The sequence below is a fragment of the Vulpes lagopus genome, chromosome 21 (assembly GCF_018345385.1).
Source record: "Vulpes lagopus strain Blue_001 chromosome 21, ASM1834538v1, whole genome shotgun sequence".
Taxonomy (NCBI): domain Eukaryota; kingdom Metazoa; phylum Chordata; class Mammalia; order Carnivora; family Canidae; genus Vulpes; species Vulpes lagopus.
In genome coordinates this window covers 140,562-284,740 of record NC_054844.1, presented here as the reverse complement: position 1 = coordinate 284,740, position 144,179 = coordinate 140,562, and the positions used below count along the sequence as shown (strand labels likewise).

The 144,179-nt window shown below is 39.5% G+C and overlaps 2 protein-coding genes and 1 pseudogene across 7 annotated transcripts; 2 read left to right on the top strand and 1 right to left on the bottom strand.

The window, feature by feature from the left end:
* The first annotated feature begins 15,343 nt into the window (after positions 1 to 15,343).
* Positions 15,344 to 34,538, top strand: TUBA8 (tubulin alpha 8). Its single transcript, XM_041736778.1, has 5 exons — positions 15,344 to 15,765; positions 26,063 to 26,285; positions 28,048 to 28,196; positions 30,098 to 30,778; positions 34,226 to 34,538. The coding sequence occupies exons 1-5, from the start codon at positions 15,763 to 15,765 to the stop codon at positions 34,517 to 34,519; spliced, it is 1,350 nt and encodes a 449-aa protein (XP_041592712.1). The 5' UTR covers positions 15,344 to 15,762; the 3' UTR covers positions 34,520 to 34,538.
* Positions 34,539 to 48,570: 14,032 nt separating this feature from the next.
* USP18 (ubiquitin specific peptidase 18) lies at positions 48,571 to 120,280 on the top strand. 6 transcript variants are annotated; one of them, XM_041736672.1, is made up of 11 exons: positions 48,577 to 48,710; positions 74,275 to 74,361; positions 75,430 to 75,526; positions 86,439 to 86,584; positions 94,662 to 94,741; positions 95,037 to 95,183; positions 95,571 to 95,666; positions 96,149 to 96,316; positions 108,138 to 108,269; positions 109,278 to 109,327; positions 119,635 to 120,280. In XM_041736672.1, exons 2-11 carry the CDS (start codon positions 74,304 to 74,306, stop codon positions 119,678 to 119,680), a joined length of 1,020 nt encoding a protein of 339 aa, XP_041592606.1. In that variant the 5' UTR covers positions 48,577 to 48,710; positions 74,275 to 74,303; the 3' UTR covers positions 119,681 to 120,280. The 6 variants fall into 6 exon arrangements, with proteins under 6 accessions (XP_041592608.1, XP_041592606.1, XP_041592605.1 ...); XM_041736671.1 differs by lacking the exon at positions 48,577 to 48,710 and adding an exon at positions 72,806 to 72,985 and having other exon boundaries at positions 74,102 to 74,361; XM_041736674.1 differs by lacking the exon at positions 74,275 to 74,361 and having other exon boundaries at positions 48,571 to 48,710.
* On the bottom strand, positions 60,238 to 62,220 carry LOC121480256 (annotated as a pseudogene).
* Positions 120,281 to 144,179: the final 23,899 nt, after the last annotated feature.

Here is a 144,179-nt window from a genome sequence, read left to right as displayed (position 1 = left end):
CCATAGCTATTAAGTGATAAAGCTGGGATCTGAACCTAGGCAGACTGACACCAGAGTTCATGCTCTTATATCTCCTATAACGCATAGAATAAGGCCACACAAGAAAGATTTTTTGAATAAACTTGGATTTGGTCTTTTTTAAAAAAATATTTATTTATTCATGAGAGACACACACACACAGAGAGAGAGAGAGAGAGGCAGAGACACAGGCAGAGGGAGAAGCAGGCCCCATGCAGGGAGCCCAATGTGGGATTCGATCCTGGGTCTCCAGGATCATGCCCTGGGCTGAAGGCAGCGCCAAACCACTGAGCCACTGGGACTGCCCATTGGATTTGATCTTGAGAATTAGAGGAAGGAAGAAATTGAAGCAGCAAAGAAAGGGGGCACCTGAGTGGCTCAGGGGTTGAGCGTCTGCCTCTGGCTCAGATCATGATTCCAGGGTCCTGGGATCTAGTCCCATATTGGGCTCCCCACAGGGAGCCTGCTTCTCCCTCTGCCTATGTGTCTGCCTCTCTCTCTCTCTCTGTCTCTCATGAATAAATAAAATCTTAAAGGCAGCAAAGAGGGTGGACAGAAAGACAAACATCTGGGCTGAAGGATAGAGGTGGAGGTAGAAAGAGAAGAAAGGACACAGGGCTTTGGCACCTGTTTTAGCAGTGTAATTGCTCAGCTCACTACAGAGGGAAAGTGCAGGATGTATTCCTTCTCAAGTGTTCTAGTGATGACAAAGACAGCCTGGCAGGTGTCCTTCAGTAGATATAAATACAAGCTTGTGGTTTCATCAGATGACTTATCTGGATAAACCAAGCTCTTGGTTACCGGCAGACTCAGCTGGATCCCAAGGAGTGGGCTGCTTTCTCTGAAAGGAAGCTACTCTGTATCTTTGATCCCTTTCAAAGTGTTGTCTGAGAGTTATGCTCACTCTTCCGAATCCACTGCCAAGCTGAAAAGCTGCTAAAATTGGCTTGTTACCCTAAGAGCCACCCTACCCACTCCAAATCTCCCTGAGCATTGGTCTCTTGACTGTGGATGGCAGCCTCTGCCCAGCAGGAATGCTCTGGAACATTCTGAGGATTCTACACCCTCCCCTCTTAGTACTCATTACTGTTCTGTGCTATTTGTGGCTTTCATGGTCTCCTAGGTGGCAGTTAGCTGTTTCAGAGGTGCTAAAGACAATGACTAAAAGATATGCCTCATTAATCCTCCCAGGAAACACATGGATTTTTACAAGTCTTTTTTTTTTTTTTTTAAAGAAATCAGGTTTAAACCCAAAGGGATAATTTTGCTGTAGAGTGAGCTCCGCTGTGGATGGTGTTTGAGAGTGTGGACCGAGGGACTGTAATACCTGAGTTCACATTTTGGTTTCCCCAACTATGACCTTGGGCAAACTATCATTCCTATGCCTTACTTTCTCATCTATAAAATGAATATAATAATTGTATTTACTCTATAGGTTTGTTGTGAAGAGTAAATGGTGCTAAAATGAATAAATACTGAAAAAGTTCATAGCATATAGTGAACAAGGGCTAGTTACTCTTACCATTGCTATTAATAAAGTGTGAGATGTGGGAGGGGAGAGTCAGTAGTGTTAGAACTCAGGATCATTCATGTATCAAAGTGTGAGACTAGTAGCCTCCCCCAATTCCTGGTTCTCAGCTCAGGAACTAGGCTTTTTTTTTTTTTTTTTTTTTTGTATATTTTTTTTATTGGAGTTCAATTTTTCTTTTTTATCTTTCTTTTTTTAATAATACATTTATTTTTTATTGGTGTTCAATTTGCCAACATACAACCAGTGCTCATCCCATCAAGTGCCCCCTCAATGCCCGCCACCCAGTCACCCAACACCCGGCCCTCCTCCCCTTCCACCACCCCTAGTTCGTTTCGTTTCCTAGAGTTAGGAGTCTTCATGTTCTGTCTCCCTTTCTTTTTTTTTTTTTTTTTAATTTTTATTTATTTATGATAGTCACAGAGAGAGAGAGAGAGAGAGAGGCAGAGACACAGGGAGAGGGAGAAGCAGGCTCCATGCACCGGGAGCCCGACGTGGGATTCGATCCCGGGTCTCCAGGATCGCTCCCTGGGCCAAAGGCAGGCGCTAAACCACTGCGCCACCCAGGGATCCCTCTGTCTCCCTTTCTGATATTTCCTACCCATTTCTTCTCCCTTCCCCTCTATTCCCTTTCACTATTATTTATATTCCCCAAATGAATGAGACCATATAATGTTTGTCCTTCTCCGATTGACTTACTTCACTCAGCATAATACCCTCCAGTTCCATCCACGTTGAAGCAAATGGTGGGTATTTGTTGTTTCTAATGGCTGAGGAATATTCCATTGTATCCATAAACCACATCTTCTTTATCCATCATCTTTCGACGGACACCAAGGCTCCTTCCACAGTTTGGCTACTGTGGACATTGCTGCTAGAAACATCGGGGTGCAGGTGTCCCCGTGTTTCACTACATCTGTATCTTTGGGGTAAATCCCCAGCAGTGTAATTGCTGGTCGTAGGGCAGGTCTTTTTTTTTTTTTTTTAAGCAATTTTTAAAAAAGATTTATTTATTTATTTATTCATGAGAGAGAGATCAAGAGAGAGGCAGAGACACAGGAGGAGGGAGAAGCAGGCTCCATGCGGGGAGCTGGACGCGGGACGCGGGACTCGATCCGGGGACTCCAGGATTGCACCCTGGGCCAAAGGCAGGCGCTAAACTGCTGAGCCACCCAGGGATCCCCGGGAAGGTCTATTTTTAACTCTTTGAGGAACCTCCACACAGTTTTCCAGAGTGGCTGCACCAGTTCACATTCCCACCAACAGTGTAAGAGGGTTCCCCTTTCTCCACATCCTCTCCAACATTTGTGGTTTCCTGCCTTGTTAATTTTCCCCATTCTCACTGGTGTGAGGTGGGATCTCATTGTGGTTTTGATTTGTATTTCCCTGATGGCAAGTGATGCGGAGCATTTTCTCATGTGCATGTTGGCCATGTGTATGTCTTCCTCTGTGAAATTTCTGTTCATGTCTTTTGCCCATTTCATGATGGATTGTTTGTTTCTTCGGTGTTGAGTTTAATAAGTTCTTTATAGATCTTGGAAACTAGCCCTTTATCTGATAGGTCATTTGCAAATATCTTCTCCCATTCTGTAGGTTGACTTTTAGTTTTGTTGACTTTTTTTTTTTTTTTGCTGTGCAGAAGTTTTTTATCTTGAGTAAGTCCCAATAGATCATTTTTGCTTTTGTTTCCCTTGCCTTCATAGATGTATCTTGCAAGAAGTTGCTGTGGCCAAGCTCAAAAAGGTTGTTGCCTGTGTTCTCCTCTAGGATTTTGATGGATTCTTGTCTCACATTTATATCTTTTATCCATTTTGAGTTTATCTTTGCGTCTGGTATAAGAGAATGATCTAGTTTCATTCTTTTGCATGTGGATGTCCAATTTTCCCAGCACCATTTATTGAAGAGACTGTCCTTTTTCCAGTGGATAGTCTTTCCTGTTTTGTTGAATATTAGTTGACCATAGAGTTGAGGGCACAACTCTGGGTTCTTTATTCTGTTCCATTGATCTATGTGTCTGTTTTTGTGCCAGTACCACACTGTCTTGATGATCACAGCTTTGTAGTACAACTTGAAATCTGGCATTGTGATGTCCCCGGCTCTGGTTTTCTTTTCAATATTCTCCTGGTTATTCGGGGTCTTTTCTGATTCCACACAAATCTTAAGATTATTTGAGGAACTAGGGTTTGCAGGTGACTCTAACTACTTAAAGAAATGCCTAGCCTTTTTTTGTATGTTTATTTAAGAACTTATTTTGTTTTCTGAATATTCAGTACAGTCATATAGTTTTTAAAAAAGTATGAAAAGGCCTAGTGTGAAGAATCTTCCATTCCTGTCTACCATCCAACAAGTTCCTTCTTCTCTCAAGTGCTAGCCACTGCTATTTGTTTTTTTCTTCTTCTAGAGTTTCTTTGTACATATAGAAAAAAAATGAATATAGATCTTATTTTTTCCTTTTTTATAAAACACAATTGTAATATGTTATATATACTATTATACTCCTTGTGTGTGTGTGTGTGTGTGTGTGTTTAATTTTTCAAAGAAGTAGAATGATTTTGAGGGAGATAAAGGAAAATATATTACTATAATGTGGACCTTCGGAAATAGGACTAGGCTGGTTTTGGTTCTGGCTCTGCTAGTAACTTTTTCTAAAACTGCAAAAGTCACTTAATCTTGGGTCACAATTTTCTCACTTGAAAGTTGGTGATAAAAATTACCTGACTTATAATATTTTGTGTCAAGTGAGCAAAAGGCTATAAAAATGTTGAGAAGTACTAAGTGATATACATGGAACGGAGTCTTGAAAATACTGCATATTATCTAATGTCAAATACAGTGGTTAAGTCTTTTTGTTAAAATAGATTGAAAATATTTCAAATGGATGCATGGAATAGAAAGGCTAAGTAGATACTGACTTTTCATATAGGCACATTTAGTTGAATTAAGTAAGACTTAAATGATCCACTAGAGATCTGTGTATAGTTACATAGGCAACTACAAATTAACACTTTCTCTGAACTATTTAAAATAATCAGGTAATAGGTCAAAAACTAATATGCTCTCTGCCTTACCATTACTTAGGGCTTATAGGAAGAGGAGGGTGGAGACTGGAGAGTGAGGAGGTAATAGAGTTTGTGGGAGAATTTTTTTCAAACTAGTACTATATATGTTTTTTTCTATTTTAAAAAATGAAATATAGTTGATGTACAATGTTATATCAGTTTTAGGCATACATCATAGTGATTTGACAGCTTATGCTATGGTGATGCTGTGCTCACCACAAGTGTAGTTACCATCTTTAACCACAAATGCTATTCAAAACATTGGCTGTATTCCCTACATTGTATGTTCTATCCCTATGTCTTAGTTCATTTCATAACTGGAAACCTGTATCTCCCAGTCCCCTTCATCTAGTTTGCCTCCCTATCTCCCCTTCCCTCTGGCAACCATCAATTTGTCCTCTGTATTATGGGTCTGTTTCTGCATTTTGTTTATTAATTTGTTTTGTTTTGTTTTGTGTTTTGGTTCTACGTATAAATGAAACCACTCTAGGGCCATCCATGTTGTCACAAATGGCAAGATTCCATTCTATTTTATGGCTGAGTACTATTTCATTGCATATGTATGTATGTATGCCACATCTTTTATCATTCATGTATTATGTCCATAATATGGGCTGCTTCTATATCTTGACTATTATAAATAATGCTGTAATAAACATAAGGGTACATACATCTTTTTCAGATTACTATTTTCTCTTTGTTTGGGTAAATACTTAGTGGAATTACTGGATCATATGGTATTTCTATTTTTAATTTTTTGAGGAACCTCCATACTGTTTTCCATAGTGGCTGCACCAGTTTATATTCCCACCAACAGTACACAGGGTTCCTTTTGTAGAGAATATTTTGTTTGGCTGAAGACAAAGACTGGGACCAAGAAGAGTGAATCTATCTTTATAAACAAGAGTCTATGACAGAGCTGGGTAAGGTTTTGGTGGTGAGTTTTAAAAATGGACTCATGAGGCAATATTGCTGAGGTCAAAAACAAAAAAATAAAGTTGACCAGAGTGAGAAATAGCCTGGCTCGTAACCTGGCTCTGTTGCTACATGGAATGGACCTTATTTTTAGGTTGTTTTAACAGTCCATGCTACTTACTATGTTTTTAACATATCAAAAACTTTGTATTTATTCAAACAACTTTACTAAAAAACCCCATAAAAATTAAATAGTCTGTATCTTCTCTGTGATATGCATTCATATTTATTTATCATAAGCACAGATTGACTACTTTGAGTTCTGCAATTTTTTTCTTTTAATATTGTCATCTTCTCAGTTTCCAACATTATCTACTTCCTTTCCATATGTGTTTGTTTCCTAAGGTGGCTGTCACAGTTTACCACAAACTGGGTAGCTTAAAACAACAGAAATGGATTCTCTCTCAGCTCTGGAGACCAGGAGTCCAAAATCAAGGTGTCTCTCTCTGAAAGCTGTAGGGAAGAATCCTTCCTTGCCTTTTTAAGGTCTAAGTGGCTCCTCACATGGAGAGAGAAGATGATGGAGGAGTAAGGGACCTTAGTTTTGTCTGGTCCTTGGAATTCAGCTTGATAGCTATCAAATCATATGAACACCTGTGAACTCAACTGGAGCTCTAAGAAGTTCTGCAAATAGAAAAGCAACCACTTTCTGCAGGAATGACAAGATGAAAAAATTCACCTCATAAAAAAGAACAAGAGGCAATACTGACTGCCAGGGACCTAAGCAGTATGGACATAAGTAAGGTGTCAGAACTAGACTTCAGAAATGATTATAGGGACACCTGGGTGGCTCAGTGATTGAGCACCTGCCTTGGCTCAGATTGTGATCCCAGAGTCCTGGAATTGAGTCCCGCATCGGGCTTCCTGCATGGAGCCTGTTTCTCCCTCTGCCTGTGTCTCTGCCTCTCTGTGTGTCTCTGATGAATAAATAAATAAAATCTTTTTTTTTTCTTTTTTTTTTTTTTTTTTTTTAAGAATAATGATTATAAGGATACTATCTGGGCTTGAAAAAAGCATAGAAAACACTAGAGAATCCCTTTCTGGAGAAATGAGTGGCTTCTCACATCCACTGCCTTGGTTCAGCATAACTTCAATCTTTGCCTCCATCTTCATTTGGCTTTCTGTGTTTCTGTCTTCTTTTCTGATGCTTATAAGGAAACTTGTCATTGAATTTAGGACCCACCCTAATCCAGATGATCTCATATTGATGCATCTTAATTGTATCTAAAAAGGCTGGCATCCCAAATAATAGGTGAGCTTCCAAGTGTAGTCTTTGGGGACTACAATTCAACTCACTACTGTACATTAGTTGCCATATAGTATTCCTTTCTATTAATTTGTTGGCCATTTCAATTCTTTCTGACTTTTTGCTAATATGAATAGCAGCTCTAAATTGCACATGAAAATGCCACGAAACAGTACTATTTTCCTCGTGTGTTATTTTCTTGGGATAATTTTCCAAAGTCAGTTTATAACATCAGTGGTGAGAACAGGTTTCCAGCTCTTTTAACATACTGCGAGGGTGTGGTCCAGAGAGATTGGATCACTTTGCAATACTTACAGCAATATGTGAAATAATTAGACCAAAAAAGGGGAGAGAGATAATCCAATCAATTGATTCAGTCTGCAACAGGAGGCAAATATCTAACAAGTGAAGAATTAACTATATGCAGAATACCAAGACCTCAGAGAGAAGAGGTCAACGTATTCTTCCTGTGGTGCCACTTTATCCCACACAGATCTGTTGACGCCTTTTTAGGGGCTTGCAGCTAAAGAAGGTGGTTAGCTGATCTGTAATAGAACCGTAGATCCAATGAGCATAAGGGCTTCAGTATAGACCTCCAGTCAGTTTGAGCCAACTTGTGAAAGAAGTGAGGTTTTTTCTTAGTTCCCCAACCTTGGTGTTCTTTGTACTCTGCCCCCAGGCCTGAGTGCCCACTGCCTTACATTCGGACTGCCTCATCGTTCTGCTGAATTCTATGTGGCTGATTGCTGTTAGCCTAAAGGGCTGCCCATTCTCAAGGGAGGTGAGTTTAACAGGGATTAAAAGCTAAAGTTATGGAGATGATGCACCAAAGGTGCCATTTCTGGCATTAGCCAATTGGGAGGGGTGTGATCAGGGGAAGAATCAGGGCCAATAGGAAAATACTGCCTTCCCAGCTTATAACAATACAACCCAGACTCTCTAAGGTTAGTTTTGAAAGGAGAGTTGCCCAAGAGAAGGGCAAACTGGATTGTGTGACTCCAAGTTTATCTGAGACTCGCCTTCTCTTTGATGGTTTCCTGATGAATATGGTGGCTGCAACCATAGAGACCTCAAAGGGAACCACTTCATCTGTGATTACTGTGGCCAAAGATTCCCATTCTTCTCTTCTTTTAGTGCCCAACAGCTTATGAGAAACAGCTTAGAATATTAATGTGTATATGTGAGTGTACTCTGGCTAGGAGATAACCAAAGTTGAATAAATATGGCGATATCTAAATCTAAATCATCTGATTATAAAATCTAATCTGCTCTCTGGAATTTGTAGTCTCACAGCAGTGTAGGTGCCTGGAAATTAACAGATTTTTTTTGTATCTCTTTCTCTGGGTTCCCAGTCTCCCTCCACATGGGAACTCCATCTTTAATACACACCTCTGGGAGCACCAACCTAGATATGTGGAGTCTCAAAGTTTAAGCTAAGAGAATGAAAAGTCCTCTCTACCTACAGTTTGCCCTTTCAGTTCCAGTTTATAATGATTAAACATTTGAGCTTAGCTTTTGATACCAGAGTCCTTGAGTACATACCCTAGCTCTACCTCTTAACAGGTGTGATGATCAGGATTGAGTTAACATTTCTTTCTTTCTTTTTTTTTTTTTAAGAATCATTTATTTATTTTAGAGAGAAACAGAGAATGGGTGGAGAGGCAGAGAGAGAGAGGGAGAAAGAATCTCAAGCAGACTCCCTTCTGAGCACAGAGCCCAATGTGGGGATAGATCCCATGACCCTGAGATCATGACCTGAGCCCAAATCGAGAGTCAAATGCTTAACCGATTGAGTTACTCAGGTGCCCCAGAATTGACAATTGACATCTCTTGGGCAGATTTTTCATCTGACTTTAATTTCAGAGGTTTATGGTAAGGAGTAAAAGAAATAAGCCCTTAGCATAGTGTTTGGCACACAAAATATTCAATATCAGCAAATATTACATATATAAGTATAAATAAATACTGTATAAATAATGAGTATATAAATATGAAAGACTAAGTCTTCTCTTGGGTGACTGATAGAAATTATCTTACCTCCTACTCAGATAGATGTGACTCAACTTTTTAGGCTGTCACAATAATGATTGTATTTGAGATTGTGATTTCACAGTCCAAAAATTCATGCAAGAAATACACTCATATGTAGTAACTGGGATGTGGAGTAATTTCTTTACAAGGCCTAAATTACACTGAATGGGAACTTGTTTTCTCATAAATATAAATATAATCACTAGTATTACTGTTATTTTATTGAGAGAGAGAGAGAGAGAGAGAGAGAGAGAAGTATTTACTTAAGGAATTGGCTCACATGATTATGGGAGGTGACAGATCCCAAGATCTGCAGTCAGCAAGCTGGAGCCCCAGGAGAGCTGATGGTATAGTTCTAGTCCAAAGGCAGGAGGCAAATGTCCTGGCCCAGCAGTCAGGTAGGCAGCCATCCTCTCCTACTCAGCCTTTCTATTCTATTCGGGTCTTCAACTGATTGGGTGAAGCTCACTGCATCATCAAGGCAGTCTACTTTACTGCATCTATTGATTCATGTGTTAATCTCATTCAGAAATACTCTCACAACAGACACACCCATAATAACTGAGAATTCTGTGACCCAGTAAAGTTGATAACATAGTAATCATTACAGGGACTAAAAAAACATGTCCTTCCTCCTTTCCAAACTTCTACGCAGGGATAAAAGCATAGGATGGAAGTGGGATGGGGAAGTATCGGTGAGATCTGGATTGCCACAAGTCAAATAATTTTAAAATAGAGGACTTAAAAACTAAAGGGAAGCAATCTTTTATTATTATTATTATTATTATTCTAAAGTCTCTAAGGCAGAACAGTCTTAGTCTGTTCCAGCTGCCATAGAACAAAATATCACACATTGGGTAGCTTAAATGAATAGATGAATAGATAAAGAAAATTGAACTTTCTCACTGCTCTGGAGACTAACATCCAGCAGGGCCGATTTCTGGTGAGACCTTTCTTCCTGACTTATATGCAGCTTCCTTTTCACATCTTCACCATGGCCTTCTGTGCATATGCACTCCTGGTGTCACATTGTCTTTCTTTTTTTTTTTTTTAATCTTTATTTATTTATTCATGAGAGACACACAGAGAGGGGCAGAGACACAGCAGAGGGAGAAGCAGGCTCCATCCATGCAGGGAGCCCGATGTGGGACTCGATCCCGGGTCTCCAGGATCACACCCTGGGCTGCAGGCAGTGCTAAACCGCTGTGCCACTGGGGCTGCCTTCACCTTATCTTTCTATAAGGACACCAGACCTATTGGATTAGAGCCCCACTTTTAACGACTTCATTTAACCTCAATTACCTCCTTAGGGGCCCTATCCCCAAATAGTCACAGTGGGGATTAGGGCTTCAACATAGGAATGGGAGGGTGCACAATCCAGCATTTACGGGGTAGTCATGGCTCCCTTTTGCCCAAACCCCATAAAGAGAAGAATTCAAAGGACATCATCATAATCACTAGTATTGTCATTATCTTTTTTATCTTGAGACATTAAGAACCTATTCACAACATATTTGCTGGCTCACAAAGATAACTCAAAGACCAATTTACTCAACAATGTTTATTGAACATCTTTAATACACTCAACTAATTACTTTTTTATTGTCTGGTGCATTTATTGCTATATCCCCCATCCTAGACAGTATCTGACACATAGTTGGTACTCAATAAAGATTAGTGAAATTCGTTGAATGGGTAAGTTCTCATGAGCTTTCAGAGATCTGGGTCTCCCAGATGGCTTTCTCCCATCTCCAGCCTCTGCTTTGTCCTCATGGCTTATGAACACTGGCCCTTGCTTGGGCAGCTCACCATATGGGCTTGTTGATCTAACAACCACTCAACTTTGCTCCCTGGATTCTGTCCTGGCCTCTGGCACAGGCTTTCCAGGAAATCCAAACCCAGCTGTTCTCAGTCTTGACTTTGCTATTCCTAATTGATCTCTGTAACTTTGTGGGACTCTTCGCTCCTCTGTGTGGCAGATACATTGAATGGCCAGTTATACAGGTCTATTGTCAATCCTACAGCCACACAGCAGTTTTTTTTTTTTTAATGTAAACTTTAATTAGTGAACATACAGTGCCATATTGGTTTCTGGAATAGAATTCAGTGATTCATCACTTACATACAACACCAGTGCTCATCATAAGTGCCCTCTTTAATACCCATTAGTTATCTAGCCCGTCTCCCACCCACGTCCCTCCATCAACCCTGTTTGTTCTCTGTTAAGTTTGTTCTCTATGACTTGTTTCCCTCTCTTTTTTTCTTTTCCCCTTTCTGACAAGTTCATCTGTTTTCTTTCTTAAATTTCACGTATCAGTAAGATCATATGCTTTTTGACTTTCTCTGACTTATTTCACTTAGTATGATACCCTCTAGCTCCCTCCATGTTGCAAATGGCAAGATTTCATTCCATTGTATATATATACACACCACATTTTCTTTTCTACTTATGTATTTATTACATTTTTTAAAATTTAAATTTAATTTACCAAAATATAGTATAACCCCCAGTGATCATCCCATCAAGTGCCCTCCTCAGTGCCTGTCACCCAGTTACCCCAAACTCCTGCCCACCTCCTCTTCCGCAACCCTTTGTTTGTTTCCCAGAGTTAGGAGTCCCTCATGGTTTGTCTCTCTCTCTAATTTTTCCAACTCAGTGTCCCTCCTTTCCCCTATAATCCCTTTCCCTATTTCTTATATTCCCCATATGAGTGAAACCATATGACGATTGTCCTTCTCCCATTAACTTACTTCACTCAGTATAGTACTCTCCAGTTCCATCCATGTCGAAGCAAACGGTGGGTATTCATCTCTTCTGATGGCTGAGTAATATTCCATTGTATACATAGACCACATCTTTATCCATTCATCTTTTGATGGACACCGAGGCTCCTTCCACAGTTTGGCTATTGTGGACATTGCTGCTAGAAACATCGGGGTGCAGGTGTCCCGGCATTTCACTGCATCTGTATCTTTGGGGTAAATCCCCAACAGTGCAATTGCTGGGTCATAGGGTAAAATTTTTACCCTCTATTTTTAACTCTGAGAAACCTCCACACAGTTTTCCAGAGTGGCTGCACCAGTTCACATTCCCCCCAACAGTGCAAGAGGGTTCCCCTTTCTCCACGTCCTCTCCAACATTTGTGGTTTCCTGCCTTGTTAATTTTCCCCATTCTCACTAGTGTGAGTTGGTATCTCATTGTGGTTTTAATTTGTATTTTCCTGATGGCCAGTGATGCAGAGCATTTTCTCATGTGCTTGTTGGCCAAGTCTATGTCTTCCTCTGTGAAATTTCTGTTCATGTCTTCTGCCCATTTCATGGGTTGCTTGTTTCTTGGGTGTTGAGTTTAATAAGTTCTTTTTAGATCTTGGATACTAGCCCTTTATCTGATATGTCATTTGCAAATATCTTCTCCCATTCTGTAGGTTGTCTTTTAGTTTTGTTGACTGTTTCTTTCGCTGTGCAGAGGCTTTTTATCCTGATTAAGTCCCAATGATTCATTTTTGCTTTTGTTTCCCTTGCCTTCATAGATGTATCTTGCAAGAAGTTACTGTTGCCAAGTTCAAACAAGGTGTTTCCTGTGTTCTCCTCTAGGATTTTGATGGAATCTTGTCTCACATTTAGATCTTTCAACCATTTTGAGTTTATCTTTGTGTCTGGTGTAAGAGAATGATCTAGTTTCATTCTTTTGCATATGGATGTCCAATTTTCCCAGCACCATTTATTGAAGAGACTGTCCTTTTTCCAGTGGATAGTCTTTCCTGTTTTGTTGAATATTAATTGGCCATAGAGTTGAGGGCCCAACTCTGGGTTCTCTATTCTGTTCCATTGATCTATGTGTCTGTTTTTGTGCCAGGACCACACTGTCTTGATGACCACAGCTTGTAATACAACTTGAAATCCAGCATTGTGATGCCCCTGGCATTGGTTTTCTTTTCTAATATTCCTTTGGCTATTCAGGGTCTTTTCTGATTTCATACAAATCTTAAGATAATTTGTTCCAATCCTGTGAAGAAAGTCCATGGTATTTTGATAAGGATTGCATTAAATGTGTAAATTGCTCTGGGTAGTATAGACATTTTCACAAAATTTATTCTTCCAATCCATGAGCATGGATGTTTTTCCATCTCTCTGTGGTTTCCTCAATTTCTTTCAGAAGTGTTTTATAGTTTTTAGGGTATAGATCCTTTACCTCTTTGGTTAGGTTTATTCCTAGGTATCTTATGGTTTTGGGTGCAGTTGTAAATGGGATTGACTCCTTAATTTCTCTTTCTGCAGTCTCATTGTTAGTGTACAGAAATGCCACTGATTTCTGGGCATATTTTGTATCCTGCCATGGTTGCTGATTGCTGTATGAGTTCTAGCAATCTTGGGGTGGAGTCCTTTTGGATTTTCTTTTTTTTTTTTTTAAGATTTTATTTATTTATTCATGAGAAACATAGGGAGGAGAGAGAGAGAGAGGCAGAGACACAATCAGAGGGAGAAGCAGGCTCCATGCAGGGAGTTCGACGTGGGACTTGATCCCAGGTCTCCAGGATCATGCCCTGGGCTAAAGGTAGCACTAAACTGCTGAGTCACCCAGGCTGCTCGTTTTGGGTTTTCTATATACAGTATCATGTCATCTGTGAAAAGGGAGATACAGTTTGAATGCCTTTTATTTCTTTTTGTTGTCTGATTGCTGAGGCTAGGACTCCTATGTTGAATAGCAGTGGTGAGAGTGGACATTCCTGTCGAGTTCCTGATCTTAAGGGAAAGGCTCTCAGTTTTTCCCCCTTGAGAATGATACTCACTGTGGGCTTTTCATAATAGGCTTTTATGATATTGAGGACTGTTCCCGCATTTTCTTTTTTATTTTTATTTTTTTAAAGATTTTATTTTATTTATTCATAGAGACAGAGAGAGAGAGAGAGTGAGGCAGAGACACAGGCAGAGGGAGAAGCAGGCACCACACAGAGAGCCTGATGTAGGACTCGATCCTGGGTCTCCAGGATCACGCCCTGGGCTGCAGGCGGCGCTAAACCGCTGAGCCACCTGGGCTGCCCTGCATTTTCTTTATTCATCAATTGATGGACATTGGGCTCTCTCTGTAGTTTGGCTATTTTTGTTAATGTTGCTATGAACATTGAGGTGCATGTACCCTTTCAAATCTGTAATTTTGTATCCTTTGATTAAATATACCTAGGTTCAACTCGATACTTTTGATGGGGAAGACAGCACAATCCTTGCCTTTAAGGTTTTCAAATTTTGTGGTAATGTCTAAACACATCCACACTCACACATACCTAGAATCCAAAGTGGAAAGTGATAAATGTAATGGAAGAAGTAATGGAATATGCAATGGGATTTGGAAGAGAAAGAAATATAAAATTAGTAATAGTATCCTTTATTGAGCATTTACCATTATATGCTTGGGAACCTTACATTATAAGACAGACAAAAATCCAACTCATAATCTAATAAGTACTGTATGTATCAGTGGGTAAAGCATAGTACCCTGATCAAAACAGCTCTGTGTTACAGTATCTTGCAGAAAAGCCATGAATTTGCCTGGAATGACTTGATGGTTGGTAGTCAGGTGTCAGAGGAAAGTGAGATAGGAGGTTGGGTCTCATGTTTCAGCAGGGATTGTTCTCTGTTGGGGAAAGTGGGTGGAGGTTTAATAATGTTGCCAAAATCTGAAGTATAAAGAGAGGGGCTCTTACCAAGGTCAGACTCAGTTGCCCCCAGCCTCTTTCTTTGACTAGAGAGTTGGGATCCCTTGCCCTTTGGCATCATTGTGGCCACCACCAGGAGGCCCTATTATTGGGTAAGGAGAAAGCCAGAACCCTGATATCATTTAGTGCATTCTGGGCTTAAAAGTAGGAAGAGGGAGTGATGATAAATGGATCAAGACAGATTTGAAAATAATGGAAGAGTGATGTACAGGGATAGAGCAGTAGAAATAGAAACAGGTTGAGTATTGAGCACCTGCTGTGTGTCAGGAGCTTTATGGCTTTGTATATGTTCTCTCACTTAATTCTCTAATGTACATCGGCTTTGATGGAAGTAGAAACAGGTTACTAGAGAAGAAGCTCAGCAACTTGCTCAAGCACTGGCAGGTAAGAAGCAGAGCTGAGCTTGGTAGCCTACTCCTGGTAGCAGTGAGCCCTGCACTCTCCCAGGCTTAGGGTGACTGCCGTCAACTAAACCCCAATCAGGTGCCTTTCTTGCTGTCCTGGGCCTTCCTGGCAGCTAGTATTTGGCAGCAGGAAAAGAATAAAAGTTTGGGCAGTGATACACATTTTGCAGCACTTTTACATATCTTTCCTAAGCAGCTTTCTTTTTTTTTTTTTAATTTGTTTTTTATTATTATTTATTTATGATAGTGAGAGAGAGGCGCAGAGACACAGGCAGAGGGAGAAGCAGGCTCCATGCACCAGGAGCCCGACGTGGGATTGGGATTCGATCCCGGGTCTCCAGGATCGCGCCCTGGGCCAAAGGCAGGCGCCAAACCGCTGCGCCACCCAGGGATCCCTCTAAGCAGCTTTCCAGCTAATGGCAGATCACACAGAGTGAAAGAGTGCGCTTTGGTGATAGGACTGCCTCCCCAGCGGAGGGGAGCGGGAGCGGGAGCCCGAGCGATTCCCAGCCCGATCCCCAGCCCCAGCCCGAGCGGCGCCCAGGTCCACAGGGTGGACCCGGGGGCGGGGGCGGGGCCCCGCGGGTGGGCGGGGAGGAGCAATTGTGACCTGCCCGGTCCCTCCCCTCCCCGGCACTGTGATGCTGCGGGACAGCTGCTGGCCGGGCCTGTCTGTCCCCGGCCCCCTCCCGCCCAGGGTGTCACAACAGCGGAGGCGGCTGTATCTGGAGCAGTTGGGGTGGGCAGGCCCAGCTGGGAGGCGAGCCCGCGAGGAGAGCAGCCGCGATGGTGAGCGTTTCCAGGGCCCCGGCCTGGGGGTGGGCAGGAATCGGGGGCGCGGGGCTGGCACCCCGCCAAAAGCCACATATACGTGGGGGGCTAGTGGGTCCGTCGCTGTGGGTCTGCAGAGCTAGAAGTTCCTGGGATTTCAGTTCAGGGCCGAGGGGGTCCGTACCCTCGCGCGGAGGACACCCGGGGCCAGGACCCTTCATAATAGACAAAGTGGAGACCTGAGGCGAGTTGGCCCCCGGAGGGACCTCGGGGAGGTTCGTGCACGCAGGTGAGGAGGCGGAGGACGCGGTGAACCGCCGCGGAGGAGGTGGGATTCGGAGGGACCCCGCGGGCTGGCGGCTTGGGGACGGGAGCGGGGTCAGGAGGATGCAGCCCAGGGGTTCCTGACGGGCACCTGGGCCATCAAAGGTCCCCAAGTCCAATCAAATGTGACAGAGGACTTAGTCATAGTATCCCCAGTCTTGAAGTCTTTTTCCTTTCTCGTCTCTGAACATTTTCTTGGGTTTGGGGGCACTTACAATTTTAGCGCGCCCGGCTTCCCTGGCACCCACGCCAACTCCCCAGTTTTTCCAGCGGTCGAAATCTGAAGGATTTTGGCACACAGAAGTCCCCCTCCGGAAGGCAAGGGGACCTCAGACTTCCTTTTTTTTTGCTACGGTGGCGAAGGGCTCAGTGGCGGCTCCCTTCTCCCTCCTCCGAAATCCATGTCCTTTTGCGCCACAGACCTTGCTGGAGCGGGCCTCTCCAGACCCTCTAGAATCCTTCCCGTCCCTGGAGTGGGTGAATCGCCGCAGTTTACTTCCCGGACACCCCAGCACCTCCCGGTTCAGAGCCCTGGGGTTTTGGCAGCGGGTGGTGGGTTGGAAAGGTGGCGCGGCGGCGGGAAGAGAGTAAGCCTGTCTCTTAGGCCAAGGTCAGTTCTCCAGGCCGTCTTGCTGTAGGTGTGGGTGACCCAGCAGGGCGGGCGGGAAAACTCCCCTCCTCCCCCTGCTCTGCTCAGTTTGGACTGCGCCCAGGGCCTCTGGCTCCAGCTCCAGCTCCAGCTCTGCTGTTCCTAGCTGGAGGTCTGTCGCAGCCTCTCTCTCCGGAGCATGCTCCCAGACCCACCTGGCAGCTTGAAGAACTTGGGGGATGTTGGTGACAGTGGCCAAAGGAACCCACTCCTGCCCGAGGCCCCTGCTGTGAGGCCATAGCCCAGAGACCCAGAGAAGAATTTTGACTCCTGGCTCTGCAGCTAGCTATGTGACTTCAGGAAGATCGTTTAACCTCTCTAGAGAAAACTGGTTTTCTCATTTACAACATGAAAGAGGGTTACAATACAATTCCCAAGGCTCCACATAGCTTTACTGTTTTAAACTTTTTATTGTGGAGAATTTCAAACATATACAAAAGAGGAGAGAATGGTATAATGAACCCCAATATACCAATGTGTATGCCTCATCCAATTTCAACAATTACCTACTTTTGACAAGTCTTGCTTCATTTATTCCCCCTTTCCACACTTCCTATTATTTTGAAGCAAATCCTAGGCAACATACTCAAAATTTGATATTTAATATTTATAATGTCTAGTATTGTCATGCTGTATAATTTTCAAAGTGCTTTTTCTTGCATGTTTTAATTTTGACCTGAGTGCCATAGCAACTCTCATAGTAGAGCCTACAGGGAACTTACAGGGGATCCAATGATCATAATCTAGCCCTCTGAGCAAACTTTGTGTATTCAATAGGCAAGTTTCTGAAAATGTCAGGTAAATAAAATTTTTCAACAGTAAAACCTTATTTTAAATGTAGATGTTTAATTGAAAACCTATGGTTGAATATTTTGGAAAGAAAAAAATATCTTTTATTTATTTTGAAACTGAATTTTGTAAAGCAGGTTCTGTTTAAAATATTTAATTACATTGGCAGCATTGTCTTTTTTTTATAAATTTATTTTTTATTGGTGTTCAACTTGCCAACATATAGAATAACACCCAGTGCTCATCCCATTAAGTGCCCATCTCAGTGCCCATCACCTAGTCACCCCCACCCCCTGCCAACCTCCCCTTCTACCACCCCTAGTTCATTTCCCAGAGTTAGGAGTCTTTCATGATCTTCTCCCTTTCTGATATTTCCCACTCATTTTTCTCCTTTCCCCTTTATCCCTTTCACTATTTTTTATATTCCCCAAATGAATGAGACCATATAATGAGATATATAATGTTTGTCCTTCTCCGATTGGCTTATTTCACTCAGCATAATACCCTCCAGTTCCATCCATGTCGAAGCAAATGGTGGGTATTTGGCAGCATTGTCTTAATGGGAAAACATATTTAATTGACCATTTTTCACTCAAGGAACCTCTTTTTAAAAACCTCTTGACTTGTTCCTGAAAGGCTAAAATGACATATCTAATAAACATAGACCCAAAGAATCCCACCCATGCAGAAAGGACTTCATTTCCTTCAGGCAGCCATTCTCTAGGATTTCCTTCCCTCTTGGGGGTTGGAGAAAGAATTCTGCTGTGTTAAAAAGAATTAGGTTCAGCATTTCTGTATGTTATGAGTAAGAAATGCGTTAACTAATCCTATAAGTGAGCATTCCCATCTGCTCCCAGTGTCCCTCCAGTAAGCAGTTCTTTTGGGAACTGGGGCTAGGACACCTTTGGGGAAAGTGGTTGGAGACTTCTGGCCAGGTGCCCCAAGTCAAGCCCATGTCTATGATCTCAGGCACAGAGAAACTGCCTGGGTTTATGGAGAGGTGAAAACATCCGCAACTCAGCCTCCTTACTGCATTCCTCCTGAACTGTGGAGCACCAGTTCAGATGGGAATAGGCATGAAGTGGCAACAAAAAGCCTGTTTCTCAAAAACAAAACAAAACCAAAACCCCAAAAAACAGAGAGGAGGGGAGAGTGTTTTGGGGGTGAGATGGACTGCTTTTGTGTCTGCAGTCCTCTGCAAATTGCCTCCATGTAGTCAGCCATGGCTGAGCTCTGCAGGGTCCATACTTATTTTCTGACTTCAGACCACTGCTGGAGTCACCCCTGCATCTGCTCTTCTGGCAACTAAGGGCAGATTCCCCCAGACATTGGTGGAGGGGTATATGCCTCTGAGCAGCAGAGGAGCCTGATGAACAGAATTTCCCTTGGCAGTGGCTTGGGCAAAGGTGCTGATTAAATGAGGCGTTTTCATAGGAAGCTTCCAGGATCAGGTTAGGTCCATGTAGAGCTAAAGGGCCAATGCTGTTGCAGAGTGTCCTTTCTGAGGGGGCTCTTGAGTGACCTTGAGAGGAAGATGAAAAGTTAGAAATAACTTCTGGGCAGCCACAGTGGCCCAGGGGTTCAGCACCACCTTCGGCCCGGGGCGTGATCCTGGAGACCCAGTATCGAGTCCCATGTCGGGCTCCCTGCATGGAGCCTGTTTCTCCCTCTGCCTGTGTCTCTGCCTCTCTCTCTCTCTCTGTCTCTTGTGAATAAATAAATAAATAAATCTAAAAAAAAAGAAAGAAATAACTTCTGAGGAAGCAATAGCTGGTGAATTCAGGACTAGTGATAGGAGGTGGGTGTACTTCACTACTCTTTCCTTGAGGGCAGAAGTGGACCAACTGCTCCTTTTCCCTCTGGCCACCAATGGACCAGTAATGCTATCTGTGGCCTTTGTGGTCGACATTTCCCTGTCTGTGTCTTCCTATTAGAATTTCTACCAGATAAAGAACTAGGAAGAGAATGGGAAAATGGAGTGGGCAGTGTACACCAGTTTAAAACTCCTTAACTGTCTCTCACACTTGTCCCCAATGTCAGCTAAAGCTGATGGGCCTTCTGACACCAATGGGTCCCTCATGCTGGGAGTCCATTTACCAGATACCCCTGCCACTCCTAAAGTTGGTCTATGTCATCCCTATTGCTGCCCTAAATGCAATGTCTTTGAACTGAGCCCCCTCTCTTGAGCTACTTTCACTCACTGATGTTAATTTAGGTCAAGTTTTTGTTCTTGCTGTTTCTGGCTTGCTATCTATTTTTTGTTCTGATTCCAAATATGCTGTAATTGAAGGGTTTTGAACAGGGATAATTCAAAAAATCTTTTATGAATCACATTTTTTCTTACTTTAGTTATTCCTCCATGACACTGTGGATCTACTTTTTATTTGCCATCTTTGACCTAGATCCTAAAATATAGGTGAGTTATTAGCCCAGCCTGGCATCTAGACATAATTTGATATAATAATATGCTCCCTGAAAGCACCTATGTGGCATTTGATTACATTGGTGCTCAGGGGATGTGAACTGGTCTCAGGTTTTTACATGCCATATACCACTGCTCCATGTCAGTTCCTTTCCTAGGTAATATGCCAGTTTTACTATTTTATGATACTTCAAAATGATTTTTGAAGCTACAAAGCCTCCTTCTACAGAGGATCCTAACTAGCTGATCTTAGTCCTCTGAGAACAAAATTAATGGGAATGACTAATATTAAAATAGAAATAATATAAGATTTATATAAGAAAAGGTTTCTTAGGGTGGATTTATAAAAGGGCTATTCTAGAATTTCCTTTTGATGTTCTGCAAAATGTAGGCTTCTCTCCCCATGGAAGATGGAGGTAGGTGGCATAGATGCCTCATCTGCTCTGCCTTTCATGAGCCTACATGTCAGGCAAACTGCCATTTGTGGGACCTGCCCTAAATGTTCCTGCCTCTTGTTCATATTGTTCCCAAGCCCAACTAAAATGATCATTTTGGCATGTCTAAATTCGTCAAGGTCACTGCAGATATTCCTGTTCCAGGAAACCAAGCCAGAGTTGTTTTTTTTCTCCTTTGAACTCCCATTATCTCTTAGGCACTGGTTACTCTGGTTAAATAGATTATAAGACCTCTCTGGGCAGAGTTTTCATTCTAATTGTCCATGTATTTATTGAGCACCCACTACATTCAAGCACTGTGCTTGATGCTGGGGATGCAGTAAGTAAATAAGGGTTTCTTGCCCTCATAAATCTTATTCTCTCTGCTAGGAAAGTCAGAAAATTGAACAAGCAACTATAATATGGTGTGATAAATACCATGATAGGAAAGAAGAGGATTGTAGGAGCACATAGTAGGGGCCCTATGCTGGTTAGTGGTTTTCCAGACTTCCTGTAGGAAGTGACATTTAATGAATAGGATGGGTAGGAGTTCGCCTAGTATCTTTTGACACTTCCTCACACATAATAACACAATAAATATATGTTGTAGAAATGAAGACAGTGAGTAACTTTTGTAGTTATCCTGGCACTAGGTCTGTGTAAGGATATGTCATACTTTTCTTGAGGAAATGAAATTCCTTTATTAGGTCTCTCCCCTCTCCCTCATCTTCACTCCCTGGATTGCTGGGCAGAGAGGTCCAGCAGCATACACGGGACCCCCTTCACCCCACAACATCCCTGGAGCACAGAAGTGGTCTGAGCTGTATAAACTCAGATTCAAAATGGAACTGAAGGGATCCCTGGGTGGCGCAGTGGTTTAGCGCCTGCCTTTGGCCCAGGGCACGATCCTGGAGACCCGGGATCAAATCCCACGTTGGGCTCCCGGTGCATGGAGCCTGCTTTCCCTCTCTCTCTCTCTCTCTCTCCGTGACTACCCTAAATAAATAAAAACAAAAAAATTAAAAAAAAAAAAACAAAAAAACAAAATGGAACTGAAAGAGAGAAATAGTGCGAGAGAGAAAGCCTGAGCTCTGATTGGCTAGAGCGGAATCTGAAATCTGAGTTTGGAGTAAATTTAGGACATAAATATCCTCTGCTGGGTCAGTTTCCTCTGCACTTCAGCTCCTCCTTCTCCTTGTACACACACCAGCCCTGAGAAACAGATTTCTGGTTCTATCAGAGAAGGATGACCCAGGATGACCCATTTTCAAAGAGACTACTACCATAAGCCATTCTCAATTTCTCTCTGCATTGGAGCTTTTTTCTGTTTGGAGTTTTGCTATAAGAGTTTGGCCTTGTTATATACTCTCAGGCTTGCATTGATGTAGATATGGGCACACCCCAGGGCCCTGGAAGTTCAGAGTGCAATGGGCCAGGAGGTTGTGTGGTTTAAAGGAAAGAACTCAGGCTGAGGTCAGAGAAGACCTGGATTCCAGTCTGGGCTCTTGCTACAGAGTTGTAAAATCTTTTTTTTTCTTTTTAATTCCTAATGAATTTTTTATTTATTTATGATAGTCACACACACACAGAGAGAGAGAAAGAGAGAGGCAGAGACACAGGCAGAGGGAGAAGCAGGCTCCATGCACCGGGAGCCCGACGTGGGATTCGATCCCGGGTCTCCAGGATCGTGCCCTGGGCCAAAGGCAGGTGCTAAACCGCTGCGCCACCCAGGGATCCCCCGGAGTTGTAAAATCTTGAATCTGTTCCTTTACCTTTCTGAGCATCAGATTTTTCATTGTAAAATGGGGAGGGAATCATATTTGGTGATCCATAAAGCCAGTCCAGTTTTAGTATCCTAAATGTTTGCAGTTGACATAACATCCCTGCTTAGGCCAGATGGATGACCTTTCTTGGGCATGAGGGGTGGCCTCACAAGGCCAACAGCACTGTGTCTGCTCTGTGTTTATGTAGAACTTCCAGGCAGGAAGATGGGGGCAGTGATGAGGCAATGGCTGGAGAAGGCTAGCTCAGTGCCTTGGCATATTAGTTCTTAGTATTGCCAGCTTAATCAATGACTAAGTGAAATGGGACAGGAAGAGCCTGGACCCTGCAGAATAAGATACTTAAAATTTTTTTTCTTTAGTTTTTTTTTTTTTTTTTTTTTTTTTAGTTTGGAAAAATTTAAATCCCTGGAATAGTACTATAATGCCACTCATTCATCTATGATCTAGATTTAGTAATTATAATTTTTCTGCCATATTTACTTTATCTGCTGTATTTGTTGAAGTATTTTAAAGTAAAATACAGATGTTTTAGTATTTTTTCCCAAATGCTTTAGAAGTGACTCTAAAAAATAAGGTCATTGTCATACTTAACTATACTTTCATTATCATGTTTTAATAAAACTAATCAATGTCTCTATTTGTCCCCCAAATAATTTTGATTTGTTCAAACCAGAATTTAGGCCAAGTGCACATACTACATGTGGGCATTATGTTTCTTAAGTTTCTTTTGATATGGAACAATCTCTCCTATCATCTTTATTTTCCATAAACTAAAAATATATCAATTGTCCTGTAGAATGTTTCACTTTCTGGATTTATTTTACTGTTTTCTCATGTCATTTATTACTCTGATTCTTGTGTTTTCTATAATGTGAAAACTAAATTTAAAGTGTTTCATAGATTAAGGCTGAGTTTTTTGTTTTTTTTTTTTTTGTTTTGTTTTTGTTTTTTTTTTTTTTTAGAGAAAGCGTGCACATAAGAATGTGAGCAGGTGGGGGTAGAGGGGCAGAAGGAGAGGGAATCTTAGGCAGGCTCCATCTGGAGCTCCAGTCATCCTCCAGTGAGGAGCTCAACACAGGCTCAATCTCATGACCCTGAGATCATGACCAGAGCCAAAATGAAGAGTTGGACACTTAACGGACTGAGCCACCCCAGGACCCCAAGACTAAGTACAAGAATTCCTGCATGGGTGGTGTTGTGTATGTTATATTGCATCACATCAGGAGGTCCTTAATGTCTGGTTTTCTCACTATCAGTACTGTTAAAATTGATCCCAGTGTTAGGGTAGTAACTGCTGTAGTTATTTTTTCTCATTGTAACCTGTAAGTAACTGATTCTTTGGCACTATCTGAATATCTATTTCTTATGTAATTAGGAACTATCATATGGCAACATTTATTAATATATTATTCCTTGTACATTGATTAGCTGACATTCTTCAGTTAAAAAAAAGAGCTTTCCCTCATAAAGAGTACTGTTTGAATGGGGACAAATCAGTTTTATTTATTTTCCTTTCTTAACAACACAAAGGAGTATGGATTTTTATATACATCCTATTTCTTTTTTTTTTTTTTAAAGATTTTATTTATATATTCATGAGATACACGGAGAGAGAAAGGCAGAGACACAGGCAGAGGGAGAAGCAGGCTCCACGCAGGGAACCCGATGTGGGACTGGATCCCGGGTCTCCAGAATCAGGTCCTGGGCTGAAGGTGGTGCTAAACCGCTGAGCCACCCGGGCTGCCCTATTTCAATCAAGTACCATCCTTCTTCTTTTTCATGCTCATACTGACTCATCTTTGGCAGTGGGAGCTTTCTGAGCTCTTTTAACATCATTCCAGTCTGTGATAGCTTCTGTGCTTTCAGGCACCATAACATGTTCCAGGATCATCTTGTATATTCCTTATCTCAGACCCAGAACTCTTCATTTCTTCCAGGAGCCCTGGTTCCTGTTAGTGGCAATGGTATTGAGGGACCTTCCTTTTCTCTTGATTGGTGTAGCCACTTTTGGGTTTTGGAAGCACCTATCAACATGTCAGTTATTTCTGAGTCTCTTCAAGCGAGTTTAACAGAGGAAATAGCTCTTTCTAAGGTGTGTGTGTGTGTGTGTGTGTGTGAGTGTGAGAGAGAGAGAGAGAGAGAGAGAGAGAGAGAGAGAGAGAGAGAGAATGGGTCTGTGAAGACTCGCATCTCTATTAGTGTGTGTAAGATTAAAGGGGCATCAAAGTATAGGACACTTTTTTAAAATTCTGAATTAAGACGTAAGGTGAAGGCAGAAAATAGACCTCAGAGTAGGGGTGAGTGGAATGGGAACCTGGGGTCTCTAACTTTCCACTCCTGTTTCTTCTGGGTGCAGAATAAAGCTACAAGGTAGTATCATAATGAAAATGATAACGGTAAAGGCAAAAACAACAATAATCATGGCTACCTTTTATTTTCCAGATGAGAGGAAGTTAAGTAACTCAGCCATGGTCACACAGCATAAGTAAATTGAGAAGGTGCAATTTAAACCCTGGGGTGTGGACAACTTTGTGAGTGAAGCCTTTCCCTGGCCATCAGACTCACAGAAATATAGCTGGGTTGTATATCCAGAAAGAGATATGTTTCATACTGGTTGCTGTGAACACCTGTGCTCTGTGGTCCCCAAGGCAAGGGCATAAAGACAGGTGTAGGGTAGGTCTCAGTTCTAAAATCAAATTCGGAGGTAATGAGTCCTGGAATCTCTGACTCTGAGTTATTACTCAGGGCAGCTGCCCTGTTCCCATGGCCAAAGAACGTCCAAGTTCCCTCTGACTCCATGTGTTTCAGTGCCCAGCCAAATCCTCTAGAGGCTCTGCTCTGGCCTGGGTTACCTAGTGCTGGAAAATGCCAGGTCACATCATGCATAAGAATAGAAACCCACGGACCAAGCACATGCTTCCCAGCTGGGCTTTAGGAGGCATCATGTGCACAGGGCCACTTTGTGCTGGCCATGCTTCCTCACAGGTGGGATATGTGGAGGTGATGAGGCCATACTTCCTGGTAAAACCCTAGCTTCTGTTCAAACACACACATTCATACTCTCTCTCTTTCTCTCTCTCTCTCTCTCTCACACACACACAGACACCCATCCTCATCCTCAACTATTAGCACTGGGATCAATCAGGTAATCATGACTTCACACCAGAGTAATGAAGAAGTAAGGACCTTCTAAAGGTCCCCTTTAATACTTGGCCTGACATAGGCAAGGGAGCAGGTTATGGTGGCTATAAATAAGTTTTCCAACTTATCAGAGTTTAAGAAGAGCTCATTTATATACTCCCAATTCTCCTTTGCTGATGTAAATCCTTTCTTCTACATTTGTAGCCAGAACACTAAAGACACCCATGATACCTATTTACAAAGTATATTCATTAGTGTTTATCTGCTCTATGATATTCTGAGACTTTGTGTGTTAGTGTGTGTGTGTGTGTGTGTGTGTGTGTGTGTGTGTGTGTGCATGAGAGAGAGAAAGAGGGAGAGAGGGGGAGAGGAAGAGAGATGAATGGAAGGAAAGAGAGAGAAAGGGGACAGGAGAGGTGATGTTGTTTAGGAAGGCCTAGGCATGAATACAAATGCTGTCACTGTGTATGGTAGTGAATTTATGGACAGTTTCTGCTGTTATCATTTGTTCATCCTTTGACCTCCTTCATCAGTACAAGAATTCATGGTTTTGAATTAACCCCCTGTTGAGCCAAGTCTCAGTCCAGATGCATTGGTACCCAGACACCTGACATGTCAGACCCCATCTGGTTCTAAATGGCATGGTTGGAGGGATGGATATCCTGAGAGTTGGATGCCAGAGATAGACAAGTCTTCAGATGTGCCGGATATAGCATAAAGGCATGACCAAGGTGTAGGACTCTTTGACCTTGATTCTGCATTTTCCTCACAGCGGGAGTGCATATCAGTCCACGTGGGTCAAGCAGGAGTTCAGATTGGCAATGCCTGCTGGGAGCTCTTCTGTCTGGAACATGGCATCCAGGCAGATGGCACCTTTGGTGTCCAAGGCAGCAAGGTCAATGATGATGACTCATTCACCACCTTTTTCAGTGAGACTGGTAATGGGAAACATGTGCCTCGGGCTGTCATGGTAGATCTGGAGCCTACTGTAGTAGGTGAGTATGGGCTGTAGGTGAGTATGGGCTAGTATCCTTTCCACAGAAAACAACATAAAGCTGCAGAGGCTTTGGTCCATGATAGCTAAGGAAGCAGAATCTCTAATTGGAGGGTGGGAGTGGCTCAACTAGAACCTCCCCACCCCACATTTACTTCTGTTAGCTCCTTGAAATCTCCAGTCTTTTGGAGTCTCCAGATACAATAGAAATCACAGATCTCTGCTCCCCCATTTTAGCTGTAACCTATGCAGAACGAAAGAACCTATACTTAAACTCCTTAACCTGCTAAGAAAGACTTAAATTTTTAGTCAAGATTCTTTACTAGATACTAAGAGTAAAAAAATAAAAAAATAATTATAAGAATTGTAAGAGGTCTCCAAATAGTCAATTTTCCAAAGCATAGGGTTTCTGATTTCATAATAATTGCAGTCTTTTCCCATGGGTCTGATATAACCTTGTATTACCTTATACAAAATGGAGTAAGAGCAGACACATTGTCTTACAGCCAGAAGTTGCTGTAGTTCTAGAATGAACCTCTTCTGGATCCTAGAAAACAGGAATTCTGACTTGTGTTGGTACAGGTTCTTAGTGCTTCACCTTTCCCCTGAGGTCCCCCTCACTCCCTACATCACTTCCCTGGACTCCTGGGTCAGTTCTCAGCTCAACATCAGGATTTCCTCAGCCTCAAGGCTGGTTCACCAAACAAGGAATGGGTACGTTTCACAGAGATATCTAGGCTAACGTCTGTAATGCCTGAACACTAATTTCCAGGGACAACAGACTATAGGTACACTGCCCTTGGATACATTGTATAAATACAAAATGTACAGATTACTCCCCCAGACAACTGTGTAAATGACTGATTTCCTTGGGGTGGGGAGATTAGAATAACTCTGAAGAGAAGAGGACATGTAGCTGGGGCTTGATACATCTTGGTCTGCCATATATCTATTTTGTGTGGACTCTTGGAGGTGAGCTGAATAGCCACCCTCTCTAGGGCTCCTGCTCTTCTAGAACCTGGAGCATGGTTCTGCTTTAAGAACATCCTAAAATATCTCTAATGTCTGACATTTATTTGGTTAGGGATAGAACAATTCCTCAGAGAGCAGATTACTTGGAATTTTTATCTGTGTACCTAGAGCATTTTAGTGCAGGTGAAATTGGGTTAAAGTTTTGGATAACCTTGCAGCATGAAAAAAAAAAAAAAAGGAAGACTTGAGGGGTCAAAGTAGAAGGAAGCCAGGGCACTTAGCTTTGATGTTTGGTGAACTTTGTGAACCTGATGCTTTTAAAAGTTCCTGCCAGCAGAGCAGCTGGCTTCTCTTTGCCTATTTGAGTCACAGGCTTCTGATTCAATTAGTGCCTATGTTACCCTGGAATTCTCTTAACCTTTTGCAGATTTATTTTTTTTATTTTAATGATTTTATTTATTTATTCATGACACACACACACACACACACACACACACACACACAGAGGCCGAGACACAGGCAGAGGGAGAAGCAGACTCCATGCAAGGAGCCCAATGTGGGACTCGATTCAGGTCTCCAGGATCAGGCCCTGGGCTGAAGGTGGCACTAAACCGCTGAGCCACCTGGGCTGCCCATTTTTGCAGATTTATTATAGGGTTGTCTGGTTCTACCTCAGTGGAGTTTTATAGGCAGAGGAAATGGAGACCCAGAAAAGTATTATATGATATTTAATGAGGGACACTTCTCTAGAAACAAGGTAGAAAGACCTGATGGTTTCTGTCCCTTGGTAGATGAGGTTCGGGCAGGAACCTACCGCCAGCTCTTCCATCCAGAGCAGTTGATCACAGGGAAGGAGGATGCAGCTAACAACTATGCCCGGGGCCACTACACAGTGGGCAAGGAGAGCATCGACCTGGTGCTGGATCGTATACGGAAGCTGGTAAGTATTAACAAGGGTGGGGGGATCCCTGGGTGGTGCAGCGGTTTGGCGCCTGCCTTTGGCCCAGGGCGCGATCCTGGAGACCCGGGATCGAATCCCATATCAGGCTCCCGGTGCATGGAGCCTGCTTCTCCCTCCGCCTGTGTCTCTGCCTCTCTCTCTCTCTGTGACTATCATAAATAAATAAAAATTAAAAAAAAAAAAACAACAAGGGTGGGGAATTGATGAGTTAGGCTAAAATGGATAGGCTAAGTCTGAACAGAATTAGTGAAGGCACACGACACCTAGCTACAGAATAGAGCTCTTAAGATTTGAGAATTTTTGCTTATGTTCTATAAGAAGCATTCATAGGGATGATGCCCCTTTCTTCACCTGGACATTATGAACTACCCTACAGGTTGATGCCCTACCAATTCTTATTGATACTCTATGGTAGTATCTGGGGGAAATTCTAGATATAAGGAAAGCTAGCTCTTTGCTTGTTGAAAGCATAAGTTAACAAAGAATTTAACTTGGAAGAGAAGAGGAAGAGATTGTTGATACATTTGAGAACTTAAAAATACCATTACAAATGTCAATTAAATACATTCCTTCACTTAATTCCCATAACAATGATACAGAGAAAGTCATTTTCCTGTACTTTACAGGTGAAGAAATTGAGGGCCAGTGTGGCTCAATTATTTAGCTTCAGTCACACAATTAGAAAGTGGTAGAGTTGGGATTTGAATCCGGTTGTATGATTAAAAAGCTCTGAGTTATAGGGTGGGCCAGTTTATCTCTTCGAACTTTCATTTCCTTATCTTTACAATGGAAATGGTTGGACTTGGTCAGTGGTTCTTGGGAGCTAAGGATGCCAAATTTTTGTATATGTTCTTTCTTTCTTTCTTTCTTTCTTTCTTTCTTTCTTTCTTTCTTTCTTTCTTTCTTTCTTTCTTTCTTTCTTTCTTTCCTTTATTCATGAGAGACACACACAGAGAGAAAGAAAGGCAGAGGGAGAAGCAGGCTCCATACAGGGAGCCTGTGTGGGACTCGATCCCAGGACTCCAGGATCACGCCCTGGACTGAAGACAGGCACCAAACTGCTGAGCCACCCAGGCGTCCCTTTGTTCACTTTTTCTGCTTAGTGGAGAGCTCGTAGGAATTATCTGTCTCAAAGCTGTCTGTGGGCTCCAAAAGTTCAGAACCAGTATCATAAATCATACCGAATGGGAAAATTTGCGACTGTTATGGATTCTCTTAGTTCTGATAAGAGCTAACATTGAGTGCTTACTACATGTCAAGTACTTGCTCAGCATATCATGCTATCTCATTTGATAATCACAATAACCTTGTGAGATGAGTATTTTTTTATTGCCCTACTTCAGTCAGGAAAAAACAGAAATCTGGAGAGGTTCAATAATTTGCTCAAGTTTTTACAGCTGGGAAATGACAAAATTGATATTAAAACTCAGATTTTCTAACTCCATATATATGTCTGAAATTGATATCCTGAGCCACATTTCAAGGCTGGGCTGAGATGTATAGTCACAAGTTCCCACAAAACCAATGACAAAGGCAGGGAAAATGGGCAAGGATTTGGGGTTCTCAAAGGGCAAAGTTGTTAACCATTGTGGTTCTGACACTCTTATTCCTGATTCAACCAAGTCGCTGGGCTGGAACCGTATACGTACCTAGTGGCATGTACTTGTACAGTTTGCCACCCAATATATTTTAGCTAGTTCTCTCCAGATCAACTTAATTCCTTTTTATTTTACTACTTCAAGGCTGTTTTTATTTTACCTACATAAAAATGTTGAGGAATAGAGTGGGGCAGATAGAGAGGATTGCCTGCCTTTGTTCACATAAAGATATTTTAATAAACCTGTCTCCATGGTTTTTTTCTCATGCTCTACTCTCCCCAGACAGATGCCTGCTCTGGCCTGCAGGGCTTCCTCATCTTCCACAGTTTTGGTGGGGGCACTGGCTCTGGCTTCACTTCTCTGTTGATGGAACGCCTCTCCTTGGATTATGGCAAGAAATCCAAGCTAGAGTTTGCTATTTACCCAGCTCCTCAGGTCTCCACTGCAGTGGTGGAGCCTTACAACTCCATTCTGACAACCCACACCACACTGGAACATTCAGATTGTGCTTTTATGGTGGATAATGAAGCCATCTATGACATCTGTCGCAGGAACCTAGACATCGAGCGCCCCACCTATACCAACCTCAACCGCCTCATCAGTCAGATTGTGTCCTCCATCACTGCCTCTCTCCGCTTTGATGGGGCCCTTAATGTGGACCTCACTGAGTTCCAGACCAACCTGGTGCCCTACCCCCGCATCCACTTCCCACTGGTCACTTATGCACCCATCATATCTGCTGAGAAAGCCTATCATGAACAACTCTCCGTGGCTGAGATAACCAGCTCCTGCTTTGAGCCCAACAGCCAGATGGTGAAGTGTGACCCAAGACATGGGAAGTACATGGCCTGCTGCATGCTCTACCGGGGGGATGTGGTGCCTAAGGATGTGAATGTCGCTATTGCTGCCATCAAGACCAAGAGGACTATTCAATTTGTAGATTGGTGTCCTACAGGCTTCAAGGTGAGAGCTGATGACTTGACTTAGGGAGAAGATAGACAATTAGAGAAGCAGAAGGAGATGGGGGAGAAATACATGTAAATTCCAGGATGTTAGACAAAATTTCATGGGAGCTTCAGGCTTCATGGGATGACATGGGAAGAAGGCTTAATACAAATATAACCATGATATCATTAATTCATTCATTTTAGGTAAGGAAGAGACTATTTGAAAGGATAATTGAGAGAAGGGGAGGAGAACAATTGCAATACTCGGAGGGACAATACAACAGAGGGAGAAAGTTCCTACCCTAATATCTGCAAGCATCCCAAAGGTCAGGTAGAGAAGGGCTTTTCTCTAAGAAGGAGGAGTGAACAGGCTAGAAAGAACCCTTGCAGGCAAGTGGGATGTACAGGATGAATGAGCAGAGGTAGTTGTTATCTGACAATAGATTAGAGAATGGAGTTAACCAAATGATTCAAATTACCAAAGAGGTTTAATTCCCTCCTTTAACAAAAGATATGTTCCTCTCCAATTTATTTTGAAAAATTAAATATTTTTCCTGTAAGTCTTAATTAACTTAGAGTGAGGATAAGAAATTATATGTGTACTATAGGATTGTGAATCACTTATCTTGTGAAGCCCCAACATTTTCCGTTAACCAGGAATAAGAGAAGCTGAGGAAGCCTGTTGTAGAGCAGGTGTCTGCAATCTAGAAAATGTCTCAGACTCTGAGGGTCAGTGGGTAGATATAATAGCCAGAGAAAAACCATGGATCTTAGGACTAGTAAATGTTGAATGTTAGAAGCCACTCCTTTGAGTTGCCCTGGCAAGGTAATGCAGCTGAGAGCACAAGGTAATGCTCTGTGCATGTGAACTGCTTGACCACTTTGTCCTGTCTTCCCATGGTCTTTTTTTTTTTTTTTTTTTTTTAAGATTTTACTTATTTATTTGACACAGAGCACAAGCAGCAGGCAGAGGGAGAGGGAGAAGAAGGCTCCCGGCTGAGCAAGGAGCCCAATGCAGGGCTCCATCTCAGGACTCTGGGATCATGACCTGAGCTGAAGGCAGATGCTTAACCAACTGAGCCATCCAGGTGCCCCTCTATGGTCTTTTTTTTTTTTTTTTAAGATTTTATTTATTTATTTATGAGAGAGAGAGAGAGAGAGAGAGAGGCAGAGACACAGGCAGAGGGAGAAGCAGGCTCCATGCAGGGAGCCTGATGTGGGACTCGATCCCTGGTCTCCAGGCTCATGCCCTGGGCCGAAGGCGGCGCTAAACCACTGAGCTACTGGGGCTGCCCTCCCTCCATGGTCTTTAATGAGATTCTACTATCAAAATAACTACCATCATTTACATTAATTAGTAACCCCCAGTCATGCTAATAATTTAAGAGGCTCACTCAGCACTAGGGGTAGTTATACCAGCTGCTACAGATACAGAGATGAGCATTTCTATTTTTCCTTGATGGGACTTATAAAAACAAGGTACCATGTGCCACTCTCTTGACTGACATATTTGCATATGGAGCGTTGACCCTAGTAGCTAATCTCCTTTTGTAGGATTTTTCCTCACTGCTGTACTCCTACCTATATACACAATCTTTTCCCTCTAGACTCACCAATTTTTATGGGTAAGTTTTGGTCATTCTTGTGAAAACTGTCAAGATCTTCCAAAATATGGAGTTCTTTTTAAATTTTTAAAATGGAAACAAACAACAAAGTGAGCTAGTAGGAAAATGAATAGGATAAAAGAAATGAGATGTGAGGGTGGTGGGGAAGTAAATAAAAAGGAGATGCCTCTTACTCTGACTCTGTTATTTTAAGCTGAAGTTTGGGGATTATGTCCAGAAAGATAGGTAGTACTAGCATCTTTAGCTGCTTTTCAGAAAGGCACATGCTATTGAACTTCATCCTCTCATAACCTCCTCAAAGGAGTTTGTCCCTACTTGACTCAGTTGAAGGGATAATTACTGTTCGAGAGAGAAGAGTTGGCTCCAGGCACAAAGTTTTTTGCTGGTCAGGGTCAGATCTAGCAAAATATGTGATGCAGCAAAGTTTATATTCATTGCCCTTCCTCTTCTCATTTTTGGTCCTTTGCCCCTGGCTCAGCATCACTTCCACCACCAAGTTGCTACTTTTGTCTAAGAGGAATGATAGATAATTGCAAAGTCATTTCATGGGCTACCCACCTTGGCTATATAGCCTGTTGCAACTCCCAACTACATCTCTCAAGAGGACATACATTTTAATGCTATAAAATTGAGAGGCTGACAAGGCATGATGACCTGGGTAGAGGGGTATTTTTTGGGTAGAACTGTGGTTCTCAGTTTCCCATAAATATTATCACAATTTGTCACCTTAGAGTTCTTCCAAATTTCTACAGTTTCTGGGATTGGCTTTGGTTTGTGATATGTATATGAGCAGAAGGGAGATTTCTTAGATCCCTAATATCAGATGGGGTTAGGGTTAGCTTAGAGGACCCTGCCATGCTACCAGATCTTGGGAAGTTGGCTTGTTCAGGCAAGAGTTTTAATAAACTTTCTTTGACTGAGGTCCTTGTTTTTCTTCTAACAAGCCTTCCTCCCCTGAAATATGGGGCCTGGCTAACACTAACACCAACTCTAGGACCTTTTAGATTTTTTAAATTTATCACTCTGCATTATCTCCATGATCTTTTATTTTTTTATTTTTTATTTTTTTTTTAATTTTTATTTATTTATGATAGTCACAGAGAGAGAGAGAGAGAGAGGCAGAGACACAGGCGGAGGGAGAAGCAGGCTCCATGCACCGGGAGCCCGACGTGGGACTCGATCCCGGGTCTCCAGGATCACGCCCTGGGCCAAAGGCAGGCGCCAAACCACTGCGCCACCCAGGGATCCCTCTCCATGATCTTTTAAACAGCCCTTTACTGTTGGTAGAGAAACTTACCTAAATTTGCTGACCGTATAACTAAGAGAAACTTTAGATGATCATGCATAAAACAAAAAACCAAGTCTAGAAATTAATTTGCTTCTAAAGGGGACCTATTTCCCTTTTCAAGATAAACATGTATTGTACACCCTTCCTAACAATAATCTCATTCATTACTCTCATTTGTCTACTTGAATCCCTCCACTAACATTTCTACCTATACCAGCTCTTTCACCCTTTTCTTTTGCAGTTTTTTCTTCCAACTTTTAATTTAAATTCCACCTAGTATTTTGCAGTCTTTAGATTTTATAGCCCTTCTCTTGAATTTGCCTGCACCTCATTCCACTCACTTTTAATTTCTCTTCACCACTTACCTCTCTTTACCTGTCTGTTTCTCCAACCTCTTGATTCCCTCTTTTCACATCCAGGCCTGCTCCCATTCCCAACCCATGACTGTGTCTTGCTACCACACCATGTTACCAAGACAACCCCATCTTGAGTTATCCTTTGGCTGCTCTGCATTTTCTTTTGTTACTCCTCTTCTTTTTCTGTTCCTCAGGTGGGCATCAACTATCAGCCACCCACTGTGGTACCAGGAGGGGACCTGGCCAAAGTCCAGAGGGCTGTTTGCATGCTCAGCAACACCACAGCAATTGCAGAGGCCTGGGCCCGCCTGGACCACAAGTTTGATCTCATGTATGCCAAGCGGGCCTTTGTGCATTGGTATGTTGGAGAGGGAATGGAAGAAGGAGAATTTTCTGAGGCCAGGGAGGACCTGGCTGCACTGGAGAAGGATTATGAAGAAGTGGGGACTGATTCATTTGAAGAAGAAAATGAAGGGGAGGAGTTTTAAATACAACACTTTCTCCTTGGCTATGTCTCTTTATTTATACTGCTCCACTCAAAGCACATTCAAATATTCCAAGAATAACAGACTACACTCCCAAGCCCTGCCTAATTTCTGTCTTCCATTTGGAAGAGGTATCTGACACCAGTGCCTGTGGGTAACTGGGCCAAAAATGCTGAACTGTTCAGACCCTCCCTTGGGTAAAAGCAGCTTTGTGTCATTAAAAAAAATGAGAGTCACTGTCTCTAGGTTAGGATGAGGCAGGTTACATGTTGTGAAGAGGACTAATCAGGATTTTATTTTATTGTTATTTATTTTTTTAATAATAAATTTATTTTTATTGGTGTTCAATTTGTCAACATACAGAATAACACCCAGTGCTCATCCCGTCGAGTGCCCCCCTCAGTGCCTGCCACCCACTCACCCCCACCCCCCACCCTCCTCTAGTTCGTTTCCCAGAGTTAGGAGTCTTTCATGTTCTGTCTCCCTTTCTGATATTTCCTACCCATTTATTCTCCCTTCCCCTCTATTCCCTTTCACTATTAGTTATATTCCCCAAATGAATGAGACTAATCAGGATTTTAAATTCTAGGTTAGTCTGGGCCCACTCCAAAATGCAGCTTACTGGCTGTGGAATGGTAAAACACTCAGAAAGGAAAGATCTGGGCATTGGGAAGATTCCAGGAAGAGATTGGTACTGTTAGAGAATGAGAAACAAGACACACACATTTTCTGCCCTTGTAAAAACACAAATAAATGAGTGAGATAATTCAGGTAGTGTTAACTGATATGAAGTAAAAAGAAAAAAAAAGCTGTGATGAGAGAAAGTTTCCAGGGGAGTGCTCCTCTAGATTGGGTGATCAGAAAATGCCTCACAGAGATCTGAATGACAGGAGAAAGGCATCACGTTAAGTTCTGGAGTTAGAGGATGCTGGATATAGAGCAGAACACAGATATGGGGACAAGCTTAGATTGTATGAAGAACATAAAGGAAGTCAATGTGCCTGGAAGATGGTGTGAGATGGGGATGAGATCTAAGAGCCAACCTGGGCCCAGAGCATATTTGGCCTATGTAGACCATGGTAAGGAGTTTAGGTTTTTCTCTATGTGAAATATAGGTTTTAAGTACGATATACTATTTTTTTTTAAAGATTTTATTTATTTACTCAAGAGAGGCACAGAGAGAGACAGAGACAGAGACAGAGACACAAGCAGCAGGAGAAGCAGGCTCCACGCAGGGAGCCGGACAGGTGACTCGATTCCGGGTCTCCAGGATCACACCACCAGCGGAAGGTGGCGCTAAACCACTGAGCCACCAGGGCTGCCCCAATATATTATACTTTATATACATGTATACCTTAACTCTAATCTTCCCAACAATCTCAAAATGGATATTCTGCTCATTTTATAGAAGAAACTACAAGCAGAGTTAACATGTTGCACAAAGTAAGAGAACTCAGATAGCAGGGACTACCAGATCTATTGTCTACCCTACACCATTTCTATGCCTTGGTATCTGTGCCCCAGTTCCAACTGTTGCTTCACAAAATGATGGATGGGGGAGAAGCAAAAGCCCATAACATTTACAAAAGAGAAGATGAGTTAATGCATCTCTTTCCTGAAGTAGTCAGCTCTGGTAGGATTTTAGAAAACAAAAAAGCTGTTCTTAAATAACTATTATTGTTAAGATACCCAGGATTGGGACCATAGTAGGTCCTTGTGTATTAAATGTACATCTTGTTAATTGTTGATTTTCCCTAATTTTTATTGTATATTTTTTTGAAGCCCTGAGAAAAACAGAATAAAATGCTGAAAGGAAGATTAGGTAAGAAGTAATGCTAATCACTTCTAGAGGATTGTTTTTAGATAGACCATACTTTTTTGCTCTTCCATGAAAGTGATCATGGTGCTAAAAAGAAAAAAAGGAAGTCCAGATCTGCTGTCCATTATGACCTCCCTTGCCTGAGGATCATTCCTTTTTGTAAAGATTCAATCTCAATTAGCCAACATATTGTTAGTTTCAGATGTACTGTTCAATAATTTATTAGTTACATATAACACTCTGAGGATCATTCCTGTATCAAGTCCCATAAGCATATGCATAGACAAATTTATTAGAGAATTGTATTAGAGAATTAAGGTCAAGAGATCAGGAAGGGGCATATTCTCTCTTGATGGAAGTTGAGAGATCTGCCCATGATTTCAGATAAGCCTCAAAGGAATTCCTTGGTATATATGACCTAATTAGGGAGAAAATAACACACTCTCAAGGCCAGGGTTTAGGGCTGTGGTAAATCACTTATGATGTATTCCTTTCCTCTAGATTTATGTGAATTAGGTTAAATTAACAGTAATGGCAAAGTCACAGAAGTGATGTTTAAGAGATATGAATAAAGGAGGATAGGGCTGCAGGAAAGTTTGACGGATGATATACAAAGCCTTTGGATGTATTTTCTCATTTCTTTTCTATTTTTCTTCATTTGGTTAAGTCTGTCCAATCATGGGATTGGGTACCTCCAGCCCCACTCAACTTTTATGACTCTAGTCATGAAGTAGGATTATTTAATTTTAGAACTGTAATTAAGTATCCCTTCAAAGAGGGTAAATAGGAAAGTGGCTGATTCTGTACCATTCCCTGAGATAGGTATCTTCATAATTCTTTCTCTAGCAGGGGATTAGGAAGAGTCTTCTTAAGATTGTAAAACAAATTTGGCAGATGCAGATAAGACAATTGTACAACAGCCTTTCGCTGGTTGCTTGTTTAGCTCACTGAGTCTGGATTATCCAGGCTCTTGAATCCTAACACCAGCTCTAAGGGATTTCCAAGTCACTCTCATTTACCAAAAGAAAAAAAAAAGGCATTTTTAAAATTACTTTTTAAATACTTTATCCCAGGAATTTAGAAAAATCCAAAGAAATTCCAAAGAATTTCTAGTGAAATTCTCTTTAGTTTTCTGCCCTGATTTCTTTCTTCCTTCTTCCTTCCTTCCTTCCTTCCTTTCTTCTTTCTTCCTTTCTTCTTTCTTTTTTCTTTCTTTCTTTCTTTCTTTCTTTCTTTCTTTCTTTCTTTCTTTCTTTCTTTCTTCTTTCTTTCTTTCCTTCCTTCCTTTCTTTCTTTCTTTCTTTCTTCCTTCTTTCTTTCTTTTTCTTTCTTCTTCTTTCTTTCTTTCTTTTGAGTCCATGGGATGCCTAGGTGGCTCAGTAGTTCAGTGTCTGCCTTGGGCTCAGGGTGTGATCCCAGGGTCCTAGGATGGAGTCCTGCATTGGGCTCCCTGTGAATAGCCTGCTTCTCCCTCTTCCTATGTCTCTCTCTCTGCATCTCTCATGAATAAATAGATTATGAGTCTTTTACTTAATATAGTCTAATACAATCACTTTTGCCACCTTCCCCAAGTGCTAATACCTTCAAACACTTCCAATTATACTTTTAACCTTTCTGACTCTGCTTTACTGTTCTTTTTAAATTTTTTTAATTTTTTACTTATTTCATTTTATTATTTATAAAGATTTTATTTTTTTATTCATGAGAGGCACAGAGAGAAAGAGAGAGAGGCAGAGACACAGGCAGAGGGAGAAGCAGGCCCCACGCAGGGAGCCCAATGTGGGACTCGATCCCGGGACTCCAAGATCACGCCCTGGGCAGAACCAAGGCAGGTGCTAAACCGCTGAGCCACCCAGGGATCCCCATGTTCTTTTTTTTTTTTTTTTAAGATTTAATTATTTATTTTAGAGAGAGAGAGTGCACAATTGGGAGGGGCAGAGGAAGAGGGAGAAAGAATCTCTGGGAGACTCCACTCTGAGTGTGGAGCCCAATGCAGGGCTCCATCTCACAATCCTGAGATCACAACCTGAGCAAAAACCAAGAGTCAGATGCTTAACTGACTACTCCACCCAGGTGCTCCCCCCCCCTCTGAAAACATACTCTCTAAGCAGGTTCCATTATTTTACAGTGGGAGGGGAAGAAATAAAAACATAAAATGGTCTTCCTTATAAATGCAAATGCAAAAATCATTAGTAAAATACTATCAAATAGAATTCATACATTGAAAAATATAGCATAACCAAGTGGGATTTATTCTAGGAATTCAACCATAGTTCAATATTAGGAATTCCATCAGTCTTGAAGCTTGCATCTTAGTGGGGAAATAATAAGGCATTTCACTAAGATCAAGAATAAGGCAGGGATACAGAATGCCTAGGATCTCTGCTACTATTTAAATTGTACTGGGAAGATTCGCTAATACATTTAAATGAGGGAAAATAGAAGAATAATAGTTGGAAACGAAGAAGTAAAACTATTTCTATTTGTAGATGATATGATGGTACATTTGGAAAGCCCTATTCTATGACTAACTTCAAATATGTCAGTATGGTAGCAGGGTATTAAATTAACTTCCAAGAATTAATAGGCTTGATTTAGCAAATACAATAATTGGTTACTGGACTCCTCCATTAACAGCAGAAACAAAAAAAAATACTTAGAAATAACAAATCAACTAGAAACAGAAGCTTTTATGAGAAAACTTTAAATTCAAAGATGCAAAAATAGACAAGCAAATTTAAATATATTCCTTATTATTGGATAGTAACACATTATTCTCCTTGAGTTAATTTATAAATTTAACGTAATGCAATAAAAATGCCCATTGCTTTTTCTTAAAAAGTATTTTTTTTCTTTAAAAAAAAAATCTTTATTGTGAGACAGAGATTCATGAGAAGTTGCAAAAATGGTACAGAGAGGTTTACCCAGTTTCCTCCAGCAATTGTATTTTATTTTACATAATATCAAATTTGGGAAATTGACGTTGACACCATTTGTGGGCATATCTCTATGTCACTTTGTCACATACATAGATTTGTGTAATTACCACTCCAGTCAAGATAAGGAACTGTTCCATCACCACAAAGACCTCTCTCCTGCTACTCCCTTGTATTCCTACTCATCCTCCTCCCTTAACCTTTAACCATTGGAAATCACTAATTTGTTTCCCATCTCCATAGTTTTGTTACTTTGAAAATGCTATATATGGGGTTTTATATATATATATATATATATATATATATATATATATATATATACCTCTATTTCTAGTTCTCTAAGAGTTTTAAGTCATAATTAGGAATTGAATTTTGTTAACTGCTTTTTCTGCATCAGTTGATATGATCATGTGATTTTCTTCTTCAGCCTGCTAATATGGTGGATTACATTGACTTTTGAATATTGAACCATCTAAAAGTCTAAAAGTTGGGTCTGTCCTTGGGTTAAAGGTGCACAAGTGGTGAAGTAGGGTGGAATCCCAAGTGGGACAGTATGGTCTCAGGATCCCAGGGTCACAAAAAGAATGAGGATGTCTGAGTTCCCAAGCATTGGTGCAGGGAATCTGGCTGAAAGCAGTGAGTCTAGGTGTTGGATTTCCACTTAGTGTTGCCATAGTAAGCCACTGCTGGTCAGATGACTACTCTCTAGGAGGGCCCAGCAAAAGACAGAAGCAGGGCAAAACCTCCTTCTCTCTCCAGGGAGGAATGGCACAGTTTCAAGAAGTACATAAAATTTGGAGTCCTGAAACTCAGTCATGTGCCTGAGATAAAAATGCTCAATCACAGGTTGGGTGAATACAGAGTTAGGACAGAAACCAGGTTGATGAGTGACTGACTGCTTTTCTGTGAGGGCTCACTGAAGAGTGAGTCATGCGAACTTTCAATTCTAGGATGAGATCTCAGGTGGATGACCTGTAATCCTGTCCATTGGTGCTGAAAGGCTTCAGAGAGCAAAACAGCACCATATAGTGCAATTCAGAGCCCTTTACACTGAGCCCAGCTCTCTGGCAACGGAGGCCCATTACCATCAGGATGAGGACACCTGTGAGATCCCTAAAGGACCAGCAGGAACAACTGTTTAGCACCAAGTTGACTTTTGAAAGAAACTGCAAAGCTTCAGCTCTTGGGGAAAACAGTATATAGCAACTGTGGTTTTAAAATTCTTTAGTCTTCCAGTATTTTTTTTTCAGCTATTTTCTTATTTTATCAATTTTTAATTTTAATTTTTATATATGTGTTATATACATATTATTTTTGGTTTCCTTTCATTACATTTTCTTTTTGTACATATGTAAGTTTTTCTTTCTTTCCTATTTTGGGATCTAGTTTCTATTAACAAGCAGACCAAATACACCTAGGATCTAGTTTTTTGTTTTGTTCTGCTTTGTTTTTTGTTTGATTTTTCTTTTTCCTTTTTCAGGTTTGTTTTGTTCTTTTTCCATTGTTGTTGTTACTGTTGTCTTTTTCTCTTTCTTTCTTCTATTTTTCTAGACATAATGGCAGGATGGAGAAACTCACCCCAAAAGAAAACAGGAGGGAGTACCCACTGCCAGGGATTTAATCAATATGGGTGTAAGTAAGATGTCAGAACTAGAATTCACAACAATGGTTATAAAGATGTAGCTGGGCTTGATAAAAGTATATAGGAGAGTAAAGAATTCCTTAATGCAGAAATAAAAGTCTCTAATCAGGCCAAAATTAAAAATGCTATTACAGAGATGCTCTAACGGTTAGGATAAAGGAAGCAAAAAAGAGAGTCAGGACTATAGATGACAAAATGATGGAGAATGAAGAATCTGAGAAAAAGAGAGGAAAACAACTACCAGATCATGAAGGCAGGATTTGAGAAATCAGGATTCCATAAAGTGAAATAATATTCAAATAATAGGGGTCCCAGAAGAGAAGGAGGAGAGAAGGAAGAGAGAATGAGTGGGGCAGAAGTTTTATTTGAACAAATTATAATGGAGAACTTCCCTAATCTGGGGAAGGAAATAGGCATTCAAATCCAGGAGACACAGAGAACCCCCCTCAAAATCAATAAAAATAAATCAACATCGACATATAAGAGTGAAGCTTTCAAATTTCAAAGATGGGGAGAAAACCCTGAAAGCAGCTCAGGACAACAGGTCCTTAACCCACAAGGGTAGAAACAGAAGGTTGGCAGCAGACCTATCCACAGAGATCCAGCGAGACAAAAAGGACTGGCATGATACAGTCAACATGCTAAATGGGAAAAATATGCAGCCAAGAATACTTTATCCAACAAGGCTGTCATTCAGAATACAGAGTGGATAAAGAGTTTCCAGGACAAACAAGAACTAGAGGAATTTGTGAACACTAAACCAGCCCTACAAGAATTATTGAAGGGGAATCCTTTGAGTGAAGAGAGAGCCCAAAAGCAACAAAGACCAGAAAGGAACAGAGATAATCTAGAGAAACAGCAACTTTACAGGTAATACAATGGCACTAACTTCATATCTTTCAATAATTACTCTGGATGTAAATGGATTAAATACTCCAATCAAAAGACATAGGGTATCAGAATGGATAAAAACACAAGACCCATGGTGATGCTGCTTACAAGAGACTCATTTTATAAGATTTTTAATTTTTTTTATTCATGAGAGAGACAGAGTGAGAGCGAGAGAGACAAAGACAGAGACAGAGACACAGGCAGAGCGAGAAGCAAGCTCCATACAGGGAGCCTGACGTGGGACTCGATCCAGGGTCTCCAGGATCACACCCTGGGCTGGAGGTGACGCTAAACCGCTGAGCCACCGGGCTGCCCAGAGACCCATTTTGACCCACAGACACTTCCAGATTGAAAGTGAGGGGGTGGAGGACAATTTATCATGACAATGGACATCCAAAGAAAACTGGAGTAGCCATCCTTATGTCAGATAAACTAGATTTTAAACCAAAGACTGTAATGAGACATGAAGAAGGACACTATATCATAATAAAAGGGCCTGTCCAACAAGATCTAGTAATTGTAAATATTTATGCCTCTCACTTGGCAGCAGCCAATCATATAAACCAATTAATAACAAAATTAAAGAAACTCCTAGGTAATAATGTAATAATAGTAGGGGATTTTAGCACCTGCTCACAGCAATGGACAGATTATCTAAGCAGAAGATCAACAAGGACACACTTTGAATGTGTGTCCTTTGACATACTGAACAGGGCTTTGAATGACATACTGGACAGGACGGACTTAACAGAAGAATTAATACCTATTTTTATGAAACAGTTCAAAATATAGAAATGGAAGGACAACTTCTAAACTCATTCTATGAGGCCAGCATCACCCTTGTCCCAAAACCAGGCAAAGACCCCACCAAAAAGGGGAATATCAGGGACTAATATCCCTGATGAACATGGATGTAAAAATTCTCACCAAGATACTAGCCAAGAGGATCCAACAGTACATTAAAGTATTGTTTACCAGGACCAAGTAGGATTTTTCACAGACCTGGATCAAATAATCCTAAATTTTTTATGGAACCAGAAAAGACCCCGAATAGCCAAAAGGATGTTGAAAAAGAAAACCAATGCCAGGGGCATCACAATGCTGGACTTCGAGCTGTATGACAAAGCTGTGATCAAGATGTGCCCATTTCTTGGGCACCATCAAGTGTGGTCCTGGCACAAAAACAGACACATAGATCAATGGAACAGGATAGAGAGCCCAGAAATGGACTTCAACTCTATAGGCAACTAATAGTCAACAAAGCAGGAAAGAATATCCAATGGGAAAAGGACAGTCTCTTCCATAAATGATGTTGGGAAAATTGGACAGCCACATGCAGAAGTATGAAACTGGACCATTCTCTTACACCACACACAAAGATACACTCAAAATGGATGAAAAGAATGAAACTGGACCATTCTCTTACACCACACAGAAAGAGACACTCAAAATGGATGAAAGATCTAAATGTGAGACAGGGAATCATCAAAATCTTAGAGAAGAACACAGGCAACAAACTTTTTGACCTTAGGTGCAGCAACTTCTTGTAAGACACATCTCCAGAGGCAAAGGAAACAAAAGCAAAAATGAACTATTAGGATTTCATTAAGATAAAAAGCTTCAGCACAGCAAAGGAAAGAGTAGACAAAACCAAAAGAAAACCTACAGAATGGGAGAAGATAATTGCAAATGACTTATCAGTAAAGGGCTAGTACCCAAGATCTGTAAGGAACTTACCAAACTCAACACCCCCCCCCCCAAAAAAAACCAGTCAAGAAATGGGCAGAAGACATGAATAGATATTTCTCCAGTGAAGACCTACATATGGCCAACAAGCACATGAAAAACTGCTCCACATCACTTGGCATCAGGGAAATACAAATTAAAACCGCAATCAGATGCCACTTCATACTGCTGAGAATGGCTAAAATTAACAAGACAAGAAACAACAAATGTTGAAGAGAATGTGGAGAAAGGGGAACCCTCTTGCACTGTTGGTGGGAATGCAAACTGGTGCAGCCACTCTGGAAAATAGTATGGAAGTTTCTCAAAAGATTAAAAATAGAGCTACCATATGACCCAACAATTGCACTATAGGTATTTTTTCCAAAGGATACAGCATAGTGATTGGAAGGGGCACTGCACCTCAATGTTTGTAGCAGCAATATCTACAATGGCCAAAGTATGGAAAGGGCCCAGTTGTTCATGGAGAGATGACTGGATAAAGAAGAACTGGTGTATATAAACACAAAGGAATATGACTCAGCCATCCAAAAGAATGAAACCTTGCTATTTGCAAGGATGTGGATGCAACTAGAGGGTATTATGCTAAGCAAAATAAGTCAGAGAAAGACGCCTAACTTCTGATCTCATTCATGTGGAATTTAAGGAACAAAACAGATGAACATAGGGGAAGGGAAGGAAAAATAAAATAAGATAAAAACAGAGAGGGAAGTAAACCATAAGAGATTCTTAATTCTAGGGAACAAATTGAGGGGTGGTGGGTGGGAGGATTGGGTAACTGGGTGATGGGCATTAAGCAGGTCACTTGATGAAATGAGCACTGGGTGTTATATGCAACTGATGAATCACTGAATTCTACCTCTGAAACCTATAAAAATTCTGGATATAATCTAGATATTCTTCAACATATGGATCATTAAACAAATTGTGGTACCATGGAATACTACTCAGCAATAAAAAGGAACAAAGTATTGATATACTCAATAATCTGGATATGTCTTCAGAGAATTATACTGTGTGAAAAAAGAACTATTCCAAAAGTTTACATACTGTGTGATTCCAAATACATGACAAAGTAGTGAAAAGGGGAACAGATGAGTAATACCAGATGAGGAGAAGGCAGGGCAGGAAGGAATTAGGTGTGGATATAAAAGTGCAACATGAGGAATTTTTAAAAAGATTTTATTTATTTATTTATTCATGAGAGATAGAGAGGCAGAGACACAGGCAGAGGGAGAAGCAGGCTCCCTGCAGGGAGCCCGATGTGGGACTCAGTCCCAGCACCCCAGGATCATGCCCTGAGCCGAAAGCAGACGCTCAACCACTGACCCACCCAGGTGTCCCAACATGAGGGATTCTTGTGTTGATGGAAACATTCTGTACTGACATTGACTGCATGGGTGTCAATACTGTGGTTTTGACGTATGCCATAGTTTTACAGGATGAGAAAAGTGAAATTTCTCTGCTGTATTTCTACATGTACTGTGACTCTACAATTATCTCAAAATATAACATTTAATAATAAAAAACCCAAATGAATAATATTATGGCTTGGATTCTCTACAGGTAAAAAAGAGTTAATATAAAGGATAAGTTGGGATAATTGGCAACATTTAAATATTTACTGTATACATTAGAAAATTGTATTGTATCAATATTAAATTTCCAGATTTTGACAATTGCCCTTGCTTTACGTAAGAAAATTTCTTTGATCTTAGGAAATACTTTGGATTATCTAGGGGTGGTGAATCTTGATATGCAATTTCCTCCCAAATAGTTCAGCAAACAAACAACACTGATGTAAAATATATACAGGGTGTGTGTATGTGCGTGTGTGTACACAAGAGGGAAAAGTAATTAAGCAACTGTGCTGCAACGTGAATACTAAGTAAAGAGTATATGGGGTATTGTAATATTTTTGTAACTTCTCTGTTTATTTTCCAAATATAAAATATTTGATTTATTTTTTAAATTTTATTTATTTATGATAAATCATAAATAAGAAAGAAAGAGAGCGAGGCAGAGACATAGGCAGAGGGAGAAGCAGGCTCCATGCACCGGGAGCCCGACGTGGGATTCGATCCCTGGTCTCCAGGATCATGCCCAGGCCAAAGGCAGGCGCCAAACCGCTGGGCCACCCAGGGATCCCTAAAATATTTGGTTTAAAGAGTCCTCCATTAAGGCAATAAATTGCCAGAGGATACAGAATAATTTAGGAAAGGTAATAGATGTTAACCAGTACTCTGTTTTAGTTCCACCCTGTCATCCATGCCAGGAAATTGAAACTTAAGAGTTCTGTTTGACAGCTTCAATTTATCTCCACTCACTTCTTCTTAAGAGAATATGTTTGTTTACCCAAAGGAATTCTATGAGAGAGATTCAATCTATATACCTGAAAAGCAAATGTATAATTTGTTTTAGGAACCATGCAAAATAAAATAAAATTTAAAATAAAAAAGCACATCTTGATAAAATGCAGAGGAAAATAGACAAGTTGTGGAGAGAAAAAGCAAACCGGTCACCTGAAAATAGATGTGTTTGTGGACAAATGAGCTATGGAAAGAACTACCAATTATGTACTTTATTAGTCATTGATTTTTTCCTTTTTCTTTTTTTTAAAATTTATTCATGAGACACACAGAGGAGAGAGAGAGAGAGAGAGAGAGAGAGAGAGAGAGAGAGAGAGAAAGAGAGGCAGAGACACAGGCAGAGGGAGAAGCAGGCTCCATGCAGGGAGCCTGAAGTGGGACTGGATCCCGGATCTCCAGGATCAGGCCCTGGGTTGAAGGCGGCGCTAAACTGCTGAGCCACCTGGGCTGCCCATTTTTCCTTTTTCTTAAAACATCACTTGCCCCTATCCCATGCAACAAAGTCCGTCCTTTTCCTAGAACAAAAATTAGCATCAGGTTCTATAAATTGTTCATCATTTTTGACAATTAACTTTTCTCTAAGGAGAATAACTAGATAATTCCATAAAGTCAGCCAAGCTTCTTCCTCTCTGACCAAATTTTTAGGCAGAATTTCAATTTTAGCACTTAGGTGTGGCTTTTTTGTCTTGCGCTTTAAATTAAAAAGGGAAAAGAGAACGAAATCCATTTGCAATTTTCAGTGACACCGTGCAAGCTACAGAAAATACTTCTCAGGGCCCAAACTTTATTTTGAAACAATTATTACTCAGGTTCAATTTAAACTCTTTCTTGCAGTATTTACCCCAAAGATACAGATGTAGTGAAACACGGGGATACCTGCACCCCGATGTTTCTAGCAGCAATGTCCACAATAGCCAAACTGTGGAAGAAGCCTCCATGTCCTTTGACAGATGAATAGATAAAGAAGATGTGGTCTATGTATACAATGGATTATTACTCAGCCATCAGAAGAGATGAATACCCACCGTTTGCTTCAAAATGGATAGAACTGGAGGGTATTATGCTGAGTGAAGTAAGTCAGTGGGAGAAGGACAATCATATGGTTTCACTCATACGGGGAATATAAAGAGATTATAAGGGAAGGAGAGTAACTGAGTGGGAAAAATGAGAGGGAGACAAACCACCAGAGACTCCTAACTCTGGGAAACAAACAAAGGGTTGTGGAAGGTGAGGTGGGTGGGGGATGGGGTAATGGGTGACGGGCACTGAGGAGGGCACTTGATGGGATGAGCCCTGGGTGTTATATTATACGTTGGTAAATCAAACTTCAATAAAAACAAATGAAAAAAAAAAAAAACCCTCTTTCTTGCCTAGTTTTGAGAAATGTCAACCAGTGCGTTCAAAGAGCACCATCTTGTTAGATCTCGCCACCCTAAGTTTTAAGGAGAAGTAAATAGTTGACTTCTTTCCTCCTTTTCCCACTGTCCCATGTCTGTCCTCTGCTGGCTTCTCAGAGTGGCAGCAGGACACAGCACAAAGACGTCGTCCTGGGCGCCACATCTCAGTGAACCTACAGCCATCGAGTTCACGATGCATGATTTTGTGATAATGAAAGACAAAATGTGACAAACGACTGTAAGGCGCATCCTAATTACCAGGATCCCAAAGTGGCAAAAAAGAGACCCCTGTATTCCTGGACAAAGGGCAGGAAAAGGGCAAGGGCCGCAAGGACCGCAAGCACAGCACAGATCTTATTTATTTATTTATTTATTTTTATAAATTTATTTTTTATTGGTGTTCAATGTGCCAACATACAGAATAACACCCAGTGCTCATCCCGTCAAGTGTCCACCTCAGTGCCCGTCACCCATTCCTCTCCACCCCCCGCCCCCCTCCCCTTCCACCACCCCTAGTTCGAATCCCGGAGTCAGGAGTCTTTATGTTCTGTCTCCCTTCCTGATATTTCCCAACATTTCTTTTCCCTTCCTTTATATTCCCTTTCACTATTATTTATATTCCCCAAATGAATGAGAACATACACTGTTTGTCCTTCTCCGATTGAAGCAAATGGTGGGTATTTGTCATTTCTTTCTTTCTTTCTTTCTTTTTTTTTTTTTTGTATTTGTCGTTTCTAATGGCTGAGTAATATTCCATTGTATACATAAACCACATCCTCTTTATCCATTCATCTTTCGATGGACACCGAGGCTCCTTCCACAGTTTGGTTATTATGGACATTGCTGCTATGAACATCGGGGTGCAGATGTCCCGGCGTTTCACTGCATCTGTATCTTTGGGGTAAATCCCCAACAGTGCAATTGCTGGGTCGTAGGGCAGGTCTATTTTTCACTCTTTGAGGAACCCGCACAGTTTTCCGGAGCGGCTGCCCCAGCTCACATCCCCCCCCCAGCAGCACGCATCCTGACAAGGGAACGCGTGTGGCTCCCGGGCTCCCCGAGCCCCCGGGGGGCGGGGCGTCGCCGGCCCCCGAGCCTCCCCCACGCGCGGAGGCCGCCGGCGCAGCCAGCCGCCCGCTGAGTTTCGCTTTCTGTTCTGTGGGAAACGAAAGCTGGGCGGCCGCAGGGGCGGGGCGGGGCGGCCGCAGGGGCGGCGCGGGGCGGGGCGGGGCGGCGCGGGGCTCGGCTCGGCCCGGGAGCCCGAGGACGCGGCCGCGCCTGTGCTCTCCAGCGGCTGCTTCGCGGAGCTTGCTGCGGGCAGGAGCAGAGAAGGCTTCTTGGAGGCTCCCTAGCGTCGGACTTCGAAGTGCAGGCTTGGCTGTCTCGTGGAGCTTGAGGCAAGTTGGGTGCTAAATTCTCATCCAGACAAGTCATTAAAATTGTTCTGGAATTTGCCTTTTCCCACTGAACAGTATACGATGGACCTCTTTTCATAGCAAAACATAGATACATCAACCTCGTTTAGAAAAATTGGTACATAATATGGCAAGTACATTATTTATTTAAACAATTCATAGACATTAGGTTGTTTCCAGTTTTTATTGGTATAGATGATGCAGCAGTGGATATCATTTTATGTACACATTGATGTGAATATACAAATATATTTGTGAAAAATTCCTAGATGTGGAATTGCTCAGTCAGCGGATGTATATATTGAGAAATTTGAAGGATTTTGTCAAAATGTGCAATCAGAGTATTTTAATCTTGATCTTCCTCCAACCTCTTTGCCTTTTTTTTCCTGGAAGAGAACTAAATTTAGATCTGTTGAAACATAAAACTTCATTCCAAAACTCTTGAAAATATGGGTTTCAGAGTGTTTGAAAATTAAAGCGGTAGCTTTAACTGCACATTTTATAGCAGTGAGGTAGTTATACTTTGAAATTACTCCAGAAAAACAAAGCAATTATTTACTTAGTATTTTATTTAAAAATTTTAGAGGGGGGAAGGGGCATTGGAAGAGGGAGAGAGAAAACCTTAAGTGGGCTCCACCCTGAGTGCAGAGCCCAAGGGGGGGAGCGGCGGGGGGGTGGTGGTGGGGGGCTCAATCTCAGGACCCTGCAATCGTGACCTGAGCCAAGATCAAGACTCAGAGGCTTAACCAACTGAACCACCTGGGTGCCCCTTAAATAAGGCAAATGTTTAAAAACATTTCTTTATAGTGTTATGTGGTGGCAGTGAGGTGGGGAGGAGTTTAGATCTAGATACCTAGGCTATCTAACGTGTTCATAAGAACAAAATAAGTAGGAGGGAGTAGGAGAGCAGTTCCATCTTGATTTATGGAGCACTATCAAAGAACTTTTTTTTTTTTTAAATGTTTTTTTTTTTAATTTTTATTTTATTATTTATGATAGTCACAGAGAGAGAGAGAGAGAGGCAGAGACACAGGCAGAGGGAGAAGCAGGCTCCATGCACCGGGAGCCCGACGTGGGACTCGATCCAGGGACTCCAGGATCGCGCCCTGGGCCAAAGGCAGGCGCCAAACCGCTGCACCACCCAGGGATCCCACTATCAAAGAACTTTAAAAAAGTTTTTTTTTTCCTTTTTCACTATTAATAATGTGTTGTGCTTTTGGCACTTTTACACAATGATGGGCTTGCAAAGGGGAAATACTTAATATGTACACAGCCTCAAAGAAGATAAATCCTAATGCCTTCCACATGAGTTGATTCTTTTGGAGAGAGTAGTCTCAAGATTCATTCCGTCTTATTTGGGGTTTCATCTGGTGTGCTCTAAGCGGTGTACACAGCACATCACCATTACTCAAGAAGCAAAACACATGATTAAGGATAAGGTCTAAATTTGTTGTTGCCATGATGATTTGGATTTGGAAGACTGTGATATGGTTTGTATCATGTCATAGGCATGTTAATTTTGTTCCTTTTAGGCCATTTAAAGACAGTCAGTTTTCCTGACTGGAGAGCCTAGTTGTGGGGAAGAGCCCAGCCCAGGTAGAGACCCAGACCACTCAGTTTTCCTGCATCACATTTTTTGCTGTTTCTTGGAAGACTGATTGATTCTGTGGCCACAGTGATGGTGGACTTAGACCTGCTTCTATCATTCACATCTCCTACTTATTTTAAGGATAAAAATTTGGGGGAGGTTGGGAGCCAAATTAGTTTAGTTCTTTGGAACCAAAAAGCATTTAAAAAATAATGGACTGCATTTAGAGCAATTTTAGGTTCACAGCAAAGTTGAACAAAGTTGGGAGATACAGAGTTCCTACAGATCATTCCCTCCCTCTGCCCCATCGAGACCATTATTAACACCTGGCACCAGAGTGATACATTTGCTGCAATTAAAGAGCCTACAGTGACACCATCATTATCACCAAAAGTTCATACTTTACAACATGGTTCACTATTGGTGTCATATGGGTTTTGACAAATGTATAATGACGAGTATCTACCATTATAGTATCATACAGAATAATTTCACTGCCCTAAAAATCGTCTGTTGGAGCAAACTTTTTGAGTCAGGGCTTGAGTTTGAAAATTCACTTTCCTTGAAATAAAACCATCTTTTTTTCTCTGGTTGATGCTTCTTGCCACCTTCTTAGTTCAGCCGCATGTTCTCTGATCACTCTGCCTTTCTCCAACCTTCTTAGACCTCTAGGTTTCATTTTCCTTCATTTTGTAGCCACACCTACCTGTTTCCCCTCTATGATCAGCTCTGACGATTGCCCTTTTGGAATCTGACCTGCCAGCTTACCCAAATGATACTCTTCACTGGGTTTTACTGCTATATTGGGCTGACATAAATAGTTTTGAGGGCTTAGTGGAGTATAGAACAATGTCTCTGGAAAACACAGGCTGGTCCTGTTCTACTCTGTTTCATCAGATTTCCCTCAGTGTGGTCTTAGAATCCTATTTCTTGCTCATGGAATTGCCAGCTGCCATCATTTCTCTCTTAGTTTAACCCTTCATGATGAGCCTTATAAGACTATGAGACTATTTTTTATTTATTTAATTTATTAAGGGACTATTTATTTTTTAATATTTTTTATTTTTTTAAAAATTTTATTTATTCATGAGACACACACACACACACACACACACACACACAGAGGCAGAGACACAGGCAGAGGGAGAAGCAGGCTCCCTGTGGGGAGCCCAATGCGGGACTCGATCCCAGGACTTCGGGGCTACATCCTGAGCTGGAGGCAGATGCTCAACCATTGAGCCACCTAGGCGGCCCTTTAATTTTTTTTTGTTTTGAGTAATCTCTGCACCCAACATGAGGCTTGAATTTACAACCCCAAGGCCAGGAGTCCCATGCTCTACTGACTGAGCCAGCCAGGTGAAGAGACTATTAAGACTGCTTATGACTGTTGAAAATAAATGCCAAGTAAAAGAGGTTATAATCTGGGTCATTTAACTTGATTTATTAATATATGTCAATTATATGTTTAGGTGTTTTCCAATTTCAGATTTTCACATTTGCTTTACATTTTGTAAAAGAATTAAGAAAAAGAAATTCTAACAATTCTTCTCATTCTTAACTTGTTAATTTTTTGGAATTTGGAATAGGAACACTATTGCCAAAAAGTTCCTTTAAGAGATATTAAATCTGTCCCCTAAATGAATTATTGCTTATTTTAAAATTGCATATTAATTAATTACAAGAAGTTTGGAAATTAAGAGAAATAATTTTTAAAAAATGATTTGTAATCCCACCAGTGAGAATCACTCTTAATTGACATTTTTGGCATATTTCATCCAGGCTTTCCTCTCTCTCTTAGTTCTATTTATGTTTAAAATATTAAGTTAATACCATGTGATTTTTTTTTAATAATTTCTTTTTTATTCAGTGAAATATTAGTCATTTTCCCATCTTTCTTAGTCTAAAATGATTTTAATGTCACTATAGTATTTCATTTTATTAGTGTGTCATAATTTAGTTAACTTTTATTGTTGAATTTCCTTTTTTTTTTCTTTTGGCCAATGTAAGTAGTGCTTTAGCTCTTAGATTTGAAAGCATCCTTTTATTTTTTTTGTCAGTTGACAACAACAAAAAAATCCCCCTTTGAAATATCATCTAATGTTAATTAAGGAGGAACAAAAAGATATTTAAAAGAATAGACAAAATGGTAATAGAGTGATTTCACTCTCCTAAATACTGCACTTTTCCTCATCAGTGTTTCATTTTATTTGTAAAATGCATAAGGAAAATAGGCCATAAAAATGAATCTCTTAAATAGATCTTTATATGTATCTCTGATTATTTTTTATTTATTAAGTTTTTATTTTAATTCCAGTATAATTAACATAGTGTTTTATATTACTTTCAGGTGTACAATACAGTGATTCAGTAATTCCATACATCATCCAGTGCTCATCACAACAAGTGCACTCCTTAATCCCCATCACCTATTCCACCCATCAACTACTTTTTTAATCAGTATTAATTGGTACTCTTTCAGCTACAAGTAACAGGAAGCTTTCCCTTTCTTCCTTTTATTTTTTTAAGAGTTTATTTATATATGTTCATGAGAGACAGAGAAAGGCAGAGATATAGGCGGAGGGAGAAGCAGGCTCCCCGCGGGAAGTCTGATGTAGGTCTCAGTCCTGGGACTCTGGGATCATGTCCTGAGCCAAAGGCAGACGCTCAACCACTGAGCCACCCCGGTGCCCCAGGAAGCTTTTTCAAAGTAATTTTATTTTATTTTTAAAGTTTTTATTTATTTATTCATGAGAGACAGGCAGAACATAGGCCAAGAGAGAAGCAGGCTCCATGCAGGGAGCCCGATGTGGGACTCTATCCCAAGACTACAGGATTATGCTCTGGGCTGAAGGCAACCACTGAGCTGCCCAGGCTTCCCACAAAGCAATTTTAAAAACAGCTGAGGAGGGGCACCTGGTGGCTGAGTCAGTTAAGTGTTTGCCTTCAGCTCAAATCATGACCCTGGGGGCCTGAGATCGAGTCCTGGGTCAGGCTTCTTGCTCAGTGGGGAGTCTGCTTCTTCTTCTCCCTGTGGCCCTCCCCCTGCTTGTGTTAAAGTGTTCTTTCTCTCAAATGAATGAATTAATGAATGAATTAATGAATGAATAAAATCTTAAAAACAAAACAAAAACCAAATCAGCAGAGGAGAGCCTGAGTGGAGAAATTTGGTGGGGGGGGCAGCTTGAGGGCTTCTCTTGGCCTCAGAATTCTGTCTCAGTTTCTTTCCCATCTCTTGGTTCTGTTTTCTGTTAGTGGCTCTTCTTTGGCTGGTGGATTTTCTTTCTGTGGTAGAAAGGATGATCTGATTTATTTTTTCCCAGCTCAGAATGCCTTCTGACAAGTCTAAGGGTTGATGATGATCAGCTCTGATTAGATCACATGACCATTGCTAAAACAGCCACTGAGGACACCATGTGGTCAGACCTGGATCATGTTTGAGCCAGAGAGTGGGTGTGAGCAGTTGGGATGAGCTCTACCTAATCATCAAAGTATGAAAATGGAGATATTTTTTATTTTTATTTTTTATTTTTTTTTTTATATAATAAATTTTTTATTGGTGTTCAATTTGCCCACATACAGAATAACACCCAGTGCTCATCCCGTCAAGTGCCCCCCTCAGTGCCCGTCACCCATTCACCCCCACCCCCCGCCCTCCTCCCCTTCCACCACCCCTAGTTCGTTTCCCAGAGTTAGGAGTCTTTATGTTCTGTCTCCCTTTCGGATATTTCTCACACATTTCTTCTCCCTTCCCTTATATTCCCTTTCACTATTATTTATATTCCCCAAATGAATGAGAGCATATAATGTTTGTCCTTCTCCGATTGACTTACTTCACTCAGCATAATACCCTCCAGTTCCATCCATGTGGAAGCAAATGGTGGGTATTTATCGTTTCTAATGGCTGAGTAATATTCCATTGTATACATAAACCACATCTTCTTTATCCATTCATCTTTTTTTTAAAAAGAAAAGGTGATTTTGCTACCTAAAGGCAGGCAGTGGGCTGGCAGAAATGACAGATGTTGACTGATCATTGTTGAGGTTGTGATACATGTTGCCAAATTTGTGTCAAGGCTGGCTGTAGCAGCTTTTACTCCCAATGGCAGAGTGTGGAATACTTGTAAAATGGGTAAGTATGGAAAGTTGGTTGGTACCGCTAGACCTGCTCCCAAAAGCTTTGTATCTTCCATATTTTTGCAAATAAGCAACATGAGGTTTTCACTAATGACTTCCTTAAATGCAAATAAAACAACCAGGAAATCATGCACTTTTAGAGAAACTAACAGAACAATTTTCTTTTTTTTTTTAAACTATATATATATATATATATATATATATATATTTTTTTTTTTTTTTTTTTTAATGGTAGTCACAGAGAGAGAGAGAGAGGCAGAGACACAGGCAGAGGGAGAAGCAGGCTCCATGCACCGGGAGCCCAACGTGGGATTCGATCCTGGGTCTCCAGGATCGTGCCCTGGGCCAAAGGCAGGCGCCAAAAGGTTGTCGTCTGGCATTGAATCCTGTATGTCACTGGTCAACCCTTGACATCTTAAGCTTCTTTAGTACTTGCTGTCTAGAACATTTTCGCAAGCTTTAAGGCATATGTACATAGCCAGAAATCTTGTTGAACTGCAGATTCAATTCCATAGGCCTGACTGGGGACTAATAAATGCTTTTTAATAGACTGCCAGAAAATGCTGATGTTGCGGTCTGGAGACCTGCTTTTCTTTTCTCTTAAAAATTTTTTAATTTAAATTCAATTTAGGGGAATCCCTGGGTGGCTTGGCAGTTTGGTGCCTGCCTTCAGCCCAGGGCGTGATCCTGGAGTCCCACATTGGGCTCCCTGCATGGAGCCTGCTTCTCACTCTGCCTGTGTTTCTGCCTCTCTCTCTCTCTCTCTCTCTCTCTCTCTGTGTCTCTCATGAATAAATAGATAAATAAAAAATCTTTAAAAAATGAATTCAATTTAGTTAGCAAATACTATATAATTAGTTTCAGTGGTAGAGGTCAGTGATTCATCAGTTGCTTATAACATCCAGTGTTCATTACATTAAGTGCCCTCCTAATGTCTATGACCCAATTACCCCATCCTCCCCCACCTCCCCTCCAGCAGCCCTCAGTTTGTTTCCTATAGTTAAGAGTCTCTCATGTTTTTTTCCCTTTCTGTTTTTATCTTATTTTTCCTTCCCTTCCCCAATGTTCATTTGTTCTATTTCTTAAATTCCACATATGAGTGAAATCAGATGGTATTTGTCTTTCTCTGACTGACTTATTTTGCTTAGCATAATACCCTCTAGTTCTATCCATGTTGATGTAAATGGTAAGTATTCATTTTTAGTGGCTGAGTAATATTCCGTTATATATCTATATAAATATATCTATTTCTATATCATCTATCTCACTTCTTCTTTTTCCAGTCATCAGTTGATGGATATTTCAGCTCTTCCCATAGTTTGGCCATTGTAGACATTGTTGCTATAAACATTGTGGTGCATATGCACCTTCAAATCAATGTTTGTATCCTTTGGATAAATACCCAGTAGTGCAATTGCTGGGTCAGAGGGTAGCTCTATTTTTAACTTAACTAGAGGGAACCTCCACACTGTTTTTCCAGAGTGGCTTCACCAGTTTGCATTCCCACCAACAGTGTAAGACGGTTCCCCTTCACATCCTTACCAACATCTGTTGTTTCCAGAGTTGTTCGCTTTAGCTGTTCTGAGAGGCCTGAGGGGTTTGATTTGTATTTCTCTGATGGGAAGTGATGCGGAGCATTTTTCATGTGTCTGTTGGCCATGTGTGGGTCTGCTCTGGAGAAATATCTGTCCAGGTCTTCTGCCCATTTCTTGACTGGAATTTTTGTTTTTTGGGTGTTGAGTTTGATAAGTTCTTTATAGATTTTGGATACTAGCCCTTTGTCTGATTTGTCACTTGCAAATATCTTCTCCCATTCTGTAGGTTGCCTTTTAGTTTTTTCAACTGTTTCCTTTGTTGTGCTGAAGCTTTTTATCTTGACGAAGTCCCAATAGTTCATTTTTCCTTTTGTTTTCCTTGCCTTTAGACACATCTTCTAAAAGTTGCTGCAGCTGAGGCCAAAAAGGTTGTTTCCTGTGTTCTCCTGTATGATTTTGATGGATTTCTATTTTACATTTAGATCTTTCATCCATTTTAAGTTTATTTTTGTGTATGGTGTAAGAAAGTGGTCCAGTTTCATTCTTCTGCATGTTGCCGTCCACTTTTCCCAACACCGTTAGTTGAAGAGACTTTTTTTCCATTGGACATTCTTTCCTGCTCTGTTGAATATATTACTTGACTATAGAGTTGAGGGTCCATTTCTGGGTTCTCTGTTCTGTTTCATTGATCTATGTGTATGTGTTTGTGCCAGTAGTGTACTGTCTTGATGATCACAGCCTTGTAAAGTAGCTATATTATGATATGATATGATGTGATATGAGAACATTGTGATACCCAGGTTTGGTATTCTTTCTCAGCATCGCTCTGGCTATTTGGAATCTTTTCTGGTTCTAAACAAATCTTAAGATTATTTGTGAAGGAAGCTCATGGTATTTTTTTAAATATATATATATATATATTTATTTATTTATGATAGACATAGAGAGAGAGAGAGGCAGAGACACAGGAGGAGGGAGAAGCAGGCTCCATGCCGGGAGCCCGATGCGGAACTCGATCCTGGGACTCCAGGATCACGCCCTGGGCCAAAGGCAGGCGCTAAACCGCTGAAGCTCATGGTATTTTGATAGGGATTGCATTGAATGTGTAAATTGCTCTGGGTAGCATAGACATTTTCACAATATTTATTCTTCCAATCCGTGAGCATGAAGTGTTTTCCATTTCTTTATATTTTCTTCAATTTATTTCATAAGCTTTTTGTAGTTTTTAGAGTATAGATCCTTTACCTCTTTGGTTAGGTTTATTCCTGGGTGTCTTACAGATTTTGGCACAATTGAAAATGGGATCGATTCCTTAATTTCTCTTTCTTCAGCCTCATTGTTAGTGTACAATTTAGAAATGCAATTGATTTCTGTGCATTGATTTTATATCCTGCCACATTGCTGAATTGCTGTAAGAGTTCTAGCAATTTTAGGGTGGAGTCTTTTGGGTTCTTCATACACAGCATCTTGTCACCTCTGAAGAGTCAGAGTTTAACTTCTTCTTTGCCATTTGGGCATACCGTTTATTGCTTTTTGTTGTCTGACGCTGAGGAACCAATTTTTTTTTTTATTGGTATTCAATTTGCCAACATACAGAATAACACCCAGTGCTCATCCCGTCAAGTGCCCACTCAGTGCCCGTCACCCATTCACCCCCCCACCGCCCTCCTCCCCTTCCATCACCCCTAGTTCATTTCCCAGAGTTAGGAGTCTTTATGTTCTGTCTCCCTTTCTGATATTTCCTACCCATTTCTTCTCCCTTCCCTTCTATTCCCTTTCACTATTACTTATATTCCCCAAATGAATGAGACCATATAATGTTTGTCCTTCTCCGATTGAGTTACTTCACTCAGCATAATACCCTCCAGTTCCATCCACATTGAAGCAAATGGTGGGTATTTGTCGTTTCTAATGGCTGAGGAATATTCCATTGTATACATAAACCACATCTTCTTTATCCATCATCTTTCGATGGACACCGAGGCTCCTTCCACAGTTTGGTTATTGTGGACTTTGCTGCTATGAACATCGGGGTGCAGGTGTCCTGGCGTTTCATTGCATCTGTATCTTTGGGGTAAATCCCCAACAGTGCAATTGCTGGGTCGTAGGGCAGGTCTATTTTTAACTCTTTGAGGAACCTCCACACAGTTTTCCAGAATGGCTGCACCATTTCACATTCCCACCAACAGTGTAAGAGGGTTCCCTTTTCTCCGCATCCTCTTCTTGGTGAGTATTTTGACATCCATGCTAATCAGGGACATTGGTATCTAATTTTCCTTTTTGATAGGGTCTTTTAAAAGTTTATTTATTCATGAGAGACATAGAGAGAGAGACCAGGCAGAGGGAGAAGCAGACTCCCTGCAGGGAGCCCGAAATGGGACTTGATCCTGGGTCCCCAGGATCCCACCCTGGGCCAAAGGCGGCGGCGCTAAACCGCTGAGTCACCGAGGCTGCCTTTGATAGGGTCTTTTATTATTATTTATTTATTTATTTATTTATTTATTTATTTTTTAAGTTGGCTTTGCTTTTATTTTATTTTGTTTTTTTTTATAAATTTATTTTTTATTGGTGTTCAATTTGCCAAAATATAGAATAACACCCAGTGCTCATCCTGTCAGGTGCCCACTTCAGTGTCCATCACCCAGTCACCCCCACCCCCACCCACCTCCCCTTCCACCACCCCTAGTTCGTTTTGATAGGGTCTTTTAAAAAATTATTTCAAATATGTTTGTTGGAATTCGAGTACACATTTCAACAGAGCTTATAATTTGATAGCATATTTATGCACACACCTTTATCAATTTCCTATTGTTCTGTGGTCTACTCTTAATACTAAAACAATATTGATCTGTTATAAACGCAGATACATATTGAAGCTGCCAAGATGGTGTCTTTCACTGAAGAGGAATTTATCCAGGCACTTGAATGGGGAAATTCATAAATGATCTACTTTATAATTAAAGTATTTTTACTCTTTATAAGTAAGGAAGATAGTTGGTGAAAAGCAAATGAAATCAAAGCAACTCTGGAGAAATCCCTGTTTAGATTTAGGGGATACAGAATTGACATGTAATTATTAAAGGAAATATTTTGTAAAATAATAAGAATTTAACTTTTGGTTCTTTCTTGTGACCCACTTGCCCGTTATGTTCTAGTTATTCAGCTTTAGTTCATAAATGATAGTTTGTGTGATAGAAATTCTGTTAAGTTCTTATTGACAATAAAGCCCTTTGAAATTCCTCAGTCTTAACATTCTCTTTCTTTAGAGTATAAAGAAAAAGATACTTTGGCCAAATATGGGAAGTAAGGTTCCATTTTTTTTTTTTTAGCATGTTGAGTTTCTTTTCTTTTTTTTTTTTTTTTGTATATTTTTTTATTGGAGTTCGATTTGCCAACATATAGCATAACACCCAGTGCTCATCCCGCCAAGTGCCCCCCTCAGTGCCCATCACCCAGTCACCCCCAACCCCCGCCCACCTCCCTTTCTACCACCCCTAGTACATTTCCCAGAGTTAGGTGTCTCTCATGTTCTATTACCCTCTCTGATATTTCCCACTCATTTTCTCTCCTTTCCCCTTTATTCCAGGAGTAAGGTTCCTAAAACACAAATACTTATGGAGCTATAGTCTGAATGAAGATGCAGGAGAAGCTCTAAGCAGCACAAGTTGTATGGAGAAATTAGTTTCCTGAGTTTGGCCCATCATGTATTTTTATATATGGAGGTTGTGATGTGGTATGGAACTCAGATCTTCAAATTATCAGTACAAGAGTTTGACTAAAATCAATTTTGCAGCTAAAAATATTCTGTAATTTTTAAAATCATAAAGAAAATATTTTCTTATAATTGTTTACAAATCATGAATTACAGAGATGCTTTTAGAAAATCCAAATAGATTACATTTCAGTGATAGTGAATCCATAAAATGAAAGTTATAGTGACATCTAGCGGTAAAAACAATCCATGTTTTACCAATTTTGTGTGTGTGTGTTTTTTTTTTTTTAAAAGATTTATTTATTTATTCATGATAGACATAGAGAGAGAGAGAGAGAGGCAGAGACACAGGAGGAGGGAGAAGCAGGCTCCATGCCAGGAGCCCGACGTGGGACTCGATCCCGGGTCTCCAGGATCGTGCCCTGGGCCAAAGGCAGGCACCAAACCGCTGAGCCACCCAGGGATCCCCTTGTGTGTGTTTTTTTATTGGAGTTCCATTTGCCAACATACAGCGTAACACCCAGTGCTCATCCCGTCAAGTGCCCCCCTCAGTGCAGGGAACCTGACGTGGGACTCGATCCCAGGTCTCCAGGATCATGCCCTGGGCCAAAGGCGGTGCTAAATTGCTGAGCCACCCAGGCTGCCACCAAATCTTGATGGTATCACTTGTCTTCACAAATTCCATTCCTTTTTCTAAATTCTTCACCAAGCATATTGATATCATTCTCTTTTTTAAATACCCCTGAAGGGAGATATCCTAGTAATTTTGTAGCATGTTCTCTAAGAAGTTTTAGTCTTCTTTAATAATTCCATTAATGCATCCTTGTCTTCTTTGCTACAACTGCCATTCTTCCAGTTCATGTTGTTTGTAAGGGACTGGTTATGACGTTCTTCAGTGAGTTTTTTCACAGACCTCCTGTGTTCTAGTTGCTTCATTCTTTGTTTCTGAGCATTCATCAGTTCTATCTGATCATCCTCAGCAAACTTAGCAAGCATAGCCTTTCAAAAATTTTACTCTTCCTTTTGGCAGCCTGGAGAACTAGTTCCTTCATGGCCATTTATTCTATAAAATTTTGCTTCAACTTCTTTTGCTTTCTCAATTTCTCTTCTGCTTTCTCTTTTAGTTTCATCTTATGTATTTCAGCTTGTTCTTTCTGGTATTATTCTTGTCTCACTTGTTCCAGATCTTCACGTTGCCACAGCATGTCTTCCAGTTTCTGAGTCAGCATATTCTGAAGCTGTAGCCTTTTCCCCTCATTTTCTTGAACTTTTGCCATCCAATCTTCTTCCTTTCTTTTTATTTATTTATTTATTCTTTAAATTTTTATTTATTTATGATAGTCACACAGAGAGAGGCAAAGACACAGGCAGAGGGAGAAGCAGGCTCCATGCACCGGAAGCCCGACGTGGGATTCGATCCCGGGTCTCCAGGATCGCGCCCTGGGCCAAAGGCAGGCGCTAAACTGCTGTGCCACCGAGGGATCCCTCTTTTTTTTTTTTTTTAGATTTTATTTATTAATTCATGAGAGACAGACATAGGGAGAGAGAGGCAGAGACACAGGCAGAGGGAGAAGCAGGCCCCATGCAGGGAACCCAATATGGTACTTGATCCCAGGTCTCCAGGATCAGGCCCTGGGCTGAAAGCAGCGCTAAACCGCTGAGCCACCCGGGCTGAGCCACCCGCGCTGCCCATCCGATCTTCTTCACTTTGTTGCTGCATGTTGGCAAATTCTATGATTTTTCTGTTTTTTTCTTCCATCTTATCACACTTCTTCCTTCTTCTTTCTGAAACTCTTCTATATACCTTTGAGTTACATTCATTTTTTCTAACTTTTGTTGTCTTTCCAATTGATCTTCTTCATAGATTTTCCAAACAATTTCATCAATCATGAGTGTCTCTTTCAGGAACTGCTCATACACTTCCTGCTTTCTCTTTTCTTGTTCTTCAAGTTGTTTCTCTAAGTCCAGATAATACTGTGTTTTTACTTTATTTCTTTTGTCCTCTGCAGCAGTCTCTTCCTTTATTGCTCTCTTATGTTATTCCATCATGGTTTTGGCTATTTCAGCACACTGTTTCATTTGCTCATATTTAATGGTATCCTTCTCTGCAATCTGAGCTGCCCTTTCTTTATTCATGTAAGCTGCTTTTAATTTTCTTCAATTCTCTGAGCTTAATACTGTTTTCTCTTATTTGTCGCCTCATCTTTTTATCCGTTAGACTATCATGTTTTAGTTTTGCCAATTTCACAGCCAATTTTTCTTCTTGTTCAAGCTGGAGTTCCTCAGTCTTTTGTTTTTTTCTGCCTTTTGAATGGCCTCTTCCATATCCAACTCAAATTGTTCATTCTGTAATAATCTGAGGAATCTCTTGTGCTCCACGCAGTCATCATTTTCATTCTGCACCACCTGGCCCCTGACATTATTCTATATCTTTCTTAGTGATTACAATTGTTTGCAGTGATTTATATCTACTGATTTCTGATGCCTTTCACTGAAGCTCAAAGTTTACCTTCTAGAAGCCATCCTGGCAGAGGAAAATTCCCCTCTTGGGCTCTAGTGGCCACCATCTCCCACTGCAAAAGCTGTGGTGGGCCTCCTTTTTGGTAGGGTCTTTGTTTGGTTTTGAGGCCAGAGTAACACTGGCCTCAAAGAACAAGTTTGGAAGTTTTCTTTCCATTTCTATCTTTTGAAATAGCTTCCATAGAATAGGTATTAGTTGTTCTTTAAATGTTTGGTGGAATTCCTTTGGGAAGCCATCTGGCCCTGGACTCTTGTTTCTTGGGAGGTTTTTGATGACTGCTTCAATTTCCTTGATGGTTATTGGTCTGTTCAGGTTGTCTATTCCTTCCTGTTTCAGTTTTGGTAATTTGTAGGTTTCCAAGAATGCATCCATTTCTTCCCATTCCTGCCTAATTTGTTGGCATATAGTTACTCATAATACGTTTTTAAAATTTTTTGTATTTCCTTGGTGTTGGTTGTGATCTCTCCTCTTTCATTCATGATTTTATTAATTTGAATCTTTTTTTCTCTTTAATAAGTCTGGGTAGGGGTTTATCTGTCTAATTAATTCTTTCAGTGAACCAGCTTTCATTGATCTGTTCTACTGTTCTTCTGGTCTCTATTTCATTGAGTTCTGCTCAATCTTTATTATCTCTCTTCTTCTGCTTGGTTGAGGCTTTATTTGCTGTTCTTTCTTTATTTCCTTTAGGTGTAAGGCTAGCTTGTGTAGTTGATATTTTTTTTAATTTTTGAGAGAGGCTGTTACTGAAATGTATTTCCCTCTTAGGACCACCTTTGCTGTATCCCAAAGATTTTGAACAGTTATATTTTCATTTTCATTATTTTCCATGAACCTTTTTAATTCTTCTCTAATTTCCTGGGTGACCCATTCATCTTTTAGTAGGATGCTCTTTAACCTCCATGTGTTTTAGTTTCTTCCAAATTTCTTCTTGTGATTGAGTTCTAGTTTCAAGGCATTGTGGTCCGAAAATATTCAGGGGATTATCTTTTTTTTTAATTTTTTTTAATTTTTATTTATTATTTATGTATTATAGTCACAGAGAGAGAGAGAGAGGCAGAGACACAGGCAGAGGAAGAAGCAGGCTCCATGCACCGGGAGCCCGATGTGGGATTCGATCCCGGGTCTCCAGGATCGCGCCCTAGGCCAAAGGCAGGCGCTAAACCGCTGCGCCACCCAGGGATCCCCTGCAGGGGATTATCTTAATCTTTTGGTATAAATTGAGACCTGATTTGTGATCCAATATGTGGTCTATTATGGGGAAAGTTACATGTACACTTGAGAAGAATGTGTATTCTCTTGCATTAGGATGGAATATTCTGTATATATTTGTGAAGTCTATCTGGTTCAGTGTGTCATTCAAAGCCCTTGTTTCTTTGTTGATCCTCTGTTTAGAATATCCTTTGCTAAGAGTGGAGTGTTGAAGTTTACTACCAATAATGTATTATTTAAAAAATTTTTTTTTTATTTATGATAGTCACACACACACAGAGAGAGAGGCAGAGACATAGGCAGAAGGAGAAGCAGGCTCCATGCACCTGGAGCCCGATGTGGGATTTGATCCCGGGTCTCCAGGATCGCACCCTGGGCCAAAGGCAGGCGCCAAACCGCTGCGCCACCCAGGGATCCCCCAATAATGTATTATTATTTATGTGTTTCTTTACTTTGGTTATTAATTGGCTGATATGATTGGCTGCTCCCATATTAGGAGCGTAAATCTTTATAATTGTTAGGTGTTCTTGTTGGATAGACCCTGTAAGTATGATATAATGTCCTTCTTCATCTATTACTACAATCTTTGATTTAAAAACTAATTTAGGGATCCCTGGATAGCTTGGTGGTTTAGCACCTGCCTTCGGCTCAGGGTGTGATCCTGAAGTCCCAGGATCAAGTCCCACATCGAGCTCCCTGCATGGAGCCCACTTCTCCCTCTGCCTGTGTCTCTGCCTCTCTCTCTCTCTCTCTCTCTCTCTCTCTCTCTCTCTCTGTGTCTCATGAATAAATAAATAAAACCTTTAAAAAATAAAATAAAATAAAAACTAATTTATCTGATGTGAGGATTACTACCTCAGCTTTCTTTTGAGGTCCATTTGCATGGTAAATGGTTCTCCACTCCCTCATTTTCAGTCTGAAGGTGTCTTGAGGTCTAAAATGAGTTTTTTGAGATAGCATAAAGATGAGTTTTGCTTTTTCATCCAATCTGATATCCTGTGTCTTTTGACTGGAGCATTTAGCCCATTCAAATTTATTGTAACATTGAAAGATAGGAATTTAGAGCCATTGTATTACCTGTACAGTCCCTGTTTCTGCAGACTGTCTCTGTTTCTTTGGGCTCCCTCTTCACTTACAGAATCCCCCTTAATATTTCTTACAGAGCTGGGTTGGTAGTCACATATTCTTTCAGTTTCTGTCTGTCCTGAAAGCTCTTTATTTCTCCTTCCATTAGGAATGACAAACTTGCTGGTTAAAGTATTCTTGGCTCCATATTTTTCTCATTTAGTGCCCTGAATATATCATGCCAGCCCTTTCTGTCCTGATAGGTCTGTGAGGATAGGTCTTCTGTCAATCTAATATTTTTCCTCGTATATTAAGAGTCTCTTGTCTTGAGTTGCTTTCAGGATTTTCTCTTTATCTGAAATTTGCAAGCTTCACTATTATGTCTGGGTGTTGATCAATTTTTGTTGGTTTTGGGAGATGTCCTCTCTAGCTCTTGGAAGTGAATGCCTGTTTCCTTCTCCAGATTGGGGAAGTTCTCATCTGTGATTTGCTCAAATATACCTTCTGGTCCTCTTTCTCTCTGCAGCCTCAGGAATTCTGATAATATGGATGTTATTATTGTTTTTCAAACTAACACATTTCTTGGAGCCTCTCTTCATGGACTCTTAGTTATTTTTCTCAGTTTCCTTCCTTTTCATCAACTTGTCCTCTAAGTCACTTATTCTCTCTTCTGCTTCATTTACCCTAGCTGTTAGAGCATCCAGCTTAGATTGCATTTCATAGGTTTTTAAAAATATTTCATCCTGATTAGATCTCTTTTCTGCACTAAGACATTCTCTAGAGTCTTGTATGCTTTTTTTCAAGCCCAACTGGTAACTTTATAATTGTAATCCTGATTCCATCTCCAACATTTTACTTGGATTCATATCCATTAGATCCGTGGCAGAGAGTATTACCTCTGGTTTTTTCTTAAAATTGTGGTGAATTCTTCCTTTTAGTCATTTTGTCCAGTGCAGAATGATGTACAAGTGAGCAGAGTCAAAAATATCAACCATGACCCAAGCAAAATACACACTAGACAGTTCTGAAGACGGTAAGGACCAGAAAATAAAAAAAAAAATACAAGTAAAAAGAAAAACAAATAAAAATGGGGAAGAGAATATAATGTCAAAGAGTGGACCAAAACAGTGATCCCCTTGATTGAGTGTATTTTGGTCCATTTGTTAGGAGGTACTAAATTCCAAAATTATAAAAAAAAAAACAAAACTTATATAGAAAGACAACAACACAAAAAAGAAAAAAAGAGAAAAATGCAGGGAAGTGTGGAGAGAGAGAATATAATCTCACAGAGTGGACCAAAATGATCCAATTGGTTCTGAGTGTATTTTGGTCTGTCTGTTAGAAAGTACTAAATTCCAAAATTATATTAAAAAGCAATATATATATAAAATTAAAATGGAATATGGTGAAAAGTTAGCCAGAAATGAATCTATGTATAACATGTAATTGTGAAATATCAAAGTTAAAAAAGAAGAAAACTTAAAACTGAAGAATTGATAATATACTAAACTGAGATGAGAGAAAAGAAAAAAATATTGGAAAATTTTAACCTGAAATATAAACACATCATAAGAGAGAAACCTTGATTTCTACATACGATTTTCCCTCAGTCCTGGAGTTTTCCAGCGAGGCTTTGTCAGTAAACTTGTTGTTTGCCTGTTCTTCCAGGTGGTCTTCTGGGGGAGGGGGAGGGGCCTACTGGGCTGATTCTCAGGTGTCTGTGCCTGGGTGGAGATGCCCCTGCCCCTTGCTAAGTGGCTGGGCTCAGTGTATGCAGTTTGCCATGTGAGGTCTTTGTTCCTGGGGTCTTTTGGGCCTCTTTTTTTTTAAAATAATAAATTTATTTTTTATTGGTGTTCAATTTGCCAACATACAGAATAACACCCAGTGCTCATCCCGTCAAGTGCCCCCCTCAGTGCCCGTCACCCAGTCACCCCCATCTCCCGCCCTCCTCCCCTTCCACCACCCCTAGTTTGTTTCTTTTGGGCCTCTTTTGAAAGTGAAAGGAAAAAGAAAAAAAAATGGCATGTGCCAAACTACAGACTCCTATCGTGTCCACCCGCTCAGATCCTGGGGGAGGGGACAGGGGGGACACTGATTTGTGCAATTTGCAGAGCCCCAGTGGGGCTTTTGCCTGCTTGTATGCACACCTTTCCCACCCCTCCCAGTGAAAGTGGAGGATCACCCTGCTTCTGTCCATTGCAGGGCTCTTGGATGGAAAGTGTTTACCCCAACAGTGTGTGCCGGCTCTGCCTCTCCCAGAGAAAGGTGCTGTGTTCCAGTCCTTTGTAGGGATCCAGCACAGAGAGTGGTCACCTGATCCCTTGGCAGTTAATGGTTTATGGCACAAGAAGCTGAGCCTTCTCCCAGACTTACTGACCTAAACCCATTTCCTGCTCCAGTGCTTGGGAACTCTGCTGGCTCAGGCACCCCTGTTCTTTCTGTGGCTCCAGGGATATTGAGACCCGCCCTGTCCAACCTGCAATTCTGCCCCACTTCACCACTGAGCACCTTTCAGGCAGGGAGATAACTCACAGGAGCAGATTTCTATAGGTCCTGATTTTGAGCTCCAGGGCTGCATCATTTTTCTGTGGCGGCTTACAATGGCTCCCTCCCCCACCGTTTGTCTTCTGATATATCCCCTCCATTTCTCTTCTCCTCAGTCCTACCTTGCAAAAAGTGGGCACTTTTCTATTTGTAAAGTTCCAGCCATTCTTTCCTTATATCTCAGGTTGAATTCATGTGTTCATGATGGCTTGATAGTTATCTAGCTAAATTGAGGGGACTAGCTGAAATGAGGACCCCTACAATTCCACCATCTTGGCTCCTCTCTATTATATGTTGTTTAATGTGTGCTCACTTTTATTTACTTGGTATACTGCTTGGCAGTCTTTCTTCACCTCATTTCCACCTGGATATTCTTCACATATTCCACTAGGGGACAGTGCCTACATACCCAAACTTAGTTTGGCTTAATTTTTTCCACTAGAACACACTACATTAAGAGCTTTGTGACAGCACATCTGCCTTTCAGGACTCCTCATCATAATCAATTAAAACTCAGTGTTGCTGGGGAAAGTACACAAAGTGACTTGTCATAAGTTCAGATTTGTCATCAGTTGTGTTAATTCTGCCTTAACTGCTTGAGCTGTGGTATAAATTCTGTGCAGAGGGAATGATTCTTTCAGGCCTGTGTTAGACCATGTCTTCCTCAGACCATTAACCTTGACTCCAAGTTCCAATTAATTACTTAATTAATAATAAAACCTTTAGGAAGCCTCCTCACCCCCAAACTAGACTGTTGCTAGCAATAACATGCTCTCCACTGGTCTCATCTGTCTTCCTCCCCATCACAGGTCAGTCACATCTGATCCTTGCAGTTTTCATTATTTATCTAAAAAACTTTATCATACACATATACATTGATGCCTAAACAACATAGTTTGAATATATTTTGAGTTTGAATATATTTTGACTCCTTGAATTTGAATATATTTTGACTTATTATGTTTCTAAGAGTCACCATATTATGACATGTACTGTAGTTCATTCATATGCAACTGATGAATATTATTTCATTGTATAACTTTATTACAGCATATGCACCCATTCTTCTGTCATTGGATTGAAAGCTTGGATTTTTTTCCCCCATGTTTTTAAAAAATATTTATTTATTCATGAGGAAGAGAGAGAGAGAGAGAGGCAGAGACATAGGCAGAGGGAGAAGTGGGCTCCATGCAGGGACCCTGACGTGGGACTCGATCCCGGGTCTCCAGGATCAGGCCCTGGGCTGAAGGCAGTGCTAAACCACTGAGCCACCTGGGCTGCCCTCCCCCATGTTTTTGCTATTATAAACAGTACTGCTAAGAACTTTCTTTTATATGTCTGCAGGGACATGTAAGAATTTCTTTATTTTTATTTTTATTTTTATTTTTTATTTATTTATTTTTTTCATGTAAGAATTTCCTTTGGAATTTTTTGGTTGAAGTTAAGTGAATGTTTAACCTTAGAAGATGATACCAAATTGTTTTCCCACGTGATTGTACCATTTTGCATGCCTTCCCTGGTAGTATATAAACGATCCTATTTATTCACATCCTCTCCAACACTTGGTTCAGTCAGAATTCTTCATTGTTGCCAATTGAATAGTATAAAATGGTATCTCATTGTGGTCATGATTTGCATTTCCCTCACTACTAGTGGCCAGTTACTTTTTATAAAAATAAAATTTTGGAATTTTTACATTTTATTCTAATCCTGGTTTGGATTTACTTATGCAAATCTGCTTATATGATCCTTTGTACACTTTTCCCCATATTCTCTTCTCCAACCACTGATCCTTGCATATCACCTGCCTTGCCTCAGGATGCCCCTTATTTCAAACTATACTCTTTCTTCTTTAATAAACCTAATTCAAGACTCACTTTTTTCCAGAAAGCCTGTACTTGTAAACATCAATGAACTTAGGTTATTTCATTTAACCCTTGGGTTCTGATGGGTTGCTCACACCCCACTGGTTGGTGTATAAACTGGTACAAGGTATTTAGCAACATATATTAAGAATCTCAAACATTGTATACTTCAACCTTGTAATTACATTGCTTTTTAAAAATTAAATTCAATTATCGTTAGTTTCAGATGTAGTATTCAATAATTTATTAGTTGTGTATAACACCCAGTGCTCATCACATCACATGCCCTTGAGGCTTAATACCCATTACCCAATTATCCTATTGTAATTACATTTCTAAAGATTTTTATTTATTTATTCATGAGAGACAGAAAGAGGCAGAGACACAGGCAGAGAGAGAAGCAGGCTCCATGTAGGGAGCCCAATGTGGGACTCGATCCCGGGACTCCAAGATCACACCTCGGGCCAAAGGCAGGTGCCAAACGGCTGAGCCACCCAGGAATCCCCTATAATTACATTTCTAAGCATCTGTCCTAAACCTTGATAAAATGTCTGGTTGTTTCTGATGATCAGAATAGTTAGAGGGCTGCAGATTTACTTGCATGGAAAGAGGGGAACAAATAAGGAAATCTTGCATGTATGCCCCTGGGTAGACACGTAGAGAAGACAGGATAGTTTATGCTTCCCAACTTAGACCTGGGCACAGGACTGAAAGCCCTGGACAGAGAGCAGCTGCAGGCAGAGGGTGAAGCCCTTTCAGAAGGAATTTGGTGAAATCGAAGGGCACAGGGCAGTGGGAGGACCTGGGCATGTATCCCACTTCCACATCAAGCCCCTACTTGGAAATAGGAAGGAACCTTAATTCACTGATTGTTTTACCTTGCATTGCCTTGCAGGCGTAGTGGAAATTCGGGAGTGGGCAGAGGCAGGGTACAGTGGTTGTCACCTTGTTCCAAAACACATAAGAGACTCCTCTTAAGATTCCAAAATATGCCTGGGAGCATTTATGGGTGGCTGAAGTCTGTGTTGTCAGGAGAAAGTAAAAGAGTAGGGGGGAATTTGGGTTACGTGGTTAATATGACCTCATTTATAGCTAAGTTTTGTTGTGTTAGTTTGCATGAAAAAACATCAAATAGGTAGAAAAAAGTTTCATGCCTAAAAATGTTCACCAAAGTGTATTTGTTATAATTGTAAAATATTGAAAAAGAACCAGAATACTTCACAATGTTTTATTGTTGTATCAGTCATCAAAAGGTATTTATGAAGACCTTGGGAAAATTCATGTTATAATGTGAAATGAGAAAAAAGTAAAATATCAGCCATGTAAAACATATTTAGGAAAAAGGACACCTAGGGGGCTCAGTTGGTTAAACATCCAACTCTTGATTTCGGCTCAGGTCACAATCTCAGTGTCATGGGATCAAGCCCCGAGTGGGATTCTGTGCTGAATGTGGAGCCTGCTTGGGATTCTGTCTCCCTCTCCCTGTATTCCTCACCTGTTCTCTCTCTCTCTCTCACACACACAAAAATACATAAGAAAAAAGACTTGGTGCATACGAAGTAGTAGTTATCCTCAAATCCTAGGATAATGAATGATGTATGTTTTCTTCATTTTATGTTTCTGAATTTTACAAATATTCTTTATAAGTTAGCATTATCTGAAAAATAACAACCTTAAAAATTGTAATACAAATTAAAAAATGTATATATTTCTTTCCTTGGTGGGTATTTATATATGTATAAGGGGACTGTCTTCTCTAGGAACAACAGTGATTTCTCTCTGCAGCTGCGATGGTAATTCTCCAGAATACATAATTCAGTGGGACACATTTGAATGCTTCCACTTGAATTAAAATGAATATCTAGAGGGGATCAGAGGCTTCAGGTTTGGAAGGTAAACAACAGATCTCAGCCTCCACCCATCATTCAGTTCTTTTCTACATTCTCTTTCAAGGGCTTGCTTGCCTAGCCTCTGCTTACATACAAATTACTGCTTCTGGAGTTGGCTTGCCAGCTGTGAGAAAGTTCTTTATTTTGAAATGAAATCTATTTCTTTTTTTTTTTAATTTTTTTTCTTTATTTATTTATGATAGTCACAGAGAGAGAGAGAGAGAGAAGCAGAGACACAGCCAGAGGGAGAAGCAGGCTCCATGCACCGGGAGCCCGACGTGGGATTCGATCCCGGGTCTCCAGGATCGCTCCCTGGGCCAAAGGCAGGCGCCAAACCGCTGCGCCACCCAGGGATCCCATGAAATCTATTTCTTAATAGTTTTCATACATCACATCATTTGACCTCCCCCACCCTCATGCCCCAAAGACAAGAAATATAATTAAATCTAATCGTGTCTCTTCCACATGATAGTCTTTTCGATATTTGAAAACAGTTCTTTGTTCCATATAGATCCTTATTCATGTATGTGTTCATTCGTTCATTATTCATTCATTCATTCATTCATTCATTCAGTGGTTATTTATTGAATTCTCACTATGCTCTGTGCAAAGTGTAATGGTAGCAATTGAAGATACACATTCCCTGCCTTCCAGATGTTCACAATTTAGGGTCTCAGGTCAGATGCTGAAACTCTGAGATGTGTATGCAGGAGGTTTACTGGGGAGTACCCTTGGGAACAACAATTTGGAGAGGTGAGAAAAGCAGGGTTGGGCAGAGGGAGGAGTTGTCCTGGCAGATAGTTGCATCTGAGGGCTTAGGTGATCTTAAGGGGCTGGATGGCCCCTCAGAGCTATATCACCTTGAGGCAAGGTGATAAGACTTTTATACTCTCTATTGTCCAGTCACTGGATAGGGATACATTTCTTCTCAAGGGTAAATTACTGGACAGGGATTCAGTGGGGAGCTGTCAACCAGTGCTGCCTGAGAAATCATGTCTGCCTTGCAGGAAGAGTCTGAGTGGTGCACCACTCTCCAGTACAAGTGGAGACATAGCTATTCCCCACAGTAGAATATAGCAAACCAATTATTTGAAGAGCTCTGAGTACAAACTGCACGGACACATAGACAATGTGGAGGCTCAGCTGAGGAGCCAGGACAGGTTTCCCAGGAAGTCAAGGGTATGGTTAGCAAGGAGAATGCCTGTGAGCAACCTTTAAGTGGTAGAATTGACAGTCCTTAATGATTGGGCCTGGGGGTGAGAAGAAAAGAGATACCTAGGTTTCTGGTCTGGACCCCCTTAGTGAATGTTGTGCTATTTGGCAGAGTAGAGAACCTACAGGAAAAAGCATATGGCTGTCTGCTCTAAAGAAGAAAAAAAACGGAAACATGTGGGAGAGATAAGGAATGTATAGTTTAGTTTTCACTTATAACCCTAGAGCTTTATAAGCCGAACATTTCTTTCCCTTTAAGATTTATCTTTTTGTTTTTTAATTTTATTGGTTAACATACAGTGCAATATTGGTTTCTTGGAATAGAATTCAGTGATTCATCACTTACATATAACACCCAGTGCTCATCACAAGTGCCCTATTTATTTATTTTTAAATTTTTACTTAAATTCAATTTAATTTATTTTTATTTAAATTCAATATACTTAACATATAGTATATTATTAGTTTCAGGGTATAATTTAGTGATTCATCAGTTGCATATAACACCCAGTGCTCATTCTTTTTTTTAATTTTTATTTATTTTTATTATTTTATTATTTTTTAAATTGGAGTTCAATTTGCCAGCATATAGCATATCACCCAGTGCTCATCCTGTCAAGTGCCCCCCTCAGTGCCTGTCACCCAGTCACCCCAACCCCCCCGCCCACCTCCCTTTCCACTACCCCTTGGTCATTTCCCAGAGTTAGGAGTCTTTCATGTTCTGTCATCCTCCCAGTGCTCATTCCATCATGTGCTTCCTTCATGCTTATCACCCAGCTACCCCATCTCCTTAACCCCCTCCCCTCCAGCAACCCTCAATGTGTTTCCTATAGTTAAGAATCTTTTATGGTTTGCCCTTTCTGTTTCTAACTTATTTTTCCTTCCCTTCCCCTATGTTTTGTTTCTTAAATTCCACATATGATACATATTTGTCTTTATCGGACAGATAAAACTCTCTAGTTCCATCCACGGCATTGCAGGTAAGTGCCTTGTTTAATGCCCATCCCCCATCTAGCCCATCCTCCACAAACCTCCCTCCATCAACCCTCAGATTGATCCTTTTTTTTTTAAAGATTTTATTTATGTATTCATGAGAGACAGAAAGAGACAGAGAGAGACAGAGAGAGAGAGAAAGAAAGAGGCAGAGACATAGGCAGAGGGAGAAGCAGGCTTCCCGCAGGAAACCCGATGTGGGACCTGATCCCAGGACCCTGGGATGATGCCCCGAGGTAAAGGCAGACGCTCAACCGCTGAGCCACCCAGGTGTCCCTGAAGGAGACTTTTTGAAATGGAATTTTATGCACTGTCTGGACAGACTGAGATTGGGAGAAGTGAGTTTTACAAGTACACTGGTATAACGTTGAGATTTAGCTCTTCTCTCTTAAAATGCCAAAGTTTTCTTGCATTGGTAGTCTACTCTTGAGAAGAGATTGTGAACAGAGAAGAAAAGACAATATTTTTATTCTTTTACCTGCCCAGAACAGCAAGATTTTTATATTCATTTTTATCTGGTCTTTACCTACGTAAGAGAGTGAGAACTTCTCAATAGTAAAGGAGCTACATTTGGTGACAACTCTATAATATCCTGTAGAATCTCCTAGGGCCAACTTGGCAAAGCAGATACTGATGTTTTCAGTTTTGTAATGATCCGTGATCCTTTGTAGGCACGTGTCTTGAAACCTTCTGAGGTGTTGGTTGGTTGGTTGGTTGGTTTGGCTGGCTGGCTGGCTGGCTGTTTGCTTGTTCGTTCATTCATTCATTGATTTTCAGCAGATTCCCAGAAAGTCAAGTTCTAACTACATATATTAGTCAATAGACCCTCAGTTTGTTCTTTATTGGTAAGAGTCACTTATGGCTTGTTTCCCTCTCTCTTTTTTTCCCCTCTGTCCCCTTCCCATATATTCATCTATTTTCTTTCTTAAATTCCACACATGAGTGAGATCATACATATTTGTCTTTCTCTGAATGACTTATTTCACTTAGAATAATATGTTTTGCCTCCATCCACGTGACTTGTCTCTTTGGAATCAGAACTGATCACATGGATATGCTTTCCTTCTCCCTTATTCTTACCTAGCTGTGGTGTGTTTTCACAGAGCTCCCACCAAAGCTGACTCAGGTGAACTCTTCCTGGAAGTGTGCAGTCCTGAAGACAAGCCGGGCAGCCAGTAGCCTGGGGATTTTGGAGTGATCACTAATGGGTCAGGTGTTAGGGTTCCTGAGGTAACTTGCCAGTGCATCCTGGCTGAGTCTCAGCATTTCTCAGCAGAACCCACTGAAAATAAGGAAGAGAACAATATGAAGAGGAAGAAGGAGCAGCGAAGGGAGTGCCTCAGCGCCTGGGACTGTCCTCATGGTCATTAGATACCTCACATTTTTCTCTTTTTGGCTGTATAGAAATACTTTGCTCACCTACTGTATTCTGAACCAGTAGAGCTTTGTGGTTAATGACTCCTGATTTCATGTGCCTCCATTTCTGCATCTGTAAAGTGGGCATAATACTAGTACTGAGTACATAAGGTTGTTGGGAGGGGTAAATGAAATAATCTGTGGAAAGTGCCTCAAATTAATGCTTGGCATATAGTGGCACTCAGCATTAGTTCCTGCCTTTACTGTTGCACCTGTGTGCTAGTATGTCTAGAGGTTCTTCTGCTGATTCAGGAGCCAAAATCTGTGAATACTTACTGTCCCTGGATTTTTTTATCTTAATATCCTATCTCATATACACAAAAATCCTTTCCTCAGGAACTCTGAGTTTAGTGGTTTTACCTCCCTCTTAAATTACTCACTTTGTGAGGTCAGATGACCCCAAGTTGGGTTGGGAAAGGAGACTTCAGAGAAATGCTATCTTTTGGTTTTCTCACATCTTCATAAATTCCTTTTGGTTTCCAGCCTCTGGAGGTGAGCTTAGATTAGTGAATCTCTCCCAGAGTTTTCTTCCCCTGATATTCTTCAACTGGTGGGGACTAGGTAGGATCCTGTTCACTGGAGTCTGAACTATACTAGCTAGGAAATTACTTCTATCTCTGAGCTCCATATATGCCCATTCTGACTCAACTCTATAAGGAACAGCTTGAGTGGGAGGAACTCATAATTCTCTCAGTTGTACTTTCTGTAGTTCTTTCTTTCTCTTTGCTTTTATAACAATTGCTTGTACTATTCATTTGACATTGCATAATACTTTCTTGTGACAGCTCTCTTTTCCTAAGAACTATCAAAAGTTTTACTACTAGTTTGCTTTTCAGAATCCCATGCTTTATCCCTCCTCTCCAATTTGGTTGCAAGCTCTTTAGTGAAGTCTTTGTACCTCTGAGAGAATTTTGTGGGATTTCATGTCCTTGTTAGATCTTAGAAAGACATTTGATTTTTGTTAAATTGCTTAGCTTGATCTTGTCCTCAGTATTTTTTTCTCTTTTCTATATAGGCCCTGTTGGTTTACACAACATTGGACAGACCTGCTGTCTTAACTCCTTGATTCAGATATTAATTATGAATGTGGGATTCACCAAGATATTGAAGAGGTAAGACTATTATTCAGGTTGATAAGCATATATGTTACTGTACATTTTCACATATATAATTTTTAAAATATTTTATTTATTCATGAGAGACACAGAGAGAGAGAGAGAGAGAGAGAGAGAGAGAGAGAGAGAGGGGCAGAGACACAGGCAGTGAGAGAAGCAAGCTCCATGCAGGGAGCCTGATGTGGGACTCGATCCTGGGTCTCCAGGATCACACCCTGAGCCTAAGGCAGGTGCTAAATCGCTGAGCCACCGAGGGATCCCCCACATATATAATTTTTCACAGTGACTTGTACTTTTTTTATATAAATTTATTTTTTTTGGTGTTTAATTTGCCAACATACAGAATAACACCCAGTGCTCATCCCATCAAGTGCCCCCCTCAGTGCCCGCCACCCAGTCACCCCCAACCCCAACCACCTCCCCTTCCACCAACCCTAGTTCGTTTCCCAGAGTTAGGAATCTCTCATGTTCTGTCTCCCTTTCTGATATTTCCCACTAATTTTTCTCCTTTCCCCTTTACTCCCTTTCACTATTTTTTATATTCCCCAAATGAATGAGACCATATAATGTTTGTCCTTCTCCGATTGATTTATTTCACTCAGCATAATACCCTCCAGTTCCATGCACGTTGAAGCAAATGGTGGGTATTTGTCGTTTCTAATGGCTAAGTAATATTCCATTGTATACATAGACCACAGCTTCTTTATCCATTCATCTTTCGATGGACACCGAGGCTCCTTCCACAGTTTGGCTATTGTGGACATTGCTGCTAGAAACATCGGGGTGCAGGTGTCCCGGCGTTTCATTGCTTCTGTATCTTTGGGGTAAATCCCCAACAGTGCAATTGCTGGATCATAGGGCAGATCTATTTTTGACTTTTTGAGGAACCTCCGCACAGTTTTCCAGAGTGGCTGCACCAGTTCACATTCCCACCAACAGTGCAAGAGGGATCCCCTTTCTCCACATCCTCTACAACATTTGTGGTTTCCTGCCTTGTTAATTATCCCCATCCTCACTGGTGTGAGGTGGTATCTCGTTGTGGTTTTGATTTGTATTTCACTAATGGCAAGTGATGCAGAGCATTTTCTCATGTGCTTGTTGGCCATGTCTATGTCTTCCTCTGTGAGGTTTCTGTTCATGTCTTTTGCCCATTTCATGATTGGATTGTTTGTTTTTTTGGTGTTGAGTTTGATAAGTTCTTTATAGATCATGGAAACTAGCCCTTTATCTGATATGTCATTTGCAAATATCTTCTCCCATTCTGTAGGTTGTCTTTTAGTTTTGTTGACTGTATCCTTTGCTGTGCAAAAGCTTCTTATCTTGATGAAGTCCCAATAGTTCATTTTTGCTTTTGTTTCTTTTGCCTTCATGGTTGTATCTTGCAAGAGGTTACTATGGCCGAGTTCAAAAAGTGTGTTGCCTGTGTTCTCCTCTAGGAGTTTGATGGAATCTTGTCTCACATTTAGATCTTTCATCCATTTTGAGTTTATCTTTGTGTATGGTGAAAGAGAGTGGTCCAGTTTCATTCTTCTGCATATGGATGTCCAATTTTCCCAGCACCATTTATTGAAGAGACTGTCTTTCTTCCAGTGGATAGTCTTTCCTCCTTTATCGAATATTAGTTGACCATAAAGTTGAGGGTCCACTTCTGGGTTCTCTATTCTGTTCCATTGATCTATGTGTCTGTCTTTGTGCCAGTACCACACCGTTTGATGACCACAGCTTTGTAGTACAACCTGAAATCTGGCATTGTGATGCCCCCAATATATGGTTTTCTTTTTTGAAATTCCCCTGGCTATTTGGGGTCTTTTCTGATTCCACACAAATCTTAAAATAATTTGTTCTAACTCTCTGAAGAAAGTCCATGGTATTTTGATAGGGATTGCATTAAACGTGTAAATTGCCCTGGGTAACATTGACATTTTCACAATATTAATTCTGCCAATCCATGAGCATGGAATATTTTTCCATCTCTTTGTGTCTTCCTCAATTTCTTTCAGAAGTGTTCGATAGTTTTTAGGGTATAGATCCTTTACCTCTTTGGTTAGGTTTAATCCTAGGTATCTTATGATTTTGGGTGCAATTGTAAATGGGATTGACTCCTTAATTTCTCTTTCTTCAGTCTCATTGTTAGTGTATAGAAATGCCATTGATTTCTGGGCATTGATTTTGTATCCTGCCACGCTGCCAAATTGCTGTATGAGTTCTAGCAATCTTGGGGTGGAGGCTTCTGGGTTTTCTATGTACAGTATCATGTCATCGGCGAAGAGGGAGAGTTTGACTTCTTCTTTGCCAATTTGAATGCCTTTAATGTCTTTTTGTTGTCTGATTGCTGAGCCTAGGACTTCCAGTACTATGTTGAATAGCAGTGGTGAGAGTGGACATCCCTGTCTTGTTCCTGATCTTAGGGGAAAGGCTCCCAGTGTTTCCCCATTGAGAATGATATTTGCTGTGGGCTTTTCGTAGGTGACTTTTAAGATGTCGAGGAAAGTTCCCTCTATCCCTACACTCTGAAGTGTTTTGATCAGGAATGGATGCTGTATTTTGTCAAATGCTTTTTCTGCATCTAATGAGAGGATCATATGGTTCTTGGTTTTTCTCTTGCTGATATGATGAATCACATTGATTGTTTTACAAGTGTTGAACCAGCCTTGTGTCCCAGGGATAAATCCTACTTGGTCATGGTGAATAATTTTCTTAATGTGTTGTTGGATCCTGTTGGCTAGTATCTTGTTGAGAATTTTTGCATCCATGTTCATCAGGGATATTGGTCTGTAATTCTCCTTTTTGGTGGGGTCTTTGTCTGGTTTCAGAATTAAGGTGATGCTGGCCTCATAGAACGAATTTGGAAGTACTCCATCTCTTTCTATCTTTCCAAACAGCTTTAGTAGAATAGGTATGATTTCTTCTTTAAACGTTTGATAGAATTCCCCTGGGAAGCCATCTGGCCCTGGAGTCTTGTGTCTTGGGAGGTTTTTGATGACTGCTTCAATTTCCTCCCTGGTTATTGGCATGTTCAGGTTTTCTATTTCTTCCTGCTCCAGTTTTGGTAGTTGGTGGCTTTCCAGGAATGCGTCCATTTCTTCTGGATTGCCTAATTTATTGGCGTAGAGCTGTTCATAATATGTTTTTAAAATCGTTTGTGGGATCCCTGGGTGGCGCAGCGGTTTGGCGCCTGCCTTTGGCCCAGGGCGCGATCCTGGAGACCAGGGATCAAATCCCACATCGGGTTCCCGGTGCGTGGAGCCTGCTTCTCCCTCTGCCTGTGTCTCTGCCTCTCTCTCTTTCTCTCTGTATTACTATCATAAATAAATAAAATTAAATGGGATCCCTGGGTGGTGCAGCGGTTTGGCGCCTGCCTTTGGCCCAGGGCGCGATCCTGGAGACCCAGGATCGAATCCCACATCGGGCTCCCGGTGCATGGAGCCTGCTTCTCCCTCTGCCTGTGTCTCTGCCTCTCTCTCTATCTCTCTGTGACTATCATAAATAAATAAAAATTAAAAAAAATAAATAAATAAAATTAAAAAAAAATTTAAAAAAATCGTTTGTATTTCCTTGGTGTTGGTAGTGATCTCTCCTTTCTAATTCATGATTTTATTAATTTGAGTCTTCTCTCTCTTGTTTTTAATAAGGCTGGCTAATGGTTTATCTATCTTATTAATTCTTTCAAAGAACCAACTCCTGGTTCTGTTGATCTGTTCCACAGTTCTTCTGGTCTCGATTTCATTGAGTTCTGCTCAAGTTTTAATTAACTCTCTTCTTCTGCTGGGCTTGGGGTCCATTTGCTGTTTTTTCTCTAGCTCCTTTATGTGTAAGGTGAGCTTTTGTATTTGAGTTCTTTCCAGTTTTTGAATGGATGCTTGTATTGCGATGTATTTCCCCCTCAGGACTGTTTTTGCTGCATCCCAAAGATTTTGTTTTTTTTTTTTTAATTTTTTTTAATTTTTTATTTATTTTTTATTTATTTATTTTTCATCCCAAAGATTTTGAATGGTTGTATCTTCATTCTCATTAGTTTCCATGAATCTTTTTAATTCCTTAATTTCCTGGTTGATCCTTTCATCTTTTAGCAAGATGGTCCTTAACCTCCACGTGTTTGAAGTCCTTCCAAACTTCTTGTTTTGATTTAGTTCTAATTTCAAGGAATTACTACGTATGCAGGGCACGATCCCAATCTTTTGGTATAGGTTCAGACCCGATTTGTGGCCCAGTATGTGGTCTATTCTGGAGAAAGTTCCATGTGCACTTGAGAAGAATGTGTATTCAGTTGAGTTTGGATGTAAAGTTCTATAGATATCTGTGAAATCCATCTGGTCCAGTGTATCATTTAAAGCTCTCGTTTCTTTGGAGATGTTGTGCTTAGAAGACCTATCGAGGGTAGAAAGAGCTAGATTGAAGTCACCAAGTATAAGTGTATTATTATCTAAGTATTTCTTCACTTTGGTTATTAACTGATTTAAATATTTGGGAGCTCCCACATTCGGGGCATATATATTGAGGATTGTTAAGTCCTCTTGTTGGATAGATCCTTTAAGTATGATATAGTGTCCCTCTTCATCTCTCACTACAGTCTTCGGGGTAAATTTTAGTTTATCTGATATGAGGATGGCTACCCCTGCTTTCTTTTGAGGACCATTTGAATGGTAAATGGTTCTCCAACCTTTTATTTTCAGGTTGTAGGTGTCCTTCTGTCTAAAATGAGTCTCTTGTAGACAGCAAATAGATGGGTCCTGCTTTTTTTTTTTTTCCAGTCTGAAACCCTGTGCCTTTTGTTGGGGTCATTAAGCCCATTCACATTCAGAGTTACTATTGACAGATACGAGTTTAGTGTCATCATGATATCTATTCAGTCCTGTTTTTGTGGATTGTTCTACTGAACTTCTTCTTAAAGGGGAATTTTAAGAGTCCCCCTTAAAATTTCTTGCAGAGCTGGTTTGGAGGTCACATATTCTTTCAGTTCCTGCCTGTCTTGGAAGCTCTTTATGTCTCCTTCCATTTTGAATGAGAGCCTTGCTGGATAAAGTATTCTTGGTTGCATGTTCTTCTCATTTAGGACCCTGAATATATCCTGCCAGCCCTTTCTGGCCTGCCAGGTCTCTGTGGAGAGGTCTGCTCTTACCCTAATACTCCTCCCCTTTAAAGTCAGGGATCTCTTGTCTCTTGCTGCTTTAAGGATCTTCTCTTTATCTTTGGAATTTGCAAGCTTAACTATTAAATATCGAGGTGTTGAACGGTTTTTATTGATTTTAGGGGTGATCTCTCTATTTCCTGGATCTGAATGCCTGTTTCCCTTCCCAGATTATGAAAGTTTTCAGCTAGGATTTGTTCAAATACATATTCTGGCCCTCTGTCCCTTTCGGCGCCCTCGGGAACCCCAATTAAATGTAGGTTTTACTTCCTCAGGCTGTCGTTTATTTCCCTTAGTCTGGTTTCATTTAATTGTCTGTCTCTTTTTTCCTCATTTTCCCTCTTTGCCATCAACTTCTCTTCTATGTCACTCACTCGTTCTTCCACCTCATTAAGCCTCGTCGTTAGGACTTCTAGTTTGGATTGCATCTCATTCAATTGATTTTTAATTTCTGCCTGATTGGATCTAAATTCTGCAGTCATGAAGTCTCTTGAGTCCTTTATGCTTTTTTTCTAGAGCCACCAGTAGCTGTATAATAGTGCTTCTGAATTGGCTTTCTGACATTGAATTGTAATCCAGATTTTGTAACTCTGTGGGAGAGAGGACTGTTTCTGATTCCTTCTTTTGAGGTGAGGTTTTCCTTCTAGTCATTTTGCTCAGTGCAGAGTGGCCAAGAACAAGTTGTATTAGGAAAAGGAGAAAAAGAGAGAGAGAGAAGGAAAGAAAAGAGAAAAAGAAAAAAAAGGAAGAAAAAAGAAAAAAAGAGAAGAAAAAGAGAAAGGTGAAAAAAAAAGGGGGTGGGGGAAGCAATCAGAAATCAAAAAGAGAAAGAAAAACCACGGGGGAGTATCTTCTGATTCTGTATACTTTAAGTCCCTTGACTTCCCCTGGAACTTGTCCTTCTAGCTGGACTTCTGGGGGAGGGGCCTGCTGTGCCGATTTTCAGGTGTTAGCACTTCGGGGAGCTGCTCTGTCCCCTGCCTGGTGCAGGGCTCAGTGGGGGTTGTTCACCCCGTGAGGCCCCGGGAGGAAGTCACAGTGGCGGGGGCAGCTCTGGGACCCTGGAGTCAGCTCCCGCAGTAGCTGCCGGGCTCTCTGTCTGCAGGGCCTGGAGGCTCCGGGGCGGGGCCGCTGATCTGCTCAGCTCGGGGCAGGAGTGTCCTCGGTGTCCTGGGCCCTCCCGGCCTCTGCCTGTCCCGGGGGAGGCCGGATCCTGGGCTGTGTCCCGGCGCCCTGTGCTCCGGAACCTGCGCTGTTGGATCCGCGCTCCCGCCCCGCAGCCCCCTCCGTGGAGCCGCCGCCCGAGCCCCTCCGAGCTGCTCCGGGTCCCGCCGTGCGCGCTGCAGCCCTTAGGGAGCTCGGGGCATCTCCCGGGGAGCAGGTGCCTGTTAGTGTCCCAGGGAGCCCGAGGGCATCCCCCCCCTCCTGGGTCCTGCTCTAACTCCCTGCGAGGCCCTTTCCGCCCGGGAAGGTTGGTGCAGCTCCTGCTCCTCCGGGACGGGGCTCTCCTGTCCTGGGGACACTCGCCCCGGCCTCAGCCCGGCTCCTCGCGGGCCCCTCCCCCTTGGAGGCCTTTGGTGTCTTTATTTCATTTTCCCCGTCTTCCTACCTTGATAGAAGCGCAAACTCTTCTCACTGCAGCATTCCAGCTGTTCTGTCTTTAAATCTGAGGCCGAATTCGTAGGTTTTCAGGATGATTTGAAGGTTATCTAGGTAATGTGGTGGGGACAGGTGACCTGGGGACCCTACTCTTCCGCCATCTCACTCCTCCTCCTGACATCGACTTTTAATCCAAGTTTTATAACTCTGTTGCAGAGAGTGCTGTTTCTCATTCTTTCTTTTGTGGTGAGTTCTTACTTCCAGTCATTTTGCTCAGTGCTGAGTATGAGTTGGCTGACTCCAGAGTATCAACCATGACCTAAGTAAATTTCACCCTTGATGATTTTGATGAGGTCAGAGACCAGAAATTGAAAACAAAGATCAGAACAAAATTAAACAAAAGGACCACTAAAGCGAAAAAAAAAATTTTAAAACAATTTTAAAGTAGTAAGTAATAAAAGGCCAAGAATCCCAAAGAAGAAGAAAAAAAAGAAAAGAAAAAAAGAGAAATATGCAAAAGTAAAGAGAAAAAAGAGGAAAAGGAAAGGAGAAGAAAGAAAAAGGGCAGGGGACTGGGAGATGGTGGTGGTGACGAAGTTATAGTGGAGGGAGAATATAATCTACCTGAGGGGTCCTAGATGGTGATCCTTTGGTTCTGAGTATATTAATTTCTGTATGTTAGAAGATGCTCAGTCCCAAATTTATGTAAACCAGCAATACTTGTAGAAAGCCCCAACATTGACCACCAAAACATAAATGAGATAAAAGAAGGGGGCAGGATGGGGATGAAGAGAGAAGATAGTCTCACAGAATGAACCAGCATGGTATTCTACTTGGTCTGGGTGCATGCTGGTCATGTTTTAGAAGGTATTAACTTCCTCCATTGTAGAACAAAATGAGGCAGAGGAAACAAAAAACAGAAAACAAAACAAAACAAAACTTATCTTTATATCCTCCCCAAAGTAAGTTGATTATGGTGAAGAGAATCTAGAAGTGTAAAATATATATAAGACCTGTAATTGTAGAAATATGGAAGTCAAAAAGGAAGAAACTTAAAAATGAAGAAGTGGTGAAATATTGTAGTTAAGGTGGGAAAAGAGAAAAAAATATTGGAAACTTTTAGTCTGATATGAAAATGAGTTGTGATGGAAAAAGGGAAAATACTTTTAAAAATTTTTTAAAAAGGAGGGGGTACCCTTTGGTTCTATATACCATAAATACCTCGAATTCTCCTGGAGCTTTCCAGCGCTGCTTGGTCAAGAATTTGTTCTTCCTCTGTCCCTCCAGCTGGTCTTCTGGGGGTGGGTCTGCTGTGCTGACTCTCAGGCGTGTGTACCTGGGGAGATGCCCCCAACACCTGCTGGGTGCTGGGCTCAGTGGGAGCTGTTTACCCTGTGAGGCCTCTGTCCCCTGGGCCTCCGCCCCTCCCAGGCACCAGGTGACACCAGGAGGAACAACAACACTGGCAGCGGCCAACACTGACTCCAACTCTGGGGTCAGCTTCCCCAGTAACCGCCCTCAGTCTCCCAGTCCACACTGGCCTAGATGTTCCCAGGGTGGGGGCACTGACCTGCACATCTTGGGGCACCTGGCAGCAGGAGAGTCCTTGCTCTTTGTGCTCTCCCCACCTCCGCCTGTACGGGGGCAGCTCAGGATGGTGAGCTGTGTCCCCCGGTGCCCTGGAATCCAGGGCCTGCGCTGCTGGAATCGTGCTCCGGGGCCGTGGCTCCTGAAAGCAGCAGGGTGCAGACCCCTCGGTCTGGAGCCCCCACCTGACCTGACTTCTTCCTGATGCCCTTCTGGGTGCATGCCCAGCCCTTTACTGAGATTGGCCCGTGCTTTCCTTGGGCGCACTTCCTCTAGTAGTGACTCCAGGAGACTGGAGGCTTCACTTCCCCCTCCTGTGCTTCTTCCCAATTTCCCTGCTGAGCTTTTCTCTGTCAGGGAAGAATCCCGTGCGGATTTTTAAAGTTTCCACTTCTCTGGGGCTGGGCTTTCCTGTCCCGGAGGTTCTCGCGGGGCCCCTCTCCCACTTGATTCTTTTTTATTTTCTTTTTTTACCGCCTTCCTACCTTGTTAGAAGCGAAAACCCTTCTCTCTGTAGCATTCAGCTATTCTCTCTTTAAATCTCAAGTTGAGTTCCTAGGTGTCAGGATGGTTTGGAAATTATCTAGGTGAGTTTGGGCCAGGTGAGGTGAAGCCCCTACTCCACCATCTTTCCCCCAGACCTGATTGGTTCTTTTTAAACTCTTGTCTCTGTGGTAAGGATCTCATTATTGTCTTTCATTCTTCTCTCAAGCCCAGTGAGTATCCTTATAATTGTTACTTTACATTTTCCCTCAGGCATGTTACTTACGTCTGTTTCACTTAGATCTCTGGCATGGCCTTATCATGTTCTGCATTTGGGATAAATTCCCCTGCCTTCCCATTGTGTGTAAGTCTCTGCCTGCTTCTTTGTTAGAAAATCCAGCTGTGTCTCCTCTTCCTGGAAGTAATGGCCTAAAGAAGGGAGGTCAGATAGTGTCAAAGGCATGCTGCTTCAGGGAGTGTCTCCTGTGTGTGCTGCATGTTCTCTTCTGTTGTGTTTTGGCTGATCTGTCCTTCAGGACAGTTGTTTGAAGAGGTCTCTTTGCCTGCTGTAGGCAGTGTTTTGTCCCTGGCCTGAATTTTAATAGGTTGTGAATTCAAACTAGGTGTGCCCTGGTCTTCTTGTGAAATGAGACCTGTCACCACCTCCCCCACAACTGAGGTCCTGCAGGACTCTAGTTGGGAAGTGTGGAATGGGATTTGTACTGGTCTTTTGGGTGAGGGGATCACCACATTGGGATACAGGCAAGTATGACTGGAGTGATGGAGTATGGGGCTTGTTGTAGGTAAGTTAGGCAGCCAGTGTTGTCATTGTGCTGCTTCCCACAGGTGGCTGTGTGTTTATGCTGAGGGACAGGGGAGTGAAATGGTGCCACCTGGCTCTTTCATTCCTGGATGGTGTCTCTGTGCATGCTGTCTCTCAGGGACGTGCTTTGAGAAGAGCAAATACTCTTCCCACTGTATGCCCCAGACAGTCTTTAGATCACTGTTTCAATGCTGTCTTCCCCCAGGTTGTTTCCTGCCTTCTTTCCAGGAACAGCGTAGTGAACTCCAGGCTCTAGCCCAGCCAAACCCTCTGATCTTTAAAATTTCAAGCTTTAAGTCCTGCTGATTGCAAGAACTCATGAAATTCTGCTCCTCTCCTTTTCTAAGCCAATAGCTTTGGGGAAATGTTCTCTTTGTGTGTTCTCCTGTGTGTTCCTCTCTATTTCTCCCCTTCTCCATCCCCTCTGCAGCACCTGCAGTCTGTTTCTCCCCAAAATTGCATCTCTGCACTTCCTGTATTCTTTTCTACCTTTAGTTGTGGAGTTTGTTCTGTCTTCAGGTCAGATTTTGAGATGATCCAATAGTTATCTAGTTGTGTTCCTAATTGTGTTCTCCCTTCTAATTGCATGGGCAACTGAGAGACGCCTATTATTGGGCAAATCATTTTCAAAATAAACTGACATTACTTCATGTTTTCTTTTATTGCCAGAGCCTAGATCAGTATTTGCCTTTTCACTTTGGAGTACTTCAGCCTGGACATTTTGTGGTATGGCCACTTTGCTGTGGACCTAGGACTTCTTATCTGCCCTTCATTTAAGTGTGATTGTTGGGCAGAGTGGGGAGAGGGGTGAGGTAACAGTTGTCTGATTCTCCTCTTGAGAGGATATTCTCTATAGCCAATTTGCTAATATGATGCTTCTCAACTTTATTTATTTATTTATTTATATTTAATTTGAGAGTGAAAGAGAGAGAGAGAGCATGAGGGGGTGAGGGGTAGAAGAAGAAGCAGACTCCCCACTGAGCAGGGACCCCGATGTGGGGCTTGATTCTAGGACTCTGGGATCTTAACCTGAGCCGAAGGCAGAAACTTAACCAACTCAGCCACCAAGTTGCCCCTTATCTCTACATTTAAATCATCTGGTAAACTTAAATATTCTGATAACTGGGCCCCACCATTGGAAATTTTGATTTAAAAAAATTCTGATTTAGTTTGTCTGCAGAGTGGCCTGGGCATGGAGAGTTTAGAAAGTTCTCCCAAGTGATTCCAGTATGCAGCTCACATTGAGAACTCTGGGAATAAGGAGGTTCATGGATGTGCTTATTTGGCAGGATAACGGTACCAAGGGGAACAGAAGAGCAGAGGAAAAGTGTCCCCTTCCAATTGCTCTTGCTACTGGAGAGGATGCAGGACAGCCGTCAGAAAGCAGTGCAACCTATGGAGCTTGCCTACTGTCTCCAGAAGTACAATGTTCCAAGTAAGACAGCCCTCTCAGTTCTGAGAGACAGGGAGAGGGAGGAGGCTGGGGAGAGGGAACAGGGGGAGAGGGAGTGCCTCAAAGAATAGGTCAGGAGCTGTTCCCTCCTCTTCTTTGTTTTGGAGAGGTTTGTGAAGGGGTAGGTATTAATTCCTTAAATATTTGGTAGAATTAAGACCCCTGAACACCAATAAAAAATAAATTTATTATTAAAAAACATAAGACCCCTGGACCTGGGCTTTTCTTTGTAGGATGTTTCAAAATGACAAATTTCCTTTTTGCAGTTAGTTGAAAAACTGAACTCCTTAGGCAATTTCTTATGAGGCAAGTGTAGCAGTGATGAACTCCCTCAGCAGTTGTCTGGAAAAGCCTTATGTATTTTTCATTTCTGAAGTAAAGTTTTCTAGATTGGCAGTTTTTTCTTTTATCATTTTGAATATGGCATTCCATTGTCTCCTGGACTGTCAGGTTTGTGCTGAGAAATATACAGATTGCCTTATGGGAGGGGGGTTCCCTTGTAAGTGATAAACTCCCTTTCTCTTACTGATTTTAATATTTCTCCTTGTCTTTGATTTTAAAAAGCTTTACTATTGATGTGTCTTGGAGAATACTCATTTGAGTTGAATATGTTTAGGGAACTAAGAGCTTCATGAACTTTTTTTTATAAATTTATTTTTTATTGGTGTTCAATTTGCCAACATATAGAATAACACCCAGTGCTCATCCCATCAAGTGCCCCCCTCAGTGCCCATCACCCAGTCACCCCCACCTCCCGCCGCCCTCCTCTTCCACCACCCCTAGTTCGTTTCCCAGAGTTAGGAGTCTCTCATGTCCTGTCTCCCTTTCTGATACTTCCCACTCATTTTTCCTCCTTTCCCCTTTATTCCCTTTCACTATTTTTTATATTTCCCAAATGAATGAGACCATATAATGTTTGTCCTTCTCCGATTGACGTATTTCACTCAGCATAATACCCTCCAGTTCCATCCACGTTGAAGCAAATGGTGGGTATTTGTCGTTTCTAATGGCTAATGTTCCATTGTATACATATACCACATCTTCTTTATCCATTCATCTTTCGATGGACACTGAGGCTCCTTCCACAGTTTGGCTATTGTGGACATGCTTCAAGAACTTTGATGTCTAAATCTCTCCCCAAATTTGGGAGATACCAAGGCCTGCCTTCCTTCCTTCCTTCCTTCTTTCCTTCCTTCCTTCCTTCCTTTTTCTTTCCTTCCTTCCTTTTTTCTTTCCTTTTAAAATTTTATTTACATTAAATTAATTAACATATAGTATATTATTATTTTCAGAGGTAGAGTTCAGTGATTCATCAGTTGTATATAACATGTAGTGCTCATTACATCATGTGCCCTCCTTATAACCCATCACCCAGTTACCCAATCTCCCCACCCACCTCCCCTCCAGCAACCCTGTTTATTTCCTAGATTTCAGACTCTCTTATGGTTTGTTGCCCTCTGATTTTGTCTTGTTTTTTTCCCCTCCCTTCCCCTATGCTCCTCTGTTTCTTAAATTCCAAATATGAGTGAGATCATATATTTGTCTTTCTCTGATTGACTTATTTCTATTAGCATGATATTCTCTAGTTGTGTCCATGTCATTGCAAATGGCATGATTTCATTTTTTGATGGCTGAGTAATATTCCATTCCATATATATCCATTCATCTGCCGATGGACACCTAGGCTCTCTCCGTAGTTTGGCTATTGTAGACATTCCTGCTATAAACACTGTGGTGCAGGTGCCCCTTTGGATCCCTATGTTTGTGTTCTTTGGGTGAATACCTAGTAGTGCAATTGCTGGGTCATAGGGTAGCTCTATTTTTAACTCTTTGAGGAACCTCCATACTGTTTCCCAGAGTGGCTGCACCAGCTTGCATTCCCACCAACAGTGCAAGAGGGTTCCCCTTTCTCCACATCCTCACCAATGTTTGTTGTTTCCTGATTTGTTAATTTTAGCCATTCTGACTGGTGTGAAGTGGTATCTCATTTGGTTTTGACTTGTATTCCCTGATGCTGAGTGATGCTGAACATTCTTTGACATGTCTGTTGGCCATTTGTGTCTACTTTGGAGAAATGTATGTTCATGTCTTCTGATTTCCTTGCTAGATTTTTTGTGTTTTGGGTGTTAAGTTTGATAAGTTCTTTATAGATCTTGGATACTAGCCCTTTATCTGATATGCCATTTGCAAATATCTTCTCCCATTCTGTAGGTTCTCTTTTGGTTTTGTCTACTCTTTCCTTTGCTGTGCAGAAGCTTTTTATCTTGATGAGTTCAAATAGTTCTTTATGCCTTTGTTTCCCTTGCTTTTAGAGATGAGTCTAGCAAGAAGTTGCTGTGGCTGAGGTCAAAGAAGTCCCTGCCTTTGTTCTCTTCTAGGTTTTATTCTTGTCTCACATTATGTCTATCATCATTTTGAGCTTATCTTTGTGTCGGTGTTATCTTTGTGTAAGAGAATGGTCCAGTTTCATTCTTCTGCATGAGGCTGTACAGTCTTCCCAACACCATTTGCTTAACAGACTTTTTTCCATTGAATATTCTTTCCTGCTTTGTCAGAGATTATTTGACCACAGAGTTGAGGATCCATTTCTAGATTCTCTATTCTGTTCCATTGTTCTATATGTCTGTTTTGTGCCAGTACCACACTGTCTTGACCATCACAGCTTTGTAATACAGCTTGAAATCTGGCATTGCGATGCCCCTGGCATCGGTTTTCTTTTTCAATATTCCTCTGACTATTCAGTCTTTTCTGATTCCATACAAACCTTAAAGATTATTTGTTCCAACTCTGTGAAGAAAGACCATGGTATTTTGATAGGGATTGCATTGAACCTGTAATTTGCCCTGGGTAGCACAGACATTTCTACAATATTTAGTCTTCCAATCCATGAGCATGAAATGTTTTCCATTTCTTTGTATCTTCCTCAATTTCTTTCATAAGACTTTGTAGTTTTTAGAGTATAAATCCTTTACCTCTTTGGTTAGGTTTAGTCCTAGGTGTCTTATGGATTTTGGTGCAGTTGAAAATGGGATCGATTCCTTAATTTCTCTTTCTTCAGCCTCATTGTTAGTGTACAGAAATGCCACTGATTTCTGTGCATTGATTTTGTATCCTGCCATGTTGCTGAATTGCTGTATGAATTCTAGCAATTTTGGGGTGGAGACTTTTGGGTTTTCCACATACAGTATCATGTCATCTGTGAAGAGTGAGAGTTTGACTTTTTCTTTGACAATTTGCCTTTTCCTTCTTTTTGTTGTCTGATTGCTGAGGCTTGGACTTTTAATATTATGTTGATGTTTTAAATGTTGGCCATTCTGATAGGTTTGTAGAGGTGTCTCATTATTTTAACTTGTGATTTGTCATTGACATATGCCAAGCCCTGCTTCTTATGCTTATTTTCCATTTGTATATATCTTTCTTGGTGAAGTGTCTATTCAGGTTTCTTATCCATTTTATAATTAGGTTGGTTTTTATGTTTTATTGTTGAATATGAAGAGTTTTTTTGTATATTTGGATAACAATCCTTTATCAGGCTTTTTTAAAATAATAAATTTTTTTTTATTGGTGTTCAATTTGCCAACATACAGAATAACACCCAGTGCTCATCCTGTCAAGTGCCCCCCCTCAGTGCCTGTCACCCATTCATCCCCACCCCCCCCGCCCTCCTCCCCTTCCACCACCCCTAGTTCGTTTCCCAGAGTTAGGAGTCTTTATGTTCTATCAGGCCTTTTACAAATATTTCTTCTCAGTCCATGACTTGTCTTCTCATGTTCTTGACAGTATCCTTCACAGAGCAGAAATGTTTAATTTTAATGAAGTTCAGTATATTGCTTCGTTCTTTTATTGCTTGTACATTGGAGTTTTAGCCAAAAAGTATCTAAAATGTAATCACAAAACAGAAGGTCTTCTAGATTTTTCTCCTGTATTATATTAGGACTTTTGTAGTTTTGCATTTTACATTTAAGTCTATTATACATTTTGAATTTGTGTTCTTGAAGGATGTAAAGTCTGTGTATAGATTCATTTGTTTGCATGTAGATATTCAGGATTGCAGCACCATTTGATGAAAAACTATCTTTGTTCTATTGTATTGCCTTTGCTACTTTGTCAAAGAGCAGTCGATGTTGTTTATGTTGGTGTATTCCTGGGATCTCTGTTTTATTCCTTTGATCCCACATTGTTTTAGTTACTGACACTTTATTCTAAGTTCAGAATTAGTTCTTTGACTTTGTTTTTTCCCTCAATATTGTGTCTTCTATTCTGTGATTGCCTCTCCAAATAAACTTTATAATCACTTTGTTAATATCCACAGAATAACTTGCTGGGATCTTGATTGGAATTGCATTGAGTGCATAGATCAAGTTGGAAAGAACTGGCATCTTGACAATATTGAGTTCTCTTATCCATGAACATGGGGTATCTCTCCTTTTATGTAATTCTTCTGATTTCTGTCATTAGAGTTTGTGGTTTTTCATATATAGATCTTGTACACATTTGGTTAGATTTATAACTCAGTATTTCATTTTCATGGGTTCTAATGTTAACAATATTGTGCTTTTTTAATGTTTTTTTTTATTGGAGTTCAATTTGCCAACATATACCATAACACCCAATGTTCATACCACCAAGTGCCTCCCTCAGTGCCCATCACCCAGTCACCCCAAATCGCCACCCACCTCCCTTTCCACTACCCCTTGTTCATTTCCCAGAGTTAGATGTCTCTCATGTTTTGTCACCCTCACTGATATTTTCACTCATTTTATCTCCTTTCCCTTTATTCCCCTTCCAATACTGTGCTTTTAATTGAAAATTCCTCTGTTCATTGCTGATAATATAGGAAAGTGATTGACCTTTATATATATATATTTCATACATATATATATTTCATATAAATGAAATATATATATTTGAGAACTGGTATAATTTGTTCCATAAATGTTTGGTAGAATTAATTACTGAGCCTGTTGGATGCTCTGTTTATTTGTCCTCATTCATTTTTATTTTTATTCTTCAGACTGTATGGTTTCAATTGACTTGTTTTCAAAGTTTGATAATTCTTTTTTCATCAGCTCAAATCTGCTATTGACCACCTCTTGCAAACTCTTCATTTCTGTCATTGTATTCTTCAGCTCAAGAATTTCTATTTTGATTCTTTTAAATAATTTTTTTCTTTATTGATATTCTGCATTTGGTGAGACATTGTTTCATACTTTAGTTATTTTGATACGGTTTTATTTAGTTCTTTTGAACATATAATGATAATTAATCTAAAGTCTAGTGAGACTAACATCTGGATCTTCTCAATGACAATTTCTACTGATTGTTTCGTGTGTGTGTGTGTGGGAGGGACCATACTTTTTTGTTTTATTGTGTCTTGTAATTTTCTGTTAAAAACTAAACATTTTTTTTTTTTTTTTAAACTAAACATTTTGGACAACAGTGGCAACAGTGGAAATAAGAAACCCCCAGAATGGAGTTGTTGCTATTATTTTTGTCGTTGCTATTGTTTAGTGACTCTCCTGGACTAATTTTGTAAAGGTTATGTTCCCTATAGTGTGTGGCCACTAAAGATTTTGTCTGTTTAGCTTAATGTCACCTAATGATTGGTCAGAGATTTTTTAAAAATGCTTTGAACCAGTGAGTCTTCCAGTCTTTGATGAGGAACTCTGTGTGTCTAGTGGGGCTTACCTTCAAAGCTCAGGCTGTTTGTGACACTTTTAGCCTGCCTTTCTTGCTTGCATTGTCAATATTAGCCAAATATGAGAGACTGAGACCTTCTCAGGTCTTACTGAGGCATGCAAAAGGCCTTCTAGATCACCAGAAATATGTCAGAACTTCTAGAAGTTCCCTATGGACATCTCAGTTCCCACAACCATCTTTTAAGTTTCAGCCAGACTCTTTTTTTGTCCCAACTGGTATTACAGCCTTAGGCAGTCACAATATTAATTATCATTGACTTTTTTTCCACAAATACCGTGGGGATAGGGCTCAAAGCTTTGAGTTGGGTCAAATAATGACAAACTTCTTCAAATGGGGCTTTTCCATGAAGCTGCAAGACAGGTCAAAAAATAAAAATGTTTTCAGTATGGGGCTTTTTGAGGAACTCCAGCCCCAGTCTACTCCTTTTTCTGGTCACAAGGCTTCCGGTTAACAGTTTTCATGATGGCAAGTTTTCTTGTTTTCAAGGCTACTACAGAGCTGGGAAGAAGGAAATGGAAATTGGCCAGGTTGAAAAGTCTCAAATCCTGTTCTTCTTACTTAGGTTCTGCAGTGTTTGTTGAATAAATATTCCTAGGATTTTTGTAAACCTTTAGGTAATTTTCAGAGTTCTGAAAAATTGATTTTGACATTTTTTTTGCCAGCATTTTCATTGCTTTTTTGGAGGAGTAGATTTATAGAGATCCTCACTCCACCATTCCAGTTGTATTCTCACTTTAATACAGCTTTTCATAGTAGTTTATATACTTTGGGAATTTTTCTTATTCTTTGAATTAAGACTTAATGGATACTTGTCCACTAGAACAAGAACCTAGAATATAGGTTTCTTGGGGACAGTGACTTTCTCTAGCAATTGCAATGCCTTGCACATAACAGGTGTTAAGTAAATTATGGATTGGGCAAATATCCCTATATTTTTAATTTTTTTAGTTTAAAAAAAGATTTTATTTACTTATTCATGAAAGACACACAGAGAGAAGCAGAGACATAGGTAGAGGGAGAAGCAGGCTCTCTGTGGGGAGCCTGATATGGGATTTGATCCCAGAACTCTGGGATCATGACCTGAGCTGAAAGCAGATGCCCAACCACTGAGCCACCCCGGTGCACCATCCCTTTATTTTTTTTAATAATAAATTTATTTTTTATTGGTGTTCAATTTGCCAACATACAGAATAACACCCTTTATTTTTTAGATGAATCAGGACTCTTGGCTCTGGTATGGTCAGATGAGGCAAAATGTCTTCATATGGCAAGGTGATCTAACTTCCTTTATGTTCAGTGTTGGCTCTGTGGTAGGTAGCCTTCTGCAAATAATTCCTGGAGACAGCATAGTTCAATCCTAGTTCCACTCTGTTTGTCTTTAGGTTTGGGGATTGTTACCTTTAAATATGAATTAATTAATTCATTCAGCTCATATTTATTGTGTGCCAGGTATTGTGCTGGTTCTGTAGATAAGGATATAAGGCGGATGATAGAGTCTTTGTATCAATGAAGCTTTAGTTTAGCGAAGAGAAAGGCCAAAACAAGAGTAAAATAAAGCAAAATGAAATCCAAAAGCATTAAGTACAAACTGTGGTATCATGAAGGAAGTAATAAAATGGTGTTGAGATAGATGATATGAATATTTAATACATTTACAGGAACTACCTTTTCTTGCAATATCTTTGCATGTTGGCAGACATCCGTCTTTTTGTAAAATAGTCCTCAGTGTGTTTTTCATGTTCTTTGTCGTCCTATGTTTCTTTTCAATGACAGAAATTCATTTACATCTGTCTTTTGGGCTTACATTTATTTATATAACATATGGAGAATTCACTGCTTCATTCCTGTTTCCTCTTAGCCAGCATCAACACTGAGATGGTTCTTTCCTTTCCTGTTCTCCTAGATACCTTTGGGGAAGACCTGGGTCAGATATGAGTTTTGGGAAACTGCTCAATTTCTGGGGAATTAAAAAGAGATTAAATAAAGGTACAGAGAAACAAGTGGCCACTAGAGTCCAATTAGAGTGCCGGCTTGGCTTGGAATAGGAGAGAATCCACTATTGAATGTTGTTTTTATCTGGCTAGGTCCCCCAGTAGAGGCCAGTAGGCATGGTTGACCAGTCAGTGGAAAGGAAACTTCTGTGATGCAGTTGGACTGGATTTTAAGTTTTAACAGGAGTTCTAAAAAATAAATAACAAGCTTATTTTTCATTTTTAGTGCCTAACTAAAGCAGGGGAGGCTAGGAGAGGACAAAGTGATGAGTGTTCATGTACATCTAGGTAGCTATGGCACAAGGGTATGCATGAAAAATGTCCCTGGTGATCTCACTGATCGGGCTGTTATTTTTCTCTTTGGCCAGTGTTTGTCCAGCATGATGCTGCTCAACTCTACCTCACAGTTTGGAACCTAATTAAGGACCAAATCACAGATGTGGACTTGGTGAGATACTAGAATCAGAGAACTCAGAAGTTTAAGATGCTGTTCATTTAGCTCATTCAGCAATCATTAATATAATGTATAGAGAGGATTAAAAGAGAAATCCACATAAAATGCTTATCACAATTCCGTACTACTATTACTGTTATTACTTTGCTCCTTTTCAAAGAGCAAAGAACATCAGTGGCTGCCATTTTTGGAGCTTCTGTCTGCTGGCTACCATTTCTGGAAATTGACCTGACCTGGTTTGTTTATGGCTCTGTACCCTTCTTTCCTCTCACCTCCTCTCTATTAACAGGTAGAGAGGCTGAAGGCTCTGTATACAATTCGGGTGAAGGAGTCCTTGGTTTGCCTTGAATGTACTGTGGAGAGGAGCAGAAACAGTAGCATGCTGACCCTCCCCCTTCCTCTTTTTGATATGGACTCAAAACCTCTGAAAACACTGGTGAGGGATTTTTCTTGGTTAATTTGCTGTTTCCATACACCCAGTGCTGCCAATGTGCCCTTGCTTCTTTAATCACTGTTGCCTTTTAAAAAGTAATTTCTATTTCCTTTGCACAGTTCTAAGTTTCTCCTTTGATTTGGTGGAAATAAAATTTGTTTCCTTTTACTTCCTTTCCTCATACTGCTACCTTAGCAAGTGCTCCCTTCTATTTTTCCTTCCAATCAGTAGGTACTTTGGGGGATCCTGCCACATGCACTACACTGGGCCAGGTGTTAAGAGGGTACATGGAAAGAACCAGAAAGAAACTTAAATCCTTATCTGTAGGGTGAGGGGATGTACTCTAGATGGTAAATATCCTCTCTGCTTTTTCTTGATCTCTTGGGACAGGAGGATGCCCTTCGATGTTTCTTCCAGCCCAGGGAGTTATCAGGCAAAAGCAAATGCTTCTGTGAGAAATGTGGGAAGAAGACTTGTGGGAAACAGGTACTCACTGTCTGAAACCAGAAGCTTCCCTAATCTGGGGTTGCCTTTAGTGGATTTCCTGATAGAGTCTTCAGAGGCCTTGAGGGTCCCATGTGTTGGTTGAGGGAGGAAGTATATCTGGCTAATATCTGGAATCTGGGGCCTCTGACTTTCAGAGGCCCATCACTGAGAGGGGCAGAGCATTTTAAAAGATAAGAGAAGGTCCGAGATCAGGAGGCAGAGTTTTACATGCAAGGTTAGACTGACTCTCTAGAGCAGACTCTGTGGTTCCCCTGGGCTCTGGTTCCTGTGCAGAACACTAGGGCTGCTCATGCCTTCTGTGGGCTGCTCAACAGATTCAGCAGAAGGGGGCCCTTAACTGTATTATATCATTCCAATCCTTTGTGGGGAAGAAGAACACACCATCGGCCCTGATATTTCTCTAAACCTACCTATTTCAAGTACCTTAGGGTTTCATCTCCACAGTAATTTTGCTTTTTCAGGTCTTGAAGCTGACCCATTTACCCCAGACCTTGACAATCCACCTCTTGCGGTTCTCCATCAGGAATTCACGGACAGAAAAAATCTGCCACTCACTCTATTTCCCACAGAGCTTGGATTTAAGTCAGGTCCTTCTGATGGAGGAAGACCTCTATGATGCTGAGGAACAGGTGAGAAACTCCTTAATTCCCCTCTATCCTCCATCTCTTCAGATCCTTTGCTTGATTTTGCCTCTCTTCCCCTAAGGTGCTTGAAGTCACCTGCTCAACAGAGCACTTTTGGACATCTCATCTGTGTTATTATAGCGTCTCATAAATCATGGCCTCTATTGGCTGTGCTTGGGGTACATACAGGGAGGAAAACTCACCAGCAGCTGCTTGGTGTGATTCATAAAACATATTCATATGCTCAAGAAACATTTATTTTTTTTAAACAGTATTTTAATGATGGAAATCTATGTTTTCTTGAATAACAGTGATGGGTTGTTATCACCATACTACTATCACCAACATTTGCTGTTTACAGCTGCTTTTCTCTTAAGATTCAAAAGTCTGGGATGCCTGGGTGGCTCACCAGTTTGGTGCCTGCCTTTGGCCCAGGGCATGATCCTAGAGTCCTGGGATCAAGTCCCACGTTGGGCTCTCTGCATGGAGCCTGCTTCTCCCTCTGCCTGTGTCTCTGCCTCTCTCTCTCTGTCTCTCATGAATAAATAAATAAAATATTTTAAAAAAAATATCCAAAAGGCTTTGGTTAATGGACATCTGGGCCCTTTCCACAGTTTGGCTATTGTGGACATTACTGCTATAAACACTGGGGTGCAGGTGCCAGATGAATGGATAAAGAAGATGTGGTATATATGCAATGCAATATTACTCAGCCACCAAAAAAAAAAAAAGAGAGAGAGATCTTGCCATTTGCAATGATGCAGATGGAACTAGAGGGTATTATGCTAAGTGAAATAAGTCAATCAGAGAAAGATAATTATATGATCTCAATCATATGTAAAATTTAAGAAACAAAACAGAGGATCATGGAGGAAGGGAGAGAGAAAGAAAGTAAGATGAAATCAGAGAAGGAGACAAACCATAAGAGACTCTTAACTCTAGGAAACAAATTGAGGGTTGCTGGAGGGGAGGTGGGTAGGGGGATGGGATAACTGGGTGACAGGCATGAAGGAGGCATGTGATGTGATGAACCTGGGTGTTATATGCAACTGATGAATCACTAAATTCTACCTCTGAAACTAATAATAATACACTATATGTTAATTAATTTAATTTAAATTAAAAATCAAAAGACCTTATTTCTAAATATTGGGTTTTATTCATATCCCTCACAGCACTGAGGAAGGGAAGGAACCCATAATTCAGGACCTTCAGCTTAAATAAGACATATAAAAAAATAAAAAAAATAAGACATATAATATATATATTTGTATATATATATATATAAGCACAACATCTTGGGTTCTAAACACAGTACCAACCTAACTTTCTTCTTAAAACAGCTGATGCCCACTTTGAGGATCATAACAAAAGAGCCAGTTCACTAGGCCAAATTCAATCAAAATAAAGTTGAATTTAGTTGTCCTGAGCTAATAACTTACTGGGAAATTCTGAGAAAAAATATGACATAAATATATTTTCTTAGGTTTGAAATGCTACATTTAGTAAATTCTGTATTAATGTATTTAAATTCTGTATTTATATATTAATTATATATTAATATATATTCTGTATATATATACATGTATATAAATACAGAATTTAGTTAATACATTAATACAGAATTTACTAAATGTAGCATTTAGCATATATATATATACAGTATTCATGCTCTAGAACCATAGTATTTTTATTTTTATTTTTATTTTATTTTTATTTTTATTTTTATTTTTTTAATAAATTAATTTTTATTGGTGTTCAATTTACCAACATACAGAATAACACCCAGTGCTCATCCCATCAAGTGTCCCCCTCAGTGCCTGTCACCCATTGCCCTCCACCTGCCGCCCTCCTCCCTTTCCACCACCCCTAGTTTGTTTCCCAGAGTTAGGAGTCTTTATGTAGAACCATAGTATTTTTAAAATGAGGCCTACAACATACATGAAAAATGCTCAGCATCACTCAGCATCAGGGAAATATAAGTCAAAACCACAATGACATACCACTTCACACCAGTCAGAATGCCTAAATGATCAAGTCAGGAAACAACAGATATTGGTGAGGATAAGAGGAAAGGGAACCTTCTTACACTGTTGGTGGGAATGCAACCTGGGCAGCCATTCTAGGAAACAGTATGGAAGTATGGAGGTTCCTCAGAAAGTTAAAAATAGAGCTACCCTATGACCCAGCAATTGCACTGCTGGGTATTTAGCCAAAGGACACAAGCATAATGATCCAAAGGGATACTTGCACCTCAATGTTTATAGCCGCAATGTCCACAATAGCCAAACAATGGAAAGAGCCCAGATGTCCAGCAACACATGAATGGATAAAGAGATGGGATGTATGTATATCCACGCAATGGAATATTACTCAGCCATAAAAAATTGAAATCTTGCCATTTGCAATGACATGGATGGAACTAGAGGGTACTATACTAAGCAAAATAAGTCAATGAGAGAAAGAACAATTATCATATGATCTCACTCATAATGTGGAATTTAAGAAATAAAATATCAGTGAGGGTAACAGAACATGGGAGACACCTAACTCTGGGAAACGAACAAGGGGTAGTGGAAAGGGAGGTGGGTGGGGGGTGACTAGGTGATGGGCACTGAGGGGGGCACTTGACAGGATGAGCACTGGGTGTTATATATGTTAGCAAATTGAACTCCAATAAAAAATATATAGAAAAGTAAATTAATAAATTAAAAAAAAGAAAGCAGAGCAGCACAGAAAGGAGGGAAAAACAAAACATAATTAGAGAAGGAGACAAACCATAGAGAGTGTTAAATCTAGGAAACAGAGGGCTGCTGGAGGAGAGGTGGGTGTGAGGGTGATGGGGTAACTGGGTGATGGGCAGTAAGGAGGGCACATGATGTAATGAGCACTGGGTATTATATGCAACTGAACTCTACATCTGAAACATATAGTGTAATAATAGATTATATGTTAATTAAATGAACTCAAATTAAGAAAATAAAATAAAAAATAAAAATTGAGACCTAATAATATAATAGTTCCTATATGACAGTTTCTTCACCTATTCAGTGCATATACATTTCATAAGATTCTCATTTTTTGTCCTTTGAGTTTTTCTTCTTTCTACTTCTGCACTGTGAAGTATATCTTAATGAAATAATCTCTTAAAAATTCTTTAAATTCAAATTAAATTATTTAAATATAAATTCAATGTAGTTAACATAGTATATTATTACTTTCAGGGTAGAATTTAGTGATTCATGAGTTGCATTTAACACCCAGTGCTCCTTACATCACATGTCCTTCTAATGCCCTCACCCAATTATCCCATCCCCTCACCCGTCTTCCCTCCAGCAAACCTCAGTTTGTTTCCTGGAATTAGGTGTCTCTTATGATTTACCTGCTTATTTTTATCTTATTTTATTTTTCCTTCCCTTCCCCTCTGTTCTTCTGGATGGAACTAGAGCGTATTATGCTAACCAAAATAAATCAGTCAGAGAAAAACAAATGCCATATGATTTCACTCATATGTGGAATTTAAAAAAACAGATGAAATAATATCCTAAATTTTTTTCCACTTAAAAAAACATGGCTATGGACAATTTGAATACATATCAAAGTTGTGAGAAATTCTACAATGAATTCCCATGTCCGTCAAGCAGCTTAAACCATTATCAAAACCCATTGCCAATCTTTCTTGCCAACATCCTCATCCTCTTTCTCCAAACCCCTATTGGATTATTTTGAAGCAAGTCCTGATCACTGTGCTCTTTCATTTGAAGTATTTCATCATGTATTTCTAAAGAATGAGATCTCTTTTTTCTAAATGTAACCAATTCTATCATATAATTTTTTTATCAAGTTTTCAATTTTAATTCCAGTATAGTTAACATAGTGATATATTAATTTATGATGTATGATACAGTGATCTAACAATTATGTACATTACTCAGGGCTCATTGTAATAAGTGTACTCTTAATCCCCATCACCTATTTCACCCGTCCCCACTCACCCACCTCTCCTGCTGGTGACCGTATGTTTGTTCTCTATAGTTAAGAGTGTATTTCTTGGTTTGTCTCTCCGCTTTTTTTCCTTATTTGTTTTGTTTCTTAAATTCGACACATAAGTGAAATCATACAGCATTTTTCTTTCTCTGACTGACTTATTTCACTTGGCGTTATACTCTCTGGCTCTATCTATATTGTTGCAAATGGCAAGATTTCATTCCTTTTTGTGGCTTAGTAATACTCCAGTGTGTGTGTGTGTGTGTGTGTGTGTACACCACATCTTTACCATTCATCAAAGGATGGATCCTTGGGCTGCTCCTATATCTTGGCCATTGTAAATAATGTTGCTATAAACATTGGGGTGCATATATCCCATTGAATTAGTGTTTGTGTATTTTTGGGGGTGAATACCCAGTAATGTGATTACTGGATCATAGAATAGTTCCATTTTTAACCTTTTGGGAGACCTCCATACTGTTTTTCCACAGTGGCTGTACCAGTTTTCACTCCCACCAACAGTGCATGTCCTACTTTCTTAATATCATTGATGCCCAGTCAATATTTAGATTTCTGTGCCCAATAGGTTGGTTTGTTTAAATACAGATCCCAACAAGGGCTACACTTGCATTTGTTTGTTTCCATCCTTTCTTCCTCCTCTCTTTCCCTCCTTTGCTCTCTTCATACCTGCTTTTCTTTCTTCTTTTTCCTTAAGTTTCTCTCCCTTCCTTTTCTTGCCATTGCAATTTATTTGGTTGAAGGTTTTTTTATATATATATCCAGAATTTGCTGACTGGTGTTATTTAACATGTACCTTTATCCTTGTATTTCTTGTAAACAGATCTAGATATTGCCCTGCATTAAAAAAATCTAGCATAAAGTTCCCAAGTGAAAATAGAGGATAATTTGAGCTCTCCTTTTTGGGTAACTTAGCTTCATTTGCACTACACTCACCAACCCCTGTCTCCCTCACTGATTGCATTTCAAAGTCGCAGGTTAGGGACAATATTTGACTATGTTCAGATAGAAGAATAAAGTATTCCTGACTAATGTGGAGATCTTGCTCACAATCAGTCAAAACTCTGTCTCTCCTACCACTATTCCCTTTTCACAGAAAATTATCTCCCATCTGAAATTTGAGGAAGTAGAATGACTTACTGCTAAATTTAACGGATACTTTCTTTACTTGATCTTTTTGTAATATTCTGTTATTGATCGTACTTTCCTTCAAAATCTACTCTAGGCTTTCCTCCTAGGGTTTCTTACTACATTGCTGGATCCTTCCCTGCCCATCCTTTTATTGGTATTTAGTTTTTTTTTATTTATGAGAGAGAGAGAGAGAGAGAGAGAGAGAGAGAGAGAGAGAGAGAGAGAGAATGGCAGAGACATAGGCAGGGGAAGAAGCAGGCTCTTCGCAGGAGCCCTATGCAGAACTCGATCTCAGATCCTGGGACCATGACCTGAACCAAAGGCAGCCGGCCCAACCACTGAGCCACCAGAGGTCCCGGTATTTAGTTTTTTAAAAAATTTTATTTATCCACTCATGAGATACACAGAGAGAGAGACACACACACACACACACACACACAGGCAGAGGGCAAAACAGGCTCCATGCCAGGAGCCTGACATGGGACTCAATCCCGGGTCTCCAGGATCAGGCCCTGAGCTGAAGGCAGTGCTAAACCACTGAGCCACCCAGGCTGCCCATAGTATTTATTTTTATTTTTATTTTTTTAAATAATAAATTTATTTTTTAATGGTGTTCAATTTGCCAATATACAGAATAACACCCAGTGCTCATCCCGTCAAGTGCCCCCCTCAGCGCCCGTCACCCATTCACCCCCACCACCCCGGCTCCTCCCCTTCCACCACCCCTAGTTCGTTTCCCAGAGTTAGGAGTCTTCCATGTTCTGTCTCCCTTTCTGATAATTCCTACCCATTTCTTCTATCATTTATATTCCCCAAATGAATGAGAACATACACTGTTTGTCCTTCTCCGATTGACTTATTTCACTCAGCATAATACCCTCCAGTTCTATCCATGTCGAAGGAAATGGTGGGTATTTGTCTTTTCTAATGGCTAATATTCCATTGTATACATAAACCACATCTTCTTTATCCATTCATCTTTTGATGGACACCGAGGCTCCGTCCACAGTTTGGCTATTGTGGACATTGCTGCTATAAACATCAGGGTGCAGGTGTCCTGACGTTTCATTGCATCTGTATCTTTGGGGTAAATCCCCAGCAGTGCAATTGCTGGGTCGTAGGGCAGATGTATTTTTAACTCTTTGAGGAACCTCCACACAGCTTTCCAGAGTGGCTGCACCAGTTCACATTCTCACCAACAGTGCAAGAGGGTTCCCTTTTCTCCTGATCCTCTCCAACATTTGTAGTTTCCTGCCTTGTTAATTTCCCCCATTCTCACTGGTGTGAGGTGGTATCTCATTGTGGTTTTGATTTGTATTTCCCTAATGGCAAATGATGCAGAGCATTTTCTCATGTGCATGTTGGCCGTGTCTATGTCTTCATCTGTGAGATTTCTGTTCATGTATTTTGCCCATTTCATGATTGGATTGTTTGTTTCTTTGGTGTTGAGTTTAATAAGTTCTTTATAGATCATGGAAACTAGCCCTTTATCTGATATGTCATTTGCAAATATCTTCTCCCATTCTGTAGGTTGTCTTTTAGTTTTGTTGACTGTATCCTTTGCTGTGCAAAAGCTTCTTATCTTGATGAAGTCCCAGTAGTTCATTTTTGCTTTTGTTTCTTTTGCCTTCATGGCTGTATCTTGCAAGAGGTTACTATGGCCAAGTTCAAAAAGTGTGTTGCCTGTGTTCTCCTCTAGGATTTTGATGGAATCTTGTCTCACATTTAGATCTTTCATCCATTTTGAGTTTACCTTTGTGTCTGGTGCAAGAGAGTGGTCTAGTTTCATTCTTCTGCACGTGGATGTCCAATTTCCCAGCACCATTTATTGAAGAGACTGTCTTTCTTCCAGTGGATAGTCTTTCCTCCTTTATCGAATATTAGTTGACCATAAAGTTGAGGGTCCACTTCTGGGTTCTCTATTCTGTTCCATTGATCTATGTGTCTGTTTTTGTGCCAGGACCACACTGTCTTGAAGACCACAGCTTTGTAGTACAACCTGAAATCTGGCATTGTGATGCCCCCAGCTATGGTTTTCTTTTTTAAAATTCCCCTGGCTATTCGGGGTCTTTTCTGATTCCACACAAATCTTAAAATAATTTATTCTAATTCTCTGAAGAAAGTCCATGGTATTTGATAGGGATTGCAGTAAACGTGTAAATTGCCCTGGGTAACATTGACATTTTCACAATATTAATTCTGCCAGTCCATGAGCATGGAATATTTTTTCCATCTCTTTGTGCCTTCCTAAATTTCTTTCAGAAGTGTTCGATAGTTTTTAGGGTATAGATCCTTTACCTCTTTGGTTAGGTTTATTCCTAGGTATCTTATGGTCTTGGGTGCAATTTTAAATGGGATTGACTCCTTAATTTCTCTTTCCTCAGTCTCATTGTTAGTATTCAGAAATGCCACTGACTTCTGGGCATTGATTTTGTATCCTGCCACACTGCCAAATTGCTGTATGAGTTCTAGCAATCTTGGGGTGGAGGCTTTTGGGTTTTCTATGTACAGTATCATGTCATCGGTGAAGAGGGAGAGTTTGACTTCTTCTTTGCCAATTTGAATGCCTTTAATGTCTTTTTGTTGCCTGATTGCTGAGGCTAGGACTTCTAGTACTATGTTGAATAGAAGTGTGAGAGTGGACATCCCTGTCTTGTTCCTGATCTTAGGGGAAAGGCTCCCAGTGCTTCCCCATTGAGAATGTTATTTGCTGTGGGGTCGTAGATGGCTTTTAAGATGTTGAGGAATGTTCCCTCTATCCCTATACTCTCAAGAGTTTGATCAGGAATGGATGCTGTATTTTGTCAAATGCTTTCTCTGCATCTAATTAGAGGATCATATGGTTCTTGATTTTTCTCTTGCTGATATGATGAATCACATTGATTGTTTTATGAGTGTTGAAGCAGCCTTGTGTCCCAGGAATAAATCCTACTTGGTCATCGTGAATAATCTTCTTAATGTACTATTGGATCCTATTGGCTAGTATCTTGTTGAGAACTTTTGCATCCATGTTCATCAGGGATATTGGTGTATAATTCTCCTTTTTGGTGGGGTCTTTGTCTGGTTTCGGAATTAAGGTGATCCTGGCCTCATAGAACGAATTTGGAAGTACTCCATCTCTTTCTATCTTTCCAAACAGCTTTAGTAGAATAGGTATGATTTCTTCTTTAAACGTTTGATAGAATTCCCCTGGGAAGCCATCTGGCCCTGGACTCTTGTATCTTGGGAGGTTTTTGATGACTGCTTCAATATCCTCCCTGGTTATTGGCATGTTCAGGTTTTCTGTTTCTTCCAGTTCCAGTTTTGGTAGTTTGTGGCTTTCCAGGAATGCGTCCATTTCTTCTAGATTGCCTAATTTATTGGCATATAGCTGTTCATAATATGTTTTTAAAATCGTTTGTATTTCCTTGGTGTTGGTAGTGATCTCTCCTTTCTCATTAATGATTTTATTAATTTGAGTCTTCTCTCTCTTGTTTTTAATAAGGTTGGCTAATGCTTTATCTATCTTATTAATTCTTTCAAAGAACCAACTCCTGGTTTTGTTGATCTGTTCCACAGTTCTTCTGGTCCCGATTTTGTTGAGTTCTGCTTGAGCCTTTATTAACTTTCTTCTTCTGCTGGGTGTAGGATCTATTTGCTGTTTTTTCTCTAGCTCCTTTATGTGTAAGGTGAGCTTTTGTATTTGAGGTCCTTCTAGTTTTTGGATGGATGCTTGTATTGCGATGTATTTCCCCCTCAGGACTGATTTTGCTGTATCCCAAAGATTTTGAACGGTTGTATCTTCATTCTCATTAGTTTCCATGAATCTTTTTAATTCCTTAATTTCCTGGTTGACCCTTTCATCTTTTAGCCAGATGGTCTTTAACCTCCACGTGTTTGAAGTCCTTCCAAACTTCTTGTTTTGATTTACTTCTAATTTCAAGGAATTATGGTCTGAAAGTATGCAGGGCACGATCCCAATCTTTTGGTATAGGTTCAGACCTGATTTGTGACCTAGTATGTGGTCTATTCTGGAGAAAGTTCCATGTGCACTTGAGAAGAATGTGAATTCAGTTGAGTTTGGATGTAAAGTTCTATAGATATCTGTGAAATCCATCTGGTCCAGTGTATCATTTAAAGCTCTCGTTTCTTTGGAGATGTTGTGCTTAGAAGACCTATCGAGTGTAGAAAGCACTAGATTGAAGTCACCAAGTATAAATGTATTATTATCTATATATGTCTTAATTTTGGTTATTAATTGATTGATTTATTTGGCAGCTCTATTCCGGGCATATATATTGATGATTGTTAAGTCCTCTTGTTAGATAGATCCTTTAAGTATGATATAGTGTCCCTCTTCATCTCTCACTATAGTCTTCGGGGTAAATTTTAGTTTATCTGATATGAGGATGGCTACCCCTGCTTTCTTTTGAGGACCATTTGAATGGTAAATGGTTCTCCAACCTTTTATTTTCAGGCTGTAGGTGTCCTTCTGTCTAAAATGAGTCTCTTGTAGACAGCAAATAGATGCCTGCTTTTTTATCCAGTCTGACACCCTGCACCTTTTGATGGGGTCATTAAGCCCATTCACGCTCAGAGTTACTATTGAAAGATATGAGTTTAGTGTCATCATGATATCTATTCAGTCCCTGTTTTTGTGGATTGTACCATTGGACTTCTTCTTAAAGGGGAATTTTAAGAGTCTCCCTTAAAATTTCTTGCAGAGCTGGTTTGGAGGTCACATATTCTTTCAGTTCCTGCCTGTCTTGAAAGATCTTTATCTCTCCTTCTATTCTGAATAAGAGCCTTGCTGGATAAAGTATTCTTGGCTGCATGTTTTTGTCATTTAGGACCCTGAATATATCCTGCTAGCCCTTTCTGGCCTGCCAGGTCTCTGTGGAGAGGTCTGCTGTTACCCTAATACTCCTCCCCATAAAAGTCAGGGACTTTTTGTCTCTTGCTGCTTTAAGGATCTTCTCTTTATCTTTGGAATTTGCAAGCTTAACTATTAAATGTTGAGGTGCTGAACGGTTTTTATTGATTTTAGGGAGAGATCTCTCTATTTCCTGGATCTGAATGCCTGTTTCCCTTCCCAGATTCGGAAAGTGGAATTTAGTTTTACTTTCATTCTTTCTGGGGGACAGAACATGAGAGACTCCTAACTCTGGGAAATGAAGTAGGGGTGGTGGAAGGGGATGTGGGTGGCAGGTGGGGGGACTGGGTGATGGGCCCTGAGGGGGGCACTTGATGGGATTAGCACTGGGTGTTATTCTATGTGTTGGCAAATTGAATACCAATAAAAAATAAATTTATATAAAAAAACAAAAAAATTCATTCTTTCTGTTTTCCATTTTTCAAATTTTCATCTCATTAATTCTTGTGGTTTCAACAGTCATTTCAAACTGAAGACACCCAAATCTGTATCTCTTGTCCAGGTATTACACTTGAGCTCCAGACCAATGTATTGACCTCCTACCAAATGTTGTCACATAGTCCCCAAGTTCATTATGTTCACTCCTAAATCAGCTCTGTTCCAATTTAACTTTACAGCACCAATATGTTCCTAATTTCTAAGCCAGTGATGCCTCCTACTTGCCCTCTGCCCAATATCCATTCATTTACAAAGTATTTTTGGTTATTTATCCCTAGTTTTACACAAATTTGTCCCTTCATCCCCACCTTTATTCTCATTTTCTTAGTATAGAGTGAGGATTAAGAGCTTGGACTTTGAAGTCAGGCCCAGGTTGGAATCCGGCCTCTTCTATTTATAAGTTCTGACCTTTGTGTAATTTACTTTACCTCCCTGAGCTTAGATTCCACCTTTGTAAAATAAGATTTATATTAGCACCCATCTTACATGATTGTTGTGAGTACTGAATGAAGTAATTCATATAAAGACGTAGCTAAATGCATAGTGAATGCCAAGAGTTGGCTAATAATGATGAGGTTAAGAACGATTATTATTATTTAATGATTACTATTGATGGTAAGTATCTAGGCTATCACCATTTCTTCTCTGAACTGTTGCAGTGCCCTAACTTACCTCATTTGTCTCACATGACTTTTCATTCCGTTTTTCAAACCATGTTATTCTGGTGTTTTCCTCAAGCACAAATCTGATGATGTTCCTTCTCTGCTTAAACCCATCTGATGACACTCAGTAACTCTAATTCTCATTCAAAAACCACTAAATTCTATTCCTGAAACTAATATTACACTCTATGTTAACTAACTGGAATGTTAAAAAACGAAACTACAAAAAAATAAAGTTCCAATTATTGACTTGACGTTTGTAGCTTCATCTACTGTGAGTTCCCAGCACCACCTCTGACTTCCACTTTCTCAGCATGCTGTGTTTTGCCGTGCTGCCAAGTCTTTGCAATTTTTAGGTCCATTTGAGTATCCCTCATAGATATAACTTGTCTGCTAGCCTTGTTCATCCTTTGGGATCAATTAAAGCATATCTTCTCTGGGGAGCTTTCCCCAGGTGATTGTTCCTTCTCCTTTTCAGGGGCATGGCAATAGAATTGTGGCTTAATTAATTGTGAAATTCTTGAGTTCAAGGACTATTTTCTAGGACCCTTGAAGTACCAGTGCCTGGCACAGAGTAGGCACTAAATAAATATGTGACGAAATAATGTTTCTTTATTCTAGACTACGGTTAGAAAAGGAGGGATGATGGTGCATAATACTGTGCCTTATGTCCTTCCAGCTTGGAAGACAATATGAACTCTTTGCTGTGGTTGCCCATGTGGGAGCAGCTGACTTTGGTCATTACTGTGCCTATATCCAGAATTCTGTGGATGGAAAATGGTTCTGCTTCAATGATTCCAATGTTTCTTGGGTGAGAATGTTGTCCAAAATTTCATTTTGTCCTGGGTTAGCCACCTCTAATAAATTCTGAGCCCAGTACTAGATGTGTTCTCAAGGTCAGGCCCCATTGTGAGCCAGTTATTTCTGTGCATGGGGCCTTTAAAAACAAGTCCTTTTCTTTATGAAAAGCTTTTTAAACTAAAGCATAGTTGGCACAATATTACATTCATTCCAGGTGTACAATATAATGATTCAACAAGTTCATACATTATGCTGTGCTCACTGGAGGTATAGCTACCATCTGTTCCCATACAATGCTATCAAAGCATCACTGACTACATTCCTTACGCTGTGCCTTTTTCTTTATGAGAGAGAGAGAGAGCGAGTGCGAGTAAGTGGGGGTGAGAGAGGGGCAGAGGGAGAGAATCCCAAGCAGGTTCCATGCTCAGTGCAGAGCCCTGACATGGGTCTCAATCTTATGACCCTGAGATCATGACCTGAGCCAAAATCAGGTTGAATGTTCAACTGACTGAGCAATGTAGGTGCCCTATGCTGTGCCTTTTATTCCTGTGACTTACCCATTCCATACTGGGAAGCCTATATCTTCCAATCCCCTTCACATTTTTCCCATCCCCACTCCCCACCCTTCTAGCAACCGTTGGTTTGTTATATTTATAGGTATGATTCTGCTTAACGTCCTTTTCTGCATGAAGTCCCCATCTAGCGTATAGCTCTGTGAGAGTCCACGTAGCACAGTATCCAGGTTTTTGGTGTTCTAGCTTCATGCTCTGTGGGAAAGAAAGAAGAGTTAGATATATGCAAAAACCAAGCACAGTCAAGTTTAAATGGAGAGACCAACGATATTAAAAGCAGCTTTATAAACATGGCATCCTGACACTGGATGATCCAGGTCTTGGGAGGTACTAGGGGTGGGGTTGTTTGGGTGATTGAGGAAGGGTAAATGGTAGCACCCTGTACTATCTGGGTGCTTAACATATGTCAGCTGGATGCTTCACTTCATCTATTTATGTACTTCCAGGTATCCTGGGAAGACATCCAGTGTACTTATGGAAATCATAACTACCGCTGGTAAGAGAAGTGTTTGTGTAATGGAAGCCCAATGAGTTCACACAGGGTTCTTTTTTTTAAGGTTTTATTTATTTATTCACGAGAGACACACACACAGAGAAGCAGAGACATAGGCAGAGGGAGAAGTAGGCTCTCCACTGGGAGCCGGGATTACACCCTGAGCCAAAGGCAGATGCTCAACTGCTGAGCCACCCAGGCATCCTGTACACAAGGTTCTTATTGCTGTATGAAACTCTCATGGATTCAGCTGCCACTTATATTTGGAAAACTCCCCAGTGACTGCTTAGCCTCCTCTCTCATTACATATCTCACCAAACCATGCATTTTTCACAATTTAGATTCCAATAATACTAAAGTATAAGTAGTGCTTCAAATGTCATGTCGTCTATGGCTTTCACATGCAGTTTCTGCTCTGTTTTGCCCTCTCCTAATTTATTATTGAGGCAAACTCCCACTCATGCTATTATATCTCTGTTGATGGCTTCTCCTACTCTGTAGAGCCTTTGTCGATTGAGTCCAGAAGATTTTTAGGGGCTTTTCATATGCTTGTCCTGCACTTTAAGCATACTTCCTTTATAGCAAGGACCACCCTGTTTGTAATTGTTTGTTTATATAACTTTTATAACATGCCATGTATTTGTGAGCAAGGGTCATTCTTTTCTTTTTCTTTGCCTGGTACAGTGGCTTGCATTTAGTAAGTAGCTATAAGTACATCTTTAAAAATCAACAACTGCAGAGGGCAGGTAGAGAAAAAAGCTGGATGAAGGTCTTTTAAAATTTTTATTTAAATTCATTAATTTAAATGGTGTATTATTATATCCAGAGGTAGAGTTCAGTGATTCATCCGTTGTATATAACGTGCTCATTACATCATGTGCCCTCCTTATAGCCTATCTATCACCAGTTACCCGATTCCCCCACCCACCTCCCCTCCAGCAACTCTCAGTTTGTTTCTTAGATTTAGACTTATAGTTTGTCTCCCTCTCTGATTTCGTCTTGTTTTAGTTTTCTCTCCCTTCCCCTAGATCCTATTTTGTTTCTTAAATTCCACATATGAGTGAAATCATATGGTATTTATCTTTTTCTTACCATTTTGCTTAGCATAATACCCTCTGGTTCTGTACATGCCATTGCAAAAGATTTCAGTTTCTTTTTATGGAAGAGTACTATTGCATTAAATATCTATATCTATGTCTATCTATCTATATATTTATCACATCCTCCTTATCCATTCACCTGTCAAAAGACATCTGGGCTTTTTCTATAGTTTGGTTATTGTGGACATTGTGCTTTAAACATTGGGGTGCAGGTGCCCCTTCAAATCACTATATTTGTGTCCTTTGGCTAAATACCCAGTAGTACAATTGTTGGGTCATAGGGTAGCTCTGTTTTTAACTTCTTGAGGAACCTCCACACAGTTTTCCAAAGTGGCTGCACTAGCTTGCATTCTCACCAACAGTGTAAGAGGGTTCTCTTTTCTCTGCATTTTCACTAACATCTGTTGTTTTATGACTTGTTAATTTTAGCCATTCTCACTGGTGTGAAGTGGTTTCTCTTTGTGGTTTTGATTTGTATTTTCCCGATGCTGAGTAATGCTGAGTATTATTTTCATGTGTCTGTTGGCCATGTGTAGGTCTTCATTGGAGGAATGTCTGTTCATGTCTTCTACCCATTTCTTGACTGGATTATTTGTTCTTTGGGTGTTGAGTTTGAGAAGTTCTTTATAGATCTTGGATGCTAGTCTTTTATCTGATACGTCATTTGCAAATATTTTCTCCTATTCTGTAGGTTGTCTATTGCTTTTGTTTACTCTTTACTTTGCTGTGCAGAAGCTTTATTTATTTATTTATTTATTTATTTATTTATTTATTTATGATAGTCACAGAGAGAGAGAGAGAGAGAGGCAGAGACACAGGCAGAGGGAGAAGCAGGCTCCATGCACCGGGAGCCCGACGTGGGATTCAATCCCGCATCTCCAGGATCGCGCCCTGGGCCAAAGGCAGGCGCTAAACCGCTGTGCCACCCAGGGATCCCTGTGCAGAAGCTTTTTATCTTGAAATTCCAGTGGCTCATTTTTGCCTTTGTTTCCCTTGCCTTTGGAGAGGAGTCTAGCAAGAAGTTGCTGTGGCCAAAGTCAAAGAGGTTGTTGCCTGTGTTCTCCTTAGGATTTTGGTGGATTCCTGTCTCACATTCAGGTCTTTCATCCAGTTTGAGTTTATTTTTATGTGTAGTATAAGAAAATGGTCCAGTTTCATTCCTCTGCATGTGGCTGTCCAATTTTCTCAACACCATTTGGTGAAGAGATTGTCTTTTTTCCATTGGATATTCTTCTCTGCTTTGTCAATGATTAGTTGAACATTCAGTTGAGAGTCCACTCTGGATTCTCTGTCCTGTTTCATTGGTGTATGTGTCTGTTTTTGGGTGGGTACTATACTGTCTTGATGATTACAGCTTTGTAATACAGCTTGAAGTCCAGAATAGTGATGCTACTAGCTTTAGTCTTTTTCAACATTCCTTTAGCTATTTGGGGTCATTTCTGGTTCCATACAAATTTTATTTATTTTATTTTATTATTTTTTAAATTCTTTAAAAAATATATATTGTATATTTTTTATTGGAGTCTGATTTGCCAACATATAGCATAACACCCAGTGCTAACCCCGTCAAGTGCCCCCTCAGTGCCCATCACCCAGTCACCCCATCCCCCTGCCCACCTCCCCTTCCACAACCCCTTGTTCATTTCCCAGAGTTAGGAGTCTCTCATGTTTTGTCTCCCTCTCTGATATTTCCCACTCATTTTCTCTCCTTCCCACTATAATCCCTTTCACTATTTTTTATATTCCCCGTATCAACGAAACCATATAATGTTTATCCTTCTCCGATTTACTTACTGCACTCAGCATAATACCCTCTAGTTCCATCCGTGTTGAAGTAAATGGTGGGTATTTGTTGTTTCTGATGGCTGAGTAATACAAATTTTAGAATTATTTGTTCCAGCTCTGAAAAATGTTGATGGTATTTTGATAGGGATTTCATTGAACATGTAGATTGTTTTGTGTAGCATAGACATTTTAACAATATTTGTTCTTCCAACCCATGAGCGTGGAATATTTTTCCATGTCTTTGTGTCTTTCATCAATTTCTTTCATGAATATTCTATAGTTTTTGGAGTAAGATCCTTTGCCTCATTGGTTAGGTTTTTTTCTAGGTATCTTGTAGGTTTGATGCATTTGAAAATGGGATGGATTCCTTGATTTCTCTTTCTTCTGCCTCATTGTTAGTGTATAGAAGAAATGCAACTGATTTCTGTGCATTGATTTTATATCCTCCCCCATTGCTGAATTGCTGTATGAGTTCTAGCAATTTTGGATGCTGTCTTTTGGGTTTTCTACATAGAGTATCATGTCATCTGCAAAGAGTGGAATTTGACTTTTTCTTTTCCAATTGAATGCCTTTTCTTTATTTTTTTAATCTGATTTCTGAGGCTAGGGCTTCCAGTACTACGTTCAACAAAAATGGTGGGAGTGGGCATCTCTGTTGTGTTCCTGACCTTAGTGGAAAAGCTCTTAGTTTTTCCCCACTGAGAATGATATTCACTGTGGGCTTTTCATAAATGGCTTTTATGATATTAATGTATGTTCCCTCTACCCTAACAATGTGGAGAGTTTTAATAAAGAAATTGGTTTTTTCTTTGAAACACTTTGAAACAATTGTCAATTGTATTTTCTGCATCTATTGAGAGGATCATATGGTTATTGTCCTTTCTTTTATTAATGTGGTGTATCACATTGATTGATTTGCAGATGTTGAACCATCCTTGCATCCTAGGAATAAATTCCATTTGGTCTGGTGAATAATCCTTTTAATATACATTTATTGGCTAGTATCTTGGTGAGTATTTTGACATTAATCTTTGTCAGACATATTGGTCTGTAATTCTCCTTTTTGATTGGGTCTTTGTGTCTGGTTTTGGGGTCAAGGTAATGCTGGCCTCATAGAATGAGTTTGGAAATTGTTTTCCATTTCTATTTTTGAAACAACTTCAGAATAATAGGTATTAGTTGTCTTTAAATGTTTGGTAGAATTCCCCTGGGAAGCCATCTGTCCCTGGACTCTTGTTTCTTGGTAGGGGTTTGATGACTGCTTCAAATTCCTTGATGGTTATTGGTCTGTTTAGGTTTTCTATTTTTTCCTGTTTCAGTTTTGATAATTTGTAGGTTTCCAGCAGTGCATCCATTTCTTCCAGATTGCCTAATTTGTTGGCATATAGTTGCTCACAATATGTTCTTATAATTGTTTGTATTTCTTTGGTGGTTGTTGTGATCTCTCTTCTTTCATTCGTGATTTTATTGATTTGGGGCCTTTCTCTCTTTGTTTTTTGATAAGTCTGGCTAGGAGTTTATCCATCTTGTTAAATCTGTCAAAGAACCAGCTCTTACTTTCATTGATCTGTTCTATTTTTCTTTTGGTTTCTAAATCACTGATTTCTGTTCTAATCTTTATTATTTCTCTTATGCTTGATGTAGGCTTTATTTGCTGTTATTTCTCCAGCTCCTTTAGGTGTAAGGTTAGGTTGTATATTTGAGACCTTTCTTGTTTCTTGAGAAATGCTTCTATTGCTATATACTTCCCTTTAGGACCACCTTTGCTGCATCAAAAAGGTTTTCATTTCCTTGTTTCCATGCGTTAAAAAAATATTCTTTAATTTCTTGGTCGACCCATTCCTAATCTCTTGTAGGATGCTCTTTAATCTCCATGCATTTGTTTTCCTTTCAAATTTTCTCTTGTGATTGAGTTCAAATGATAAAGCATTGTGGTCTGAAAATATGCAGGGAATAATCCCAATATTTGGTACTGGTTGAGACCTGATTTGTGACCCAATTTGTGATTTATTATGGAGAATATTCCATGTGCACTGGAGAAGAATATATATTCTGTTGCTTTAGGATGGAATGCTCTGAACGTATCTGTGAAGTTTATCTGGTACAGTGTGTTATTCAAAGCCCTGGTTTCCTTTTGATATCCTTAGATGATATCCCCATTGCTGTGAGTGGGATGTTAAAGTCCTCGACTATTAATGCATTATTACCAATATGCTTCTTTAAATTTGTTATGAATTGATTTATATATGTGGCTACTCCCAAGTTACAGGATAAATATTTACAATTGTTAGATCCTCTTGTTGGATACACCCTTTTATTATGATATAGTGTTCTTCTTCATATCTTTTTTTAATAATAATAAATTTATTTTTTTATTGGTGTTCAATTTGCCAACATACAGAATAACACCCAGTGCTCATCCCGTCAAGTGTCCCCCTCAGTGCCTGTCACCCACTCACCCCCACCCCCCCACCCTCCTCCCCTTCCACCACCCCTAGTTCATTTCCCAGAGTTAGGAGTCTTTATGTTCTGTCTCCCTTTCTGATATTTCCCACACATTTCTTCTTCCTTCCCTTCTATTCCCTTTCACTAATATTTATATTCCCCAAATGAATGAGAACATACACTGTTTGTCCTTCTCCGATTGACTTACTTCACCCAGCATAATACCCTCCAGTTCCATCCACGTTGAAGCAAATGGTGGGTATTTGTCATTTCTAATGGCTGAGTAATATTCCATTGTATACATAAACCCCATCTTCTTTATCCATTCATTTTTTGATGGACACCGAGGCTCCTTCCACAGTTTGGCTATTGTGGACATTGCTGCTAGAAACATCGGGGTGCAGGTGTCCCGACGTTTCATTGCATCTGTATCTTTGGGGTAAATCCTCAGTAGTGCAATTGCTGGGTCGTAGGGCAGGTCTATTTCTAACTCTTTGAGGAACCTCCGCACCGATTTCCAGAGTGGCTGCACCAGTTCACATTCCCACCAACAGTGTAAGAGGGTTCCCTTTTCTCCCCATCCTCTCCAACATTTGTAGTTTCCTGCCTTGTTAATTTCCCCCATTCTCACTGGTGTGAGGTGGTATCTCATTGTGGTTTTGATTTGTATTTCCCTAATGGCAAGTGATGCAGAGCATTTTCTCATGTGCATGTTGGCCATGTCTATGTCTTCCTCTGTGAGATTTCTCTTCATGTCTTTTGCCCATTTCATGATTGGATTGCTTGTTTCTTGGGTGTTGAGTTTAATAAGTTCTTTATAGATCTTGGAAACTAGCCCTTTATCTGATATGTCATTTGCAAATATCTTCTCCCATTCTGTAGGTTGTCTTTTAGTTTTGTTGACTGTATCCTTTGCTGTGCAAAAGCTTCTTATCTTGATGAAGTCCCAATAGTTCATTTTTGCTTTTGTTTCTTTTGCCTTTGTGGAGTATCTTGCAAGAAGTTACTGTGGCCAAGTTCAAAAAGGGTGTTGCCTGTGTTCTCCTCTAAGATTTTGATGGAATCTTGTCTCACATTTAGATCGTTCATCCATTTTGAGTTTACCTTTGTGTCTGGTGAAAGAGAGTGGTCTGGTTTCATTCTTCTGCACGTGGATGTCCAAATTTCCTAGCACCATTTATTGAAGAGACTGTCTTTCTTCCAGTGGATAGTCTTTCCTCCTTTATCGAATATTAGTTGACCATAAAGTTGAGGGTCCACTTCTGGATTCTCTATTCTGTCCATTGATATATGTGTCTGTTTTTGTGCCAGGGGAACCCCAATTAAACGTAGATTTTTCCTTCTGAGGCTGTCATTTATTTCCCTTAACCTATCCTCATGATCTTTTCATTGTTTTTCTTTTTTCCTCAGTTTCCCTCCTTGACACCAACTTGTCCTCTATGTCACTCACTTGTTCTTTTACCTCGTTAACCCTCGTCATTAGGACCTCTAGTTTGGATTGCATCTCACTTTTTAAATTTTTTTTTGATTTATTTACTATAGTCACACAGAGAGAGAAAGAGAGAGAGAGGCAGAGACATAGGCAGAGGGAGAAGCAGGCTCCATGCACTGGGAGCCCGACGTGGGATTCAATCCCGGGTCTCCAAGATGGTGCCCTGAGCCAAAGGCAGGTGCTAAACCGCTGTGCCACCCAGGGATCCCTGGATTGCATCTCATTTAATTGATTTTTAATTTCTGCCTGATTAGATCTAAATTCTGCAGTCATGTAGTCTCTTGAATCCTTATGCTTTTTTCTAGAGCCACCAGTCGCTTTATAATAGTGCTTCTGAATTGGCTTTCTGACATTGAATTGTAATCCAAATTTTGTAACTCTGTTGGAGAGAGGACTGTTTCTGATTCTTTCTTTTGAGGTGAATTTTTCTTTCTAGTCATTTTGCTCAGTGCAGAGTGGCCAAAAACAAGTTGTACTTGATGGAAGGGCAAACTCTTCTCACTGTAGCATTCCAGCTGTTCTCTCTTTAGATCTCAGGTCGAATTTGTAGGTTTTCAGAATGATTTGAAGCAAATGGTGGGTATTTGTCGTTTCTAATGGCTGAAAGAGAGAGAGAGGCAAAGACATAAGCAGAGGGAGAAGCAGGCTTCTCCTGCTTGCCAGGAGAGTGGCTTGCCAGGTCTCTGTGGATAAGTCTGCTGTCAGCCTTATGTTTCTATCCTTGTAGATTAAGGACGTTTTGTCCTGAGCTGCTTTCAAGAGTTTCCGTTTGTCTTTGAAATATTCAAGCTTCAGTATTGTATTTCAAGGTGTTGATCTGTTTTTATTGATTTTGGTTCTCTGTGTCTCCTGGAGAATACTTGTTTCCTTCTCTAGATTAGAGAAGTTCTCAGCTATAATTTTGCTCAAATAAACTGTCTGCCCTCCCTCTTTCTTCTTTCTCTGGCATGCCAAGTATTCTCATATTATTTCACTTTGTGGTGTTACTTATCTCTTGAATTCTCCCCTTCATGATCCAGTAGTTATTTCTCTCTCTTTTTCTCATTTATTAAATTTTCCATCATTTTTTTCTGTATCAGTGACTTTCTCTTCTGCCTCCTTTATCCTAGCAGTTAGAGCCTACATTTTAAAAAAAATCACATCTCAGTTATATCTTTTTTATTTCAACCTGATTAGTATTTTGTTGTTTTGTTTCTCCAGAAAGGGGTTCTCCATTGTCTTCTATGCTTTTTTCAAATCCTGCTAGTATTTTTGTAGTCATTGTCTTGAATTCTAGTTCTGACATCTTACTTATATCCATACTGAATAAGTCCCTAGCTCTTGTTCTCTCTCTCTCTCTCTCTTTTTTTTTGGTTGAGTTCTTCTCTTTTGTCATTGTGTCCGGAGAAGAATAGATGAAAGAGAGCACAAAGTATAAAAATGGCAACAATCCAGAAAGATATACACTAAACAACTAAGAAGAGATCAACTAAGAAGCTACAGAAAAGAAGAAAAAAAGGAATAAAATCACACAGAAGGTGAACAAAACAGAGCAATAAATTAGATCCTGCATGTATTTTGATCTTAGAAAAACTAAATCCCAGAATTGTAAAGAAAGAAAAACTTATGTGTATACAAAAATAAAATTGAATACAGTGAAAGGAAGCCAAAAATTAAAAATAGATATATAAAACATAAATTAAAAAAGGAGTTGCTAAAATAAAAAATCAGTTGGAATGGAAAAAAATTTAAATGAAAAACTAAAGAATCATGAGAAAGAAACATGCCTAGTGCTGGAATTTTGCAGTTCTCTATGATCAGTAAACTTGGTATTATCTAGATGTTCTTACTAATATTCTAGAGCCTGTTGCATTGATTCTCATGTGTCTTTGCTCGGGCAGTATTGCGCTCCCTTTGCCAAGGGGGCCATGCTCAGTATAATCAGCTCTCAATTGCTCTCTGTGGCTTTTGTTCCCTGAAGGCTTTGAGCACCAATTTGAGGGATGAAAATAAAAATGCTGGTGCCCAAATCTCCAGCCTTGGAGCTGAAAGCTCATGTCCCCCACTCCTCAGTGTGCCCTCAGGGTAAAACAGTTCATCACTCTTGTCTCCCTGGTTTCCTTCCACACTCCAAGCTCACCCAGCCTGTGATGGAACATTTTTATCTCAGGCATGAGACCTTGTTTTGAGTCTCCAACTTTACAAACTTTTGCGGTGGCATGCACCCGCACTGCCTCTCCCATGTCATGGAGGGTGGTCTTGCTGCTCTTCTGCCTCTTGCTGGGCCCCTCCTTGGAGAGTAGTCACCCAGCCGTGCAACACTTCATGATTTATGGCAACACCAAACAGAAAACCCACTCCTTGGGCTCACTGTTGGCAGCTGGGTTCCCTGCTCCAATGCTTGGGAACTCTTTTGCGCTCAGGCACCCCCGTTCTTTTTGTGGCCTTGGGGATCCTGAGACACACTGTTCCACCTAGGATTCTGCCCTCCTTTGCCACCTGAGCACCTTGCAGGCAGGGACGTCCTTCACCAGAGAAGACTTCTAAAGGTTTCAGTTTTGCACTCTGCTGCTATTATCACTCTCCAGTATTGTCTTACAGGATTTATCTTCTGATATATCACCTCAGATTCACTTCTCTACACCTCCTACCTTGCAAAAAGTGGTCCTTTTTGTATTTGTACATTTGCAGCAATTCTTTTCTTAGATCTCCAGTTGAATTTGCAGATGTTCATAATGATTTGATAGCTATCTAGATGAATTCCAGGGACCAGGCAAAATTAGGGTCCCCTATTCCTCCGCCATCTTACCTGTCTCCTCCTGGATGAGGTTAAAACAGGGAGACTTTGTAAGTTTTTTTTTAAGTTGAGTTTCTGGGTTAGCAGTGACATTGTATACCACAGGTGGTATTTGAAATGATTTCAGGAGCAGGAGTAGGCCTGATTATGTGAAAAATAATGAAGTAGATGAAATTTGTTTTTGAAATCCTCTTATAGTCTTCTGGTTTTTATCTTTTCTTTCTTCTGAACATCTTCCTTAGATGCCCATTCTCTGTCACCTTCTGGTTGTCTGTGATCAGTTCTCCCTTTATTTAGATAAGTGTTTGGCAAACTTTTTCTGTAAATGGCCAGAGAGTAAATAAGGCTGTGTGGGCCATAAAGTCTCTGTTGCAAGTCCTCAACTCTAACCTGTAGCAAGAAGCAGCCACAGACAATACCTCAATGAATGGGTGTGGCTGTATTACAGCTAAATTCATTCGCAGAAACATGGTGATATTTGGCTTGTGGGCTGTTGGTTTGTCAACCCCTGATAGAGATGTCAACTAGTAGAAGATTAGTGGCTATTTTTTCAAGTTATCCATTTTCCCCCTCTGAGGTATTGGATAGATGAAGACTTGATCCAACAACCAGAAACTTTTCTGATGCTTGTGCCATCATGAATTAATAAATGGATCCGTTGACTATAAATGATTCATCTCTGTTATGCTGATGCATTTTTTTTTCTTTCTAGGCGGGAAACTGCTTACCTTCTGGTTTACATGAAGATTGAGTCCTAATGGATGTACCCTAGACCTTCAGAGACTGACAAAGTTTCATTTTCCTTTCTATCCCTGGATTTGCTGACTCTTTCAAGAGATTTTGCAGTGAGAAGAAACCTCATTTTCAAATTTTACATATACATTTCAAACTTTACATATAATCAGGGGTAATTATCAAATATTCGACAGTGACTTTGCATGGGTCTTGATTGGCCAGAATGGAGACTTCCACCTGTGGACCCCGGCCATATGGCTGGAGCAGGGGCCTGAATGCTGCCTGCTGTGGAAGGCATCAGTTCTTTAGATAGGGGAGTGCAAGAGTCCACACGCCCCTGGAGGAGGAGAAACCAGGCCAACAGTGGTAGTGGGAGGCTCTCAGGTGGCAAGGGGCAGTGGTAGGGATGTATTTCTGTATTTTAAAGCTAGTGTGACTGTCCTGCTATGTACTGGCAGGATATTACATTATGATTTAAAACAATTTTAGAACCCATATCAGTTCTGTGAAAGTCAAGTGTTTTTTAATTGTTATTCATTTATTTGACAAATATGTATTGATCACCTGCTCTCCATAAGATGGTGTGCTAGGCACCAGAGTGAATAAAGGTCTTTTTCTCAGAAGGAGTTTGCAGTTTAATTGGGGGGGGGGAGTGTGATTAAATAATTAAAAAACTTAAGGTCTACAGAATTTAAAGACAGAAAATGCTACAGAAATTCAAAGGACAGTAAAATATTTCTATTGTGGATGGAAAGAGAGATAGGATGGAGGATAATCCATTCACACGAATAAGCATACACAATGGCATAGCTTAAAAAGGCAAAGTTCAAGATTCAAAGATTATCCACAAACCTGGCTTCCCTCTACCAAGGAAACAGTGGAGACTGATAAGGCTGGTGGGTAGGTGGCGCTCAGAATGGAGAAAGTCTTAAACAAGTAAGTTTGGAACTAATTTAATAGGTACTGAAGAAGTGTTGAAGGGGTTCAAAGAGGAAAAGAACATATGGTGCTTTTGGCAAAATGAATCTGTTGGGGGCTGGTGACATGAATTAGAGACAGAGATGGTACTGTGAATGGAAAGGTGTTCATAGTCACTAGAGCCATTTTGGAGAAAGAATGTATGTGGACAGCGAGAGAAACAGGGCCCAGGCAGGACTCCAGTACCAACCAGGAAGGTGAGGAAGGTAGACATTACTATCCCCATTTTACAAAAGAAGAAATTGAAACATTCAGATGTTTAATGACTTGCTCAAGATTTCATACTTGATAAATGGCAGTCAAAACTTCCAACATAAAATGTGGATAATTTATTTTTATTGGCAAAAAGTTAGCAATGCAATAATAAACTCTCAATGTAAAATGTTCAAGCATATAGAAATACATAGAATCTCTTCCTTAGAGCAAACCATTGTTAAACAGGTATATAATTAGCTTCCTAGAACTACCATAACAAGTTATCACAAAATGAGTGGCTTAAAACCACAGGATTTTTTCTCTCTTACAGTTCAGAAAGCTAGAAGTTCAAAGTAAAGTATTGGCAAAGTTGGTTCCTTCCGGCACCTCTGAGGGAAGGTCCATGTTTCTCTCCTAATTTCTGGTGGTTGCCAGTAGGCCTTGCCATTCATTGACTGGTACCTAATGTCACACCATGTCTCCATCTTCACATGGCCTTTTTCCTGTAGGTCTTCATATGACCTTTGTATACCAATTACTGCATTTAGGGCCCACCCTAATCCACTGTGACCTCATTTTTACTTAGATGATTATATCTGTGAAGACTCTGTTTCCATATAAGTTCACATTTTAGAGTTCCAGAAAGACATGAATTTTTGTGAGACACTATTTCATGCAGTACAAGGTGTGTATGTCAACAGGCTGTTTTCTATGCATTTGCATAAATATATCACTTATATGATTTTTACATAATAAATTATTCATTTAACAGTGCCCTAGAAAATCCTCTTGCAAAAGTTGTGTTTTATTCCATAGATTATTATATTTTTAGATTCCCATCTATTGGTGAATGTTAAGGGCATTTCCATTTCTTTAGTATTTAAAAAATGCAGAATAAATGACCACCTTTAGACATATTTTTGTGCATGTATAAATATTTCTGTGGGTACTGAGAAGTGAAATTATTTAGGTCAAGGACATGAGTATCTAGGGCAGCCTGCATGGCTCAGCGGTTTAGCGCCGCCTTCAGCCCAGGGCCTGATCCTGGTGGGATTGAGTCCCATGTCGGGCTCCCTGCATGGAGCCTGCTTCTCCCTCTGCCTGTGTCTCTGCCATTCTCTCTCTCTCTCTCTCTCTCTCTCTCTCTCTCTCTCTCTCCTTGTGTTTCTCATGAATGAATAAATAAAAATCTTTAAAATAAAAAAAGGACATGAGTATCTAAAAATAGTAATAGATACTGCTAAATTGGTGCTGATTAACATCAGTCACTTTTTGGGCTTCTTTTTTCTTAAAGTAGGCTCCATGCCCAGCAATGGAGACCACCATGGGGCTTGAACTCCTAACACTGAGATCAAGAGCTAAGCTTAGAATAAGAGTCAGATGCTTAACCAACTGAACCATCCAGGTGCTCCTGGGCTTCTTCTTTCCCAAGTTTTTATTTTAATTCCAGTTAACATGAGGAAGAGCCAAGATGGTGGAAGAGTAGGGGTCCTCATTTCAGCTAGTCCCCTCAATTTAGCTAGATAACTATCAAGCTATCTTGAACACATATGAATTCAACTTGAGATGTAAGGAAAGAATGGCCGGAACTCTACAAATAGAAAAGTGCCCACTTTTTGTAAGGTAGGACTGAGGAGAAGAGAAGGGGGAGAGAGAGCCTTTGTAAGCTGCCACAGAAAAGTGATGCAGCCCTGGAGCTCAAAATCAGGACCTACTCCTGTGAGAGATTTCCCTGCCTGAAAGGTGTTCAGTGGTGAAGTGGGGCAGAATTGCAGGTGGGACAGTGGGGTCTCAATATCCCAGGAGCCACAGAAAGAACAGGGGTGCCTGATCCAGCATAGTTCCCAAGCACTGGAGCAGGAAATGAGTTTAGGTTAGCTAGCTGGGAGGGGGCTCTCAGCATGTTTTTCCATAAATCACAAACTTATGTAGGGGATTGAGTGACCACTTTCAGTGTTGGGTCCCTGCAAAGGACTGCAGTGCATCAACACTCTGCCTTTTCCAGGAGTGTTGGAGTGGTACACTCTTCATCGGATGAATACTCTTGGTGCCAGGGCCCTGCAATGGACAGAAAGGAGATGACCCTCTGCTTCCTCAAGGGGGGGCTGAGTGGGTGTTTGCACGAGGGGGCAAAAGCTCTCCTTACCAGAGCCCTGCAAATTGCACAAATCAGTGTTCCTCTGCCTTCTCTCAGGTAGGATCTGGGTGGGTGGCCGACAGGAATCTGCAGAGTTTGGCACACACTCCAATCTTGTAGTTCTGAGTCTAGATCGGGTGCAGCTATTTTTATTTTCACCCTTTAAAGAGGCACAGAAAGCCTTCAGGGGACAAAAGCCACACACAACAACAACAACAACAACAAAAACACTGAGCCCGGCCCCCTGGCAAAGAGTGGTGTAACTCTACCTGGGCACACACACCTGAGAATCAGTGCAGCAGGCCCCTCCCCCAGAGAACCAGCTGGAAGAATAGATGCAAAGCAAGTTTACTGACCAAAAAGGACTGTAAAACTCCAGGGCTAGGGGGAAATAGTATATAGAACTTGAGGTTTTTTTTCTTATAATTTGTTTACTTTTCAGTTAAAAATATTCTACTTTCTTTTCCCTTTTCAACTAGTTTCTTATCAACTTTTTGTTTTTAAGTTTTTTAAAAAAACTTTCATATTTTACAATTACATGTTATGGATATATTCTTCGTTTTTGGCTTCCTTTCACTGTATTCATTTAAAAAATTTTTTTATTGGAATTCAATTTGCCAACATATACCGTAACCCCCAGTGCTCATCCCGCCAAGTGCCTCCCTCCCTTTCACTGTATTCAATTTTATTTTTGTATAAATACAGTTTTTTGCTTCCTTTATAATTTTGAATTTTAGTATTTTCTAACACAGAGACCAAAATATATTCAGGACCAACTGGATCACCCTGTTTTGTCCATTCTGTGAGATTATATCCTGACCCCTTCAGTTTCTTCTTCTTCTTCTTTTTTTTTGGTTTTATCTTTGTCTTTGTCTTTGTCTTTTTTATTTTCCTGTTCCTTACCTCTTCAGATTTATCTAGTGTGCATTTTGCTTAGGGTGTGGTTGATATTTTTTATTCTGTTCACTCATATAGTCATTCTTCATTAGACAAAATGACTAGACAACAAAAGAAAGAATCAGACCTAATGGATATGGAGTTGAGTAAAATGTCGGAGATGGAGTTCATAACAATTTTAGTTACAGGTTGGGCTTGAAAAAAAATCATAGGGGGATCCCTGGGTAGCTCAGTGGTTTGGCACCTGCCTTCGGCCCAGGGCATGATCCTGGAGTCCCAGGATCAAGTCCCACATCAGGCTCCCTGCGTGGAGCCTGCTTCTCCCTCTGCCTGTGTCTCTGCCTCTCTCTCTCTCTGTTTCTCTCATGAATAAATAATAAAATAAAATCTTTTAAAAAAAGAAAAAAATTATAAAACACTTAACGAGAAGAGCACTGGGTGCTCTTCTACTATATGTTGGCAAAATGAACTCCAATAAAAAAAATACAAAAAAAGAAAAAATCATAAAATACTGTAGAGAATCTTTTCACCCAGAAATGAGATCTAATCATACTGAGATTAAATATACTCTGAGATGCAGTCTAAAATGAATGCTCTAACAGGGTAAATGAGAAGAAGAGAGAATAAGTGACATAGAAGACAAGTTGATGGAAAGGAGGTAAACTGAGGAAAAGAGAGAAAAACAATAACCCATGAGGAGAGGCTCTGAGAGATAATTGATGGTATGAAAAAAATCTGAATTATTGGAATTTATGAGAGTGCAGAGAGAAAGAGAGAGACAGAGGGCTGGAGGTATACTTGAGCAAATCATAGCTGAGAACTTCCCAAGTCTGGGGAAGCAAGTAGGCATTCATATTCAAGAGGTAGAGAGGACCCCTCCCAAAATCAATAAAAATAGAGCAACACTCTGACATATAATAGTAAAGCTTACAAATTTCAGAGAAAAAAAGAAAATCCTGAAAGAGACAAGATATTCCTAACATACAGAGGAAGAAATATTAGATAAACATAATATTAGATAAAATTAGATGTTCAGGAAATACAATAGCACTAAATTAATTTCTTTCAATAGTTACTCTGAACCTGAAAGGGCTGAATGCTCCAGTCAATAGGCACAAGGTAACAGACAGGATAACAAAGCAAGACCCATATATATGCTTTCTACAAGAGACTCATTTTAGACTGAAAGAAAACTTAAGACTGAAAATGAGGGGGTGGAGAACTACTTACCATATAAATGGTCCTCAAAAGAAAGTTGGGTGGCAATCCTCTTATCAGATCAATTAGATTTTTTTATCTTCTACATTTCTGATTCTTGTTTTTCTCTTTTGAGATTATATCATTTTTTCTTCTTAAATATTTTGTTAATGTGAAATGCTGCAGCCACTCAGGAAAACTGTGCGGAGGTTCCACAAACAGTTCAAAATAGACCTGCCCTACGACCCAGCAATTGCACTGTTGGGGATTTACCCCAAAGATACAGATGCAATGAAATGCAGGACACCTGCACCCTGATTTATTTATTTATTTATTTATTTATTTATTTATTTATTTATTTATTTATTATTATCATTATTTTAATATAAATTTATTTTTTCTTGGTGTTCAATTCACCAACATACAGAATAACACCCAGTACTCATCCCGTCAAGTGTCCCCCTCAGTGCCCAACACCCATTCACCCCCACCCCCCCGCCCTCCTACCCTTCCACCACCCCTAGTTCATTTCCCAGAGTGAGGAGTCATTATGTTCTGTCTCCCTTCCTGATATTTCCCACACATTTCTTCTCCCTTCCTTTATATTCCCTTTCACTATTATTTATATTCCCCAAATGAATGAGGACATACACTGTTTGTCCTTCTCCGATCGACTTACTTCACTCAGCATAATACCCTCCAGTTCCATCCATGTGGAAGCAAATGGTGGGTATTTGTCGTTTCTAATGGCTGAGTAATATTCCATTGTATACATAAGCCACATCTTCTTTATCCATTCATCTTTCGACGGACACCGAGGCTCCTTCCACAGTTTGGCTACTGTGGACATTGCTGCTAGAAACATCGGGGTGCAGGTGTCCCGGCGTTTCATTGCATCTGAATCTTTGGGGTAAATCCCCAACAGTGCAATTGCTGGGTCGTAGGGCAGGTCTATTTTTAACTTTTTTTTCTTAATTTATGATAGTCACAGAGAGAGAGAGAGAGGCAGAGACACAGGCAGAGGGAGAAGCAGGCTCCATGCACCGGGAGCCCGATGTGGGATTCGATCCTGGGTCTCCAGGATCGTGCCCTGGGCCAAAGGCAGGCGCCAAACCCCTGTGCCACCCAGGGATCCCTATTTTTAACTCTTTGAGGAACCTCCGCACCGATTTCCAGAGTGGCTGCACCAGTTCACATTCCCACCAACAGTGTAAGAGGGTTCCCTTTTCTCCCCATCCTCTCCAACATTTGTAGTTTCCTGCCTTGTTAATTTCCCCCATTCTCACTGGTGTGAGGTGGTATCTCACTGTGGTTTTGATTTGTATTTCCCTGATGGCAAGTGATGCAGAGCATTTTCTCATGTGCATGTTGGCCATGTCTATGTCTTCCTCTGTGAGATTTCTCTTCATGTCTTTTGCCCATTTCATGATTGGATTGCTTGTTTCTTGGGTGTTGAGTTTAATAAGTTCTTTATAGATCTTGGAAACTAGTCCTTTATCTGATACGTCATTTGCAAATATCTTCTCCCATTCTGTAGGTTGTCTTTTAGTTTTGTTGGCTATATCCTTTGCTGTGCAAAAGCTTCTTATCTTGATGAAGTCCCAATAGTTCATTTTTGCTTTTGTTTCTTTTGCCTTTGTGGATGTATCTTGCAAGAAGTTACTGTGGCCAAGTTCAAAAAGGGTGTTGCCTGTGTTCTCCTCTAAGATTTTGATGGAATCTTGTCTCACATTTAGATCTTTCATCCATTTTGAGTTTATCTTTGTGTCTGGTGCAAGAGAGTGGTCTGGTTTCATTCTTCTGCACGTGGACGTCCAAATTTCCCAGCACCATTTATTGAAGAGACTGTCTTTCTTCCAATGGATAGTCTTTCCTCCTTTATCGAATATTAGTTGACCATAAAGTTGAGGGCTCAACTCTGGGTTCTCTATTCTGTTCCATTGATCTACGTGTCTGTTTTTGTGCCAGGACCACACTGTCTTGATGACCACAGCTTTATAGTACAACCTGAAATCTGGCATTGTGATGCCCCCAGCTATGGTTTTCTTTTTTAAAATTCCCCTGGCTATTCGGGGTCTTTTTTGATTCCACACAAATCTTAAAATAATTTGTTCTAACTCTCTGAGGAAAGTCCATGGTATTTTGATAGGGATTGCATTAAACGTGTAAATTGCCCTGGGTAACATTGACATTTTCACAATATTAATTCTGCCAGTTCATGAGCATGGAATATTTTTTCCATCTCTTTGTGCCTTCCTCAATTTCTTTCAGAAGTGTTCGATAGTTTTTAGGGTATAGATCCTTTACCTCTTTGGTTAGGTTTATTCCTAGGTATCTTATGGTCTTGGGTGCAATTTTAAATGGGATTGACTCCTTAATTTCTCTTTCTTCAGTCTCATTGTTAGTGTATAGAAATGCCATTGATTTCTGGGCATTGATTTTGTATCCTGCCATGCTACCAAATTGCTGTATGAGTTCTAGCAATCTTGGGGTGGAGGCTTTTGGGTTTTCTATGTACAGTATCATGTCATCGGCGAAGAGGGAGAGTTTGACTTCTTCTTTGCCAATTTGAATGCCTTTAATGTCTTTTTGTTGTCTGATTGCTGCGGCTAGGACTTCCAATACTATGTTGAATAGCAGTGGTGAGAGTGGACATCCCTGTCTTGTTCCTGATCTTAGGGGAAAGGCTCCCAGTGCTTCCCCAGTGAGAATGATATTTGCTGTGGGCTTTTCATAGATGGCTTTTAGGATGTCGAGGAAAGTTCCCTCTATCCCTACACTCTGAAGAGTTTTGATCAGAAATGGATGCTGTATTTTGTCAAATGCTTTCTCTGCATCTAATGAGAGGATCATATGGTTCTTGATTTTTCTCTTGCTGATATGATGAATCACATTGATTGTTTTACGAGTGTTGAACCAGCCTTGTGTTCCAGGGATAAATCCTACTTGGTCATAGTGAATAATTTTCTTAATGTGTTGTTGGATCGTATTGGCTCTTGGAATTGGATCTTGTTGAGAATTTTTGCATCCATGTTCATCAGGGATATTGGTCTGTAATTCTCCTTTTTGGTGGGGTCTTTGTCTGGTTTCGGAATTAAGGTGATGCTGGCCTCATAGAACGAATTTGGAAGTACTCCATCTCTTTCTATCTTTCCAAACAGCTTTAGTAGAATAGGTATGATTTCTTCTTTAAATGTTTGATAGAATTCCCCTGGGAAGCCATCTGGCCCTGGACTCTTGTGTCTTGGGAGGTTTTTGATGACTGCTTCAATTTCCTCCCTGGTTATTGGCATGTTCAGGTTTTCTATTTCTTCCTGTTCCAGTTTTGGTAGTTTGTGGCTTTCCAGTTATGCATCCATTTCTTCCAGATTGCCTAATTTATTGGTGTATAGCTATTCATAATATGTTTTTAAAATCATTTGTATTTACTTGGTGTTGGTAATGATCTCTCCTTTCTCATTCATGATTTTATTTATTTGAGTCTTCTCTCTCTTGTTTTTTATAAGGTTGGCTAATGCTTTATCTATCTTATTAATTCTTTCAAAGAACCAACTCCTGGTTCTGTTGATGTGTTCCACGGTTCTAGTTCTTCTGGTCTCGATTTTGTTGAGTTCTGCTCGAATTTTAATTAACTTTCTTCTTCTGCTGGGCGTAGGGTCCATCTGCTGTTTTTTTCTCTAGCTCCTTTATGTGTAAGGTTAGCTTTTGTATTTGAGTTCTTTCCAGTTTTTGAATGGACGCATGTATTGTGATGTATTTCCCCCTCAGGACTGTTTTTGCTGCATCCCATGATTTTGAACGGTTGTATCTTCATTCTCATTAGTTTCCATGAATCTTTTTTAATTCCTTAATTTCCTGATTCACCCTTTCATCTTTTAGCAGGATGGTCCTTAACCTCCACATGTTTGAGGTCCTTCCAAACTTCTTGTGATTTAGTTCTAATTTCAAGGCATTATGGTCTGAGAATATGCAGGGCACGATCCCAATCTTTTGGTATCGGTTCAGACCCAATTTGTGACCCAGTATGTGGTCTATTCTGGAGAAAGTTCCATGTGCACTTGAGAAGAATATGTATTAATTTGAGTTTGGATGTAAAGTTCTGTAGATATCTGTGAAATCCATCTGGTCCAGTATATCATTTAAAGCTCTCATTTCTTTGGAGATGTTGTGCTTAGAAGACCTATCGAGGGTAGAAAGAGCTAGATTGAAGTCACCAAGTATAAGTGTATTATTATCTAAGTATTTCTTCACTTTGGTTATTAACTGATTTAAATATTTGGGAGCTCCCACATTCGGGGCATATATATTGAGGATTGTTAAGTCCTCTTGTTGGATAGATCCTTTAAGTATGATATAGTGTCCCTCTTCATCTCTCACTACAGTCTTCGGGGTAAATTTTAGTTTATCTGATATGAGGATGGCTACCCCTGCTTTCTTTTGAGGACCATTTGAATGGTAAATGGTTCTCCAACCTTTTATTTTCAGGTTGTAGGTGTCCTTCTGTCTAAAATGAGTCTCTTGTAGACAGCAAATAGATGGGTCCTGCTTTTTTTTTTCCAGTCTGAAACCCTGCGCCTTTTGATGGGGTCATTAAGCCCATTCATGCTCAGAGTTACTATTGACAGATATGCGTTTAGTGTCATCATGATATCTATTCAGTCCTTGTTTTTGTGGATTGTTCCACTGAACTTCTTCTTAAAGGGGAATTTTAAGAGTCCCCCTTAAAATTTCTTGCAGAGCTGGTTTGGAGGTCACATATTCTTTCAGTTCCTGCCTGTCTTGGAAGCTCTTTATCTCTCTTTCCATTTTGAATGAGAGCCTTGCTGGATAAAGTATTCTTGGTTGCATGTTTTTGTCATTTAGGACCCTGAATATATCCTGCCAGCCCTTTCTGGCCTGCCAGGTCTCTGTGGAGAGGTCTGCTGTTACCCTAATATTCCTCCCTATAAAAGTCAGGGATCTCTTGTCTCTTGCTGCTTTAAGGATCTTCTCTTTATCTTTGGAATTTGCAAGCTTCACTATTAAATGTTGAGGTGTTGAACGGTTTTTGTTGATTTTAGGGGGGGATCTATTTCCTGGATCTGAATGCCTGTTTCCCTTCCCAGATTATGAAAGTTTTCAGCTAGGATTTGTTCAAATACATATTCTGGCCCTCTGTCCCTTTCGGCGCCCTCGGGAACCCCAATTAAACGTATTTTTTTCCCTTAGGCTGTCGTTTATTTCCCTTAGTCTGTCTTCATGGTCTTTTAATTGTCTCTTTTTTCCTCAGTTTCCCTCTTTGCCATCAACTTGTTTTCTATGTCACTCACTCGTTCTTCCACCTTGTTAATCCTGGTCGTTAGGACTTCTAGTTTGGATTGTATCTCATTCAATTGATTTTTAATTTCTGCCTGATTGGATCTAAATTCTGCAGTCATGAAGTCTCTTGAGTCCTTTATGCTTTTTTTCTAGAGCCACCAGTAGCTGTACAATAGTGCTTCTGAATTGGCTTTCTGACATTGAATTGTAATCCAGATTTTGTAACTCTGTGGGAGAGAGGACTGTTTTGGATTCTTTCTTTTGAGGTGAGGTTTTCCTTCTAGTCATTTTGCTCAGTGCAGAGTGGCCAAGAACAAGTTGTATTGGGAAAAGGAGAAAAAGAGAGAGAGAGAAGGAAAGAAAAGATAAAAAGAAAAAATAAAAAAGGAAGAAAAAAAGGAAAAAAGAGGAAAAAGAGAAAGAAAAAGAAAGAAAGGTGAAATAAAAGGGTTGGGGGAAGCAATCAGATATCAAAAAGAAAAAAAGACACTCGGGGGAGTATCTTCTGATTCTGTATACTTTAAGTCCCTTGACTTCCCTTGGAACTTGTCCCTCTCGTTGGTCTTCTGGGGGAGGGGCCTGTTGTGCTGATTTTCAGGTGTTTGCACTTGGGGGAGATGCTCTGCCCCCTGCCTGGTGCAGGGCTCAGTGGGGGTTGTTTACCCTGTGAGGCCCCAGGAGGAACAACCCCAGTGGCGGCGGCAGGTCTGGAGCCCTGGAGTCAGCTCCCGCAGTAGCTCCGGGGCTCTCCATCTGCAGGGGCCTGGAGGCTCCGGGGCGGGGCCGCTGATCTGCTCAGCTCGGGGCAGGAGCATCCTTGCGGTCCTGGGCCCTCCTGGCCTCTGAGGCCTATTGAGGCTGAGTGTCTTTCCATGTGTCTGGTGGCCATCTGGATGTCTTGTCAGAGACAAAGTCCATTCATGTCTTCTGTCCATCTGCAGTTGGATAATTTGTGTTTAGGATGCTGAGATTTATATTTGCTTTATATATTTTGGATACTAACTCTAGAATAACCCTGGGGCCTCACAGGGTAACTAACTCTGGATGTGTTGTTTACAAATATCTCCTGTCATTTTGTATGTTGCCTTTTAGCTTTGGTTGTTTCCTTCACTTTGTGGAAGCTTTTCAATTTGATGAAGTCCCAATAGTATTTTTGCTTTTGTTTCCCTCGCCTCAGAGGCATATCTAGAAAGAAGATCCAATGGCCAATGTCAAAGATGTTGCTGCCTATCTTTTCTTCTTTTTATGGTTTCAGGTCTCACATTTAGGTCTTTCATCCATTTTGAATTTATTTTTTATATATATGGTGTAAGAAAGTGGTCCAGTTTCATTCTTCTGCATGTGGCTGCCTGGTTTTCCCAACCCATTTGTTCTTATCCTGGGGTCAGGGTTAGGGTTTGTTGAAGAGACTGTCTTTGTGCCATTAGATATTCCTTCCTGCCTTGTTGTAGATTAATGGATCATAGAGTTACAGGTTTGTATCTTGTTTCGGCTTTCCATTCTGTTCTATTGATCTAAGCGTCTCTTGTTGGGAGATTTTTGATTGCTGATTCAATTTCTTTGCTGGTTATCTGTCTGTTCAAGTTTCTTATATCTTCCTTTTTCATTTTTGCTATGTTATATATTTCTAGGAATTGATCTATTTCTTCCAGGTTCTAGGTTGCTGGCATATAATTTTTCATAATGGTCTCTAATAAACTTTTGTATTTCTCTAGTGTTGGTTGTTATTTCTCTTTTCTCATTTGTGATTTTATTTGGGTCCTTTCTCATCTTTTTATCTTTTCTCTTTTTTAAAGATTTTATTTATGTATTCATGAGAGACACAGAGAGGCAGAGGTATAGGCAGAGGGAAAATGAGGCTCCATGGGGGGAGCCTGATGTGGGCTTGATCCCCCAGGACCCCGGGATCATGACCTGAGCCAAAGCAGATGCTCAACCACTGAGGCACCCAGGTGCTTTGCTGATTGAATTCCTTTGCTAGTTATGGGTCTGTTCACATTTTCTATTCCTTCCTATTTCAGTTTTGCTCATTTGCACATTTCTAGGGATTTGTCCATTTCTTCGAGTTATCCCAGTTTGTTAGCGTATAATCTTTCATAGTATTCCCTTATAATTCTGTAAGTATAGAAAAGAGTAGAATAGAAAAGAATAGAATAGAAAAGAATAGAAAATAATAAAATAGAATAGAATAGAATAGAAAAGAAAAGAATAGAATAGAATAGAAAAGAATAGAATAGAAAACATAGAATAGAATAGAATAGAATAGAAAAGAAAAGAATACAATAGAGAAGAATAGAAGAGAATAGAAAAGAGTATAGAATAGAAAAGAATAAAATAGAATAGAAAAGAATAAAATAGAATAGAAAAGAATAAAATAGAATAGAAAAGAATAAAATAGAATAGAAAAGAATAGAAGAGAAAATAATAGAAAAGAATAGAAAAGAATAGAATAGAATGTTATAATTTAATTCAGGACATATATAGATACAGTACCAATACATTTCTTCTTTTTACTAAAGGAATATTTCGAGGTAGCTGGCATTTTCTACATAGCACTCTGTCTTTTCTTGGCCTTATCTAACTAACAAGAACTGTTTTATTCTCAGTGGACTCTATATGAATGGGTAACTTGTTGTCTTTTAATACATTTGTCTCCACTTTTTTCTGTACATTTTTCTTTTGTAATTATTGACATGGACCCTTATGATCATTATGTATTTTTAAGTAATAAAATAGTATTTGTTAAAAAATCTCTTACTCTGAGCCTTGGTTTCCTCATTTGTAAAATGGGGATAATAATATATTCTTCACCTCAGCAACATAGTTATGGACCTGTATCCTCAGGCAGGGGAAACAAAAGCAGAAATGAACTCCTGGGACTACAGCATAATTAAAAGATTTTGCACAGCAAAGGAAATCATCAACAAAATGAAAAGGCAATCCAATGACGGGGAGAAGATATTGGTAAATGACATATCTGATAAGGGATTAATATCCAAAACATACATACAGAACGTATAAAACAACAAAACAAAACAAAATGAATAACCTGATAAAAAATGGGCAGAGGACCTGAACAGACATTTCTCCAAAGACAGATGGGTGGGCAACAGACAAATGAGAATACTCAACATAACATTACTCATCATCAAAGAAGTGCAAATCTGGACTATGATGAGATGTCACCTCACACCTGTCAGAATGGCGAAAATAAAAAAGAGAAGAAATAAGTGTTGAAAAGGGAATCCTCATAAAAAAAGAAAGAGAAAAAAGAAAAGAATAGAAAAGAATGGAAAAAATAGAATGGAAAAGAATAGAATAGAAAAGAATAGAATAGAATAGAAAAGGATAGAATAGAAAAGAATAGAATAGAATAGAAAAGAATAGAATAGAATAGAATAGAAAAGAATCAAATAGAATAGAATAGAAAAGAATTGAATAGAATCGAATAGAATGGATTACAATACAATAGAAAAGAATAGAATAGATTAGAATAGAAAGAATCGAATCGAATCGAATAGAAAAGAACAGAATAGAAAAGAACAGAACAGAATAGAATAGAATAGAAAAGAATCGAATAGAATTGAATGGAATCAAATCGAATAGAATAGAATAGAAAAGAATTGAATCGAATTGAATAGAAGAGAATAGAAAAGAATTGAATCGAATCGAATCAAATCGAATAGAATAGAAAAGAATCGAATCGAATTGAATCGAATAGAAAAGAATCGAAATGAATCGAATCGAATTGAATCGAATAGAATAGAAAAGAATCGAATCAAATAGAAAGGAATAGAATAGAAAAGAATCAAATCGAATAGAAGAATAGAATAGAATAGAAAAGTTCGAATAGAATCTAATTGAATCAAATTGAATAGAATAGAAAATAATTGAATTGAATCAAATAGAGAAGAATCAAAAAGAATAGAATAGAATAGAAGAATAGAAGAACAGAATAGAAAAGAATCGAATGGAATAAAATCGAATCGCATTGAATAGAACAGAATAGAGAAGAATTGAATCAAATAAAATAGAATAGAATAGATTAGAATAGAAAAGAATCGAATCTAATTCAATCGAATCGGGTCAAATACAACAGAGTACAAAAGAATCGAATTGAATCAAATCAAATAGAATAGAATAGAATAGAATAGAATAGAATCGAAATGAAGAGAATAGAAGAGAACACAAAAGAATCGAATCGAATTGAATCAAATCAAATAAAAAAGAATAGAATTGAATCAAACTGAATCGAATAGAATAGAATACAATAGAAAATAATTTGATTCTATTCGATTCGATTATTTTTGATTCCATTCGATTATTTTCGATTCGATTTGAGTACTTTCGATTTGAATCGTGTATTTTCAATTCGATTCAAGTATTTTCAATTCGATTCAATTCGAGTATTTTCTATTCGATTCGAGTATTTTCTATTCAATTCGAGTATTTTCAATTCGATTTTATTTTATTAGAGTATTTTCGATTTGATTCGAGTATTTTCGAATCGATTCATGTATTTTCAATTCCATCCGATTCAATTCGAGTATTTTCTATTCGAATCGAGTATTTTCGATTCGATTCGAGTATTTTCAATTCGATTCGATTTTATTAGATTATTTTCTATTGATTCGAGTATTTCGATTCGATTTGATTCTATTTGAGTATTTTCGATCAATTCGAGTATTTTTGAATAGTTTCAATTATTTTCAATTCCATTTGATTCAATTCGATTATTTTCGATTCAATTCGATTCGAGTATTTTCAATTCGATTCGATTCGATTAATCAATTTGTTTTGATTCGATTCGAATTTTTTCTATTCGATTAGATTATTTTCGATTCGATTCGAGTATTTTCGATTCAATTTGAGTATTTTGGAAGGGATTCGATTATTTTTTATTCGATTTGAGGATTTTTGATTTGATTCGAGGATTTTCGATTTGATTCGAGTATTTTCAATTCAATTCGATTCGATTCGAGTATTTTGGAATGGATTCGAGTATTTTCGATTTGATTCGAGTATTTTCGATTCGAGTTGAGTATTTTCGAAATGAAAATATTCGAATCGAATCGAAAATTCTAGAGAAGAATCGAATCGAATTGAAAATACTCGAATGGAATAGAAAATACTCGAATCGAATAGAAAATACTTGAATTCAATAGAATCGAACTGAAAATATTTGAATCGAAACGAAAATACTCAAATCGAATCGAAAATACTCGAATCGAATAAAAAATAATCGAAAGGCATCGAAAATCCTCGAATCGAAATGAAAATACTCGTATGCATTCCAAAATACTCGAATAACATCGCAAATAGTCAAATTGAAACGAGTGGAAAATACTCGAATCGAATCGAAAATACTCGAAACGATTTGAGAATAATCGAATAAAATCGAAAATATTCGAATGAAATCAAATCAAATCTAAAATAGTCGAATGAATCAAGTTGAAAATACTGAAATCGAATTGAATCGAAAATACTCAAATCGAATTGAATCGAGTTGAAAATTATCGAAACTATTCGAAAATACTCGATTCGATCGAAAATACTCAAATAGAATCGAATTGAAAATACTTGAATCTTATAGAAAATACGCAAATCGAATAGAATAGAATTGAGAACACTCGAATTGAATAAAAAATACATGAATTGAATCGAAAAAACTCGATTCGAATCGAAAATACTCAAATCCAACAGAAAACACTCGAATCGAATCGAAAATACGCGAATGGAATCGAAAATCCTCAAATCGAATCGAAAATACTTGAACCCATTCTAAAATACTCAAATCGAATTGAAAATAGTCGAATCGAATCGAAAATACTCGAATCGAATCGAAAATGGTCGAATCGAAATGAATCGAATCGAAAATACTTGAATTGGTCGAAAATACTGAAAAAGAATCGAATCGAATCGAATCGAAAATCCTCGAATTGAATCGAAAATACTCGAATTCGAATAGAAAATTCTCGAAACGATCGAAAATACTCAAATCGAATTGAATCGAATGGAAAATACTGGAATTGAATTGAAAATACTTGAATCGAATTGAAAACACTCGATTTGAATCGAAAAAAATCGAATCGAATAGAGAATAATCGAATCGAATAGACAATACTCGAATCGAATCGAATCGATTGAAAAAATCGAAAATACTCGAATCGAATTGAAAAAACTTGATTCGAATAGAAAATTCTCAAATCCAATCGAAAATACTCGAATCGAATTGAAAATACTCGAATGGAATCGAAAATCCTCAAATCGAATCGAAAATAGTCAAATGAATAGAAAATACTCTAATCCAAATGAAAATACTCGAATCGAATTGAAAACACTTGAATGGAATGGAATCGAATAAAAATGAATCGAATCTTATTGAAAATACGTTCATCGAATCGAAAGTACTCCATTGAATCAAAAATATTCAAATGAAATAAAAAATAATCTATATGAAAATATTCGAAATGAATAGAAAATAATTGAATCGAATCCAATCGAATTGAAAATACACGAACAGTATCGAAAATACTCGAATCGAATCAAAAATTCTCGAATTGAATCGAAAATCCTCAAATCGAATGGAAAATACTCGAATTCATTCCAAAAATACTAGAATCGAATTGAAAATACTTGAATCGAATAGAAAAACTCCAATCGAATCGAATTAAATTGAAAATACTCGAATCGAATTGAATTGAAAATACTCGAATCGAATCAAAAATACTCAAATCTAATTTGAATACTCAAATCTAATAGAAAATACTTGAATCGAAAATACTCGAATGGAATCAAAAATCCTCAAATCAAATCGAGAATACTCGAATCCATTCCAAAATACTCGAATCGAATAAAAAATACTCGAATCGAATAGAAAAAACTCGAATCGAACCGAATTAAATTGAAAATACTCGAATCGAATCGAATTGAATTGAAAATACTCGAATCAAATAAAAAATACTCTAATGGAATCTAAAATCCTCAAATCGAATTGAAAATACTCAAATCAAATAGGAAATACTCGAATCGAATCGAAATACTTGAATCGAATAAAAAATACTCGAATGGTACTGAAAATCCTCAAATGGAATAGAAAATACTCGAATATATTTCAAAATAATTGAATCGAATTGAAAATATTCAAATCGAATCGAAAATACTCGAATCGAATCGTAATACTCGAATGGAATCGAAAATCCTAATATCGAATCGAAAATACATGAATCTATTCCAAAATACTTGAATCGAATAGAAAATACTCGAATTGAATCGAAAATACTCGAATCGAATCGAATTGTTTGAAAATACTCGAATCGAATAAAAAATACTCGAATCGAATAAAAAATAGTGAATCGAATCGAAAATTCTCGAATAGAATCGAATCAAATTGAAAATACTCGAATCGAAAATACTCGATTCGAATAGAAAATACCCGAATTCAATAGAATCTAATTGAAAATACTTGAATCGAATTGAAAGTACTCGAAACAAATCGAAAATACTCGAATCGAATCGAAAAAATTGATTCGAATCGAAAATACTCAAATCCAATCGAAAATACTCCTATCAAATTGAAAAAACTCGAATGGAATAGAAAATCCTCAAATCGAATCGAAAAGACTCGAATCCATTCCAAAATACTCGAATCAAATCGAAAATTCTCAAATCCAATAGAATACTAGAAACGAATAGAAAATAATCAAATGAAATCGAAAATCCTCAAATCGAATCGAAAATACTAGAATCCATACCAAAATACTCGAATAGAATCGAAAATAATCGAATTGAAATGAAAATATTCAAATGAAATAGAAAATCCTCAAATCAAATTGAAAATACTCGAATCGAATAAAATTGAATTGAAAATACTTAAATCGAATCGAAAATACTTGAATCGAATCGACTCAATTCGATTCTAAAATATTCAAATCCAAACGAAAATACTCAAATCACATCGAAAATTCTAATGGAATCGAAAATCCTCAAATCGAATCGAAAATACTCAAATTGAATTGAATCAAATTGAAAATACGCGAATCGAATAGAAAATACTCGAATCGAATTGAATCGAATTGAGAACACTCGAATTGAATTGAAAATACATGAATCGAATTGAAAAAACTGAATACGAATAGAAAATACTTAAATGCAATAGAAAATACTCGTAACGAATCGAAAATACCTGAATGGAATCGAAAACCTTCAAATCGAATCGAAAATACTGGAATCCATTCCAAAATGCTCGAATCGAATCGAAAATACTCTAATCAAATCGAAAATACTTGAATCGAATCGAAAATACTCGAATCGAATAAAAATACTCAAATCGAATCGAAATTAATTGAAAATACTCGAATCGAATAGAAAATACTCGAATCGAATTGAATTGAATTGAGAACACTTGAATCGAATCAAAAAAACTCGAATCGAATCGAATTGAATCGATTTGAAAACACTCGAATCGAATCGAAAATACTCGAATAGAATTGAAAATACTCGAATCAAATAAAAAATACTAGAATCGAATTGAATCGAATTGAGAACTCTCGAATCGAATCGAAAATACTCAAATCGAATAAAAAAAACTCGAATCGAATCGAAAATACTCGAATAGAACCGAATTGAATTGAAAACACTCTAATTGAATAGAAAAAACTCGAACCGAAAGGAAAACACCACATCGAATTGAATCGAATTTACAAGGCTCAAATTGCATCGAAAATACACGAATCGAATTGAAAAAACTCGTTTCGAATCGAAAATAATCAAATCCAATTTAAAAAAATTGACACGAATCGGAAATACTCGAATGGAATCGAATATCCTCAAATCGAATCCAAAACACTCAAATGCATTCCAAAATACTCGAATCAAATCGAAAATACTGGAATTGAATCGAAAATACTCGAGTTGAATCGAAAAAACTCGAATCGAATCGAAAATAGTCGAATCGAATCGAAAATAAACGAATCAAATAGAAAATACCCGAATTCAATAGAATCGAATTGAAAATACTTGAATCAAATCGAAAATACTCGAAACGAATCAAAAAAACTTGAATCGAATCGAAAATACTCAAATCCAATCTAAAATACTCGAATTGAATCGAATCGAAAATACTCGAATGGAATCGAAAATCCACAAATCGAATCGAAAATACTCGAATCCATTCCAAAATACTCGAAACGAATCGAAAATACTCCATCGAATAGAAAATACTCGAATCGAATGGAATTGAATTGAAAATACTCGAATTGAAAATAATCGAATTGAATAGAAAATACTCGAATCGAATTGATTCGATTTGAGAACACTCGAATTGAATCGAAATTACAAGAATCAAATTGAAAAAACTCGAATCGAATCGAATTGAATCGAATTGAGAACACACGAATCGAATAGAAAATACTCGTAGCGAATCGAAAATAATCAAATGGAATCGAAAATCCTCAAATCGAATCGAAAATACTCAAATCCATTCCAAAATCCTCGAATGGCATCGAAAAAACTCGAATGGAATCGAAAATCCTCAAATCGAATAGAAAATACTCGAATATATTCCAAAATACTCGAATCAAATCTAAAATACGGGAATCGAATCGAAAATACTCGAATCGAATTAAATCGAATTGAAAATACTCGAATCTAATCGAAAATATTCGAATTGAATAGAAAATACTCGAATCGAATCAAATTGAATTGAAAATACACGAATTGAAAAGAAAATACACGAATCAAATCGAAAATAATCGATTCAAGTCAAATATACTCAAATCCAATAGAAAATACTCGAAACAAATCGAAAATACTGGAATGGAATTGAAAATCCTCAAATCGAAAGCAAAATACTCAAATCCATTCCAAAATACTCGAATCGAATCGAACATACCGAATGGAAACGAAAATTCTCAAATCGAAAGGAAAATACTTGAATCCATTCCAAAATACTTGAATTGAATCGAAAATACTTGAGTCGGATCGAAAATAATCGAATCGAATCGAATTGAATCGAATTGAAAACACTAGAATCGAATTGAAAATACTCGAACGAATAGAAAATACTCGAATGAATCGAATGGATTCGAATTAAGAATACTCGAATCGATTTGCAAATGCTCGAATCAAATCGAAAATCCTTGAACCGAATCAAAAATCCTCAAATTGAATCGAAAATACTCGAATATATTCCAAAATACTCGAATTGAATTGAAAATACTCAAATCGATTTGAAAATTCTCGAATAGAATTGAATCGAATTGAAAATACCTGAATTGAATCGAAAATACTCGTATCGAATAGAAAATACTCGAATTCAATAGATTCGAATTGAAAATACTCGAATTGAATCGAAAATACTTGAATCGAATGGAAAATACTCGAATCGAAAATACTCGAATCGAATCGAAAATACTCAAATCGAATTGAAAAAACTTGATTCGAATCGAAAATACTCAAATCCAATCGAAAATACTTGAATCTAATCGAAAATACTAGAATGGAATCGAAAATCCTCAAATCGAATCGAAAAGAATCGAATCCATTCCAAAATACTCAAATCGAATCATAAATACTCGAATCGAATCGAAAATATTCGAATTGAATCCAAAATAATCGAATCGAATTGAAAATAATTGAATCATATCAAATGAAATTGAAAATAATCGAATCGAATAGATTTGAAAATAATCGAATCGAATTGATTCGAAAATACTCACATCGAATCGAATTGAAAATAATCAAAACTATTCACAAAAACTTGAAACGATCGAAAATACTCAAATTGAATCGAATTGAATCGAAAATACTCGAATCGCAAATACTCGAACCGAATTGAATCGAATTGAGAACACTATTCATTTGACTATTTTCGATTCGATTTGAGGATTTTCGATTCCATTCGAGTATTTTCAATTTGTTTCAAATATTGTCGACTGGATTTGAGTATTTTCAATTCGATTAGAGTATTTTGGAATGGATTCGAGTATTTTCTATTGGATTTGAATATTTTTGATTCGATTCGATTATTGGAATGGAATCGAATATTTTCGATTTGATTCGAGTATTTTCTATTCCATGCGAGTATTTTGGAATGGATTCGAGTATTTTTTAATTGATTTGAGGATTTTCGATTCCACTCGAGTATTTTCGATTCGATTTGAGTATTTTCAATTGGATTTGAGTTTTTCAATTCGAATCAAGTTTTTTCGATTCTATTCGTATATTGTCGATTCGTTTCCAGCATTTTCGATTCGATTCAAGTATTTTCAAATTGATTTTATTGAATTCGGGTATTTTCTATTCGATTCAAGTATTTTCTATTCGTTTCGAGTATTTTCGATTTGATTCAAGTATTTTCAATTCGAGTATTTTCATTTCCATTCGAGTATTTTTGATTCAATTTGGGTATTTTCTATTTGATTCGAGTATTTTTGATTCAATTCGAGTATTTTCAATTCGATTCGATTCTATTCAAGAATTTTCCTTTTGATTCGACTATTTTCTATTCGATTCGAGTATTTTGATTTGATTTGAGCATTTTGGAATGGATTTGAGTATTTTTGATTCGATTTGAGGATTTTCCATTCGATTCGAGTATTTTGGAATATATTCGAGTATTTTCATTTCTATTTGAGGATTTTCTATTCATTTCAATTATTTTCGATTCGATTTTTGATTCGATTCGTGTATTTTCAATTCTATTCGATTTGATTCGAGTATTTTCAATTCGATTGGAGTATTTTCAATTCAATTTGATTCAATTTGAGGATTTTCGATTCCATTCGAGAATTTCGGATTCGTTTTGAGCTTTTTGATTGGATTTGAGTATTTTCGATTCGAATCAAGTTTTTACGATTCGATTTGAGTATTTTTGATTCGTTTCGAGTATTTTCGATTCAATTCAAGTATTTTCAATTCGATTCTATTGAATTCGGTTATTTTCTATTCTATTCGAGTATTTTCAATTCTATTCGATTCGAGTATATTCCACTCGAATCAAGTTTTTTCGATTCGATTCGGGTATTTTGGATTCGAGTATTTACAATTCGATTCGAGTATTTACAATTCAATTCGAGTATTTTCAATTCGATGCGATTCGATTTGATTCGAGTATTTTCGATTCGATTCGAGTATTTTCAATTCAATTTGATTTGATTCGAGTATTTTTGATTCGATTCGAGTATTTTCATTTCGATTCAATTCTTTTGGAATGGATTCGAGTATTTTCGATTCGATTTGAGGATTTTTGATTCCATTCTAGTATTGTCGATTCGATTCGAGAATTTTCGATTTGATTCGAGTATTTTCGATTCGGTTCGAGTATTTCGGATATATTCGAGTATTTTTGGTTCGATTTGAGGATTTTCAATTCAATTCGATTTGATTCCAGTATTTTGGACTATATTCGTGTATTTTCGATTTGATATGAGGATTTTCTATTCCATTCGAGATTTTACGATTCGATTCGAGTAGTTTCATTTCAATTCGATTCGATTCGAGTATTTTCGATTCGTTTCGAGTATTTTCGATTTGATTCAAGTATTTTCAATTCGATTCCATTGAATTCTGTATTTTCTATTCGATTCGATAATTTTCGAATCAATTGGAGTATTTTCAATTAGATTTGATCCTATTCAAGAATTTTCTATTCGATTTGACTATTTTCGATTGGATTCAAGTATTTTCAATTCGATTAGAGTATTTTCAAACAGTTCAATTCGATTCGAGTATTTTCGATTCAATTCGAGTATTTTCGATTCGATTCGATTATTTTTTATTATATTCGAGTAGTTTTGATTCAATTTGAGGATTTTCGATTCAATTCGAGTTTATTCGATTCGATTCGAGTATTTTGGAATTGATTCGAGTATTTTCGATTCGTTTTGAGGATTTTCGATTCCATTTGAGTATCTTTGATTCGATTTGAGTATTTTCTATTGGATTTTAGTATTGTGGATTTGAATCAAGTTTTTCCATTCGATTTGAGTACTTTCAATTCCTTTCGAGTATTTTTGATTCGATTCAAGTAGTTTAAATTCGATTCTATTGAATTCGGGTATTTTCTATTCAATTCGAGTATTTTCGATTCAATTCGATTCGAGTATTTTGTGTTCAAATCATGGTTTTTCGATTCGATTCTAGTATTTTGGATTCGAGTATTTTTGATTTGATTCGAGTATTTTCAATTCGATTCGAATATTTTCAATTCAATTCGATTCAATTAGAGTATTTTCAATTCGATTCGAGTATTTTCTATTCGATTCGAAAATTTGGAATGGATTCAAATATTTTCAATTCTTTTTGAGGATTATCTATTCCTTTCGAGTATTTCCGATTCGATTCGAGTATTTTCGATTCGGTTAGAATATTTTGGAATATATTCGAGTATTTTCGGTTCGATTTGAGGATTTTCAATTCAATTCGATTAGATTCGAGTATTTTGTATATTCGTGTATTGTCGATTTGATTTGAGGATTTTCTCTTCCATTCGAGTATTTTCGATTCGATTCGAGTAGTTTCAATTGAATTCGATTCGATTCAAGTATTTTCGATTGGATTTGAGTATTTTCGATTCGAATCAAGTTTTTTTGATTCGATTCGAATATTTTCAACTTAATCAAAAATTCAAGAATCGAATAGAAAAAACACGAATCGAATTGAATTGAATTGAGTTGAGAACACTCGAGTTAAATCGAAAATACTCGAATTGAATGCAAAATACTCGAAAAAAATTGTAAAAACTCGATTTGAATAGAAAATACTCAAATCGAATAGAATCGAAAATACTCGAATAGAATAGCAAATACCCGAATTCAATA

Excerpts from the sequence above, each read along its gene's own strand:
- TUBA8 (XM_041736778.1), top strand. Across the intron at positions 28,197-30,097 it reads TGGATCGTATACGGAAGCTG|ACAGATGCCTGCTCTGGCCT; the intron begins GTAAGTATTAAC and ends TACTCTCCCCAG. Across the intron at positions 30,779-34,225 it reads GGTGTCCTACAGGCTTCAAG|GTGGGCATCAACTATCAGCC; the intron begins GTGAGAGCTGAT and ends TCTGTTCCTCAG.
- USP18 (XM_041736672.1), top strand. The coding sequence starts at position 74,304 with ATGAAGAGGAAGAAGGAGCAGCGAAGGGAGTGCCTCAGCGCCTGGGAC. Across the intron at positions 86,585-94,661 it reads CCAGAAGTACAATGTTCCAA|TGTTTGTCCAGCATGATGCT; the intron begins GTAAGACAGCCC and ends CTCTTTGGCCAG. Across the intron at positions 95,667-96,148 it reads AGAAGACTTGTGGGAAACAG|GTCTTGAAGCTGACCCATTT; the intron begins GTACTCACTGTC and ends TTGCTTTTTCAG.